A 138,724-nucleotide genomic window follows, 5' to 3' on the forward strand; every position below is an offset into this window, starting at 1 on the left:
CAATCAATGTGGTTTAACCTTTGAAAAGTTGAAAAGTCAACGTTAAACAGATTGCCCAGCGCACGCATCGTTTTAGCCACGCCCTCAGTGTGTCAAACACGCTAATTTACTGTTACATTATTTACATACACACTCACACACACACATAGCGATAAAACTGAAAGGTTGTCACTTTGGAGGCGTTAGGCGGTCGCTCGTTTCATGGCATTTGCTGTAGAATGGGTGGCTGAGCACACACAATAAGACCAAAAAGACGAAGAATAAATACAACATCGACGAGGAGGTGACAACAGGGCGCATGAGCAATGCCCTTGCTGCTGGCAACATGGACGAAATGTTGCCAAGCCAAAGTAATAAACACTTGGGAAATAAATAAATAAATATTTAATGATAAAATAAATAATGTTAAATATACTAAAAACGATAATTTTAAAGTAGAGCAAACATTCAAAACTTTGCATTTTCATGATCTAGGCAATTGTGAATGTGTTTCCGGCAAATTTGTTGCGAAGCAAACAAAAGTTACCCAACGTGTTGCTAAGGTATGAGCTGGCAACATGAATGGCATCCACAAAGTTTCCCGCCAATTGCAGGCCAAGCCGAAGTGTACACATACACACACACACATATACACTAGCCGTGTTAGTAGCAACCCCGAAAAGCCGCAAAGCACACAACGCCGTGTTGGGGGTGGGGCCGACGCGTGCCTTGCGCTTGGTTTGGGTTGGTTTGGGTTAGGCTAGTCGTCACCTGACGCTCCATCGGCTGCCGTTTCGTACGGCAAAGAGCATCAAATCTGCTGCAAAGCTTAAGCCCAAACCAAAAGCCGGCAACTGACTAAAACACTCAGACCCCCCGACCTCTCGCACCATCGTCGACACTGCTGCCGACCGATCCACATACAAAACTGTTATTTACATTTTGTTTTGCCGGCATTTCAGCTACACACGAAGCGGCCACAGCCGAGCCGAGCACCATCGCGAGCCGAAGGCAGGCAGCCCTTCGGCCTGTCGTTCGTTTCGCGCTCGCATTTGTCAGCGCCCGTTTCCGAAACGTTTCGAACATCGCATCAGTTGGCAACGGCCTGTACGCTAACACGGACGTTAGTATCGCACGCCATTTGGCCCCATCATATTAAGCAACACACAAAATTTTTGAATTTCTGAATTCAGCCATTTTTGAGCTGCTTTCTGTGTGTTATTTTCAGTTATCGCGATTTGCGTTCGAAATGTGCAATTGGTGCAAATCATTTTATGCAATGAATTGAGAAAATTGCCTGGGCCCAGCCATGCGAAACCAAAACAACAACCAAAATCAAGAAAAAAGCTAAGCAAAGAAAAGAAAAAGCAAGTAAAATGAATTACAATTTTGAATGAAAAAAGTGTTAAACATTTCAACAGAATTCTGTGTGTGAAAAGTCAACGTGTGTTTGCAACCAAAGCCAACAGCTGATATGCCACAAGAGGTAAATTCCTAGGCTACAAAAAGAAAACAAAAACAAAATTGTCCACAGCAAATGTTAATTACAAAACAGGCGAAAAACTAAAAAAAAAAAAGGTGTTTTTAAAGAAAAAAAGCCGCATGGAAAATGTTGTTGAGGCTGCCAGTGCCAATCTCATCCATCACTCAATTGCCTGTTCCGTAATTTGAACAGTTTTTGTTGACTCTTCTTTACTCTCTGGCAGGGACAACGCATAGTTCACTATTTATTATTTATTTTTATTTTATTTGTATTTGAATTTATTTGATTTCTGCTTAAACAACTGTGCATTAAATTTAATTTTAAAATTTTAATTGAGAGAAATACGCCACAATGCACATGTGTTTGTAGCTGTTGTTGTTGTTGATGTCGGATTTGTTATTGTTATTGTTATTGTTATTGTATTGTGCTCCATTGCGTCAGTTCCCCATTTTTGTAGTCGTAGGCAAGAGCCCATCGTCTGGTCGTTAGCGATAAATAATCAGCAGCCGCTTTGATTTGCGTTCGGCTGCCATAAATATTTATGCAACTGGACGCAGTTGTTTAAACAGACGGACGGGCGGGATAGACAGACGGACGGAGAGCAGTTCATAAGTATCTGTAACGGCTCGATTGATCCGTCATGCCACAATTATGTTGCCATATCACAAATGAAATTGTTTACGACCTGACCACGCCCACACAATTAAAACTTTGATATTTGAATAGTTTACATACATATATAGTATGTACGTATATGCCTTGTTTTGATCTTATCAGCTGAGGCGCCTCTCTAGCTCTCAGACCCATGCACAATCTGTTTCTCATTGTTCTTGCTGCTGTTGTTGTTGTTGTTGTTGCTGGTTTAGTTTGAGCCCATTGCTGTTGCATGTTGAGGCTAACAAAATAATTGACAAAACAAATCATTTACGTGGCAAAAAGTTTTCGGTTAAACTGCAGCGCACGGCGACGGAACACGCAACGCGAATAACTGACGACATTGGCAAGGGATATACATACATACATATGAATATATATGTTTATATATTTATAGTTATATGTATATCGCCTAACAATGGAAGACACAACAATGTAAATTCCAATGTTGCAGTCTGTCTATGTGTGTGTGAGAGTTTGTGCGGTATAGGCGAATGCAATTTGCAATTTGCAGCATAAACAACAACAAATTTAACAATTTAAAGTGCCAAAATTTGTTCAACATAATATTTATGAATTCAATTGCAATCGCTCTAAGCTGTTCATGTAAAAAAAATGGTTTCTTCTTATACAAATATATATAATTTTACGTGGCTTGGATGTTGGACTCTCTTAATCGAAACTCCAGTTTCAAGCTGCGATTTACCTAAAACTTATTTTGCTATATTCTATTATTATTCGAGCTTTTATTGATATTTATAAATATTTGAAGTCGAAAAAAATTTATTGCTTTATTTTTTCATTACAAATTATAAGATTTTTTTTTTTTTAAACTCATTTAACTGCATTCACAATATTATTATTTTTTTCGAATTATTTTGTAATAAATAAAATTGTATTATATATCTATCCCCCAGCTAAATAAACATTATTTAGTATCACAACGATATTTTGTAGATTCCATAATCATATCATTATTTGCTAATGCTCATTAGCTACAACAATGAATTTAGTCTATTTGATTCCCCCCTTTTCTTTTTCATCTATTTCTAATTGCTAAGAGCTCAACTCGTTAACTCGTTCTGAGATTCGAACTTGAATTTCTCGACTTGTTTACCAGTTCCAAATTATATATATACAAATTGAGCATGTTACACATACGCCCCGTCTGCCCATTTGCATTTGAGCAATGGTTTATAAATTCAATTGTCTATAATCATCTGGTGCTGCTGCTGCTTCTGCCTCTTCTTCTTCTACCTCTTTCATTTGATGTTAGATATTTTTCATGTGAAGACTTCCCGATTACTGCGAAAACATCTGGCAATATGGCAAAGCAGTATTTGGAGGCCATAAATCTGCCTCATTGACTGGCGCTTAGTGCCGCCGAAATAGATTTATGTTGACTCTGTCTGAAAATCATATAAAAATTTCTGTTAATTGGCCAAATCAGTCAATTACTCTCCACATATTTGCTGATTCAATGCAATGAGAGTATCGGAAAATGAAAATGAATGCAAGCGAAAACTTTTAACCACAATTTAAATTACATTTGGGGCGAAAGCCCCGCAAATTTTTGTCGTCTGTGGCTGGGCAATTCAAGGGTGTTTATTTGGTTTGTGGCTCACAGTCGATTGCCTGATTTACCCACACACACACACACACACGCATACACATAGAACGAGAGCAAACATGTTAACAAGTTAACAAGCTGTTAAACATACTCCATCAGCGCAGTTGGCGCAATTTTTTATTGCTCAAAATCCCAACATTTATTGCTATTAGTTTTTGGTTATTGCCTGACAAGGACCCCTCCAAGTGCGTCTAGGCCTGATAAATAGCCTGCCTTCTTCCCGGCTTGTTTATTAAAATCGAATTGCGCCTTATTGGGCGCACGCCAATGGCGCCTAACCACAGGCAATCGCCATTTTATGGTATTTGTATATCGCTAATATAGTTTAAGTATTATGAGCAATAGACGTGCAAACGTATGAGCAAATTAGTTGTGAAAGATATATGCGTAGGAGGTGAAATCTTTATAGTTTCAACAAAGCGTATTATAGGAGCTCAATTGCCATTTAAGTTATTTCAATTAACATGTATTCTAAATGATCTCTCTATCCGATTCTCATAAGTAAAATCTCATATAGATATGTATATATATCTGTATATCATTGAAATAACAATTTATTATCGAGAGAATTAATATATCATGATAGTTCTCTGGTTTCGTTACTCGGACTTTATACATATTTCTTTGTCCTTCAATTTGTCTTTTTGATATTCTCTCTATCCCCTCTCTTCTTTATTTAGATATAATCCATTCTCTCTTCTATCTCTATCTATCTATCTCTTTCTTATTTCACTTATTGAAAATATTTATTCTCTTTTTGTCTCACCTCGTCTCTCCAGGATCATTTATGTCTCTTTCTACATCTTTTCCCTCTCTCTCCTATTTTCTCGTTCTTTCTTATTTTGTAAATTTGCCATTTTTTCTGGTTCTTTTTGTTTGTCTCTCCATCTCTATCTCTCTCGTTTCGTAAATCCCTTTCGCTTTTTACATTTCACTCATAATTTTCTTCTACTCCAGCCCTCGTTATCGCTTGCCCATTCGCTGTCGCATGTGTCACCCACTTACCTACACTTATGTGAATCACTGAGAAAGGTGCTAAACAGTTTGTTTGCTTAGCGTACAATCAACCAAAAATTCGATTGTTCTGCTGTTGCTGCTGCTGCTGCTGTGTTGTCCTCGGCAGCAGGTGCTTCAACGTGACGATTGGGCAAGTAAATAGACTCGTTTATAAGTTTGTATAACTAGGAAATTGTTTACGGCCGTGCAGAACTTTATGGCGCTTTAATTGTTTTTCTTTTGGTAGCATGGCGAAAACAGCCTTTTGTTTCAGTGTATGTGTGTGTGTGTGTACTTTTTCTTGTTTCTTCTCTCCTTGGATTGTCGGGGTCAGCTTATGCCTTCCAGTTTCGACGCCAACTCTGTCACTTAGCCTATCAAGTTTTCCTCGCAGCTGTGGCCTGTTTATTTATGTGCGCCTAATTTATATTTTTCCTCTAGTCTGGTTAGCTGCATTTGCACGCTGATTCGCTGCTTCGAACTGTAATAATAATATATAAAAATTTCAACGGCTTTGTCATCGTCGCCCCGCTGGGCGCTATAATTACCCAAAAGTGAAAAAGAAATTTTTGAAAAACTAATACGCACACAGATTTGAGTGGAAAGCCTCAAGAGCATTACCTGCGCATATTTGTGCAGTTACAGCATCAGCATCGGCTACGGCATCGGCATCGGTATCGCCATCAACATTTGCACCTGGCCCCGCACATGACCTCACCTGCTTGCTGCATCATCAAAGCAGCCGTCGCATTAACTTTGCATCTAAACAGGCAGCCAAAAGCCAAAAGCCAAAACCCGTTGCAGCTATTAAAAATCAAAATAAGTAAAGAATTCAAAACGGAAAACGGCAAAATGGAAAATTCCAAGCATATCAAAACCATTTGGGCCACAATTGCAATTGTGAATGTGAATCGCAGGTGCCGATCTGCTCGCTAATTTATGAGCCGTGCATTGCCATAAATTGGCAGTTTGAATTAAACAAGCTGCTCACCCACTGACCCCCTTTCATAGAGACTTCTTTATAGCGCACTTCCCTAGAGAACGCTCCAGTAACATCTCTTCTCTTATAGCCTATAGCCTCTACTCTATAAATATATATCAATATATATTACTCTTCTGAATCTACAGAGATGAGACTTCAGAACAGATAACATATGGATCTTCTCACTTCTCTATAACTCCATCTCAATATTTCTGAAGCTATTCTTTTCTATATAGTTTTCTTTTTTTGAACAAACTTCTATATAGTCATGCTCTATGGTAATTGCTTCTCCAGCCCCTCCAATACTTTTCATTTATACAGCCTCCTTATATCTGACTCCCCTCCCTAAAAACCCTCTCTAGCCCTTCCCCTCATCAACTCAACCTTCTATCCCACTCTTTCTCTTTCTTTCTATCTTCTTTGCTCGCCTCTCTTCTTCCACATGCGCCCAATTTGCATTAAGTGTAAAATTGTGCCAATCACCCAAATGGGCTGATAATTGGAATTGGGCTAAAATAATGGCTAATCTCCATTAATACAGTCCTTTGTGATACAGTTTGACCTCTATATAAGTGACCGAATAGACCAAATAAAGGAAAAGAAAAACAAAAGTGGTTTCTAATTAAAATGCAAATGCTGCAAGTGGACTGTGGCATAAAAAAGTGTTGTAAAGCGATAAAATTGAGACGATGACCTCTTTTTTGAATGGGGAAAAAATAAAAAAAATATAATAGAAATTAGTTAGCTGCAACCCATCATTAAATTGAAATTTAATGTCATTCATTCTTTGTCTTGTGTAAGTTTTTGTTAAAAGACAAATGATACTAAAAATGAAGTGGAATGTTATGCCATCATATGAAAAATAATTTTAAATTCATAAAGTGCTGAAAAAATTTGAATTGCCGTAATACACTACTTGTCAGACACTACAATCCATAGCATCGATAATTATAAATAACAAATTCTCTGCTCTTTCAGCTGAGAGCTGTGCCAGCGGCTCTTACTCACTGCGCCATTCTCTGTACGTAGTAAAAAGTGAATAACAAGTGAATAGAAATGCAGATTATAAATGCAAGTGCAGATTATTCGATTCAACTTTAATAAAAAGGATAGACAGAGAGAGGAAGAGGCAAAATCATAGAAGAAAGTAAGAAACTAGAGAAAGACTGACCAAATACACATATATAATTGATAGAAAAAGAGACAGAAATTATGGCAGGCAGTATACAGTACCTCTTAGTGGTAGAAAGGGATAGGCAGAGAGAGAGAGAGTGAGAGAGAGAGCGTTACAACGAGAGAGAAAGGTGATGAAATATAGAATAATAGATTGAGAGTCTAACTCTGCCTATTTGACGTATCTGCTTTTCTCTCCTGGTCTGTCGCTAACTAATTCTCTCTCCCTCACTCATTCTTTCTCTCACTCACTGCTTCACTCACTTGAAGATGTATAACTTTATAGACCTTAGATCCATGCTTCCATCGACCGCATATATCCATCATGCAGACGCAGTGAACAGAGTATATGCATAAAGCACTATACATATATGAAATGCTCATAAATGCGAGTCTAACGCATATGTATAAATAAACTATTATCTGATTGATGTTTTTACGTCAGGAAACGATTTGCCAATGCATTGGCGTGAAATTTACTCTCACTGATTTTGTTGCTCTTGTTATTTATTGTTTTTGCTGTTGTTGTTGTTGTTATTGGATATTATTGTTGCTGCTCTTATTGTTATTGTGGGCTTACGTGTTTGAGCTTCCTGTGCCAAGGCTTTGTATCGAATTTACTTTTTATTGATTGGCACTCTGTGAGCCCACGCCAATAATTAGCTAACTAACTGCAAATGCTGCTCGTTGGGGCCATAAATTCCATTGGCTGACATTTCGTGTCAAGGCTCAGAGCAACGAGTCAGCAGCGATTGATAAATTAATCAAAATTAGTCCTTGAGAGTGCATAATAAATATTTATAGCATGCTTAGGCGAAGCGAATTCTTTTCGTTTCATTTCTTTATTTTTTTTTTTCAATTTCAATTGCAATTTAAACGTCCATCAATAACACGGACAACAAAACGTTAAAGCAGAGATTAAGCTCTAGTCGCGAGACTTGAGACTTTGTTGGCGAGCCATATTTCAAGATATATATATATATATGTAGAGAGAGAGAGAGAGAGAGAGAGAGAAATGAACTCGGTCTGACAACGAAGCCACTTAAGCCAACTGAGGAGGAGGAGGAGGAGGAGGTGGAGCTGGCAGCTCCGACTCCTGCCCGGGTGCCACTGACAAATGAAGACTGACATTTACAAAACAGCTGAAAAACAAAACCAAATCTCGCGACAGTTGAGTTGAGTTTTTAAAAGCAACTTGTTGTCATAAGGCAGCCGAGGCGTAGTAGCTGAGCGCCAGTTGGCATCGTGGGAAGGGAGGCAGTAGGCGGGGCAAACGTTTTTTTGCGTACGTGAAAGATTTAAAATAAAACCACTTAGCGGCAGCAACATTTGTTCGACAATTGCTAAAGCCCTGGCATAGCGTGATAAAGCGTCCTTGAAGATGTTAAAGGCAGCGCAAAGTGGATCTTGAACAGATATTAGAGAGTGAGAGGGAGAGAGAGAGAGAGTGGAAGAAGAGATGCCAGTTTAGCTTAGTCCAGGCTAGATCTATATTTTCTTGAGCAACGTAAAAAGTAATCCGATTTAACTAGGCCTATATATGTATGTATATGTATGTCTGTCTATCTCATAGTCTCTCTCTCTCTCTCTGTTTGTCATAAGCAAGGGACGAATACAAAGTACAGAAGATCATTTCTGTTGTCTATATGTATGCATTAGCACTCATTTGCTATTTATATTTGAGTAAAACGAAGCTAGACTGCTTGAAGCCGAAGAGAGTGTTTCCATTGATCACTCAAAGCCCGACTGCTATGAGCTCTACCTGTCATCGGGCGACTAATGTTCGGGTGATAGTCGCCCTATATAAAGGGCAGCAGCTGCAGCATCTCTTCAGTCAGCCAGGCCTTGGGGGGGTCAGTTGTGCAGTGCACTAAAGTGAAGTGAAGCGTGAGAAGACTTTAAGGAAATATTTGGAGGAAATGCTTACCGGGAATGCTTGGAAGTAATATTAAGAAGAAATACTAAGAAGAAATGGTATGAGGAAGTATTTAAAGGCAACACTTAAAGGAAATACTTAGTGCAAATACTAGCCTACTTGTTAGTGTATTGAAATATTTATGAAACAGTTTGTATATGCTTGTATATATTTAGATCATACAAATCAAAATATATTAATAAATGTTTATGTATTAAAAGTAAACTTTTAGCTACAGTAATTGTATATTATAAATAGTATTCAATTTAAAATTGTATTATTAATTGCTGGTAGAACTAATTAGTAAAATATTTCTTATATTATTTCCAATCAAAACTTAATTAGGCTAACATGTCGTAAGGCTAAGGCTGAACAGAAGAAGAAGAAGCTGTGTTTATTATAGTTAAATAAACTGAATACAATCTAATTTAATATATTTTTAAATTGCATTTAAATGCAATTTAAACAATAATGTTGCCTATAATAGACATTTCCTTTGTATAATATTCACTTTTATTTTAATGTACATATAGTATGTATAATAAATACATATATGTTTGCACATCATATTTTCTCTGCTGACTATTTCAATTAGGTTTCTGTTTATTTTGGTTGCAATTTAAGCAATTAATGTCAAGCCAAGCATCTTCGTCTGCTGCGATATATTTTGTGTTTCATACTTCAACAACTTGAGCTAATCAAATTAATTGAGTTTTAAAATTTATTATTAAATTATTAAATATATAAACTTATATAAATATATTATATAAGATATCTACTATACATATAAATAAAAGTATTTCGAAATCTAAAATAAATACACAATATATGAGCTATGTTACAGCAACAACAACAACAACAACAACAACAACAACAACAACAATAGTGGGCATTTTGCGGGGGCGTCACAAAAATAGCTGGCAAAACGAAATATTTATATAGAAAATCGCTTTTGTATTGCATTTTCGTTGCCGACTCGTTATCCACCTGCGGCTCATTATGATCTTCATTATGATCTTCATAGCTGTCCATTTTAATATATTTTTGATGTACAAACATACATACATACATACATATATCTGTATTTTTAGCGCAATTTTCATTATTAACTAAAAACTGTCAGACACACGCAGACACATAAACACACACACACACACCCGCAAAAGCCACACAGCCCATGTGCATTTGAATGTCAGTCTGCCAGAGTGAGCGGGATGGCGAGAGGCAGCAAGGCTGAGCGGAAATTTCGTATAGTGTTGGAAGCTGTCAACATTTTGAAATGCAACAAGTTGCAAGCAACAAAATGGCGGAAACGTGTCGCTGTCGGCGTCGCCGTCGCCGTCGGCTTTGACGTTGCATCAAAGTTTCTTTTGTCGCTCATCGAGGGCCGCCTCTAAATTTATGAAATGATTTATGCATTTTTAAACGCAACTTTAAACTTTTTTATTGCTTTGAGAGTTGCAGCTGGAGCAGGAGCAGGAGCAGGAGCAGCATCCTAATTGTGGCAAACTTTTGCAGAGGCTTCATATCCTGCTTCGGCTGTGATAGCATGTCCTGCCTGGCAGTCAGCCTGTCTCTGTGTGCGTGTGTGTGTGTGTATGTGTGTAGCTGTGTTTGGTGAGCCGCCTGTCCCATTGGCGTTGTCCCCGTCGCTGTTCATTGACTTTGGCAGCAACAAGAGCCAGGACAACGTTGTGCACAGACAGGACACACAGACACATGCACAGGCTCACATACATACTACACGCACTGTGACTTTGTTTTTAATACACTCCAGTGGCCGTTGCATCGATCGAGCTATGGACAAACAAGGCGTCCGCCGTTGCCGTTGCCGTTGTCTGCCAGCCGCAGTTCATTACTCCTCCAGCCATCTACTGTTCCTCTATCTCTCTCTCTCTCTCTCTCTCTGTGCGCCTTTTCTTGTCCATATTGTGCACTGACTTTTCATGCTCATATTTTGCGGCATGTCTTGCCACGCAACGCCGTGTGTTATCCACTTGGCGCACGTCAAGCCCTGACAAAGATTATCAATAACCAAGCCAGAGACAGAGACACGCTGTCCTCGGCTCGACTGCAGCAAAAAGGATATTGGCCAACGTCTCGCTACTTGTTACGCCGCCTTAATCCAATATTCACATCAATATCAATCGCCAATGCAATAGCCCAGCCACATTTTGTTTACGAGTGACACCATTTCTATGGCAGCCTTCGTCATCGATTAAACGTTAAATTGTTATGATCATATTTAGCCAACGCCGAGTTTGCACGGCTCAATCAGCGGGAGCCGTAGAAATCGGCTGGTTGAAAATAGTGGATACTCTAGGGGTATATATGAGGAATACTCCAGAGAGATTGGAGTACGAGATCTTTGAATATCTCTGAATAACTATAAAATATAGATATTGTAATAGGCCAATAGAGTAGAAGTTACTATATCGATACTTAATCGATACTTAACTATAATGTTGTCGATACTTAACGATGGTGTCATCAATAGAAACAGACGAAGATTCATGCTGAAATACAAAGCCAAGGCGAGACTTTAGCGATTTCAATCATCCATGACTTAACAAGTGGCGTTGCCAGATCGCTGGCTTAGCCTATGCCTGGCTTAGCCTTTGTCCAACTCAAGGCCTAACATATTTGCGTACTTTCAATCAGATTCATCTTCAACTGCTTGAGAATTCTATGCTAACCCATTCGCTGTTAGAGTATAGTAGCTGAGGCCGGCGTCTGTTTTATGTTGGAGGACTGGGGCAACGCATAAACATATTCGTGCGCCGGGATGTTTGGCATTTTGGGCTGCCACAAGCCGCATCATCATAATTTGTTGAAGGCGATGTGGCAGGAAGTGGCCCGTTGAAAATATGCTAAGAGCAGAGGTGCGAGTGGTGAAGTTGGGGCCAACGACCGTGGGGCAACCTTGTCATATCCTGTTGACGCTTGCCGCTCAGGTGGTCTCTTTGTCTCTGCTCCGCGGCGGAAGTGTGAAATATTTTTAGATCGCTTTTTTTCTACTCATTTTATTCCTTTATTTTTATTTTTTTTATTCCCACTTTTTTTTTGCCTTCTTCAGATGGAATTTTTGCGCTCGAGCGTATTTTATTGGCATTTTGCAGCAAATTTGTGGCCGTGCGCCATGAAAATGCCATGAAAATTGCTTTCCACACACACACACACACTCACACACAGCGAAATTTTCATATTACATTTTCTCGCAACAATTTGCGTGCAGCTGGAAAATGCTGCTGCTGCGGCTGCTGTTCTTGTTGTTGCTGGGAATTTTCGTAATTGATTTAGCCAAATTGTAAAAATGAATCAAAGCAGCGGCCATTAATTCGTGCCTCACAACATGTCCTGCCAATGCAACGAGGACACCAATTGCCAATTGCCATTTGTCCATTTGTCCATTTGTCCATTGCCCGTTGCCCGTTGCCCAATTGCCAATTGGCACTTTTGACAGCCTTTTCATTTTCATTTTGGGCACGTTGCATAAATTGCTGGCAGCTTGCATAATTATGCGCCGCTTGTCAATGCATTTGCATGCGTTTGCAATTTGACCATTTTTCCCGACCAAGTTTACACCAGAGACTTGCCAAACGTTCGTAGCATTTTAGAAAAATTCAATTACCAATTAGAATTACATTTAATGCAGGCCAAGAGATGAAGGTGTAAAAAGGCCTTACCTGAATTTGCGTTAAGAATCTTGATATCAGGAGAGGAGGACGAAGATGCCCGCATAGGCCATAGATATTAGATATTATTAAATAGATATACAACATAGTTGAGACAATATAGTATATATATGCATATCAAAAATAATACTTTCCCTTGCTCCTCTCGCTAGCTTTATAGAGACTGTAGCAGTTGAATAAGTTGCCTGCCAAAGACACAGAGGCGAAGAAATAATTGCTGTAAATTCCACGCCTGTCAGCGGCAAAACACAATTTAACGGCATTTTTATTACAGCTGCCAAAGGTGCATGTCGCACTTGTACTATGCCTAAAGCGACATATATATGAATATACATAAATATATGTATACATTGTATATATTTGTGCTTGTTCGGCTAATTAAATCAACTAAAAATGTGAAATAAAAAAGTGATGCCAGCTACAATTGATGTTGTTGTGAGTTGTCTGCTACGCACACACACACACACACACACACACACACACACACACACACACAAACACACACAGCACACGTACACCCCTTTGTCAGTTGGGGGCTTTCAGTTGTTGATGCTTGAATATTTGGGTCAATTATGCGATTTGTCGCGCCGCAGACACAACACGAGGTACATCCAAGCCAATCCATCAACTGCCCCCACCCCAATCTGTCACTGGCATTGAATTGCCGGCGTGTGGGCGTGGCCAGGGTGGGCGGTGTTGGTATCGCTGTCTTTGGCAGCCGCACAGCGGTTTGCCTTTTGCGTAATTATTTGTCAAATTCACACGGCGCTCTGGTCACTAACGAGCAACAGGCGAAGCTTCTTCTTGCCAGCCAATCAACACCCAATATAAGCCCCCAAGCCCGACCCCCCATCAATCAGAAGTAAAGCTCATTACGTGACTTATTCATATTGTATATGATTCGCACATCCGTTCGCCTAACGGAAGTTGTTATCAATATCAGAAATACAGTTGGTAATCAACAACAACAAAACAATTAAGATAACAGCCTATGATGATTATTTTTTGGTTCCGCCCAAAAGTATGCAACAAATAGTTGAGCTGTATATATATATATACATATATGTAATATCCATAATCAAAAAACATTTGTTTCTTTTATTTACAAATTTTTTTATATCTCTTTTATTTATTTGTTTTACTTTTGTAACAGTAAATTATGTGTTAATATAAATAAATTGTGGTAATAAAAAAGAAGCACAGTTTGGCAAAAGTTATTTTTTTGCATTTCCTTAACGCTGTCATATCTATAAATATATATGCATGTATATACATATATGTATCTCTGTGTGAAGTCTGTTTACTATACATGTATGTATATATATTTAGTGTACATTAATTGCAAAATTAAATAAATTATTTAATGAAAAAATGCGTACAAAAAGGATTACATATAACAATTGAATTATTAATATTATTTTTATTGTTTATTGCACACATTTGGAAGCACAATAATTATAAATTATGTTTAATAATTAAGTTTAATTTTAATAATGAAATGTATCAATTGTTGCTCGTGTGAAAAGGGGCCAAATTTGTTGTGGTTCGGTTTTTCATTTTTACTGTGTTTATTTATAGGCATGTGCAACAAAAATTTGTTCGTTTTGATAAGCGAGTAGTCTAGAAGCCGTTATCATTGCGCATTGGTTTGCGCTTCAAATCATCTAGATTTATTTACAATTAATTATAGCTTTTTATTTGTATTCGAATTTCCAAGGAAATTCTAAACGCATTTGTCATACAAATTTGTTGCTGAACTTCGTTGTGTTTAGACACATGTGCCTACACACACATACATATGCTGTTTATGTTTGTCAACTATGGCCCCCCACACACTCACGCACAGATACAACTAGAACAACACCAACAAATATGAATACTTTGCTCTCGTGCGTGACAATCAATGGGTCGCCTCCTACTCACACGCACACACACACACGCAGCCATATACGTATTTATATATATGTAACTGTAATTGCTACTGTTACTAAAGCGAATCATTTTTTTGTTTTTCTTTTGCAAGCTTTGTTCGCTCTCTTTTACTCAGCTCGCTGCACTTTCTGTTTTTTTTTCTACTTCTTTTTGTTTCCCCTCCCATTGTCCCTCGACCCATTTAGAGAATTAGGCACTTGCGTTTGCGTGTATTGCGTATGGGTGGGCATAGGACGGAGCGTATGGCCTCATCGAATACCGTTTTCAGACCCTTTTGCGTTAAGGCAGAGCACTCTAAATATTTGACCGCCGCTATTTCCTTGGCCATGGCCAAGCCCTGTGGGTAGGTGATGGGCGTTAGCTTCTTATCTTTTAGTTTCTCAATTGTCTGCTTATCGTCGCGCAGATCGAGCTTCGTGCCGACGAGTATAATTGGCACATTGTTGCAATGGTGGCGCACCTCGGGAAACCATTTGGCGCGTACGTTCTCAAAGGAGGCGGGATTCACCAGCGAGAAGCAAATGAGAAACACATCCGTCTGCGGATAGGACAAAGGTCGCAGCCTATCGTAATCCTCCTGTCCGGCCGTATCCCATAGACCGAGATTAATCGGCTTCGCATCGACCATCACATTCGCTGAGTAGTTATCGAATACAGTCGGTATATATTCGCCGGGGAAGGCGTTCGTTGTATAGCTGATCAGCAGGCAGGTCTTGCCCACGGCGCCGTCGCCAACAACAACACATTTGATTGCCTGCATGACGTCGTCTCAGTTGTTGCTGTTGTTGTCGCTTTAGTTTCTTTATGTATCTTTGCACTCACACAGCAGTGCGAGGGAGGCAGCGAATAATTCAACAAGTTTTGGCGATTATACAACTCGCGTATCTACTTTTTGCTCACGCACGAGCACAGATATACACAAAAACACGTAGACGAACACACACGCGCAGCTGTGTATATGTATTTGCATGTGCAGTTAATCTTTTCGATTAGTTTTTTGCTGTAGTTCTACCCTTTTTTCAGTTCACTTGTTGGCAAAATTAAATTGTCCGCATGGAGAAATTTCGAACGAGCAGCTAAATAAAAACACACCCAAACGCTGTGAAATCGACGCAGTCACTGAGCGAACAAAACGATCCAGCCAGCGTTGAGCGTCAGAGCGTCAGAGAGCATAAAACAGAAAATAAATTGTGTTGCTATCGTTGTTGTTTTTGTTGCTGACTCTGGCTCTGGCCTAACAGCTGCACTCACAGCACTCAAACACACTAGCTGTCTCTGTCGCGCGCCTTTGTGTTTACCTGCTTGGGCAAAGTATGCCGCGCACGCTCCCACACACAAAGCAGCAACAGCAAGACAGACAAACAGTGGCGTCGAGCACAGTGTGTCAAGTGCTCACACGCTGCGTGTGACTCATCAGTTGTTGTTCATGACGTTTCAAAGAGAGCGGAGTACGGAGAGCAGTGAGTGAGCAATGAATGAGCAGAGAGCAATTTAAAGAGAGTGAGAGGCAGCACGTTAGTCGCTCTGCGCGTTCACTTGACCTTGCTTTGGTCTTATTTGATGTGAATTTTCTTCTAAATTTGTGCGTTCGCTTTCCATGAATTTTTCTTGTGTGTATTGTTATTGTTCTTGCTGTTGCTGCTACTATTGCTGTTGCTGTTGTTGTCGATGACTGTTTTAATGGACCGCAAAAATGCATGCGTTTGCACAATATATCGACACAATCGACACCGCAACCAAAAACCTAAATCGAACAAACCCAACAACAAACCAAAACCAAAATCCGCATTCGCATCCGCGATAGCCAAAAATGCAAAACGCAAAGCGCTTGTTCGTGCATGTTTCCGCAGCACTGACCACGCCTGCCCTCGCCAGCCGCCCATCCACCCACTCGGCAAAAATTGTTAAAGCAGCGCATTTTCATTTTCAATTTCATTTTCAATTTGAACTTCAACCAATCGTGAAATATTTTCACAATTTTTCAACTTCATTTCTTTAATTGGATAATTAAATAGGCTCTACAAATTACTTGTTTATAAATGAAATTTACATAAATACTTTAAGTGAATAATGAAATTATTATTAAAAAAAATTAAATTATGTAATTGTTTAAGTACAGAAAAAAAAAAAAAAAAAAAAAAAAAACGAAAAAAAAAAAATATTGTGGTTGATCGATAGCCTGATTTATTTCTTTTATAAATATAAATATGGTTGCATAACAGGAGAATTGAGTCATGAATAAATAAGCATAAATAAAATATAATTTTATATTTTGTTTAACTGAGATATCATTTTCAGAATACTTTTTATGTAATATATGTATGCACTTACATACATACATACATACATAATCACCTTTTGCAACTGTAAAAATTAAAGTCGAGTGATATATATGTATGTATGTACGTATGTATGTGACAATTATTTGATTACTGTCGCAGTTGTCCGCCTCCATAATTGGCAAAGTGATATATGTATGTATATACAAACATATATATTTCACCGTCAATATGAGTGCAACAGCACGCCACGCCCACAATTTGCCACAGCAGTTGGCACCATTAACGAACAGTGGGAGTTATTCATAATTGTTGTTGCGAGCTAAAAGAGCAACAGAGAAAGAGAAATGCAAAACAAACGCCATTTTTATTGCCACACTCACACACACATACATACATAATGAATGAATGCGCAGCTAAAGAACCGCAATGTGAACCGTTGCCTTCACTGTCGCTGCAGAGCCCAAGCGAAAAACAAATATAAGCCGCATGACTGCAGACCAACAATAAATTTAACACTTTAACTGTGATGCATATGTGACTGGGTGTGTGTGTGTGTGAGTGTGTGAACAACTGAATGAAATGAAATGAAATCCGAGCTAACGGTAATGCGAGCATCCGTATTCGCATTCGCTTTCGCATTCACATGTGTTCCCAAACATGTAATCTCCTTAAATGCAGCCTATATTAAATTGTTAAGGCTTACCTATAATTTTTGACTGCACTGTCATGCGTGTGAGTATATGACTTGAAGTTGGCTGCGAGTAAATGCAGCTTAAATGAGTCATTGCCGATGTAATTCTATTATACCATTATAAATTTTATTTTAGCCACTATGTCGTTATTTTTGACTAGATAAATGCCTAACCGAGTAGGTCAGTCCTTAATATGTGACGCCACTGTACTCTTAGGGATCGACTTGCAGATGGCTGCAAATATGATTCAGACGATGAGTTAAGAGCTTTGCATTCAAAAGTGAAGTTGGTTGCGTGAGGTGGAAAGAGCTGAAGAGACTTTAGGCACATTTTACAACACTGAATGACTCTTAGAGTTATCGATAGGCAATTTTCAATGGCAAACTTTTCAGTTCTTTTCTCCCATATTCAAGATGAACTTTTGGAACTTAAATTTATTCAACACTTGTTCAATGCTCAATCCTCAATTCAGTTTGTAAATTAAATTTTGTTTAATGAGTGGCGCAATAAAACGCATTTACTGTCAAGTGATAAAGTGTCATTTCGCTCGGCTTGCTGGCATTTTATTATTTCTGTAACTACATTCGTATGTATATATATGTGGATATATTTTTCATTTGTATGCCATATGTGTGCGCGTATGTGTGCTGACCACGCCTCCCCATTCCGCTGCCGCCCACTGTTGACATGCAGCAATTATTAACTTTTATGCGGCTGCTGCCATGGCGCCGTGTGTTTGTTATTAATTTCTTGTTATTTATGCAAATAGTTGGCACTTAATACATATATTTTTTTCTTCCTCTCTCTCTCTCTCTCGCTCCGTGCAAATTGCTTTGCGCATTACAATAAATTAACAGCATAAGCGAACAGCGACAACAACAACAACAACAAACGAGTACAATCTCTGACACGTTTCCTGCTTATCGACAACGTCGCAGCATTTTTGTTTTTTATTTTTAAACTATGTTGCATACGCTGAGGCGCTGGCCATAAACTAAACTGAGTTATCGCCCGCAGACGTGCTAGACGGCTCTGACTGTTGACCATCACACATACATACATACATACATGCACTTCAGATATTCTATATAGATATGTAGAGAGCTGTTTGGCAGGCAGCATAGTTTAGCCCGCATTTGTTTGGTTTGCTTGGGGTCACGTTTGTCTGTCTGCGCTGCTTATGAATAAAGTTGTTGAAGTCGGCCTGTCAATACACACACACACACGCACACAGACACATAGATACTTCCACATACACATATACATGCCTTCATCATCATTTTGTGGCAGTCTCCCTTCAATTGGGGTTATTTGTCGCTCTATTCTAGCACGAGCCACGCTTTGTTGACTTTTTGGCTTTGAATGGTTCCAGCATCTATTCAATTCTATGTCGTCTATTAGAGAGGGGAGTGGGCGATGGTAAAAAAAGCAGCCCTCAAGCAATTTGAAATGAAAAGTTAAACATACATATGGTAAAAAAAAGAAGAGCAGACAAAAAAAAAAAAAAAAAAAAAAAAGAATGTGATATGTGATATGTGCCGCCCATATTTGTGGGCAGTAAATAGCAACAGGACGAAATGTGTCCTTTGACATTTGATCGCACGATAATCCAGCACAGAGACCAGAGAGACAGAGCTGACTGGTTGGCTATTCAACAGCTACTTTTCCATTTAATGGCCTGTTGCATTATTTAGCACAGCGAACAAAGTCAATAAAAACAAGAAATTGCTTTAAATGATGTACTTAAAGGTACAGTCCCGCCAAGCTGTCGGCAACTTTAAGCCGCAGACAATGCGGCGCATTAGGCATCCTTGCCAAGGATATTGCCAGCCGTCGGTAATTGCGCTGCTTCACGTCGAACTGCATTTGATACGCTCCTCGTTTAGGAGTTCAGCAGTTTGTTTAGATGGGTTTTATTCACCAGCTAATATCTAAAATATAAATAAATATAATTTAATAAAGATTTAGTATTGGAATATTACTTTGATTTCATTATGATTAGAATAAAATTTAATCAAAACCCTCATTATATATTTGTGTATTATTCAAGTGTTAAGTGAATTGCAATTGTTTCTCAGAACATATTTAGAAACAACTTAAAATTAGAATTTTAGAATAGATTTTAAATATTTTTTTTAAATACTCGTATTTGTTTAAATTTTTTTTTTTTAAGATTATTTTTAGAAATATATATACATTTTTTTTATTTTTTATATTATCTGAAAAAAATGTTTGTATTCAGTTTTTATATCTAGTCTAATTTTTCAAAAGCAAATTAAATATGACATATAATTTAAAGAGCATACAACAGTCGCATATGCCCCAAACTCCGTTCACACTCAATTACAAAGCACATGTGCGAGTTGAGCTGTTGAATTGGCGTTTTTCAAGTTTAGCCGCGACGACTTTTTACTTTATGCTCAGCATCTTAATTTACTTTAGCAGGCAGGCAGCTGGAAAAAGAAGTGAACAGCCAGCCTAAACAGTGAAAGGAAGCCAGAGAGAGTCAGAGAGAGAGGCAGAGAGAGAGAGATTGAGATAGCGATAGAGAGGTAGAAGTTGTGGGAGCAAAGAATTACGGCAATTTCCTGAACAATTTCTTGTGGCTGAACTTGCCAGGCTGCCGGGCCAAAAGACGAGATGTTAACACACACTAACACACCTACACACATTCGACATGCACACACACACACAAACATATACATACATTTTTTTTGAGTGCAGCGCTCAGCAGTGCAGTTAATTATAATTAAGACGAGTTAACTAAGCACTTGCCAGGCACTTGCTGAGCACTCTGAAAAGGGGGCGTGGCAGCTGTTGTTGTTGTCGTTTTTTGTTTATGCAATTTAAATTTGTCAGCTGTTGCTGTTGTTGTTGTTGACTTTAATTAAGGCAGCGCGTTCATTAAAAAAGTCAGTAAACGAGAGAGAGAGAGAGAGGGAGGGAGGAAGCGAGTGAGTGAGGGTGTCAGTAAAAAAGTAGGCCAAAAAAGTGTTGCATATTCAACGGTTATTCAATACGGCTTTTGGATTTGGCGTGTGGCGTGTGGCATGTGGCATGTGACGGTGGTGGCTGCAACAATGCAGCAAGCAAGCTGCGAGCTGTTATGCAAAAAGCTAAAAAAAGAAGCAAAAACAAAAACTCAACGCCAGCGGCGACAATCCTTCATTTGCAAGGACAATGCACAGGATAACAGAGTGAATAGAAAGGCAGGCAGACAGCCAGTGGAGTGGCGAGGCAGGCCATTATAATAAATAAAGCGCCTTTCACTCATAACTGGCGCACAATGCTGCCTATAGCTGTGCCTGTCAAAGTATCTGTATCTGTGACTGCAGCCGTATCTATATCTTTTTCTCTCTCTCTCCCTCTTTCGCTCTCTCTTTTCAATATAGTTGATGGCATCGAAGTCTTTAATCAGCTGCGACTTGAGGTGCGAGCCTGTGTGCAATTAAAGACAACTGCTGCGCCCATAAATATGCAATAAATATAGTCACACACACACACACACATACAGTCACACACGCAGTCACACACGCACACACACGTTGCTTGCCCTCGGCTATTGCATAAAAATCACATTAACAATTTGCTGCTACAAGAGTATTTTATTTTTATTGCTGCTTGTTGTTATTTTTATTCCATGCAGACGCCTTTTGTGTGTGCGCTATGCAAAAGCACTCACTCACACACACACACACATACACACATGTACATTTTATACACATGTTGCCACTGGCAGCAGTAGCAGCAGCAGCAGCAGCAACTTGGATCAGCATCGAAAAGCGCAATAAAAACGCTTAATTTTTCACTTTTACACGCCTTCATTGTTGTTGTTGTTGCTGTTGTTGTTGCTGTTGAGTGTGCTGTCGCTTGTATGTAAGCCATTTAAAAGTTATTTAATTTAATAACACGCACAAAACATGTTTCAAGTAAAAGCAAACGAACATAAATATGAGACACATACAAACGCACACAGACATACTCATATATATGACACACTCTCACACACACACACACATAGAGACTTTTATCACTTGGCCATGGCGACTAACACTCCAGCACGTTGGAATAACTGTAAGGGAGGTAGGTTAGAGTAGGGGCAGTCTGATAGGTGTTAAAGAGGGTGTAGTCAGCGCTGTGTGCTTCTTCTTCTTCTTGACTGGCATGCACTCACATATATTGGCCAGGCACACACTTTGCTATGCACATAAGTTGTTTTTGCAGTTAAATGCTTTTGCCAACTGTAATTTATGAACGTTTCACAACAGCAACAGCCAAGCATTTAGCATTCGAGTAAAAACTAAGTTAACAACTATAACTTTAAGTTTGAGAGGGATATGATATACAAGATGATCTAGGGCTATATCGACTTAGCTTCTCTGCATCTGCCATGCATTTTATTGTCGGTGGCTTAGAAAACCCATTCGATTTGTTATCTGATTCATTGTTTCAATCATTATGTATATTTATTGATTCATTGCTACATTGATTGATTGATTCGTCGATTTATTGATTCATTGCTACATTGATTCATAGATTCACTGATTCATTGATTCATTGAATCATGAACTAATTAACTTATTTATTCAGTGATTGTTTCATTTATTTATTTTTACAGTAACTCATTGATTCATTGTTGCATTCATTTATTGTTACAGATGTTCGTTGCTTAATTTATTTATTGACTGAATGGTTTGATAGATTCGTTTCCTTAGACAACTATTCAATTAAATTTCTTGATAATATCATTTTCACCCAAATCTATTTCTTTCTGCTTTGTTTCGATCTCAATTTCTACAATTTTTGATTACCTAACAGTCAATACCGTTAACTTTTGGATTTCTTTTTGTAAAAATCGTAAATTTGACTTTCAATTAAAATGGAATTTCAGTATTTTTGCATTTTAATTGCATGCCGATAAGATTAAATTGGCAAAAACACAAACCCTGGATGAATGAAATATAAACACGCAGATGGCAAGCGATATGCCAGGCATTGAATGAATACATATATGCATGCATATATGTATGTGTATGCAGAATCCAATTGATATTTAAGCCGCGGCAAATAACAACAGCAACACTGAGAGAAAAAATCAGTGCGATTGTCAACTTTTTCGCTGCTCTTATTTTTACAGATTTAAAAAACAAAACTGCGGCAGACGTTAAAAAGTGAAAAATCGCTGCGGAAAAGGCACAAACAAAAGAAAGAAAGCCCAAAGCAAATCCAGACGCAGAGCAACGGCGGCAAATCCCTTTTTGCCCACGACCCAAGGCCAAATGCAATAAGCTGCAGCCGCACACAACAAAAACAACGTAAACAAAGCGCAGTCTAAGCCATCAAACAGCCCTCGCACACACAGGACCAGAGAGATTGTTGTTGTTGTTTTTGATTTTGTTTTTTGGAAACAGCCGCCAGAATTGCTTTCTTGTACTTTGGACACACGTGCGCTGCGGCTGCGCCGTTGCCGTTGCCGTTGTCGTGCCCATTGCCCGTGTCCTTGCCATCGTCAGCTGCCGCGCCTCTGGCAACGGCATCGACAATGAAGCTGTCAAAACTGTCCAACCAGACGAACTCGCAGGATCCGCAGGCGGTTAACTCGCGCATCTTTGTGGGCAATCTGAATACATTTCAGTGCTCCAAAACGGATGTGGAGCGCATGTTTCAGATCTATGGCCGCTTGGCAGGTGAGACTCAGCCCACACCCACACCCACACATACACCCACACTTACCTATACCTGTCTCTATCTCCACCTGCAGGCATCTCGATGCACAAGGGCTACGCCTTTGTGCAGTTCACCAATCCCTTCGACGCCCGCAACGCCTGTCACGGCGAGGACGGCAAGACGGTGCTCAGCCAGACCCTAGGTGAGTCGCCTTTCTTTGTACTACACATAAACATGTTTATTTATGATTGCACATGCCTTGGCATTTGCCTTGACGATATCACCAGAGCTTGAAATTTGCTTACATTTTTCTAGATTTCAAAATGAACTGATTTTTATCTGAGTTATCCTTTGCTATCCTAAACAGACAGACAGAATTAGCCGTAGAGGAACCCATAAGAGGATGAGCTGGGTCGACTGATCTCTCGTTAGCCATAATAGCTAGACACCTGAAATTTCAAGGGTATATGGGTAGAATATAATATTTGGATATTTCTATTTTACTCTACCAATTCCTATGATAAGGAATCTTATATATTTTCCGGACTTTGCACCAAAAATTTACTCTCTGTTGAGAGAGCCTACAGCTTAAATTGATATTGCCAGGATCTGAATAAGTTCTAGCTACTATTCTGCTCACCAAATTGGTCTAGGTACAGCTCTTAGATTTCATAACAGATATAGATCAGTAACGGGATTTTAAAATGTTTTACTAGTTTCAGTTTTTACATACAAATTGCTAAATATTATTATATACTTAAATCTAGTTCTACTCCCAAGATTCGTATGTTAAGAAATTGAGCTCTAAGCATTGCCTAGATTTCAAGCTCTCATAGTTGTTACTCGTTTTCACCAGCACAACCTTTGCCTTTTGATTACAATTTTTCCCTGTTGTAAGATTCCCTTACCCAACTTTAAGTTCCCATATACGTGTTATATAATTCGAAAGAACCTCTACACACACACACACAAAGGAACTTGAAATATTCTATCTTTGGTATCGCTCAGCTGAGGTTGGCTAGTAAATTGCTGGCTTGCTGCGGCCGTCTGCGTCGGGGCGTTTTGTTTTGCATAGACATGGCAGACCTTAACCCTCGCATAGTTGCATGTCCGATGCGGTTGGCCCGTCGACTCGTCGACCCGTCAGGTTAATGGCCCCACGGTTTGCCGGAAGCGCAGCACTAAAATCGAACAAGAGCGCGCGAAAAAAGAAACAGCTGGGAAGTGATGGGGCAGGGGGAGTGGGAGTGGGAGTGGGAGTAGAGTAGAGTAGCTGCAGTGCTGGCATGTGTAGCAGCCATATCTTAGGCTGTCTGCGTATTTTGTGCAGCGGAAGTCGTTGCAGGCCGCGGCTTAAAGTGCGGCCAAACATAAATTCTCCAGCGATACTTTTAATGAAATTTCAATGTTGTGCCGAGTGTCTGTGTGTGTGTGTGTGTGTGTGTAGGTGTCTGTCTACCTGACTGACTGCCTGACAACTGACTGTTTGTCGATTTAATTTAAACGCTTAATGAAATTTCCAGCCGCGTCACTCGCAGCTGCAATGCAACAGGGCAAACAGACAGAGAGCGAGTGGGAGAGAGAGAGAGATAGAGATAGAGAGGAGAGTAGTGCATCCTTGGCATTCTTTCATGCGTGTCTCGTGTGAAGAAAACAGCTTAATGCACTTAGCGCGCAATGTCAGTCGAGGCAGACGCCGCGGCGCTGACAACGCTGCGTATGCGGATGCTGTCATATTCATACGCCCCGTTGGCGAGCAATGAAAAACTTTTACAGCTACAGCTCGCACACACAGAAAAAGCATTTGGATGCGATGCGCTGCGCTTATGCAAATACTCTATAGCAATGCTAATTTTGCGCTGATTGGAGCCGGCTTTAAAATGCTAAATGAAAGTAATGGAAATAATGGGAATAGTAGCCAAAAGCACAGTGTAATATTTCACTGTGCTACGCGCCATTGACTTTCGTGTAATGGGGGCGTGGAGTGAGGGGGCGGCTGGCTACTGGCAACGGGCGCTAAACCGATTTGCAGCGCTCTAGCCATGCCTTTTCAAATCCTTCTTATGCTTTTATCCTTAATCTTAATTATTGCCTGCCAGCAGTGCCAGCCGAGCAGACAAGCTGAAGAAATGCTTGAGCAAATGCAAAAAAAAAAAAAACAAAAACAACAAAAGCAACAAAAAAGGGAGCAGCAAAAAAATATGTAAAGCAGCCACATCCACAGCCACAGCCCCAACGTCCAGTAATTTGTAGTTATAGCAACTGCCTCACAGTACGCCCACTACCCAACGCCCACCGCCTATCGCCCACTTTGAGGCTTGTCTTTGCTCGTTCTTTCTGGGGGGCCACCCTGCGGCGCACTTCAAACTTTGTCATGAATTATGATGAACGAGCGCGCGCCCCACGACTCCAACCACAAAACCTACCAAAAAACAAATCCGAGTGGAAAAAAAGAAAAACCCAGCCGAACATTTCGCGTCGCACCCTTTTCATTGAAAAATGAAATGTATAATGCATTCGGGCACGATTTTGGCTTTAGCTTTAGGTTTGCGACAGGCGCGAGCTCTGAGCAGCGTCAGGCATATTTATGAACTCTTTTCCTCTGGCGGGGGGTGGCGGGCGGGGTCAGGCAGTAAGTTGTCTGTGGGAGCGTAATGAAATGGGATGGGAGCCTTGAGCTGGGCTTGTTCTAATGCACGCGTATGTGTGCTTAATTAATTGGTTAAGCTTGGATGCGTCGGTGTTTTTTAATTCAGAATCATTTTTTGGTATTTGAATTTGAAAGTTTGGCTTGCAGAACTTGGCACAAGATGGCAAATATACCTAAGTAAAATTTGTAAATTTTTAACCAATACTTCTCTATAATTTACTTCAATTTTTCCCAGCTTTTTTGTTTGACTCTAAGGCTCACTTAGGTCTAACTCTAAGCTAGTACGTGGATCCTGTATTGATTTAGTGATTTTTATTCTGGGATATTTGGAAAGTAAGGCAATAGATATCTTCTTCCACTTTTCATAATATACAGAAAAGGATTTAAAAAATATAACAAAATATATATGTGTTAAAGATATATGAAAATTATATTTGTTCAGTTCCTACGCTTTAAATATAATAATAAAAATAAATATAATATAAAATTAAAATAAATATAAAAAATAAATTCATTTGAATATTTACACCAAAGTACACAAAGAGAAATTATTTGTAAGAGTTTTCCAATTAACAACGAAGGAAGCAGATATAAAATATATTAAAATTAATGTATTTGATCTAAGATATAAAAAGATATTTTAAAAATATATGTAATTCATTAAGCATTCGTATTTTAAGTCCAAGTTTTATTTACCCTTTCCAGCTTTTTTCTCAAATAGCCAACCCATTCTATTCTTTGGTAGAGCATTCGATTTTGGTTTCTAAAAACTTTTTTTCTTATAAAAATCTGTCTCTGTCTTAGTCCGCTGTTAACTTCATTTTGCATGCTTTATTTTGTTGTTGTTGTTGGTTATATTAAGATTAATGATGCCCAGTCAGATTAAATTATAATCGCTGCAGTTGGACAGCAATGCACACACACACCCACACACATTTCCCCCCTGGCAAAGGTTTTTTTTTAATCACTTAGAGCTAGAACATTTGCATAATGAAAAAACAACAGCAACAACAAAAGCAGACGATGTAAACATAATAGAAACCCGAAATGCCATTGTCTTCGTTTTACTTAGCACTTCAAAGGCAACTGGAAATTGTTTTTTTTTTTTTTTTTTTTTTTTTTCACAACTGAAAGCCGATTTGGCATTGTTGCTTGGATTATGGTATAATGGGTTGGCAAGTTATTTATTTATTTGTTGTTCATTTTGTGATTCTACTTCGTCTTCTTGCAGATGTCAACATGGTGGCCGAGCCGAAGGCGCATCAAATTGGCAGAAAGCGTCAGAATGTCAGCAAAACGGGCAACGATTGGTGAGTAAAAAAAAAAAAAAAAACAACCAGAAAACAAATAACCAAAAAAGAAAATTATAAAAACAATTTCATGCTAGAGTTGATTTTTAATTTAAATAAATGCAAGTTCCTTTGCTCAATTGAATGCCATGTGACGCTCATTAAGCGTTTATTTACATATCATTTAACGTGGGACTAGGCTGAAAGTTTCATTTGTTTTTTGAGGGGCTTTGTGAGTGTGTGGATGTTCTTTTTTTTGAGTGGGGGTGTGCGATAGCCGCACAAATAAATAAATAAATAAGGCGCCATCCATCAGCACATGGACATGGACGTGTTTGCAGTCCTATTCGTATTCGTATTCGTATCCTTTGTTGCTGCCACACATCACATAAAATATATTTGGGCTGTCAACGCGTTGCGAGAGTTTTTGTGCACGCTCATGATGTGTGCAGGATGGGCGTATTGGTTTTGGGGGTGGTTTGCCTTTTGACTGTGTGAAAGCTAAACATATTTAACATGAGATTTGAGCCTGGAAGTCCATACTTAAGAATAGATTTGTCTAGATATCTAATATTTTGACTACATATGTTCATGAACATGCATGAACATGGAAATATGATAAGTAGGGGAACGTACGCGCTATGCACTCGACAGCTAGCATAAAATAAATAACATATGTCTCAAGTGTGAACTGTCAAACTGGGCATACATTATGACCCTGACCCTTAGCGATTAGAATACGTAAGAGGCGAGCGCTGAGCATTACAAACTCAGCGATAGCATAAGAATAGCTAATAAGCCAACGCGGAGCCTTACAACCTCAGCGATAGGATAAGAATAGATAATAGAACCACGCGGAGCCTTACAAACTCTGCGATAAGATAAGAACATGCAATAGACCAATGCTGAGCCTTACACACTCAGCAATAGACGCACTAGATTTAAGGGTTGAAATTATGCATGAGTCTGGGTATATAAACCCAGGCTCAGAAGAATAAAGATCAATACGAAACTAAACACCATCATAGTCAAGTGTATTCGTTCAACATATCTTTAAAGGCTCTACAGCTCATTTTTATTATAACAACAAAATCTAGTTCATTATAATTATCGAAAGGTGTTGGAAGGTCGTGGGTTATGCAGTTAGAGCTGTTAATCTCCTTCATTGATAAGTCAATTTATTCACATACCTTGATATTTCAGCCTTTTAACCATGAGCGAGCATTGCGCAGTCAGTCACAATCAATTGTTCTCATTTGTGGGTTTTTGTTTCTGTGACACCAACTCCTGCTCCGTCTGCCGTCTGAGTCAACGTCTCGATGCTCGATGTCTGCGCCTGTGTCTGGGTCAGTTGTGTGTTGTGTTTCGAGTGCTGCACACACACACACACACACAGATAGCAAACTGTGAAAATGTGAAACTGTGAAATAAAAAACACACAAAAAAACAAAATGGGAACTGCCTGTGAGTGACAGCTGCAATGTATGCTATAATATCCTGGCCATGGCTCTGGCTCTGGCTCTGGCTCTGGCTCTGACTCTGACTCTGGCTGTGGCTCTGTGGCTGTTAGTCCTGGCGCTGACATGTGCACTTGTTTGTCCCTGGCGCGGCCTTAATGATGACTGAGCGAGTGAGCCAGCGAGCCGACACATACAACTTATATACAAGTATATGTACATACATATATATATTTATATATGATTTTTTTTTGGCTCGATGTCGACTTGCTACTCGTGTGGAAATATTTAATTTAAGCTTAATGACGCCGAAAAGGAAGTGCGTTAGGGTTTTAAAGGGCAACCCACACACACACATACACACACACATGCACACAGGTTGACTTGATTGTAATTAAAACGCAAACAGCTCGTCCCTCTCACTCAGGTGGTTGCAGGCGGCTCGTGTTTGTCATTTAAATGCCTCCTGCTCAGTCCATTGACCGCACACAAACTGACCATAAAAGCCACAATTGTTGTCGCCCCCCCTCGCCCCCTCGCACTGCCGTACGGGCGATATGAGAACCGTTCGAATATTGAACCACAAACGGCAGAGCTGCCTGCAAATTGTATCAATCAGTCACAGGGCGGACGTGTGTGTGCGGGGTAGGTGGGCGTGGCACATAATTGGCAAATGGCAATTGAAAGGACGTTACGGTCACCGAATGAGACCTAAGCAAATATTGACCAGCGGTCAGGCTGATAGGCCAAACCAGACAGACGGACAGACGGGCAACAGTTGGCGTGCTGTTTGCACTCACTCTGCTTCTTCTTCTTTAATTTTTGGGGTGGACACTTCAATTACAGTGCCACAACTAATGAGGCTGTCACAACTCTCGTCACTTGTGTCTTGCAGGGACTACTTCTATGACAGCTATTGCTCGTCGGCGCTGCTGCGCGGCGGCGGAGGCGGCGGCAACGTCAACGGCGTGCGTGCCAAGAAGCGCAAGCGCTTGATGACCAACAACAATGGCCTAACGGCTGCCGTGCAGCAGCAGCAGCACAGCCAGCATCATCACAGCGCTGCAGCCGTGGCCGCTGCAGCAGCAGCTGCCGCGGTGCATCACCAGCAGCAGGCGGTACAGCAGCAGCAGCAGCAGGTGCAGCAGCAACATCAGCAACAGCAGCAACAGCAGCAGCAGCAGCAGCAGCAACAGCAGCAGCAACATCATCATCATCATCAGCAGCAAGTTGCTGCTGTTGCCATGGCAGCGATGGCCAATTTGTTGCCACAGCAGCAGCTGTTGCTGCATCAGCAAAATTTGCTATCGACAGCTGCAGCGGCGGCGGCAGCAACAACAGCAGCGCCCGGTGCACTGCACTGGTCACAATACAAACAGGACCCACAGCAACAGCAACAGCAACATCAACAGCAACAACAACAACAGCAGCAACAGCAACAGCAGCAGCAGCAGCAACAACAGCAACAGCAACAACAGCAACAGCAATTTGTTGCCGCTGCCACAGGTTTCCAGTTGAAGAGCGTTATTGCCGGGCAGTCAACGACTTCGCCACAGAATGCAAAGTCAGCAATAATTGCTAATCAAACAGCGCTCGTGGAGCAGTACGGTGCCTTTTCCCAACAGCCGTCGCATCACCAGCAACAACAACAGCAGCAGCAACAGCAGCAACAACAACAACAGCAACAATTGGGCTGCCTGCTGCAGCCATTGACTTTGGCATTGTCCCCACAGCAACCGCAGCCGCTACAATTGCACAGCCAAATGATGCAGCAACAGTATCAACAACAGCACCAGCACCAGCAACACCAACAACAACAACATCAGCATCTACAACAGCATCAACATCAGCATCCACAGCAGCAGCAGCACCACCAGCAGCAGCAGCAGCAACATGCACAGGAGCAATTAAGCTTGCATCAACACTGGGGACCATTCAAAGTCTACAGTGAGTATTGACTTGATTTGTTTGCATTGTTTTTGTGTTTCGGTTCGCCATTTGCATTGGCAATTTAAGATTTATGCATTGATTAACAATAAGTTAGAATTGCTTGTTAAGCTTTAAATAAACTACAGCTATGAACAAGATTAAGTCTAGAAGTTGCTGAGTAAGATGGGAAAAGTGATTGGAATATGAGTGTAAACAATGAAATATAAATGAATACATATATATACACGAGATATGAGTGAGCTTGGCTAACGTTAGCTCTAACAAATATACCCTGTATTCGTGAAAAAAATGTTTTTGTTTTTATTATTTTTGAATGGGTCAGCTTAAGCTCCGATTATCAAATTTAAGTTAAACTAATAATTAAGCAAATATCAATAAGTCGTGTACAACAACTTTAGCTTAACCATAGTATAGGGTATAACCATAGTATAGGGTATATTCAAGTCATGCAATAGATGTGATATATATTAAGGAACCACTCTGCTTTAACCCAAGCAACATTTTATGCAGCTTACAGCGTATCTTCTAGCCTAGCATCTCTTATAAGCCATTTTTCAATCAGCTCTAGCTTAGTTAAGCTTATCAAAAAAAAATGCCGCCTGATGACATTGAGACGCTCGTGTCTCTGAATCAGGGAAATGTGTGAAAATCTGCGACTCGGCGCCCATAGATATCACTTCGTTCTCATCATCTCCAGCCTACTTCGAGTTGTGGCAGCCGACGCGGCAGCGGCCCCATTGCAGTCGGCTTTGCCGCAAATCCATCCGCTGGCGGTGCTCGAGCAGCCGCGTAAATTGCCGACGGGCTACCTGAACGGCGTGTTGAGCCTGAAGCAGCGGCTCTTGGCCAACAACGTGCAGCTGCGACCGCCCTTCACGCCCAACAACCAACAGCAGAGCTTTCGTGAGGTCATCTCTGATCTGAATTTGGGACATGATATGAATGCCATACCGCCGAATGTGATGACGCCAGATCAGTTGCATCAGCAGCTGCAGCAGCTGGAGGTCGATCTGCATCATCAGGACACTCAGCTGCAGCAGCGGGAAAAGCAGCTGGCAGCGCAAGTTGCTTCCGGACAGCTTCAGCAACAGCAGCAGCCACAGCAGCAGCAGCAACAGCAACAGCAGCAACCGCAACAGCAGCAACAGCAGCAACAGCAAATGCTTGAGCCAGTTAAAATGCAATTCGAGCTAACTTCGGGCAATCAGCCACAGTTACAGTTGCAGATACAGGACCAGCCCGTGCGGGACTCGCAAACGGACGCCGAGTCAACTTATGACACCAAAATGCAATTGCTGCAGCAGCTAGCTGACTCCCTTACCCGGCAGCAACAGCAGCAGCCGCAACAACAGTTGCCACAGCAACAGCAGTCGCTGCGCACGAATGTGGCGCAACTGTCGCCTTCTGATCCGGCGGCCGGAGCAGAGGAGGAAACATGTTCCGAAGAATGCGCAACAACGGATAGGGATGTTGAAGATGATGAGGAAGATGACGAAGATAAATGTGACAACACGACGCTGGAGCCCACCCAGTGCACCCAAGCAAACGCAACGCAAGCCGGAAAAGCAACAACCCCGCAAGTCGAGTCGTTGACCATTCGCGTGGACCCCAACAGAAACCTAACGAAGACCACGGCGCAGCCGAAGACCACAGCTGCAGCGGGGAAGCAAACGAAGCCACAGTCAACTGCTCCCACCAAGTTGCCGTTCGCCAAGACGACCAAGAGCAAAAAGGCTAAGAAGCCATGTTGCATCAAGCCAGCAAAGAAACCACGCAACAGCCTTTCGCAAAATCTGAGAAAAGTCTGGCAGGAGCCGAAGCAGCGCATTGATCGAGCTTCGCCGAGCGATAAAGCGAATCTGCGCATCGATGCCATTGCAACATGGTTGCAATATCGCAAAATGCACAGCAAGGATGCTCTGAGGCCGAACAGGGCGACGCGACAGCAAAGAGATAAGAGACTAGAAGTAAAGAAGTCGAAAAAATGTCAGATTTGGGCCAAAAAGAAGCCGCGCAAGCAACGAGGCGTTGTCGATAGGAAGCAGGTGCTGCAGGCGGAGACCAAACTGTGGCCCCTAAAGGGCTCCCATTGAGGGAGTCTACTCAATTTTCATATGCCATAAATATATATATATATTTTTATAAATGAAAGAAATTTGAAGAGATTAGTAGTCAACGAAAGAAATTGGCGAAAGATAAGAAATTGGGGATAGATAAGGGCAGACTAGAAATTGGGGAAGTAAAAGTAGATTAGAACTTCAATTAAATGATATAAAGTTTGTCAGGTAAATAAATTTCTTAGATTATGCAGCTAAATATAACCATAGACAGTTACGTGCTATCAAATTTCTTTTTTGGTAGCAACAAATTCATTAAAATTATATATGGCTAGCTTTATTGTAAGCCGAGCTATGTTTTATTTAACATGCGTTTTATGTAAATGACAACATTTGCAGAGCGGATAAATATCTGATTTCATTGTAAGCTTATACTTCTGTTCTGTAGATATATGTAGGTATCAAAAGAGCCTGGTACGTCATGGTAGCCATTCTACAAAGCAGATAGTTTTTAAACCTCACTGTAAGCTTAGCTGATAGGTACTCTACTTCATTTTAAACTAATCAGATAGATATTTTACTAAATTGCAAGTTTAGCAGATAGGTACTACGGCGTTTTGTGCGTTTAGCGAATTGGCGGTAAACCTCGTTGTAAATTCCGAAATAACCTCATTTTAAACTGTGCTATTATATATTTTTATTCACTGTATGTTAATCATGTACACATATACCTTACTCTATGCTAAGCAGATTATAACTCTACCTCATTGTAAATTTAAGAGATAATTATTTTGCCTCACAGTAAGTTTAGTAGATGATACTCAACTTAATTATAACCCTTGTCCATAATGTATCTCATGTAGCAATAATAATTACGCTGGACTTTGAGCATTTAATATACTATATCAAATCAACCAACCAAATTTATTATTAGCTCATTCTCTTCTATGTTCCGTCAGTTCAATTTGTACAAAAATTCCAACCACTCAGACCTAGTCATAATTACTTTGCTTATAGCTCTGTCAGTTGCATCATTGTTATTTTTAGCAGCCGCATGTGAATAATTGCATTAAAGTGCATATTTTATGGGTCATATTCTCTTTCTATTGTAGGCAATCCGGACACATTAATCTGCGGCAACTGCCGGGAATGCTTCAGTGAGCTGTCTGAGTTATTGGACCACAAGAAAAGTTACTGCAAACTGAGGTTCACATGCAAGTGCCAGGACGTGGCCTTTGCAGCGAGTAAGTCCTACGATTCTTTGCTCTTTACACTGAGAGGGGCTGGCATGAAGAGTGTTGGGGCGGGGCCGGCTATGTCGGCAATTAATTTATGATTGTTAAACACATTTTGTGCTCCATGGCCATGTGGGTTTCGTCGTAGGGGTGGGAGAGGCTTGCGCCGCTGCTGGTTGCGAGTCAGCAACATCTGTCTGGCGTTTCATTTAAAATTGAGTTATTTATGCGACTTAGCCCGGCCCAGACCCAACTTAAATAACTAATTAATTCTTGCATGTTTCATCCGTTCACGCACACATAGAGACGCCGCCAACGAGCGCCAAATTGCTTTGCGCCGTTTGCAAGGATGCGTTCGCCAATCCCTGGGACTTGATGGTCCACGCGCAGGCCGCACACATGGTTAACATTTACGAGCTCGGCGATGAGGTCACCAATTCGACCAACGGCAATCGCAGCCCCAACAACAGCAATGCAAGCGATGCGACCAATGGACATGCTGCTGCTGCTGCTACCGCTGCAGCTGCAACTGTTGTTGCCGATGATGAGGCAACAGCCATAACAAAGCACATGCCAACGTCAGCAACACTTAACATGGAGCCAAATAACAATAACAAAATTAGCAACAATAACAACAACAACAACAACAGCACAAACATCAACAACAACATCAATGGGCACAGCTCACCCATAGCCCACAGCAACAACAACAACAACGGCAGCAACATTGCTGCTGCCACTGCCATGGATGTTGCTGCTGATGCTGACATTGACGCCGATGCTGCTGCTGCTGTTGCCGCTGCCGCTGCTGGCGTCGCAGCTGTGGTCGCTAACGATGGACACGTCAGCGGCAGCGATACGGAGACCCATTGCATGGACAGCGGCCTCTGTGCCAGTCCCAAGGAGGTGCGTCTGCTGCCACCAACTGTTGCCACATTTGCTGTAGCCAAGAAAAAACTTTTCTCTTTGCAGGATCAGCAGCGCGATGATCTGTCGCTGGACGGACGGCTATCCAGCAGCTCGCAGACCCATCACTCGGATGACCTCAATGTGAATATCAAGCTGATTAACGGTTCCGTGTCCTCGCGCGGCAGCTCGCCCGGCCTAGAGGCGGATGAGCCGCCGGCAACGCGCGCCTGCATTGTGCGCACCCTGAGCATTGTGAGTATGGGTTGGGTTGAGATTAAAGATGAAGATATGCTTCATATGTGAAAAATCGAATTATCGATTAAGACTGGCGATTTATTAGATCTGAATCTGAGAGATAATGTTAGCTAGGGAGATAAAAGTATATAGGGCTTTACCTTTGAGCATATAAAATATAATTATATACAAGAAATATAATATAATATAAAATATATACATGTGCATCCGTTTGTGCTAGAATAATATCGATAAACATATGAATTATTGGAGAGCTCTTAAATACAGTTCCGTTAATAATCTGAATTATTATATAAGCACGGGAGGCTGCTACTATAACTTTCTACAAGGCAGTACCTAGTCGTCTACTATCATTTTTATCCACCATAAGATAATTTTGTAATCAAATTGAATCTCTAAATTAACAGGACTGTTTCTAGTCTGAGACTTTTTACTATATTTATCTTCTAGTAATATATTTTCAAATTAACTTTTCATTTCATATTCTATTTTATTTTTTTACCTTTCCAGGAGGCGGCTGCTGCTACAGCCACGCCCACTGCGAACGCCTTGAGCCTGATGTCGAACGGGCTCAGCTTGGCGCTGGCTCCGCAATAAGTCGAATCTCGTCAATCTATCTATCAATCTGGACTAAAGCAGAATCAAAAGCGTGGCAAGGGAAACGTTTAATGCAGCTAATTTAGCTATTAAGAATGTTTTAAGTAGTGTGGGAAGTAAGAGAGGAGTGTTTGAAGAGTATTAAAAATACTCGAGTGGCTTTTGGCTTGTGTGTATTGGGAAATGTAATCGTGAGTGCGATGCAAGTGCAATTTATTCAGTATTTTTGTACTAGAGACTTAAACTGAACAAAGTTAAAACAGAATAAATAAATAAATAAATAAATATAAAGTTAAAAACGAAATGAACGTAAATTACAACAAACATATCATTTTAACTAGGCAACTAGGTATTACAGTAGCTATAACAAGTATAACTAATTAAATAATATATGTACTATAAATATAAAGATATATAGATATATCGCTTATCGTGTCTGTATTTTGTTTTGCTTAGCATATTTTTGGGTTTCAAAACTGCATATGAGAACATATAGGTAAAAGAAAATGGTAAAAAAAGGTCAAATAGCAAAAAACAGTCCTTAAAAGAGAGCTTTGTATATAGATAAAAGATAACCGATCACCGATAACCGATAACAGTTAAAGGAAACGTAATTACTCAATTATAATTAGCTGACAGAAACAACCCAAAAACTTATATTTTATATATGAAAACATAATTAAACTAATATTTATTGCATACGTACATATATCTATACTTAACAAGCCAACCAATATTATTATTCAAAATACGTACCATGTGTATCAAATGTAGCATAGTGAAAAAAAAAACAACAGGTGTTTCATAAACAAGAGGAAAAAAATCGAGAACCTTTGCAAATGTTCCCAGCAAAAATAATAAGGCTTAAAACTTACATAATTGAATTAATATTTAATATTAAAATACACACACACACACACATGTGTACTATATCGAATGTAGCTGCTGTGTAAATAGTTTATATATATATATATATAAATATGAAAAAAAAAAATTATTGTTAACAGTAACAACATTCAATTCAGTGTCCTCCAGCTAAACATGTAAACAGGCCATAACAAAACCAAAAAAGAAATGTATTTAATAAATGAATATTATTAAAAAATAATAGCAAGAAAATTTATTTGTATGTTTATAATTTAGTTTTTATTTAATTTAAATTACTTCAACTTCTCTGGGGACCAAGTGAAAGTTCGCCTAACGCATTTGAAATTCTATTTTGGCAAAGCTCATTAAAATAAATGATGATCAACTGCAACACACGACGCAAACAAGACAGGCACAACAAGGACACTGCAAACATTGTTGAAAGCAAAGCGCACGTTAATGAAAAGCGCCAACAAAAGGTGAGGCGAGGTAGTGCCCCCCCACCTCCCGCCCCTTACTCTGCTGCTTGACAAACTTTTGGGCACACAATGCTGAAAATGCAGTTAACTTTATTAAAATGGCTCGCAACGTGTTGTGTTACGTTGCGTTGCGTTGCGCCGCGTGTCCTTGCCGCAGGACAACACCCAAAAGTAGACAACAACAACAACAGAAACGAAAAAAAAAACAACAATCTTTATGGCCAACTGCAGCTCTCGACATGGTCTGGTTGAGCGTCTGCAACGTGTGGCGTTCGTTTAGTTTCTGTTTCCGCTTCTGTTTCCGTTTCGAGGTCGAGTTAAGCGTCTGCGGCTGACTCCTGGATTTAAAATGCATGAGCATTGGTCAACATGGGCCACAGCAGCCGCTATTCAATTTGACCAGGGCTGGGCGCAACTTAAAGCTAATTAGAATGCCTCGCCCAGTGCCAGTTCTCAGTATGTGGATACCGCAAAGGTAACATTTAGCCAGCTAAAAATTACGACTGGCAGCTCCCACTGGCTGGGGACCTGGCCAGAGCGTGTGTGGCAAATTGCGCCGGCTTGCCCAATGAACTAATTGAAATGACACCAAAAAAGGGAAAAGAAAAAAAAAAAATGAAGGAAACTAGCGCGAACAATAGTATTTCACACCATCAACACTTACGTAGGTTTCACACGGCGTATGCGTGATGCGGCAGCTGCGTGCCTTAATGGGCAATTCCTTGGAGGGCGGCAGCGTTGCACCCCAGCGACCAGAGTGAAGCAACATTTGCCAGCTATATAAGGTGAGCCGCTGCCTGGCGCTTGCCTGACTTTGTTAACGTACTCGGACTCGGTCATGTCGTCGAATAGCACTCAGCCACAGACGCCCATCACTGGCCTGGAGGTGCCCCGGGCACCGCATGCCGGAATGCTGGCCACATCCAGCCAGTGGAAGCGCGCCGCCTTGATGGCCAAATCGGCCTCGGCTTGCCGCGAGACCAACTCAGACGACAGCGAAGATGAGGTGGATACCAAGCGACAGATCAAATACGGCAGCGGCTTCCAAGCGGCCAAGGCAATCATCCATGAGTACTGTGATTACAGTACGATTCACGGCATCCGGTATCTGGGCGAGAAGAAGCGGCCCTGGCTGGAGCGTCTGTTCTGGGTCAGTGTCTTTCTGCTCTCGATCTTCACCTGCTTCAAGCTGACCATGAACATCTGGGACAAGTGGAACAACAATCCAGTCATTGTCAGTTTTGCCGAGAAGTCGACGCCCGTCTGGCAAATCCCGTTCCCCACCGTCACCGTCTGCCCGGAGACCAAGTCGCGTCAATCCGTATTCAATTTCACTAACGCCTATTGGCAAATTCGCGATTTCCGCGGTAATGTCACTGGAGTTAAAGATTTCAATGAACATGAGTGAGTATCTAGTAGAAGGAGTAACTGACTCGCTCGGAATGGCTCTGCGAATTTCCTGAAAAGAACCAAAACGCTTTCATCCCAGCGTTAGCTTAACAAAAACCTATCTGAACTCTTTACAGCTATTTGTTTTACGATGCTGTGAGTCAGGTGTGCGATCCACCTTTGCATGACATACCCGTCGGCGATGCACGACGCAAGGGCATTGAGATTATTGATACGCTGACCGAAGTCAAGCCCCTGTTTAATGACACATTTTTGGATTGCAAGTGGCGCAATTCGCCCACCAAGTGCAAGGAGATCTTTCACAAGGTCGTCACTGAGGATGGCGTCTGCTACAGCTTCAATGCGCTGAGTCCAGCCGAGATCTATCGCGCCGAGGGGTAAGTCAATTGAAGAGTTCGACCAAGTCCGTATCAATCGAAATCTTGGTCTGTGCAGCATCATACCGGACATTATATTTCGCGAGGAGAATCGCTTGACCACCGAGTGGACTGTGGAGGATGGCTATAGTCTAAGTGCCAATGAATCCACCTATCCACATCGTGTGCTGGGCCCTGGCGCCAAGGCGGGCTTGTACCTCTTTATGGGTGGCATTGAGGAGGATTTTGATGATATGTGCCGTGGTCCCGTGCAGGGTTTCAAGGTAGAGTATTCAGAGAGTCAACGGACTAGGCCTCTAGCTCTCTCCATCTCCCGGTTTAGATACTGCTGCACACGCCTGGCGAGGTGGCGCAGACATCGCGTCAATACTTTCGCATACCCTTCGACCAGGAGGTGCTCATTTCGATACGACCCAAGATTATCACCACCTCGGACGGCCTGAAGCACTACGAGCCGCACAGGCGACAGTGCTACTTCCAGAGAGAGCGTCGCCTGCGCTACTTCAACACCTACTCGCAGACCAACTGTGAGCTGGAGTGTCTGGCGAATTTCACGCTCTCGGAGTGCGGCTGTGTCAAGTTCTCTATGCCGCGTGAGTTTCCAATGGAACTCTTTGACTTGAGTTCGTTAGACTAATGCCGGGTATCCATGCTTTATCCCTCAGACAATGTAAATGTGCCCGTTTGTGGACTGGGTAACTTGACGTGCTACAACGAGGCTGAGGACAAGCTGCTGGTGCAGGAGTTCAACCAGAGCGTGGCCACCAAGGCCGACAATGTGCGTGGGCAAACGGACTGCAACTGTTTGCCCTCGTGCACCTCGATTGCGTATGAGGCGGAAATATCGCAGGCCGACTTCGACTATAAAACAGTTGCCAAGAAGGACAAATCGGAAGAAGACGATGAGGCGAAACGGCAGGGGTACGAATGGAACTCAAGCGCTTTAAGGTCATCTATCTGTGAACTCTCTTTCTCTTTCTCCCTCTCTCCCTCTCTTTATCGTTTAGCATGAAAATGTCGCGCGTTTCCATATTCTTCAAGGAGGCACAGTTTTTGACCTCACGCCGCTCCGAGCTCTACGGCACCACCGACTTTTTGGCCAATTGTGGCGGCCTGCTGGGCCTCTTCATGGGCGTATCCACATTGAGCATAGTGGAGCTGGTCTACTTCTGCACGGTGCGTTTGATATCCAATTTGCGTATGCGCCGCAAGACACGCAAGGAGCTCTCCCAGGCCGCCAACAAGGAGGCCTAAGCACGGACTGCTGCTTATCAATAACCCAGTGGCAATTCGTGATGGATGCTCTTCAGTTTCAGTATCACTCCATCTCTCCCTCTCTCTCTCTCTCTGTCTCTCTTTCGTTCTCTATGTCTGCGTGTGTGCAAACAATGGAAATAAATTTGTACTCTTAGCACAGTCAGCACTTGGAGTGGGTAACCGACTTGGGATATACATACATACATATGTATGTGCGTATGCATGCATGCAAACCCGCATGCTGCCAAAGTCAAACGTTGTGTGTGTGTGTGTGTGCATTTCAAATGGAATCAATTATTTTATTGTGTGATTTGCAGCTGCAATTCAATTCGATTGCCAAAAGTCAACAGACTCCGCAGCGATAGAGACAAGGCCTCATCTTTAGCCTTCGCATATGTTATGCAGAGACAGGTCTTTGATTTGCCAGCCAGCTAGACGCTAGAGATCCAGACAGCCCACGCACAGACATGTACATATCTATCTGTCTATCTAGATATGGGGGCGACGTCTCGTACCTTTAGCTATGCAAATAGCTCACAGCTTCGTTTGAGTTGTGTGCGTGCGGCTCTAATGGAAATCCAATTGAATTAAGTTAATAATGTTGGCAAATATTTAAACAATAGCAGCAATTTATGCACACACACACACACACACACATGCACGCACACACACTCAAACTATCATCTGCAATTGTCATTTAGTTTAATTCAATTTGCATGCACGATTCGCGGCCTTTATTAGCATATCATTGGCAACAGTTGTGCAACAGTTGTGTGTGCTGCCAGCTACGTGAGGCTCAGCTACTGAAATATGCATGCCACACACACACATACACACTCACATACACTTACATACACTCGCTTGCACGCTGAGTTCATTATGGCAACAAGTGTCGAAATGTGTCGAAATATTGCAAATAAAGTTGACACATTTGCATACCTAATAAAATTTTCCATGCACATGCGGAAAAGTTGTGAGAGTGCAACAATGGGGCGCAGCCTTTTGCATGCCACATGCAGCAGCAGGCATAAAAGTGTGGCATGTGTGCATGTGTGTGTGTGTGTGTGTGAGTGTGTGTGCATTTGGCACTTTCCACTTCAACGCGGCATTTCTGCATGCCAATTTTTATTCAGCGCACAAAAACAAAAGTTAAAATGAAATTTATGACAATTTTATATCGATGTCTGTCGTGGCTGTCTCCTGAGGTTTATCGATCACATATATGCATATATATTATAATATATATACTCGCAAATAAAAGCATGAGTGGCACTGAAGTATTATGGCTGGCTTGGCTGGGTTAAGTGAAAGCGCGACATTCTGTGTGCAGACTGGATGTTTCTTTATTTTTCCTGCACTTTAAATATAATCCAGAGAGCTTAAGTTAAGCCGGGTACGAATCGACTGTTATCGATTCAGCAATAATTATCCATAGGCATTTTTTAATGAGCTGCATTTACGTATGTGAAAATTGGGCTGTGGATATGGAGGACACCCCAAAATCGATAACAAGCGATTAATTTATATTGCAATAATAATTGATACGTTTTTGAATTAAGTATGAATAATTAAGTATGATAAATAAGATTACGAATTGCATAGATATGGAATACCCATAAGCACTTACCTTGGATTATTCAATTGCTATCGATAACTAGCACAGCCTTAGCTCTGTAAGCAAAAGAACAAAAATCGAAAAAAAAACGTTATATACTAATTGATAACAAGTTATCAATGACACCATTTTTACAATATCTATCCCTTTAATGAATCAAAATTTTTTAAATATGCTGACAATCAATAATAACTGCTAATAGTCGATTAATTGACTGCTATCGATAGTCAAGATCTAGCTGAGTTTTATATGACTACTCGTATTTATGTGCAGAGCCTCTACGAGAAACAATTAAATTATATCTTGAACATGCAGCTGTAACTTTTATGAAAGCTCACTTGAATATGAGTGTGTGCGTGTGTGTGTATGTGTTTTCATCCGTTTGTCGCATTGTCAGCTGAAATGTGCATAATGTGACATTGGCTATTAGCGACTGAAAGCAGCTCGTCAACTTTGGCCGAAGTCAGTAATCAATTTGCATTTAAAATCGTCAGACGGCAGCAGGCAGACGGCAATAAACAGAGAGCGAGAGAGAGGGAGAGGGAGTGAGAGAGTACAACTTTAGCATAACATGACATCTGACATTGGCAGCAACAGCAGCAGCAACAGCAACAACTACAAGAACAACAATAACAACGTCAACAACTTGACAGGCCAAAACTCCATAACAATATCAATAAAAAAGTTGTTTGCGCTTTTGTAGCAATTGCAAAAGAAATTGCAGCGAATTCGTAATTAAACTTTTGCACAATGCAACGTGCAGTTGTCCGCAGTGTCTGACTACAACAACAACAGCCAACAAAATACCTAGCAACAGTCAGTCAAGCAACAGCAGCAACAACAACTGAAACTGCAACAACATTGGGCAAAAGTTCGCTTCATTTGCTTGGCATAGCTTTAAATTTCCGGTTTCCGGTTTTAGGCGTTACCCCACACTGGCCAGGCGCTGTCGCGGCTGGTCGCCAATGGCGGCCATGTTTGTTTGTATTTAAGTCGGTTTCTGAGCAACATTTTGCGGCATGCAACAGCACGCGGCTGTCATGTCAGCGCGACTCTGGCTGCTAGTTAGATGGCTGTGGCTGACTGCTTAAGCGGAAATGACTTGAATGCTTTGCCAGGCACACACACAGACACACACACTCGCACACGTGTGTCACACGTGGCGTATGCGGAATTTCGCACTCGATTGCCAGGCGCACCTTTGGCTGTAGAAAGTTTCGTGTAACGCGATTAGCGGTTTGCATTTTGTTAGCAACTCCCAAATGCCGTTTGCATATGCAATAGACAAACAGCTGCAACAAACAAACAAACAACAACAACAACTGCAACAACTGCAACAAACAGTAATCGCTGGCTTCGCTTTCAGCCAAGTTTGAAAAGTCATTAAAAACTTTAAATGCGAATTTCGCAAATTTTGATTAAACTGCGCAGCTTGAAGATGTTGCGACAGAACAATTAATAAAATATGCATAGACCAAATTGGTTTCTTCCTTGTGGCAAATCAATGTTTATCGTGACATCAATTGCCAATTGACACACACTCACGCATACACACACACACACACACACATATCAATATATGCCGACATTGTCACGTAAACATGAAGCAAGGCATTTGTATGCAAACCGCGCACTAAATTAGATTCTTTTTTACTGCATTGGCATCGCCTGCTCCTGATGATGACAAGCAGGCATCCAACAGCATGCGGATGCGGATGCGAATGCGGTTATGGATATGCTTCGTTTCGTTGTCCTTGCAGCGACAGCAGCGTGGACGATAAAATGCGTAAGCTCGTTAAAATTGCAGGCATCGCTCCTCTTATAATACGAATAATGATCGAATGATAGACCAAGCGAGGGCATTGCCAGTCGACCTCTCCTTCCCCTCTCTCTCTCTCTCTCATCTCAGCGTGCTGCGTAATGCATAGCGAAATATTTGATTTCAGTCTTCGGTAGGTTAGCGTATCAATGGGGGGTTCATTGGGTCGGCACATAAAATGTTGATGCGCGTGTGAAATGTCTGTTGAATGAGGTCTTAACGCAAAGTCTGTGGCCTCTTAAACTTATATTCCATTGCGTGAGACATGTAAATTTTGATGTTCACGCCAGTTTCGCTAATGGGAAAACTACATACATATGCATATGTTTGTGTTTATTTGTCTAACGTGCTGTTCTACATGTTGTTGAGAATAACATTAACTGCGTACTTGTAGTCAAGGAATCTTGTATTAAAGTAGAGCCAAATCTTGAACAGTTTCAATAGGATATATTTACCATAGTGGCAGTCTGATAAAGGTTAAGTAATAATTTAAAAATTAAAATAAAATAATAAAATATATTAAAAAATATATTCAATAAAATAATTTTATGTATATTTAATTAAATTTTTTTTTATAATAAGAGTTTGTCAGACTAAACATTCAAGTGCGATATCATAGCTCATTCCACTTAAATTTGATTATGATCTCTTAACGAACACAGGAGTTCTCAGGCATCGACCTCATATATATGTATAGAAATATATATATATATTTTTTTAAGTATTTGAGGAATAGATTCTGATCCCAGATATATAGACAGTTCTATATATAAGACATTTTGTCATTTGAAGTCAGTTATAAATATTTATGACTTATACTATATACCATATAATTTTCTTGATTTTCATTTTCTACTTTCTATTTAGTTATATACTTAAATACTTATAATTTCTCGTTTCCTTTATTTTTCACACAGACGGTCCCATTCATAGATCTCATTACAAATCATATTTAAATATTTATAATTTCTCTATATAGAAACGTTGAAACCGAATGAAATCCCGCCTTTGTTGAGAATATAATCTAAAGCCAACAACAGCAGAAACTGTTTGCTGCCGCAAGTGCGACTCATTCCACATTGTTTATCCGCATCTTTACGAGAGCTGCGTTCTGTTGGCCCAGTGAACATAAATTAAATACACTCACATACAGACTCGGACTCGGATACTCGTACTTATTATGCATTACCTAATGAAAAGTGGGTGGATGCCGGGTGGCAGCAGCAGCAGGAACTCTCAGGAGGCGTGGCGAGGCGAGGCGAGGCGCAAGCAAATAATAAATAAATAAATAAACGAAAAGCGCAAATAACATTTGAGCGCCAGATTTAATTTCTAACGTTGAGTGCGCATATTAAAACAGGCAGCCAGGACGTGAAAGCCAACAACAATGTGAGCTGTTGGCTGAGAGGGGCGGGGCGGGGCGGGGCAGCAAACAAAGATGATGCGGATATCACTGCGTCTGCTGCCAGGAGGAAGTGCAGCGGAAATGCGGGTCGAAGACCAAAAAGAAACAATAAAACCAACAGAGAGACAGAGAGAGAGGGGGGCAGTGTGAAAGAGATAGCAGAAGTGAGAAAGCCGGCAAATGTTGGCAAATTAAACACGCCAAGTGTTGGGCGTGGCGGAAGGCGTAATAGAAGTTAGCGCGGGTAAACAATGAATTACGGAATCATGAAAGCAAATTGACTTTAATGCAAAAATCAAATATTTACACAGCGCGAGAAAAACTGAGCGGCAATGCAATTGCAATGCAAGAGCGAAAAGAAACCAGAGGGAGGGAGGGAGGAGGGAGGAGCCAACAGATATACAGACGCAGATAAAAGACAAACAAAATACAAACAAAGGCAACACACACACAAACAAATTGAGGTTATGTTAGACGTTGCTCTGGCCCTAAAAACTCGTTTCAGCACTTAAATGCCAATGCAAACACACACACACACACACACACACACAGAGAGTGGGAGAGAGAGAGGGAGAAGGAGAGCTTGTCTGAGCTTAGATGTAACTGGGCATTGGGTTGGGTTTTTGGGGGTCTGTGGCATATCCGGTTTTTGAGTGTACGTTATTAGCCCTTCGGCCGGCTGGCTGGCTGTCCGGCGTGTCTGCATTTTACGATTTCATTCATTTTTGTGGCTGCCATTCGACGCCGCAAAATATGCAACAAAATTTTATTTCCAGCTTCGCACACTAGAGCCGAAATAAAAATAAAAACTATTATCTAATGTTCCGCAAAGCGCCGCTTGGCGAATGGCAAATGGCGAATGTCCAGCATTCATTTTCATCCAGCAGCTTTATGGAAATTTTTCAATTTCTCTAAGAATTTTCCAATTAGAAAACAAGCAACGGTCATTACTCCAGCTGCCATTTGCCAACCCAAAATACCCGGAACAAAAAAAGAAAGCGAGAGTCTATAAAAAATGGATGATATCTAGTGGATACATGAGCACAAATCTGAAAACCATAAAAGTGTCGCCCCAAAAACCCAAAGCGACAAAGCGACAACCGACAATCGAGAATCGAGAATCGAGAAGCCAACAAGTGAAATTGAAACATTGCACGGATACAAATTGATGATGAAGTGTCCTCCGAGTCCTGCGGGATTTTTTGTTCGACTCTTTATGGCTCCACAGAGGGCATGGCGAATATGTGAATTGCCTTGCGTTGTGGTCAATGTGATTGGATGGGCAAATGCACTGAGATGCCCTTTTGGATGACCTACAATGGTTCTCTCTCTCTCTATATATATGGAAAGTTCATGGATAATTTATAGCGTATGGCAAATGCGAATGGTAGATAATTATTGAGTTTTATTAATAGACACATTTTATGAATATTGATTTCTAAGTCTATGATAAAAGAGTTGAGTATTTATGAATATATATAGATGTGGAGAATGTTGATAGTGAATGGAAAATATGTAGTAATTAACTAAGTCTTTATGCATAATTTGGAAAAACCTTTTTAATGCTCATCTTAAATATGTTGAATATAAGAAATATATAAGTATTTATTATAAAATTTCAATGACAACTTTTAGTGAGGCACAATTTTTAATTCTTCAATATTATTGATAAATAATACATATTTATTTATATTAAAATATATATTAAATATACATATTAATCAATAAAAAATATTTTTTAAAAATATTTATGATTAAAAAATAGATATATAAATATTGTATAAAATTCTTTTTATGTAAAATAATACGTAAAAAAAGAGTTATGTAAAAAATTAAAAATAAAACTATATATTCGGTACATTGAAAGATAACAAAGTTTTTCAAAGACATTCTAACATAACGTAAAATCTCTTAACATTCACTCTCCCCATTTGCTGTTAGAGCATTTCAAATTCGACTTGCCGCACTTCAGCTGTTCGTCATCATTCAGTGTTCCCGTTACATATTACTTTTTATTGCGATGCGAGGCGATGATTGACACCTCGTCTGGCAATAAATTTTTAATTTTCAAAGCGCTGTGATAGACTCTCACTGACTGCCATCTAGTAGACTGCCTGCCTGGCTGCCTGCCTGGCTGGATGACTTTTACTGAGTGACTAACCGAGGACACGCTCTCGATGCGAAGCTTGTTAAATTCAAATTAGAGCCTGGCTGCCTCATAGAGTTGGCGCTGACAGCGAAGATAAATGACAGTGCGCTGTGCGATCGCAACAAATTAACCTTGTTAGGGGCTGCAGCCAGCAACAGTTACAAGTGTATGTAATTTTTTATCGTCTCTTGAGCAGACAGAGCCCGCCCGACCACCCGACCGCTCGACCGCCGCCTCCTCCCCCCGCCAAGAAGCTGCAGCTCGTTGGCCCACTGACTGACTGACTTATGAATGGCGTGTGGCAGTGCTTGAAGTCGCAAAGAGTCGAGTCGAGTCGTGGGATGGAGGGGGGAGAGTGGGCGTAGCTCTACTACAGCTCTCTGCTCAGCATCGATAAATCAGTTTGTATATCAAATTGAATTCACGAGCGTGCACTTGACACCAGCACACGCACATTTATCAGCCCAGCTCGGCCCACCCTCTCCCCCTCCGCGACCTACCAACTGCAGTTCATGTGCTGCAAGCTGAGAACAACAAGAATCTTTGGCTTTAACTGGCGTATGAAAGCGAAGCCACAAAATTTTAATTTCAGCTAAGAGCGAAGGCAACAGAAATAAAAGCAAAAAAATATTAGCGCTTTTGCATTATAAATTATTCATTACATTGGGCGCCGGCCACGCCCACTGGCAGCCACCGCGCGCTGACGGCTGCTCGTTTGCACCTAATTTGATTTTTAGTTGTGTTGAATGGGTCTACAGCGCCCAGACCACACTCTGCTTATCTCTCCTTCTCTCTCTCACCCTCCCTCTCTCTCTCTCTCTCTATCACTCTCTGGTTGCGAGCTAGCACTGGCTGCGTTGCGGTTTAGCCCGTGGCAATCTTTTTTGTTGCTACTGCCACGCACACACACACACACACCCACACACAACGAAGGCAGCAAAAACATGTGAAGCAGGAGTATTGGCCACGCCTTGGCTCTTGCCCGTTTGCCATCTTTTGGCTTTCATTCATTTGGAGTCCGTCGAAAAAATGTCTGTTATGTGGCTGGCAGAATTCTGCAGTAATTAATGGCAACTGTTTGATTAAAAAATTCCATAGACTGGAGACGTTCATATGAACCGAACCGAACCGAACCGAATCCAACCAAAACTGAACTAAGCGAAACCGAGGCAAACACCGCAGCAAATCTATGCAAATTCCACAAATCGCTTCAGCGTGGCAACTTGACATTTCTTGTCTGTTTTTAATTTTTTTTATATTTATACATATGTTACTCCTGCATATAATATCTATGTTTAGGCTGCAGAGTTATTTGATATTTTGTTTGTTGTTTGTACACCTGATAATATTCAATTACATTTTCTAAATACTTCAAAAGCAATTTAAACTCAAATATTTATATGTTTTTGTTTGCCATATATATTTAATTGCCATTGATAAAAACAGAACTCATACACACAAAAAAGATGGTAAGTGCTTATATAAAATTGAATATTTGGAAGTGGGATAAAGAATTTCCCGATTTTGTCTCAACAGAGCTCGGCTAAATGATGTCAGATCTTCAAGAACCTAGGCCAGTTTGAGCTTTATACTTAAGAACTCTTAAAGCAGTATAGCTACCTTGTCTAACAGAAATCATATCAAATAATATTTCGATATCTAACTTTGTGCTTAACATCAACTGTGGAGAAGGCAGACCATACCTTTGACATAGATCTTTAGAAGAACAAATTCTATTGCATTCAGTTTGATTGTGAAATAGTCTGAAACTCAATAGATGAGGTTTTCAAGTCTATAGTGGTACAGCTTGCTATGATTAAACTTAATTTGCACAAGTTAGTGGCATTTAAAAAAAAAACACACACACAAAATTAGATGATAGAAATATTTGCAGTCTGTTTAACCAGACCGTCATAGAGCTTCTATTCTATTATATTCTAGTTCTATTGCATATATTGTAGCTAATTTCCTTTGATATTGTGTTTCCATTCCGTTTCAGCTGGCAGTAAATAAATCGGCGCTGAGTCTGGGAATTGGTCGGCCAGTCAATGCCCCTGGGAGGAACTGGTCATTGATTGGATTTCGCTGGCTTATCCTATTGTTCATTATCGCATGCTGGGTTAGTTAACGTACGGCAGATGTACAAATCTATTGATACATGTTGATATACTTCACTGAAAGATCTCAGCCATCATCGATGTCCACCACTGCTCGGTGATTGTCTACCACTATTCTGGTACTCCAGACTGTGATTTTGTGAAATATGAAGCCTGTATGCTTGCGGGGTCTCTGCTAGTGTCTATCGTTTTAATATTGGGATTTATCTTGCTGCTCTTTCAGAACTTGAAGACATTGCGCACTGTAAGTCGTGAAGTATTCGATATTCTATTGTTATCTCCGATATTATATGATATCCTTCTGCAGTACTTGACAGGTCTGCTCGCCTGTAGCTGGCTGCAGCTAATGATCAACATGGTGCTGACACAGACCTATCCGCTCGTCCACGAAGTCCACGCGAAATGGGCGAAAAGCGAGAGCCTCACCAGCTATGAGATAAAGGTGAGTTGATCTCCTCAACTCAATTTCGCTTTCCCACTTGGAGTTCTCTGCCATAGTACAAGTGCTGCGGCGCCCTGGGCCCCGATGATTATCTGCTCGCATATGGGGAATTACCACGCAGCTGCTTCACCGCTGAAAGCCGAACGACCCATACTCTGCATTCCACGGGCTGTCTCCATGTGAATGGAAAAGGCGAGCGATTCATTCACCTTGAGCTAATCACTCCAATTTTACTGGTTAGCCTGAGGGTGTAAGCACTTGGAGCGATTAATGTGCCTATCGTGTATATCGATTACAGTTGGTGCTCATCGTGATGATGACCGTTTTCTATTGCTATCTGAGGCGAATCAAGGCGCCCAAACGCAGCTGTCAAGAATTGCGCGCGGACTACGTCTTTCTCTAGTGGCAAATTGAATTTGCATTTGGAAGACAAATTGGATGGCATTGAAATAGGGAATTGGATGGGAATTTCAATGGGAATTGATATTGGCAGGGACTTACACTTCTCATATTTCACCGGCTGCAATCAATAACGATAAACACTCGAGTGTCTGCCTGGCTGGCTGCCTGAATCCTTGTTTGCCATTGTCCGAGTGTCCGAGCTCTGCTCGCTCTGCATATGCATGAGCCAATAAAGAAATCAACAAAGGCGAATTGAAAACTATTGCAAATACCCAAACAACAGCTCGGACAGCTAACCAGCTGAATACTCGAAAACAATATGCAAAAGCGAAATGCAGCCAGGCGACTGAGCACATATTCAAGGACAATCGGATGACTCGGACCAGGATGTTTGAGAGTTTTTACATATTTCAGCTGCCTGTCTGTCTGTGTGTCTGTGTGCATATACATTTTATTGTTGTCAACATTAAATGAAAAACAATTTTCATGCCCGTCCAAATGCATAAAACATGCCCAGCAGTACGTCTAACTTTATGGCTAAATAGTTTGCTGCGGCCCAAGCAGTTAATACTATTTTTTCTGTAATTCTTTTTTTTTTTCAGCTGCTCGACAATTTGGCAAAACTTTTCCGCCACAGACCTCCATAACCATAACAATAACAATAACAACACTTTGGTCAAGCTGCTGAGCTGCCGAGCTGGCGATGGGTCCCATTGCAAAGTTTATGGTGCAAAGGCGAGCACAACTCGGGGCTAACTGAAAAACCAAAGGGGTCATGTGGCTCATTAAACTTTGGCCAACAATTTTTTGTGCGCCCTCCCGCCGCGTCACCTCGCCTCCGCTGCCGCCAAAGCGCAAAGACAAACAAAAAGTTTTGCACTAAATATTTTGCGACCCTGTGAAAAAAGAATGAAGATAAATATGTGCATAAATATGTATATGGAGTGGGCGGCGCTACATGGGGATGAGCCTGGGCGAGAGGCATAAAATTATGGCACACATACGCCCCATTAAATGTTGAACTAATGTGAGGGGCAGCGCTTAAGGGGTGCAGGTATCAGCTAGAGAAAGGGGTTATTCAGATAGAGAGAGAGAGAGGGAGGGGAGAAGGAGTGATACATAGAGAGAGAGAGAGAGAGAGAGAGAGAGAGAGAGAGAGAGAGTGGAATGAGAGAACGATAAAGAAATGTGGAGATAGATAGAGAGATAGACAGAGAGAAAGAGATATAGGAAGATATATAGTAAATGCGGCACAGAGTGAGAGAGAGCGTAAGAACGAGATATAAGGTGAGTATGATAGATAGAGAGATAGAGAGAGAGAGAGAGAGAGACAGGGAAATGATAGATAGAAGCACATGACCAGAATGGTAGATGGTAGAGCAAGGGAGAGAAATAAACATATGGATTCAAAGAGAGAGATAGAAAGAGAGAGAGAGAGGGAATAAGACAGCGACGAGGAAGCGAAAATGATAGAAATAATAAAGAAAGATCGAGAGACAAAGAGCGGCTGAGATAGATACAGAAACAGTTACATTGTGGGAGGGAGTATGAGAGTGTATATGGAAGAATGGAACAAAGTTAGACAGAGCAGAGCCAATGATAGAGAGCGGAATGTTGGTACAGAAGGAAATGAAATGCGGATATGAAAGATGGAACAGTGAGGCAGAGAAACGGACAGAGGTGCAATAATAAACCAGGATTGTTATGGATTGCGCATTATATCTTATGCATATATATGTACATATACATATATGTATATCTTATATAATATCGTCAAAATAGAGCTGCTTATCAAACAACTCAACAAGTTTTGCCAACGTCGTGCTGAGCTGTTGTCAAGCTAATGTCGCGACATAATGTCGCCAACTGCCATTAACTGAGCAGAGACAGACGATGGAGCAAAGTGGAGTGCAGGTAACAAATAAACCAGTTAAAATTGCTAAAATTAACAAAAATAAACAAAGACAATTGCTTATAGTTATTTTCGCAACTAAATTTTAATTCGTGTGATCAACAACAGTTACAACAAGAGCTGAGCGCCAGGGCTCAACCTAGTAGCCCCAGTGGGAGCCGAAGCCGTCGAAGCTGACGTGAGCGACGCCAATGGCGGGCGAGTACTTCACATAGGCAGCGGGGGCAGCAAGGGGTGCGGCATATGAGGCAACTGGAGCGGCATAGGTCTTGGCCAGAACGGGAGCTGGAGCGGCATACGAGACAGTCTTGGCCAGAACTGGAGCTGGGGCAGAGTAGGTGACAGCTGGAGCGGCATAGGAGACAGTCTTGGCCAGCACGGGAGCAGGAGCAGAGTAGGTGACAGCTGGAGCAGGAGCAGCAGCATAGATTGACTTGGTGACCACGGCAGCAGGTGCACTGTAGAGAGTCTTGGGCGTGTAGACGTTGTTGGTGGTGCGCGAGTCCACCTTGCTGAAGCTGGAGTAGGGTGTCACGACGCTCTTGGACTGGGTGGCGACGGTGCCGCCGAACGAGCGCACCACATTATGCTGGGTGGTGCCGACGGCATCGAAATGTGGCTGCGCCACCTTGGTCAGCACGGGAGCAGCGGCCACATAGCTGGTGGGAGCCAGGTAGCCAGCATTGGCGGCGCCGAGCACAGCGCAGATGGAGAGGAGGACGTACTGGAATGCCATGACTGCTGGGTGAGGTTGTTGTTTAACTGCAACTGGAATGGTTACTGATGCCTAACTGGAGCGGCGCCGCAGCTTAAATAGCCAAAAAACCAACTGGCCAAAATGTGTTGGCCAAAAACATTTCACGGTCGCAATGGCCTTAACATTTGCGAGACAGCGCGACTTAGGCCTAAGCCGCCGCCCCAAACAAACCAAAACTGAAACTGGTTCAATGGGTCGGCAAATGACGAGCCAAAAAGCCGTCCAAATTGGAGCTCGAACTGGAGTTGGAATTGGAGTGGGAGTCGATGTCGATGTCGAAGTTCGAAAAGTGAATTATTTTGAATACTATCAGCAGCTCATAAATTTTCCAGAGAACAACAACAACAGCAAAAAACTTTTATTGCGTTCGCGCGTATTTTTCCATTAAATTGAGTTCAACTCAAGCAGCAAATATGCCCCGCCCACCACGGCCCAGTCAAGGACTCTTCAGCTTGTGTCAACTTTTTGCTGTGGGGATGTTATTTTTCTTTTTCTTTTTTTTTTTACTCTTGTTGTTTATGATTTTTGTACTTTCGTGCAAGTTTTTTGGTGCTGCTCCTGTGGCACACGGGGCGCATGATGAATATTTATTGAAATTACCAAAGTTGCCGCCTGTCCCCCAAATTGAATTGTGTTGCCAACTTGGGATGACTGCCACGCCCCATTTCTTTAGCCGCCTGTGTTTTAGATACTCGCATTTTTTTTTTTTTTTTTTTTTTTGGTTTCTTTTTCTTTTTTGTTTTTGGCAAATTGTTATTAATTTTACACGTGTGCCGTTGAGTCCGTCGCTCAGCAAACGTAATTACGACGTTTAATTTATGGTCACAAATTGGCTTTCAAATAATTGCCAAATACTCAACGGACAGACAGAGAGACATTGAGACAGTCAGACAGACAATCCGGCTCAGCAATACAACAATTTCGCATCTCTCATTGTGGGCCGGCTCAATTACCAAACATTCGTCGTTTTGGCACGCGTCAGCCGCGTATAAAAGCCGCAACATTTTGGCCAAATCAGCATCAGTCGCAGCCCAGTCAGCCGTCAGCTAGCAACAGTTATTCGTTCCATTCCGCACAATGGCCTTCCGTTACGTCATCTCCCTCTGCGCCCTGGTGGCCTATGCCAATGCCGGTCTCCTGGCCAGCCATGTGGCCGTGGCTAATCCTGCCGTGGATGCCGTTGCCTCCACGCAGCAAAATGTGGTGCGCTCCTTCGGCGGCACCGTCTCCAGCTACTCCAAGGCCGTTGACACGCCCTACTCCAGCGTGCGCAAGACAGACACTCGTGTCCAGAACAATGTGTACACCCCGGCCATTGCAAAGACCACCTATGCGGCTCCTCTGTACACTCAGGCCACGCCTCTCGTGCAGAAGACTCTCTACGCTGCTCAAGCTCCAGTGCTGGCCAAGACCGTGTCCTATGGCGCCCCATCCTTCACCTACTCGGCACCTGCTCCGGTCGTGGCCAAGACTGTTTCCTATGGTGCTCCAACTGTCACCTACTCTGCTCCAGCTCCCGTTCTGGCCAAGACCGTCTCGTATGCTGCTCCTGCTCCAGTTTTGGCCAAGACCGTCTCCTACGCTGCTCCTGCTCCTGTGCTGTCCAAGACTGTCTACTCGGCACCCGTGATCGCCAAGAGCTATGCCGCCCCAGCTGTCGCCTATGCCGCACCACTGGCCACCACCAACGTGAACCATGGACCAAGTGCCACCACCTACACCCACAATGCACCCGCCCTGGGCGTCTCCAGCTACGGCAGCTCCCAGACCGTGCGCTACTCGCCCGCCGAGAGCGTCTCCCACATGAGCTTCGATGGCTTCGGCACCCACTGGGGCTTCTAGACACGAGCTGGCGCCACGAATTGTTGAAACTTCTTGTTAATGTTGATTAATTCGTTAATATTGATAATAAAACATATTGAAAAAAAAAAAAATCATATTTGTGTTAAACCTTGGCAAAGCTTCCGTTTCGAGGCTGGGCCGCAAGTCTTTGGCGGGGCTAAGCAAAATGAAGTCAAACAAGCCATAAACGCACAATTGTTCAATGAATTATATCAGAGCAGTTGAAAACAATTGGAGCTAGAGGTGGAGCTGGGAGTCGAAGCTGAAGCTGGAAGCCGGTTTTTGCGACGTCATCTCGTTGGGTCGTGGTGGCCTTCGCTTGGCCGCTAAGCCGCTTTCTGCGCGGCTCGTGGCGGGGGCGTGTTTACGCCTCACAATTACTATATGCCATTAATTGGATTTAACATTTATTTTCGCACACCGTCCAGCACGTTAAGTGCCCGCTGGCACTGGCGAGGGCCCATTGGCCCATTGATCTACGAAATGGACATCGAAATCAAAATCCGTCTCATTGCCATCCAGTTTGGCCAGAGCAAACAGCAAACAGAGTCAATTGTGACCCGCTTAGTTGTGCCTTTTGCACTTGCCATAATTATTGTCTGTTAATTATCGGCTCATTCAGCTGATATAACAGCAATCAGAGTTACGTTTGCTTTCTGGGTCACTCAGCAGTCACATATCATATCGTTTTTGGTAATATTTGATTTAACAAGGGTTATTGCTCTGGGTGTCTGATCTTGAAGTTGTTTGAGAATAAAAGACAAGGCTGCAAGAGACTTTGAAACTATATTTACTACTAATGAATATACATTAAATGAACATATAAATATGAAATATATATACAATATTAATGAATGCAACACATACCAAAATCCTACGGAAGTAAATAATTTTCTACTTAAAGTAAATAATTTTTTTAAGCTTAGTATTAATATATATTATATTTTTGCATACATGTAAGATATTGGTTAGCGCAAAAATATACATAAAATATGTATATAATATAATAGTATATTTTATTTTATTAATTTATTTATTTATTTTATTCTCAATGAATTATATATATTCAGATTTACTGATTTATTTTATTTTGAGGGAATTACGATTTATTTTATGTGTAGATTAATTTTAGTAATTTTCAATCCAACCTGTTCGATAACTGCTTTGACATCTGTTTGATGTTGATGTTTCAAATAATGTTGTAAATAGCCTCAAAACGAATGCAAATTCCTGAATGTGTCAACTCAATCACTTTGACAATCAGCTCAACTCTCGGCCGCAGCTAATTTCTAAAAGAGCTTCGTCATACTCTCAGGTGTACGGATGGCACTCATAACTAGCTCACACTCTTGCAATTGGCATTCGACAGGCATCTGTCCAATCATCTAATTGAAAGCTTATTAAAAAGTGATTGTAAAACACTTTATTTTGGATTTGGAGCAGGCGTTTGGCTCAGACCACAGACCACAGTGTGCGCAGTCGAGGTGACATTGATTTCTCGACAATTCCCTGGCTAATGCGCACATAAACAATCAAATTAAATGAAGATATGCATTAAAAAGCAGACAAAAGGGCAAGACTCAAACACGTTTTTCTTACGAAATTAGCTGCAGTTGTGATTGCGCATACGCCATGTGGGCCTGATTCCTGTCTGTCCATCCATCCATCTCTCTCTCTCTCTCTATCTCTCTCCCTTTGTCTGTCTATCTGTCTGCCTTGACAATTAGTCAATAATTTATTTCAATTTCATTTGGCATACCAAGCACACTCACACACACACACACACAGAGAGAGTGGAATGAGAACTGGCCTAAGTGCAGTTTAATTACATTTGCATTTTGGCTTTTGCTTTTGCTTGGGCTTGGGCTTGTCGCTTTTGGTTTTTGCACAAACTGCTTGCGCATGCAGCTGAGCATAAACAATTGTTGCAATGCAATTTGCGTAAGCGAATTTTCATCATTTAAATAACAGAGCATTATGCTTTATTGTGTTTATACGACACACACACACACACACAGAGAAAGAGAGAGAGCGAGTTGGGGGCAGATAAAAAGTGCATTTCTCACTCTCGCAGTCGCAGTCACATTCCCAGTCTGTTGTTCGGTGTCTGTGCAGCTATGTCCTGCTATAATTAAATTATGAAAGGACATAAGACGCATAATAAGTCATAAATCAAATTTACCTATCCCACGGGCAGTCCCCACAACAGCAGCAAGGCAGCCAGACAGCCAGACAGCCGAGCTTTGCTGCCAGACACCCTCACATAGTATTTGTGACCCCAGCCCGAGCGCATCCCAGCTGAAGCCAAGCCAAGCCAAGTCAACTCTTGGTCCGTAATTTGATGGACATTATGACGACTCTGTCTCGGCAAACAATTAGACAATTGATGCATCTGTGTCTATTTGGCCAATGCCATCTGTGCTATTTGTATCGGACATGGCACACAAAACGTGAAAAGGGCCGAACCGAAGCGCCCTTCCCCCTCCCCCCTCCACCATAACCAGACAGCTGTGACTGCATTTTATGTTGTCCACGTCATGGCCAGACGCTCCACTTTCGAGTGTCCAATTGAAAAGTTTGTGCAACAGCAAATGTTAACTGTACATGCCAGGCAACTGCAATAATTTCAGTGTTGCCGAGCTGCTGCTGTTTTTGCTGTTCATCGTGTTGGCCAACATTGAATGGGCCGAATTTTCGTTCGTTTTGTTAACTGCTGCAAATGTATTTGAAGCTTTGCGATTTGACTATTATCAAAGATGACAAATTCAGTCAAGACAAAGTTTGTGAACTTTTTTTAATTATTACTCATTTAAAGAAAAATAAAATAAAATAAAATTCTATCAAATATTACTTTTAAATACATGAATTATTAAAACTGTGTTAGCATATATAAAACTTTTCAATTATGCTCATCTACTAATAATAAATATAATAATATATATTATATATCTGAAAGAAAAACTTCCTTTTTCTTAGGAAATTTCTGGATGTCTCCACAGCTCGTCCCAAACTCTCGCAACATAAACAAATTTTGAGGTTGTTGTAACGCAAATTCCAGACAGAGCTGAAGCAGAGAAGAAGTAGAAAGGAACTGAGAGCCCAGGCAGCTCAGACAATTCACAATCGCGATATGTCATAGTCGCAGACAAAGGTCCAGCCAAAAGATGTGAGTTTGGTTTCTCTAAGAAACGACCGCTCCCTGCCCTCTGAATGCCATCTTGTTGAGCTGCTCTCAACTGATACGGATCATTGCTTGGCCCGCGGCTATGCTGGCCCAGCGCTGTAGATTAAAATTTAATTTTTAATTTAAAGCCTGTTTGCATTTGATTTGCGTCTTGTTGTGGCATAAATAAATGAGCAAGGGCACAGGCGAAGCCTTGAAGCCCCGCCCGCCTGTTGATTTATCATCAGTCTATGCAAATTCAATGCTCACCTTTTTAGCCGCTATCGGGCGCAGCCACGTGCAATGTCAATGTGAAGCGATTAACATTCAATTAGCTTTTTGGCTTCATCAATGATTTTATCGCCAGCCATTAGATGCGGCTGGTTGGGGCTGGAGTTGTTGGCGCGTGTGGGGCGACTCCTGTTGCGGCAACTCCTGTTGCTGTGGCTGCTTTCAGTGTAAATTGTGGCAAATTATCATTAGCCTTCTGTTGTTGTTGTTCTGTCTCTCTCTCACACTCTGTGTGTGTGTGTGTGTGTGTGACAACATCTTTACATCTTCAAAAGGTTTTTATGACATCAACAGCTGTCGTTGACAGATTATTGCGGCGATTATTTCAGCAGGCAAAGCAAAGGGACAACCAACAAGGACAAGGACAAGCCCAACTGGCAAGGACAGCCACTGACTAGGGGTCTATCCGTGTGCCCTGTAGGGGTTGTTCCACAGCAGTCGATACTGTCTTCTCCTTTAGCTTTGTGTGCTCAACTGGAAATTGTCAACAATGTTCCTAGTAGTTGTTGTTGTTGTTGTTGTTGCACATGTGTCTCTGGCTGACTACAGTTGAACATCTTGTGGGCTGGCTGTTGTAAATAACGATGTTTCACTTGAAATACTTGTCACTTATGTTTACAGTGTTTTCTTTTTTTTTCAGACTAATAATATTACTTAATATTTACAGTTATTCAGAATCTGCCATGTGCCGTAGTTTTACGCGGCGATGTCTTAAAATCGCTACGATAGCCTCTCTATGCATCCTGCTGGTAAGCTCATTGTGCAGAAGTTTGTCCCTCGTATACCCAATTATAAAAATATTATATATCTATTTATCTATTTATCGACAGCAATTTTCCCTTGCCGAAGTGGGTGTGAATATTGCATATATTTTGAATCAGACTTTTTTCAGAACTTGTATGATCCTTTCAAGCGTATTTACAATTATATTCATGATCATTATATCAACCATTGGAATTATAGTACTCTTTGGACAGAACAGACTCAGACCCTTCATAGTAAAGTTAAAAGAGTTTTTAAAAAATCATTTTGAAGTTTTGTCTCAGCTACTTAATTTACTTTGCTTTTTTAATGAACTTAAAGCCCTAATAGTGTAGAAAGCTTCTTGTTTGCTAAGCTTTTGCTTGGCTATGCACGAGAAGGCTGACATTTCAAGATTAAGTATACAAAGCGCGTTAAGCTTTCGCAAGTAATCAATTATAATAATAAGCTTAAAGCTCGCTCGATATGAAATTTCTCTATTGCTTAAAGTTTATATAATACAACATAAAAGCCAAGCATGCTAGCGTTTTGAAAGCTGTTTGTAATTTAGAGTATTTTGGTATTTTTAAAGCTCAAGCTTCAAGCGCACAAAGGATTAAATTTAAGATTAATCTAACAAATCTTTTGCGTACATTTTAGTTGGCTATCTGCCTGTTAGTATATCTCACATTGAAGTCCCTTCTTTGGATACTCTTTCAAGACCGGGAAAGGACAACGATAATGTCTATATTGTCAGATATATTCTTTATCCTGTCCACAATATGTACTGTGAGTGAATCAATCAGAAAAAGACTGTGTGAGAGATTATGATTGTTATGCTTATGCTTGTGCTACTTTATATTTTCGTATAGATTGTCTCGATATTATTAGTCACATCATTGGTCTGGAGGATCGAACATACCTGAGACTTTTGTTTCGTTTTCACTAAACATCAACATTTGTATAAATTGGTTCAAAAAAACATGTGCTTCCTACGACTATTTATACTCCAGATCCAAACGGTCGGGCTGTGTTTCATAGTTTTGGTAAGTTAGTAATTGTGAATCGGACGAAAGTAACTGAATACCATTGTCTTCCATTAGATATGTAATACTTGTAATCTTTTCTATGGCATACGATTTGCTAGCAATTTCGATGGCCCTGCGCGGAATCTGCTGATTGTGTCTATAATACTGGACTGTGTTCTATTCCTGAACATTTTCTTGGGCATTTATGGGGCTCTTCTTCATAAGCAATGGCCCTTAAAGCTGGTAAGTTTAAGTCCCTTAATGTGCTTCACTAGTTCACTATGTTTACCTGATCCTCGCTAGTATATATTCACTCTGATTACCTTCTTCATAAGTAAGGTATTGATTGCGGATCAAGCTGTTGGCTTTGATACCGAATTCTATTACACCTTGGTGAACCACTGGTACCATATGGAAACTGCCTTTTCGGTAAGTAGAGAAAACTAGGGGATGTTATATTGATATCTTGTCAATTACCTTTAGGTTTTATGTTTGATCTTTGCCTTCTCATTGTACCTAAAAATGGACGACTTGGGAGACTTCAAGTAAAAAACCAAATAAAATGCGAATGATCTGGAATTAATATCAAAATTAATTGAGTTTTACATGAGAACGACGTGTTACACTACATTAGCTATTAATCATCTATGGACTTATTGACGTGGTAAGACCTAGCAGATTTTAATGAACATTTCTTTTTCATTCAGCTTTTGTGTTTATTGAGAATCCAAGTAGCCTATTTCAATTTGTTCCTTATTTCAGAAGGAGAAAAATAACAATTTGGCAGTAGCTCTATAAATATAAATACAAATAAATATAAGCATGTGTTTCTTTCAGTTTGAGGCCCTGAGATATACGGCCATGAGCGTGATCATCGTTTTCGCAGTAAGTTCTTATCAGTCTTCATAAATGTAGGTATAAATACTCAGGTAGCTCTAATCTGTGCAGGCTTGCAATTTTCTTGACGACAGTTTTACCGTAATGACCCTATGTGAGGGTCATGAGAAAATTAAAACAGGTCTAATCGTATCGCTTGTAATGAATACCGTAGCGTATATTCCAATTGTCACTGGTTTTTATGGCACCTATCGCAATCACATCTTGAAGCTACAGCAGGTGAGTCTCAAGTATTTACGGCATTTGTAGTTGTTGTTGTTTTTTTTTTTTTAACTCCCATTTATTGCAGTTCATAATCACAATGATGGCATATTTTTTCGGCAAAATCGTACTAAGCAAATTTTTAGTTCTTTTCGAACTGCCTAAAGTTGAATTGATCGTATCGTATCAACTATGTATTATCACTTCTGTAAGTATATGATTGCATTATCACCAAGGAAGCTGTTGACTCCTATTATTTTCTTTTTTTTTGTTCTTTTTTCAAGGGACTTTGTTTTGTATTCGCAATTCCACTAACTGTGAAGCTTTTGGAGAAAGAGAATGAACCCGAACCCGAAATTCAAGTTTAAATTCATATAAATATTTTTATTTACCTATTTTAAATAATTGGCCTTTTTCATTAGCAAGTTGAGCTTGCATACGGGTTGGGTGATAATTATTAGATTTTATTTGGTAAAGATTTCAATAGTTATATATAATCTGAACTGCTGCCTGTCCGTCCGTCCGTCGGCTCGTTTGTCCGCCCGTCCGATTGTCAGTTCGTCTGGTTACATTTCCAGTATGGTAATCGCATGGCTATTCTATTTCATTAAAAGTAATTTTTTTATAATACTTACATAAATAAGTCTCAATGGCGTGGAAATTGTATTTAATTTGTTTTATTTTGCCAGCTACCAGCTTAACAGCTTTATTTGCAGAATTGTCTTGGACTTTAGATTCGGCATAAGAGATAGCGTTATGTGAGCCGGTATCTGTGGCCTATCGAATTACATGCGACATTATGGACACAACACGCCCGCAGGATAACAGCAGCAACAGCAACAGCAGCAGCAGCGGCCAATAAAGATGATGATGACAAGATAAACGAAAGTTTGTGGTGTAACAAGGGGAAGTGCAGGGGCAAGGCAAGGCAAGGCGAAATTATCGCTGACTCTGGCTGCTTTAAATGAAATTTAACGATGCACACAAATAATGGCACTTTGCATTTTAAGGCACTTTAACGATGCGACGCGACGGTCAGAAGTCAAGCGCAACGGATGCGACATTGACATTCAATTGGTTAAGAGAAGAGGAGCGCAGGACGATGATGTCCTGGCAGCGCCGCTGTGAACCGCTGAACTGAACTCTGCTGCTCATTATACGCATTTCCATTTGACACTTTTATTGGCCCAGCTGTCCAGGAGCTGATATTTCACACTTGATTCGCTGGCAGAGGGCGAAAATTAAATGCGTAATGCTTGGCCAACATTTATGCGGGTCATTTTATGGCCAGAAACGGTAGCGGATGCGGATGCGGTTACGAATATCAACCGATAAGGCCATTAAAATATCTGTATATACTTATTTATATATAGCAGCAGCACTTTTGCCGGCCATAAACTGACGCAAAGCGCCAAATGCCCGCAGGCACTCAGCCAATTACGTAAATAAAAAGAAATATGTTTGCGCCCAGCTAGCGTCTACTTATGTGGCAAACGTGTCAAAGTGCTGAAACCGAAATGCAACAGCTTTTTACAGGTCTATGCAGTCACTGAGTGCCTCATTAGGCGTGTGAAGCTGGCGTCTTTCCTCTCTCCCCCCCCCGAGGTGTTGCTCGTAAATTGTCTGCGCGTGTGGGTGGTAGAACACAGCTCAAATTTAATGGGCATTTCAAATTTAGAGGATATACATATATTCAGTTTCGATTGTATGCATGCTTTATACAAATCGTATAATTAAAGCTGTGCGCCGTGGGCGATTTTCATCATCAGCAGCTGTCGCTGCTGCTGGCCTCCAAAAAAGCAGCATGTTGTCGCTGTCCTTGGCAGCGTCCAGGCGTATATCCTGCGGCTGATTAAAATCTATTAGAGTCAAAGCAGATGTAAGACATTGCTCAGCGAGTGGGTGGGGGGAGGGAAGAATGAGGGAGGGAGGGGTGGTAAGAGAGGAAGAGAGACAGAATGCGGTCTCTTGGCCAATGACTCAGGCATGTAAATGTCGACGCAATTGAAGTGCATGCGGCGGAAACTTCCAACTGACTCTAACTTAGGCATGCGAAGAGTCTAACTAGACTCTTATTGGCTTTGGCCAGCCGCTAGCTGAGCAGCAGATGATAAAAGTATACATTTTATTTTATTGGTTAAAATTTATTATTATATTATTATTATACATTATAAATAAATAGATTATTGATATACATTAATAATTTATTATTTTTTGTTTTTTTAATATTTGTTATACATATATGATAAAGCTTTCATAGATAAAAGTATATAAATAAATCTTTCGATTATTAGTACAAATTAATAATTTATTTATATATTGTTTTTTAATTGTATATATATAGTATAGCTTGAATAGCCAGAAATATATTAAGAAATATAATAGATCTTCTTTAAAAATAATTAATTCTATATTTATATCTTATTTTTAGTTGATATAGATATGAAAACCTAAAAATCTATGTGATTTATATTATTCATTATTAATTTTGAATATTTGCTTAACCTTATTTATAGTTGATAAATTATTGCTAGATAATTACTATAGAAAACTCATCTAACAAAAGTAGAATAACTTAATATATGTACATTGAATGCAGTCCGCCTTGTCTTTCATTATGCCATTACATTTGTCACTCATCGTGTCAAGGCAGAGTATTCAGCTTCTGCTTTCTCTTGCGCTGCTTTGTCTTTTGCCACTGCCAAAAGTCGCACATAAAAAGTTTGAGCGCAAAGTTTTTAACGGAAATTGTGCAGCTGTTTTGTGTGTGCGATGACAAGGCTGCGACAGTGGGGGCGTGACAGCGGGGGCGTGTTGCGTGTGGCATGTGGCAAGCCCTGCACTTGTTGGCTGCCCACACACACACACACACTCAGACTCAGCACATAGCTATGTATGTATATCGTCAATTGCAGACAGCAAGTGTCTTATAAATTTCTTGAAATTTTAATTCAAAGACAGCCCAGAGCAACACTTACATACGTACATACATACATATGTAAGCATACCTATAGGGTATATGCATCTATCTACCTATGAGTAGCTATCGTTATCGAGCATGTGCCGGCACTCAATATGAATTTTCATGATTAAGACGCGTGTCGGTCGGCGCTCTGCCATTTTATCGCTCGAAGACAGCGCCGTTCCGGGAATGTGAATGTGTCGCCGGTTTGGTTCGGCTCGCTCGGTTCGATGAGAATGAGAGCGGAGAGCGTTTTTCTTATAAATTATCGTATGGTAACAAATGTGTCCGCACAGCCATTGGCACGCATGCATAATAAAGTGATTTTAAAGGGCACTTTTCCTCCTCACTTTCCTGCACGGCTACGTAAAATTTCCATTTGTGTGTGTAGGCGGAGAGGGGTGGAGGGCCAGAGACGGCACTCAAGTTTATTGGAAATGAAAGTTAAGGGAACCCTTCGGTCTGGAGTGCACACATGTGCGCCCTAATGTTAACTTGGCTTTAACAATTCATTAAATTTTCATATAAATGCTGCACTGCCAAGAGTAATCCACTTTGTTATTAACTGTTATTTACAAATGTGCAGCTAGTGTCAGGGCCAGCAAATACAGGACAGCAAAAATATATTATTAAATGCAGCGCAAAAGCGTCAAGTCATAAACTGCTCATCAGTCTTGGCGCAAGGATCAAGAGCAGGAGCAGGAGCAGGCGCAGGAGCCGCAGCAGGCGGAGGGGGCGGGTCTCCCTTTCTTTTAGCTGTAATTATGCGCGTCGCAAAAAGTTTACTATCACAACTCATTCTGCGTCTCATCCTGCCCATGCACGTTGTCATTGTCTCGACGCGCAGGAAGTGCCAAAGCGCTGCAGGGCCAAAACCGAGAGAGATGCGAGAGGGATAGAGGGGGAGAGGTGCCGGCTTGGTCCTTGATAGTCCTGACTGGCTGGCCATAGTCCTTGGCGCCTTTTGACGCTGATAATGCAATTTCCGCTGCGCGTAATTTACTGTTATGCAATGTTTCATTTTATTTCTGCCCTCCGACTGTGCCACACTCATTCATTTTTTTTCTCCCTTCCTTGTATTGTTCTTTTCTTTTAAAGCGCCCGAGGGCATCAATGCTAGTTGTTGGCTATTTATCTACATAAAGTTAATTGAAAACATTCAAATGCCAGAATCTGCTCAGACTCTCACTCCCACTACCCTCTCTCGCTCTGCCTCTCTCTCTCTCTCTCTCATTCTCAGTCTGTGATGCTGCGTGATGTGTCAACATCTTTCGCTTGCCATGTAATCCGACTGACTGGCCTCGCCATGCCATGTCCACTTTTATGTCCTTCTCATTCGTAGTCTTTATTACAAATTGGTTTTCTGCACTCGCTCGCATGTTTCGTGCGCAATTTGCAGCCCGCCGCCAAATGAATATGGAAGCCGCAGCAACAGCAACCACCAAAAAAACCACTCGACAAATGTACGGGCCAAAAAAATGAAAACCTGGTAAATTGCAGCCGTGGGTTACCCACGTGGTAAATCCAGAAAAAAGGAAGAAAAATCAAGCCAAATATATGTAACTCCGTGCATTGCCGAGAAACGTGTTCACTTTGCACGTTAACGAACCGAAATCGAAAGTTTTGGTTGCGGTCAACATGCAGGAGCATTGTCATATCCTCTAGCTGTCTGTTCTCCGTCCCTTTGTCCCGTGCCCAGCAGTTGTGCGATGTCAGATTGAATGGTTTATGTGCGACACCTTTGACCGGTCGGGTCGAGTTGCTGTCCATATAAATTAAACCCAACTGCTGCCTGCAAGCAGCTTTAAGCCATATTCAAAAGAATTTCTGTGATATCTGCGCAGGGATTTCGACTGAAGTGAATTGAGTTTGTGGTATTGCAAGCAGGACTTGAGTACATGCAACATCCGGCATATAGTAATACTTGAATAATAGATATAGTATATATATATATATATTTTTTAGTATTTATTGCATTATATATTATATATTAGGTATCATTAATATATCTATATACAAATATTGATAAATATGGAAATATATACACCACACCGAGTCTTGTAGCATTCAGCTTCTGTCATGCAGCTGGCCTAGCTCAAGTTTCAAGTTTTGTTTTTTGTCACATTCTCTAGAAGAATTGTCACACCGTTTCAGAGGCATTTATGGGGCTATCCTTTTTTGTTGACCGAGCAAATTTTCATAAATATTTCCACAAGTTTTATAAATGCACCTTCTATTGAGTTTCGTAGCATTCAGCTTTTGCCATGCAGCTGGCCTAGCTCAAGTTTCAAGTTTTGGTTTTTGTCACATTCTCTAGAAGAATTGGCATACAGTTTCAGAGGCATTTATGGGCTGACCGAGCAAATTATGATCAATATTTCCACAAATTTTATAATGCACCTTCTATTGAATTTCGTAGCATTCCGCTTTTGTCATGCAGCTGCTCTAACTCAAGTTTCAAGTTTTGTTTTTGTCACATTCACTAGAAGAATTGTCTCCCCGTTTCAGAGGCATTTATGGGGCTATCCTTTTTTTCTGACCGAGCAAATTTTCATAAATATTTCCACAAGTTTTATAAATGCACCTTCTATTGAGTTTCGTAGCATTCAGCTTTTGTCATGCAGCTGCCCTAACTCAATCGATAAAAACGTATCGAAATCGGTAAATAGTTAGCGGACTCGATAGATAGGTATCGGAGCCGATAAATAGTTATCGGAATAGATAAATAATTATCGGAGTCGATAAATAGTTATCGCTTTGGCAGATGCATGCATTACATATTATAATCACGATCTGAAAGATTCACGAAGCTAGTCCACCAACAAACGTATTCAATTCTTTGTTATCGAGCAGTCCCCACTAGAGCTTTCTTACTTATTTTAACTAATGTAATATAAATTCATTACAATTTAAGTTCAGACTTCAATTTCTTAGATTTCCAATTGAACAAAAATAAATCATATTTATATAACTCAAATATTTCTGATTAATTTCATTCGCATTTTATGTTTGTTTCCTTTATGCATAAAACTGTAATGTTTCGGTTCAGCTGCAATTTCCAACTCCAACGAAATTCGCTGGCTTTTATATTATTTGGCCAGCAAAAGTCACGTGGCATTCATAATTCTTAAAACGACGCCATCTGAAATTATGTAGCAATGCTAAGTGCACCCAAACAGCGACAGCTGCCCCAACGTAGCTCAGTCTTCCACTCTGCCCACTCCAGCCCCTCCCCCTCGCCGCCCTCTCTAACTCAACTCAATGCTGGGGATTGTACGTGACCAGCATTTGTCGCGCTGCAAAGTATGCTATGATTTTTTGGACTCGCTCGAACAATGGGGAATTGATTTCGTAGCCGAAGCTGATTATGGAATTAAAACATATTTTTGCACCGCCGCACAACTTAAAACTTTAAGTGGCAAAGGTTGTAGCCGTACGTGACAATTTCCAGCAAGACGAGTTTAACACACACGCAAGCACAAGCACACTCACACACACACAGGCACAGTCAGAGGCAAACAAGAAATGAATAAGTAAGCGAAAACTACAAAGAAGTTAACTACAGCAAAAACTCACTGTGAAAGTGAACTTGGGTTACAAAGGCCGGCGACGAGAGGGGCTCAGCACATAAGATACGTATAAAAACGCAGATAAATAACATTGAATGCGAAAATGCACAGAAAAATGAAGAGAAAGCAGATAGAGCAAGAAAGAAAAATAAACAATACGCCTTTTGAAATGCTAAACGTGCCACACATACGCACACACACACACACACACGCACACCCCGTCACAGCCAAAGGCATTCTTCACACTCTCACACTTTGGAAGGACGCGCACAGGACTCGTGTATTTTTATTAGCTCTGCTGCCGTCGCTTTATCTTGTTACCCTCCCAAAAAAAAAAGAAAGGAAAAGAAAAACATTTATCTTGTCGTATTTATTTTGTAGCGCATTAATTTCATCTCATGTTTGAAATGGGAATTGACTTATTTGCATTCTCTTTAATTTGTTTGCCCATCAATGAGGCTTTCCCCCCGCCCCTCTGAATTTTTAGAGCTCAGGTGCTGCAACTGTCAAATTTTTGATTGATGTGAGAGAAAGGAGGCTGTCTGAAAATTATGAGATTTGCTGCTATAAATATGAAAAAAACTGAACTTGATTGATTAAAAACAAAAATCTGTAAAAATTTAGAGACTTTCTTAAATGAAGAGCAAAGTTTTTTAAACTGCCATAAAGAGAAGTCTCATTCCATTCCGTTTCATGGAATATTCAATCTCATGAAATCGCAACCCATCATATGTAGCTCCTTGCATAGGCCCAGTGAACCAAACCAAAATATGAAAGAGCAACATTAACATGGCCAATTGCAAATGAAGTTATTCGTGGCAACAACTGGTTGCCGGCTCGCAACATGTGGAAGCAGGCAAATGCATTTTTCATAAGGCAGACAGCGATAGATTGCGCACTGTACGGTGAGTATTGACTATGTGGGGAGTGGTGAATGGGGAGTGGGCGGCGAGTCTTTCGGCCGGGCGGACATACCTGCAGCCAGCTATCGACGGGGGCCGGCAGCAAATGGCGCTGACAATGGCCAAAAGCGAACAATGTCAACTGAAATTGCGATTGCGTTAAAACTCTATAAATACCAAAGTAACATGCAACAACAGCAACAACAAAGAGAGACAATGAGAGTGGGCAGGAGGCAGAGTCAGGTAGAGCAGCAGCAAGGACATGCTGATATGGCAACAACACAATCTAATCCGGTTATTGCATTTTAAATGCAATACAAGCTTTCATTTTGTTAGCCCCACGGCAAGCGACAAGCGACAGGCAACGCGTCGAACGCCTCTGGCCAGCCAACGATTTAACTTAGTCCATGTGATACTTATTTTGGTTTACGGGTATTACAGCCAGAAGACATTAGACGAAATGAAAACATGACTGGACTTTAAGTATAATCAAGTATGTGGACTTTAATGTGTTGTTGGAATGAGTTATAAACTAAATAGTTGGGAATATAAATGTAGGCGACAGTTGTTAAAGCTACGTTAAAGCTTAAAGCTGATGAAAAAGTTTTTTAATATATATGTACGCATGATATACACACGTATATTCCCCTAAAAATTAATAAATGTATTAAAGCTCATTTAGAAGGATAAGCTCTTTAAACTAAATACTTTTTATACACTTAATAGAATCTTAGAATTGAAAATCATATTCTATATACATAATATAAATAATGCACATAAAAGCTCACTTAAAGTTTAAAGCTCCTCAAACATTTTAGTTTCACTTCTGCGAAATAGCAAATGCTTAGCTTCTAATTATACAAAATTAGAGATGATTAAAGGTAAATGCAGATAAGACACACACACACACTTACACATACAACCTCACCCAACAAGTGTGTGTAGTTTCTTATGCTAATACGCTTATCGCTTGCAAATGGCAACAGGCAGCAGCTAAGCAGTCGAGCAGCTGAGCCGACAAACCGCAAGCCAACTCTTTTTCTATTCTCTCAATATGTAATGCAATTTCACAGCATATTAAACAGCTGTGAGTCTGTGGCGCACACTGAACGGGGCTAGTTCACCTAGCTGGCAGCCAGAGTGCAACAGTTGCTGTCGCTGCCACCGCAAAGCGCTAGCAAATTGCGAGCAAACTTTGCCGACTGAAGATACGCAAAGCTGATGCCAAAGCGAAAGCCAGGGCACCAGCCAGCTGCCTCAACACTAAAAAATAAGGTGAAAAGCCAATCATAAGTGAGTGCCTGGCTGAGTGTGAATGAGATAGTAAGTGAGTGCCACTGAGTGAATGAGCATGAGTGTGTGTGGGTGTGAGTGTGCGGCTGGTTGGCTACTCATGAACTGAACTCGAATCAGGCTAATCAATTGCTCGTACTTGGCGCACAAATCAAATTGCAAACTTGCCAGCCCATGCCTTTATCTTAATGCTCTGTGAATAGGAGACTAAAGAGGGTATATTAGTTGTACGCTTATGTATGTAAGTTGTTTTACAAGACTGTAACTTTATCAACTGTAGTTCGAACTACATAAGGTCAACCATCGTCTATTTAATAAGAGCTCTATTATCATACTCTCTCTATTTATTCACATTTTCTACTGATATGAGGATAGATATAATATAGGTACATATATGGGTATAGGTATCCCAATCAATCAAATTGATATAGGTATAGGTATATGAGTATCCCACCATGCATATCCAAATTAGCTCTTTTATCTAGGTATCTTCGAGTCATGTAGCCCCATCTGGAATGCAACTTGTTTTTATTCGCGTTAGCACAAAAGTTTCTTATAAGTTCAACTTTTGCTCAATTTGATTTTTCAACAAAGTCCGCTAGGAGAGGCAAAAGCAAAAGCAAAAGCAAAAAGCAAAGAAAACGAAGCGAACTGTAAACTTTTTACCTGCGTTTTGCGTTTGTGTTCTTATGCCTGTCGTTAAACAAACTTATCCAATAAAAGTTTGTCAACATTGATTTAAAGCTGAGACGAGCGCATATATCAAACAAAAAACAGGGATTGGCCCACAGTCTGAGATGTCAGCTTGCTATTCTTTTCTTTACTTTTTTTAATCTTCAGATCAGGCTGAATATTTCAGAGAAGTCAAAAGACTTGAATGCTGTAAGTCAATCGATTTAGAAAATTATTCAAAATATATTAATTGATGCTAGGGAGTCGGAGGAGTAGGATTTGAATTGGGAATGATGAAGAGTTGCAAGAACAGAGGATATAGAGTATATACGTAGTAGAGTAGGATTGAGTCGAACTTAGTAGGTGTAGTAGTATGTAGTATGTAGTAGTAATAGTATGTAAGAAGTTAAATTAGTAGTAGAAGTAGAGGTATAGAAGTATGTATAAGAAATTAAATTAGTAGTAGAAGTAGTAGTAGAAATATTAGTAGTATATGCATAAGAAGTAAAATTAGTATTAGTAGTAGTAGTATATGTATAAGAAGTTAAATTAGTAGTAGAAGTAGTAATAGAAATAGTAGTAGTACATGTATAAGAAGTTAAATTAGTACTAGAAATATAAGAAGTATTTTTAGCAGATGAATAAAAAGTAATAGCAGTAGAAGTAAAACTGGTAACAAGTAAAAATTGTAGTGACAAAAGAAATATAAATAGTAGCAGCATTAAAAAATTTTAATTTTAATATATTTATTTCCAGCATAGGTGTCAACTCTGTCCTGGCCACAATTATTCACATAAAGATACCACTTATTATACACTTTAAGCCAGCTTTCGAGCTGGCCAGGACAACAAAAAAGTGTTAAGCATTGCGCATAAGCCGAACTGAACCAGGCAGCAAAGAAGCTGGCCAACGGACAAAAGTTGGCCATGTTGTTGCCACGGCTCTTACTGTCGCTGTTGTTGTTGTTGTTGTTTGTGTTGTGAGAGAAATGCATTTACAGCAATGTTGAAAGTTGGTGTCGTGTTGCTGTTGCTGCTGCTGCTGTTGCAGCTTCTTGATGCACATCTACTTAATACTTTAATAGTTGCAAAACTTTGCCCAGCTCCTTTTCGCTTAAGTAGCTGTTACTTTGCTTGTTGAACCGTTTGTTTGTTTCTTTCTTTCGCTCTATCTGCGTGTGTGTGTGTCTGTGTCTGTGTGTGTTAGCGTCTTTAGGTAGTGCTTAAAATAACTGTAAAACTGCCAACATAAATCTAGCCACAACATCTTTTATGTTCGCACTAGCAAGAAGTTAATGTTAATGTCATTTGCCCGCTCACGTGAGCTCCTGTCTTGACTTTAACTTCAGATTAAAAAGTTGAAGAATATATACATACATACATACATTATATACATAGCACCGACAAATTGACGTTTATCTTTTTGCATATTGAATCAAAAGTAAAATTGTGTTTGGCATATTAAACGAAAAATCATTTGAAAAACGAAAGCAAATCTCCACTTAACTTGACTCCATAGAAAATTTCCCCTCAGCCTCGCCCCTCTTTTTTTGGGGACAGGTCGAAAAGTGATTTTTCTTGTTGGACTTTCGGCTTAGCGACGCAGCAAATTTACTCTGGCGACGTCTGCGATTTGTATAATAAGTTGAAAGTTGACGGCGGAACACGGAAATCCAGTCTCAATTGATCGGATATATATATATATATATATAAAATATATATTGTTGCTATTGTATGGCAAATGTTGTTGAATGTCAGAATTGTTGGAGTGGAGACTCGCACAAGTTTTCACTAAAAGCTTAAAGCTATGCTATATACATATATATGTATGTATGTATGTATATTTGCCAACTCTGTAGAGCACAATATAGCTGTCAATGGCAGCTTTGCTGTTTTTCTTATGCCATTTAATACTGTTGACATTTAATTATTATGGCAAAATACTCGCACAATAAATATAATATTTTTTTAAATAAATATTTAACACACATTGAGCTGTAATTCAAGCTTAACATTTTTGCCGCTGTCGACTAAAGGCAAACCGCAATATTTTACCAAATGCCAAATGCGGCACTCGATATTCTTGCTTACATGAGTGGGGGGATAGTTCAAAAGTTTTTTTTTTTAATGAAAAAAAATTTAAAATTTTGCAAATACTAATTTTTTAAATTGAATAAAAAAATAGATTAATAAAAAAAAATACAAAAAAATAAAAAATATTATTTACTCTCTCGCAGTCGGTAGGATTCGAACCTACGCTCCCAGAGGGAATCTGATTTCTAGTCAGACGCCTTAACCGCTCGGCCACGACTGCTATGTGAACTTGGCCGACTTATTTGAGGCCTTTACCGATTGACAATATGCCATAAACCGCTTTTTTTTTAAATAGATAACAATGTTTATAAATAAATAATTAAAATATATAAATATTGCTTAGCTGCTGATAAATTTTAATCAGTGCGAAAAATAAGATAAGCGGAAAAGTATTTATAGATTTGTCTATATATTTATATAGAATATAGTAGAGGAATGTAACTGCGTTGATGTTCAGTTTTACTTATTATTCTTCAGAGGGTAAGTAAGTATTTATAGCCAGACTCATGCAGACATATAGCCAGAGTTTCCTCTTATCTCTTATCTATTTCTAGCATTATCTTATATATTCTATTTGCGGGCTGTTGAATGCATAGAAGGCATATTTGCCATATATATAGTTATATCATATATATAGTTAATTTCTCAACTTGTTGGGCGCACCTCGTTTGTGTATTTTCATAACTATAAATAATATTAATGTGCCAGCTAGGCGGGCAAATAGCAAAAGTGTCCATCGCTGCTAATGAGCCAAACGCAATGCAAATTGATAGCACTTTTTGTGGGCAACACGCCCACTGCCCACAGGCCGCAGTCGCCGCCTGTTGGCCGCCCGCGCGACTAATTGGGCCGGGCGGGAGCGCGGGGGGTGGTCGGGTTTGCCTGGCTTAAGGGATTAGCATCATTATGCGCAGTTTATTTGTTTTACGACAGACATACATACATACGCACACACATACATTTACACGTAGTTGTATGTATTTATGGAAAATGTAATTTCATGTAATTGTTTTTAATTTCAATGCATTTATAATTTAGCGCGCTGGCAACGTGCGTGGCGCGGCTCTTGAGTGTCATGAAGAGCTCATTTACTTTGTGCCACATAAATTAACAAACGGCCGCAGGTTAGGAGTGTCGAGTGTCCGAGCACTTCAAAGCGAGCACTGAACGGCGAACTACGCGGCGTATGCGCAATGCGTTAATGAGGCAAATTTTTCGGTTTTTTTTTTCCTTTTTTTTTGACAGCAACAACTCCCTGCTGTAATTATGCAAATTTGTTAATGGGTGTGAAAATTGTATTTGAGCGCAACACGTGCCCAAGTCGAGGCTGCTGTTAGCCACCTGTCTGAGCCATCATTGACTGTGGCTAATTCCATTTAGCGGATGCTGAAGCTACTGCTGCCTCTGTTTCTGCTGCTCCCTCTGCCTTCTATCTACTCCTCTCGCTTAAATCCGGCTCATGTGCGAGCCAGTTAACTGACGGCTGCTTGTTACGGCATTTGCTCTTTAGATTTATACGGATTTTGTCAAACAAAACATGAATCTGCACTTTTATGTATGCGAACTGTTGAAAGCCGATTTCATGAAAGCCAAAGCGGCGCCAGCTCTGCTGCTGGCCTATTCAAGTGGCCAAGAGCTTTAAGGGTAAGCACTTTTCTGAATAGAATAGAGCGTCAATGCATGTTGAACAGTTGAGGGTGGTGTAGTAGGAAGATAGTGAAAGAGAGGGAAGAATGGAAACGATTATTCAAAGAGCGAAGAGGTAAAAGTTGAATATAAACAATATGAAATATGAATGAAAAGTTAAATATAAACAAATATACAACAAATATTTGTTTTTTTTTTTTAAATATACATTTTTAATAAAAAAAATTACTAATGAAATTAAAATATATAAATTTATATTTATTTATTTTTTGTTTAATTATTTTTTATCTTAAATTATATAGTAATTATTACTATATAATTTAAAATAAAAAATAATTAAACAATAAATAAATAAATAAAAATATAGGTAAATCAATAAATAAAGAAATATATAATAAACACATAAATAAATCTATTGAGAAAATTAAATAAATTAATTGAAAGAGTTTTTAATTGGACTTATACTTTAATTAAAAATATATAAATATATTGCCATTAAAAATATATTTTTATTTCATAGTCAGTTCACGTTTTTTAAAATACAAATTATTTTTTTAATAGTATATTTAAATTAAATATTATAAATATTAACGGTGCTGCTGTGCTTGCAATTAGTTCAATTGATCATAGAAAACTAATTAAATATATTAAGCATACGCCATGTGCGCTGCGGCAATAACTCTAGTTATCAAATCGAATTTATAAAGCGGATTTGCCAAAGTGAAATGCTTAAAGTGTCAATTTGCATAAAAATCAATTGGCTATAGTTGCAACTGTCTTTTCAATGAATACAAATGCCACACACACGCTCACACACACACACACACACGCATAACAATGGCATTGCCTGTTAAAATGCAAATGCAGATTTTTAAGCCTTGCGCCAGCTTTTCGCAAACAGATTGTAAACAAATAAATGCCACGAGCAGAAATATACCGATACACACACACACACACAGAGAGCGGCACACCCCCTCACACACTCACACACACGCATATTGAGTGGTCAGCGCTGTGGCAATTTACAGTTGAATTCAGAACGTCGCTGCAGGCCATTGGCATAGTGCCTGCAAAATGTAACTTTACATATTTTTTAATATTTATATATGTGTGTGCGTGTGTGTGTGTGTGCGTGTGTATTTATGTAACGAATGAATGCATATGCATAGTATACTCTTTTACTCCGGCAGCGTATTTCACACTTAAGTGGTTAAATTGGCTGTGATAAATTGTCGCGCAGTCAAAGTTGTTGCCACAGGCTAAGAGCGAGCGAGCGAGAGGGCGACAGGCAGAGAGCTGCGCTGCGGGGCACCTTAAGTCGCTGAGGATAAGCCCACAAGGATATGCCAGTGAGTGCCATAAGTGCTTATTCATAGTGTCTGAGTGGCTGTCGCTGACAGTAATCATAGCGTACGCATCAGCTCGTATTATTAGGGGCATGCCTGACATATGACAACTGGGAATTAATATGTGAAAGCCAAAAATGAGACAAAAGTCAATGCCATAATGGCATATGACTGAATGAGCGTGCGTGTGTGTGTGTGTGAGTGTGTGTGTGCGTGTGTGTGTCTGTGAGTGATGGCAACCTTTTAGCTGCACAACCAAATTAAATGTCTAGCCAAATGTAGTTAGTCAACAACAAAGTCAGCCATCAGGCATCAGGCATCAGGCATCAGGCGTCGCAGTTTCGTCTTGATTAACTGACAGCACACGCACACACTGTAAATGTCCTCGATCTAAACATGCCTCAATTAGTGGCATACACCAAATAGACGCAGTCTGACAACAGTCGCATCGCAACGAAGTTAACAAATTCTCGCGCTTATCGCACCATTGATATCAGGCAGTGTTGATGTGCATATCATTTTTATGGGCATTTCATGCAAAATGCTTCCTGTCGCCAACGACAACAACAGCCACAAAAACAGCAGCACTGCTGACGCCTCCTGCTGCCTGTAGGCAATGCAGCAGCCACAGTGACTGCTGAGTGAGCTACGCTAAAGTCTAGTGAGCATTTAACTCGTGGCTAATCACTTAAAGCAGGTAAAATCAAATAGTGTTTACAATTCTTAGGAAGAGCTTTATAGCATTATATAAATTTTTATAATGAATATAAATATATAAGCTATGTGCTTAGTTTTGTTTAAGTATAAATTTTTGTATTTATGTTAAGTATAATTTTTTGCATATATAAATTTAATTTTTTAAAGCTAATTTTTCAATCTACAACTTACTATTTTTTTTTTTTTTTTTTTAATATTAAAAATTTTAAATTGGCTTTGATGAAAAAAAAAGCCAAAAAAAAAAAACAACTCATATTAATGTTATATATATTTATATTAAATAAATTAAATTAAGCCAAAGCTGTTATTATAAAAAAAAAAATCACATGAATTAGAAAAAAAATAATATGAGCCTGAATTAATTCAATAAAACAACTTTTAGCCTGAGCTTTTTTAGTAAAATTAGAGTACAATTGAGATTAGCTCTTTAACCTCCTTAACCAATTTCTATTTATCAATAAATTTATGTTTTATCTATAAATTCAAACCCCAACTCAGCCAGCAGCTGATGCCATTGCAGCGCATTGCACAATTCGAGCTAGCCACTCCCATCTATTTCAGTAGTTAGGCATGAGGCCGACTCTTTTCTTTCTGGTTTTTTTTCCCCCATTTGTGTTGGTCGCTCGTCGTGTGTCTTTTGCTGTCTCTAACTTGCCGGCTGACCGACTGCATTTGCAATTTATATGCGTATATGTATGGGCGAATGAGTATCTATGTGTCGAGTGTCTGTGGCCAGTTTTTTCGTGCACTTGTCGCGTTTTTTAAAGCACAGCCGACTTTCGCTTGGCCACAAGGCAAAGGGAAACAACAATGGAAATGTAAATTGTTTTTATGTCTTTGTTTTTAATTTTTGGCCAGGCAACACTAGGATATTCGGTAGGCCTGTGAATGCGACAACTCCCCACAATTTCGTTTTCCTTTCCCATTTTTTTTTTTTTTTGCCGCATTGCAACAATGGACACACTGGACAGACTTTCGGCTTTGCTTTTCGCTTAGTTTTCATTGTCGCCGGAAAGTATTTCATGCTTTGTATTTGCCATGTAATTTGCATATGTGCAAACATTTTCCACTTGCTCCTGACATTGACGTATGAATTTATAAAGACATTTACATGCATATATTGTACATAAATATATATATTGTTAGGTGTCCCTGTATAGGTACATAAATGATCAACATGGGGGTTCAGCGAACTCGGCAAACCGCAATAAAAGTACCTTCATTAGCCGCCATTAGCCAGTGGAATGTGCATCACATTTCACACGATATTAAATCGAGCAGAAGGCACAAAAAACAGAACTGTGAAAGCTGAAAGCAGCTCGCTTAAATTGTTTGGACACATGGCCCTGGTTGTCTCTCTGTCTCTCTGTCTGTCTGTCTGTCTGTGTGGAGTGCGTGTTTGTGCCATTAAAGTTTCATCAGTGGAGCAACAGCTAAGAGCGGCCAACCTCTCAAATCCCCAAAGCCCCCGCGGCCAGCTCTTTGGTTCAGGGAGTTGAAGGGTCGCTGGCGTTGGCTGATATTGTCATTACATGCTTCGAGGATATTTCTGTGGCGTAACCAAGGCAAATGTACTTTTGACAGTTGGACTCTTGAAAGGGTTGACCGACAGCCCCACACACACACACACACACACACACACACACCCGTACAAGAGAGAGCGAGCAAAGTTTGTACAATGCAAAAGATTCAAATTTCCAGCTCGGAACAGCAACAGCTGCCATATGATAATGCCTCAGGGAGGGGCACGAGTCGGTCGGACAAACCCTGAGCCCTGCTAGCAAAACAAAAACCCAAATAGCTGGGCTTACTTGTAATAGTTGTGAAATCATTCTCCTAGCAGGCAGCTTCTGCAATAAATGTTAGCTAAGCATTTAAATATTTTATTAATAAGGGATTTGCGAGCCTTCTAAATAAATATGTAATTCGAGCTGGAGCAGTAAAACTATTGCAGGTAGATAATCAACATATTGTTTATGTTAACGAAATATGAATAATATGTGTAGATATATGAAATATAAATAGTTTGTAGATATTAAGTGGATATAGTCTGCTGCTTCATTTGGCATATATATATATTTCTTGTCTCAATTTATATGCTGACTAATGATTTTTTTCACTTTTCCATGGTGGCAAACAATAATTATTTTATTTAATTTCTAATTTTATTTTATTTTATTTTATTTTTCGTTTGCTTTCTCAATTATTATGACTCTTCAAATCTCAGCTGCAATCAATTGACAATTTAAATGTTGCTAGCAAACACAAATGTTGCTAGCAACATGCTGCCAGCAACATGCTGTGGAACCTATTTGAATACAGCCAAAGTTATACGCTATGATAAAAATGAATATATGTGATCTAAAAATAGCCAAAAATTAAAATAAAAAATTTTACAAAATAAAATAAAAATTAATAATATATATTTATAATTTCAAAATAGCTTTAACCACTCTCCAATTGAATTAATATTTGTAAGTAAACATGCTGTTGGCGTATTCAAAATATGGGCTTATCGGTTAAGCGCTAGCTGAAATCGTAAAACACTTGAGATAGCCAATATGCCCCCAGTGGCTCGGCCATAAACCGGTTCCAATCGCCGAGAGTCGGACGCACTTGCAGTTGAGGTTGCGTTCACAGTTCACAAAATGATCTTGGCCAGCATTTTTGTGTGTTTCTGCCTGGTGTCGGCATTCAATTATTTGAGGCAACGTCGACAGCGCGGTTTCATCAAGAACCTTGGAGGACCTTTCACCTGGCCCCTAATGGGTGCCATGCACAAAATTGTGCTGCTATCGCCAAAGAGTAAGAACTAAAAAAAAAAAAAAAAAAAAAAAAACGAAACTCGATTTACTTATATAGACATTGAAAAATTTCAACCTCGACAGATTTCTTCGAGCGCAGCTCTGTCTACCTGGCCAAATATGGCGCTGTGAGCCGAATTTGGGTTTTTCACAGACTCTTCATACCGGTCGCCGACCTGGAATTGGCCAAGAAACTGCTGCAGAGCGAAACGCATTTGGAGACGGGCCACGAGCTGATGAGCGACTGGCTGGGCGACAGTTTGCTCACCTGCCAGCCGCAGCACTGGCCACAGCGACACCAGCTACTCGCCTCACTCTCCCGCCCAGACAACCTGTTGCAATTGAGCCAACTGTTTCAGCAGCAGGCCGAGCAGCTCTGCCAGCAGCTAGCGGCTCGGGCGGAAGCGCGACAGGTCTTTGATGTGTGTCAGCTGGTGTCCGACAATGTGCTGGACCTAATGCTATGCATCAGCTGTGGCATGCAGCCGAGCGAGCACTACAAACAGGCATTTAAAGAGTGAGTAGCCGGACATGTAACGGTATATAGGCTAGCTTTTCATTTTGATTTATGCTGAGATTTGGAGTGTAAAACTAAGTTTGCAAGTTTATTCCAGGCTCAAACTGGTTCAGGAATTACAATTGAAAATCTAGCATAGCAGAAGTTGGTGCCATATTAGCTCAAACTGATTCAATTTTTGGTGGAATATCAGTTCGTATGTTTGTCTGTATACCGCCCTGTCTCTCTCTCTCTCTCTCTCTCTCTCTCTCTCTCTCTCTCTCTCTCTCTCTCTCTCACTCTCTCTCACTCTCTCTCTCTCTCTCTCTCTCTCTCTCACTCTCTCACTCTCTCTCTCTCTCTCTCTCTCTCTCACTATCTCTCTCTCTCTCTCTCTCTCTCTCTCTCTCTCTCTCTCACTATCTCTCTCTCTCTCACGCTCTCACTTTCTCTCTCTCTCTCTCTCTCACGCTCTCACTCTCTCTCTCTCTCTCTCACGCACTCACTCCCTCTCTCTCTCTCTCTCTCTCTCTCTCTCACTCTCTCTCTCTCTCTCTCTATCTCTCTATCTCCCTGACTTTCTCACAGTCTGTCTCTCCGTCGGACTCTCTGTCTAACTGCAAGGGCCGAAGAAGAAGACTGCAGAAGATCATTTCTGTTGTCTATATGTGTGCAGCAGTACTCATTTGGTGTTTATATGTGAACGAAGACTGCTTGAAGCCGAAGAGAGTGTTCCCATTGATCACTCAAAGCCCGACGGCTATGAGCTCTACCTGGCATCGGGCACCACAGTTGAGCGCGACTAATGTTCGGGTGAAAGTAGCCCTATATAAAGGGCAGCAGCTGCAGCATTTCTTCAGTCGTCCAGGGCTAGCGGAGGTCGTTCAGTGCAGTAAAGTGAGGTGAAATATATGAAGCCATAGAGGAACGACTTAGAGGAAAACTTAGAGCCAAGACTTAGAAGACTGAAGGCAGAATATTAGAGCAAGGACAGAGAAAATACTTCGATTATTATGATAAGCAAAAAAAATCACTGTAAATAATTTGTCAACTTATTTCGGAGGTCAACATTTTGGCAGAGTTAAATACAAAGTTTTCTGCATTTCTATTTTAGTAATTTGAACTTGTTCCGAAAACTGACTTCCATGTCCTGAACTGTGTTTAATATTTTGAATAGTGTCTCGGGATTTAACTCATAAGAACTAGTTTTGTTAGTTTAAAATATTTCTAATCAAAGTTTGAGACTTCTCTAATCTAAGTTAATTAAAAAATATTATATTTAATTCTCATTACCCCCCTTATGATCTTATTCCGTCATTAATTAGCATTTGATTTGATTCCCATTATCTATTTTAACAATCATCAAATTTCCCAACTCCCAACAGACTCACAGAGCTCTATCGCAAGCGTTTCCTGAGCGTCAGATCAGCCAATCGTCTGACCTTCTGGGTCTGCTCGCCTCTCACTCGACGACGGCAGCAACGGCTCATTCGGCGCATCAATGAGGAGAACAAACAGATGCTGGAGCAGCGCCGACAGCATAAGCTAAGCAGTAATCAAATAAAGATCGAGGGCATCACAATAGATCGCATTGAGCCGGTGCCCAGAGTGAAATACCAATCGCTGCTCGAGCTGCTGCTCACGAGCGAAGCATCGCTGACCGATGCCCAGCTGCTCGCTGAGCTCAACTGCTGCAGCTTCCTGGGCTATTTGCTGTGCAGCAGCGCTCTCTGCTCTGCCCTGGTGCTGATAGCACGACATCCGGCGGTGCAGCAACGTTGTCTGGATGAGCTGCGAGAGGCGAAGGACTCAAAGGAGGAGCGCTTGCCCTACCTGGAGGCGGTGCTCAAAGAGACACTGCGACTGCAGCCACCGCAGGTGATCGTAAACCGTGAGCTGAGTCAGGACTTTGAGTACAGTAGGTGAAGGAATTTATCACTCATGTAACTTAATATTCACTCTCTCTCTCTCTCTCTTTTCACAGCTCACTCCCAGCTGGGCGCTGGCTCGCTGCCTGCCGGTGCTGAGATCTACTTGAATCTCTATGAGCTACAACGCGCTGAGCAGGCGTATGGCACCAAGGCGCAACACTTTCAGCCCGAGCGCTTTCTGGAGCAGCCCGTCGAGCTGCTCAGCTTTGGTCTGGGTCCACGCAGCTGTCCGGCGCAGCAAATGAGCTTGAGCCTCCTGCAGCAGCTGGTGGCGCCGCTGCTGCTGCAGTACGAGCTGCTGCCCTATGGCGATGCACTGCGTCCGCAGCTGCGCTTGGCGCTGGGCTCCAGCAATGGCTTTCAGCTGGCGCTGCAGCCACGTAAAAAGATTGACTAGAACATAATTGGCTAGATAGACTTTAGTTTTAATTCAGCAAAAATAAACATAGCTTAAATTACTCAGGGAATACCCCTATTGCTGGCCACGCTTGCGCATGCCCATCTGGAAGCCTGTATCCGAGCGCAGCACAATGTTGACCACCGGCTGCACTGGCTCGCCCAGCGGCAGCAGCTCGTACTCGCGCACGATCTTGGCCAGCAGCATCTTCATCTCCAGCAGGGCGAACTTCTGGCCCACGCAATTGCGCGGCCCGGCACTAAAGGGGGCGTACGAAAAGTTCGTGGCGGAGCGATCGCTGCTCTCATGGCGTTCCGGCTTGAAGAGATCTGGTTCCGGAAAGTAATCCGCATCATTGTGCATGCCATAAATGATCATGAAAATCTCCGACCCAGAGGGAATGACGCCTGCTCCGAACTTGGAGTGCGCTGCAAGCAGAGAGTCTCCACTAGAGATTGCCCAGTGCTAGTCTCAGTCACTTACTGTATCTGAAGTCTGCCTGCAGCTTGCGCCCGACGAGCGCCAGAGGCGGATATCGGCGCAGCGACTCCTTGATGACGCACTCCAAATACTTCAATTGGCCCAAATCTCGCATGCTAACGGCTCGACTGCGATCACTGCCCAGCACCTCCAGGATCTCCGCCAGCATTTTGGCCTGAACCTCAGGATGCCGTGAGATGCACCACAGGCAGAAAGAGATGCCACTAGTTGTGGTGTCGTGGCCCTCGAACATGAACGTGTCCACCTCCTCGCATATCTCCTCGTCCCTCAGCGCTCGTCCACCGACTCTCGCCTGCAGCAGCACATCGAGCAGAGCCATGCGACGCTTGCCGCCCACCTGCTCATCCTCCTGCTGCTCTGTGCCCGCCACCTGCATCGCCTCCAAGGCCTGGCGACGCTGCTTAATCACCTGCGCAGTAAATTCGTGCATGATGCGTATGAGCTGCATCTGGCGAAGCTTCAGATGTGGATGGGTCAGTGTGAAGAGCAGCTCGTTTTGCTGGATCACCGACATGAAGCGCCAGGCCATCAAGGCAGTGCATCTGTCGATGGGAGGGGGTAGGGGAGTGGTATTATATAAATAGTGTTATGGAATGCCTAGGAAAGCGAGCAGAAATTCAGAAGACTCTAGGACAGCTGAAGATTAGATATGACTACAATTGGAGGAGGAACCGGTGTGATGTAGAGTGAGAGGGATTAATATAAGGAAATGTTTTATATGATCTAGTTTACAGAACTGGTATATAGACCGGCTCCCTGAGACTAAAAGTTATATCAATATATCTCAGTGCACTTTATTCACACTGAGAACTCCCTGTTCCCATTATCCATAACCAACATCTATATGAAAAATAAACTTCGATAAGAACAACCCTACGGCTCTAGCATACTAACTTCCAGGGACCCAGCGACACCTCCCACTTACTCCGTTACAGCATTGGCATAGGGCGTGCTCTCTGCCTGCTGCGCATGCACTTTGGTGCCCATAGCCGTCTCTGAAATGATATCCAGGGCAGCCAGGCAGACAAAGGGATAGACGTCAAAGCACTCTCCAGTGGCACGCTGCTCCAGACGCTCCACGCACACATTCGACTGCTGATCGAAGACCTCCACGAATTGCTCGAGGATCGAGAAATGAAAGGTCGGTGTTATGATCTTGCGCCGCTGACGCCAAAGTTTGCCATCGCTGAGCAGGAGGCCGTTGCCCAGCCACTGGCCCAGCAGCTTGTACACCGGATGCTTGACCAAGTGCTCTTGGCTGGACATCAGCTGCTCATTGAACTCCACATCGCCGCTGACGATTACCAAACGATTTAGCACCCATGCACGCTGCAATTTTCCCAATTGCCTGAAGTATTTTTGGGAGCGTTCAATAAAAGCTGCAGGGAATCAATAATATTATTTGCAGACATTTATTATTATAATGTTGATAACAGCAACGATAGAGATTGCTTAATTTTTGAGTACTTCACTTATTTGTATACAATTAGTTTCTTATTGGAATGCAATGAGATAAGACTTTTAAAAATAATAAGCTAGAGTGTGATATGCCCAATGTCGTAGTACTCGTTCATAGTCTAATAGCTATTAAGCGAAGATTATAATATTTATAGATTATTTACTACCTACTTCTTTATTTATAATCAGGTAGATAACAGCAAGAAATTGAAATTTAATAATAGATGCAATTATGATAAGGTTTTATTAATAGAAAAATATTGTTTACGAAAGCTAGAAATATAGAGAGTGCATTGTTTGCTTTTATTTTACTTTTTTTTTTTTGCCTAATTGATAACTAATAATAATTGATAACTAATAATAATTGATAACTAATAATAATGTTGGCATCTGAAATTCGTATCCCTCTAGCTTCATAGCTGTAACTCTATGCATCTCTATAGCTCTAAGCAAGAAGCAAGGTAATGCTACTATTTTTATGCTCTTCAAACATAAATGAATAAATTGTAGTAATGACTCAATATTATTATTATTATCAATGGATTATTATTATCATTGATCGAGCTGCGAAAAACTAAAAACTAGAGAGTATTATATTGGTTGCTTATTGATGACATTGATCCTGCGTCTGCTGCAAAAGCAACGTTTCGCAATTCCATATGGAGTCGAGTTTGTAACGACTTAAGTTTAACAATTTGATACTTATAATTGCTATAGCACATAGCTTGATTTTCCATATGAACATCAGCTCACTTTACATCTTTTAAATAGATTATTTAAATGGCAACTATATGTAATTGTTTTAATATTCAACAGCTATTTACATATTGAGAGCTGAAGCAGTCGACGGCAATCAATGAAATATTCAATGCACTTTGTACTCTGCTCCACATCAACTCACATAGCACTTGTCATGCACTTGATACGTACTTTTGGGAGTCATATTGATGGCGAGATGCCAGGCTCCGACTAGCGGGAGACAGAATGGGCCTGGCAGATTGGCAACGGCCGCTCGCCTGTCCCTTTGGCGCCAATGGACCCAACTCGTTAAGAGCAGCACAACAATCGCGATCAGCAGCATTTTGCAATTTGAAGAGACTCGAGGCAAGTCAATTAGCTATAGCCCCCAGCTGTAGTGCTCGAAGCTCTCTAATTCCATAGTCTTATCTGATCGGGACTCAAAGAGCTGTAAAAACGAATTACTAGTGAGTTAATTCAGCGCTTAACACAAACTGAGCGTTTATTTCTATAGTTAGTATCTCTCATTTCTTTTTAGTATCGAGCAGAATTGAGTATGCTAATTGTTTTGGTCACACAAGGCACAGACATTCGGCAGTAGGTCGCAGCTATCAGCTCTTTATGTTTGTTGTTTTATTTTATGCTTTTTTTCCTTTTTATGTAATTTCCGTTAGAGACATTCGTGCGGAAATTAAAACATTTGCACAGCGACAGAACACGGGGGATGGATAGCTGCCAAAGCAGGACCTCGTCCTGAAGAGCTGCACTCGCAAAAAAAAAAAAAAAAAAAACTAATTAACAGCTGCTTCCTGCAGTCGAGCCGAAGTTCGACTTTGACTTTTGTAATGGCATTTTATCATATTATTTTAAAAAGGGTCAGCGAGTAGAGCTACAGACACACTCATCCTTATACACATACATACATACACATATATATATATAGATATATAGCATAGGCGTGCTTTTAATTGTGCATTTTCAATTTTCGCAATGACTGTTATAAATAAAACTCTCTGAGGGAGACAGAGAGAGAGAGAGAGAGAGAGAGAGAGGGTAACAAAAAATGGAAGATTTTCCACATTAATTTGCGCATATTAAAAATGCAATTTGTTGCGTTAATTGCAGCATGTGAAACGTATCAGACAATCCGAGTGATAGCACACAACGAAACAGAAACAGAAACAGAACCGGCAACAGAAACTGTAAAAGAGACCGCCCAGTGCTCAACAGCCAAGTCACGTTGATAGCCAGCGCAAACAAGCAAATAGCACGCGAACAACGCGGCGTATGAGTAATGCGAGCTTTTCGTTCAATGAGCAAGGCACTGCGTATGGGTGTGTGTGTGTGTGTGTGTGTGTGAGTAACAGCAAACTCAGCCTGGCTCTGCTGTGGATTTAAAATAATTTTTGTTAAATGCGAGACAACTGATATTTCGGTTAAGGCGCCAACTGCTCTGAAAATTGATATAAATGAACAATCGAAATGGCATATAGAACAGAATAAACAATTAAAGCAGTTTCTTTAAATTGCGATGGTGTAAAGATATTTTTTGTTGTTGGGCATCGTCGAAATGTTATAAGTATTACTAGCCGCATGTAAATACTTATTATTTTACTAATTGGATTTTTAATTGAGAGAGATTCTGATAGCGTTGTAATGGATGTATGTGTGTGTGAAATATGTGATAGAAGATTGAATTGATTATTTGCCTCTTTAACAAAATTAAGTTTTATTTAAACCTGTCTTACTTAATTTTTCCGGTTTCTATGGGTCAGTAAGTACATAATGATATATTCATATTATTTATTTTCAGTTAAAATTAATTAACAGTATATTTAAAAGTTAATTATATTTAAAATAAGTGTATGTAATTATTTAAGTAACAGCTTATGGATTTTCAGCAGATATTCAACAATATTTATATACAATACATATATATATATATATATTATATATATATATATATATATATATATGATATATACATAGATTGTACATTAAAATCCTATTTTGTACAACAAATATGCAAAAGTTAGTTTCATTATAAAATACACTCACAAACATTTAAGTTATTTTTAAGTCATTAACCAACACTGGTCAGCGAGAGAGTACCGTTATGATTATCATAAGCAATAGTATCTTCATCATATTAGTCAGACTATAGCTAGACGAGGCAGAGTAATCCTTAGCCACAGACAGAGACCTCGTCGGTGGATAGAGCTCAATGGCTTTCCTCGCCATGGCACTGATGCCCACCCAAGACTCCTCGGCTAGGTCCTTCAGCAGGTGCTTTGGTGGCCAAAAGTCAAAGGTAAGTCCATCTCGCTCGCCGGACAGTTCCAGCGCAAAGCTCAGCGGAAATCCAATAGAATGGGCATAGTCAACGCTGGTGCCCCCAAAGGCATCCTCCTTGCCGTACTGCCCATAGGCGAATCTTGTGCCAGTCGCATTGAATATGGCCACAGCTCCAGCCTCCGCCACGGCGTGCAATTCCTTGTCATTGGCACTGCTGGCACTAGAAGAGAAAGATTTTATCTCATTCTCGGAATCGATCCTTGGTTATGCCTACCTCGTGTGTGCCCAGGAATAGTAAATGGTTGTGTGATGCGTATGCAGCGTCATGAACAGCATCCCACGATTGCTCTGGACCAAATCCTGCATTATGTCACGCACCGCTCGCGACTCTGGCGCGGAGAAGGGCTTAGGACCCGCATAGTGATCGGTGCAGGAATCCTGTAGCTCCGCATAGCCCTGCCCCCACTCAATATCGTAATTTCGATTGAGATTCGTGCCGAAGCAATTGTTGCCGTTGGGCGAACGCGTATTGCGCCACGATCGGTCCACAGTGCGGGAGAACATATAGCCATCCGGGTTGAGCTGCGGCAACAGAATCCAATCGTAGTCCTGCAGCAAATGCGCATTCTCCTCATGCCTGACCACCAGCTGCTCCAAGGTGTACAAGGCGGCAACAGGTGTTAGCCATTCGCGCGCATGTGCCCCGGCTATGAGTAGAATCGCCTTCTTGCCGACGCGTCCATCGCCATTAGTTACCGTTAGCGATTTCAGTGGACGCTGCTCGTACGTTACGCCCACATCTTGAAGAGTAACGTAATCACTGTACGCCCTCGCCAGCTGCGCCATGTAGGCCAGCATCTCATCGTAGCTGAGGTAGTCATCGAGTTGAAGCGGCAGCGCCATCTGTCGACGCAGTCGTCGCTTGAAGGCGTCAACGCCCGAGGTGCCCAATGCCAACGATTGATGCAGGTGCGTTATCAATAAGATTAGCAAGCACAACTTGACTCCGAGGCCATTCTCGATTCCCGACATGCTAAGCGTTTGCCGGCCCAGCTATGCGCAGGTGAGTCAGCAAGCGAAAACGCAATCTTATACATATATGTATATGTATATAAATTTGTATATATATGTACATATATTTTTGCAGCGATAAACGTAGAACCGATCACTGTTAATGGCGAGCAACAACTGAGCGCAGATCATTTCATTTTACGCTCAACTGTTGCTGCTCACACTCACACTCACGGCCTCGTCCTCATCCTCTCCCTCTAACACACACTCTCTTTAGCTCACATTCGCCATGTTATTGTCTATCAAACACATGTTGACTTAATCGTAATTTAGGCTCTCTCGCTCCCTATCTGTCTCCCTCTCCCTCTCTGTCTCCCTCTCCCACACTTATTGCGGCCTCTCTTTGTGCTCACCAAGAGCTGAATTGCATATGTGAATCAATTTTAGACACGCTCAACATATCTTTTTGCAAAAGCTCTCTGTTGCAAAAGCTCTCTTAGGGACTGGATCGGCGTGCTCTTGCTTATGCCAGAGGCTTTAAGGCGGATACATTTTCTGCACAGCTTTGAACTTTGAGCTTTTTATGCGCAAAGGCAAAGGGATAAATGATATTAATTTCATTGCTATCGAAGCTAGAGGCTTTAAATTTGAAACAATAACTAATTTACGTACCTCACTGTATATACTGATTCTGAACGAGTATTAGGCAGTCGGATGCGGCCTACAACAACTTTATTACTTGTTGTTTATGGAAAATTGTGCTCATCGAAATGAGTTGCAGTTTCTGATTGCCAAGAATGCAGTTTGGCTGAGAGTGTCAACTGCTATTTATATATATATAGTCATCTATAATTATGCATGTATATACTTAACTACAGTTAGCTGTGCTTAGATACAGTTAGGTAATTATCACTGAAAATAACTTCATTAAGACTAAGCCTATTCGCTGAAATGGCTAATTGAGTTAGTAAACAGTTTGCAGCAAAACACTATAGAAGGGGCAGCAACATAGTTAAAGTAGAAAACAACAACAACAACACTGTTTAGCTAGTATATCTTCTAGTCTTCTGCTCCAGTTTTATCTGCATTTTGCGGCTTTGCCATTTTGCGGTTTAAAAAGCCATTAAAAAATGTAATTATGTTGATAAATACGTCTTACTGGGCATATTTGCATTTTTATTTTCTCACAACTTCCTGTCGACGGGCAGCCAAAGGACATGGGGCAGGAGGAGCAGGAGGCGAGGCAGGCGAATAGCGGTTGCCACTCAACTTTGGCCGCAACAACAAACACACTTAGCTGGCAAGTTTTTAGCCAGCAAATATTTTATCATTGCGCCTTTCTGCAGTCAAGTGGCGCGACAGGACCTCAGGCAGGAGCAGCAGGAGCAGGAGCAGGAGCAAGAGCAGGACGTGGCAGCTGCTGCCGCTGACTGTTGCATTTAAGCGCTGTTTATAGCCGCAAAATTTTGTCATACTGCAATTTGTTGCAAGCTACAACATTTTTCTTTTCCCTTTTATTTTTTGGTTGCTCAAGCGAAATGTAATTCGCACAGTTTTTGAGCCTTTTTGAGCCTTTTTCTTTTTGGGCAGTTTTTCATTTGAAATTCTTTTGGCTGAGGCAATTCAGCTGATTGCCATCTAATGGAGCCATCATTTATGGCAAGACTATGAGACGAAATTGACTCTTGGCTCTTTGTTAGCTCAAGTTAAGTGGCATCGAATTAATGAGCTAGCAAAAATGTGATTTCAATTTATAGATTCTGAATCTCAGGTCGATTCGCTTTTCTTTCTCTGGCTGCATGCAATCGCCAATGTGCATAATTCATAACGAGGCAAAGTTCTGATTGAGAGCTGATAGAGAGAAGCTGAAGATGCTGCAGTCGGGTGTAGTTGACTGCGTAATGCTCGCTTGCCGTTCGAGTTGAGCTGCTAGTTGCCAAAATGCTGAATATATAAAGAGATATCGATTATAATCGATCTCTATCGATTTTGCAGCTCATCGATAATAGTTAAGTTTTAATCACATCTTTAGAATATTCACAATTTGCTCGATTTCAATACCAACCCCATATACCCCTTTCACACGCCGAAGGCGCATAAAAGAAATCCGATTAGTTCAGTTGCTGCTGTGTCCTTCGCTCCGTTTCCGATTCCGCCTCCATCTTCGAGTCCCTCGACCGTCGCTTGCCATGCGAGTCACGTAGCGTTCATGTCCGATTTTTAAGTTTGCGCTGCACAAATCACGTAACCCGACCATTCAGGCTCCTGCTGCTGCTCGTTCGTTCGCTGTGGTTACAGATGGGGCGTTAGTTGGTGGGCGTGGCATTAGTAGAAGAGCCAAGCTAATGTCCTACTTCAGGCTATTTGTAGTGTGCAGCACTTTGTGTGGATTTTTATGATTTGTTTATATACAGCAACACGAAGACGTGAGCGAAAACTCCGACTCCGACTCCGACTCCGGCCATGAACTGTGATAAAAACTAGATTACGATTATTAAATAACACATTAAGAGTCAGAGAGATCTCTGGCGGATATTCTTAAGTGGATGAATAAGAGAGCTAGATGTGCTGGGGAGTAGTGTGAGGAATCTGTGTAGTTATATGTAGTTATATATAACATATTAAAGAGTGTTCTAGTCGGAGCTCAAATTCTAATTTCCGCTCTTTATATATTCCCCAAATGTTAGATAGGGTATTTTCTAGTCTTCATAAGCAAATCGCTCTCACATATTAACAAATGTCTTTATTGAATGCAAAACTCTTAAAACTATTTGAAATTGCCTCCTTAGTATCCCCAGTGGGTGCCGAAACCATCGAAGCTCATGTGGGAGACCGCCTCAGCGGGTGAGTAGTGCACCGCAATGGGCTGGTGGCTGGAGTAGGTGGACTGGACAGCCGGAATGGGCTGCTGGTACTGCTGCTGCTGCTGCTGCTGCTGCTGCTGATGGTAGACTGGAGCCTGGCTGTAGACGGCGGGCTGATGCGATGTATAGACAGTCGGAGCTGGAGCTGGAGCTGGAGCGGCATAGCTGATAGTCTTGGCTATGGCTGGCTGGTAGACATTGTTGCTGATGCGTGTGTCCTGCTTGTGCACCTGAGAGTAGGGCGTCGACACGGACTTGGCATAGTGGGAGACGGTGCCGTCGTAGCTCCTGACCACATTCTGCTGGGTGTGCGCCACGGCGTGCTCGTCGGCCAGGTAGCCAATGCCCGCCCAGGTGGGCGATAGCAGCAAAAGAGCTGAGATTAGTGAGAGGCATACGCGAGACATGTTTGAGCTGTGAGGGAAGTCGAGCAACTGTTTGCCCATTGCTGCCGCCCGCAGGCCTTATAAATGCGCATTAACTCGATCAATAATTACTCATATCTCTATCATTTACTCTTTTTTTTTTTTTTTTTTTTTTGTTGGCCCAATTTGTGGGCGAAGCGTTACGTCTAATGCGATTGGCTTTTGCGTGACTTTCATAAATCCATTTCTAGCCGGAGATCGTGGCAAATCAATTTATGCCACAATGTGACAGCAAATGGAGGGCGTGCCTCACACTTACGGCCGCATTGCATAACGGCAATTGAGCTACAGCTGGCCATGTCTGAGGTCGCCGGCGCACCTGCTCCACATTCCAGCATTTCGGCTCTGAAGTGCCCTCAAGCTCGGCGTGCCCATGCCCAAAATATAATAACAGCCCAGTCACAATTTATGGCCCATCGGAGATGCATTAAGGATGCCCAAATTGTGAATGCATCTCCACAGCTTCTGCCCTCAACTGCTTTCAAATGTCTTTGCATGCCAATTGTACAATTACTCTAACGTGTATATATGTATGTATCTATTTTAAGTGGGGCAGCAAAACAATGTTATACAGACATTACATACATACATGTGTTTTAAGCCAAACTCTTATTTATGTGGGAAACTCTTTTAGCTGAAGTTCAGGCATAGCTGGAAATTTAAGAAAAGTTCTTGCTGGTTCAGTTTAAAGCTTTTCGATGCTATTTACTGCTTTAAGCTTACTTTTGTATATTTAGCATTTCACATTAATTTGATATACCCAAGATAAATATACCCTTGATATGACCAAGACAATTCTATACCCAAGATATAAGATATAACTAACTATACATAACTCTAACTTGACTACATTAACTATGATTTTCTAGTTCGGCCGATTTTCGACCAGAATTATATATAATCACAATTTTTTAATATATACTCTTAAATTTATTTATTTATTATTTGTATTTATTATTTATTAATTATAAAACCTTTCCATTTAATTTAATTTAATTTTATTTATTTTTAGTTTTCCACATTAGCTTAAGGCATATATTTTCAAGGGTATACACACTTCCATACACCAACAGCTTTTGTTATCGTCTCTTCAGCATTTCAAGTACCGTTGTTGCTGCACACACAGTCACTCAATAGCTGGGCGGCACTCGAGGCGAGTCGAAGAAAACGATTCGATACATCCATTCGATACCATAAAAATCGCTCAGCTACAATTGAGTTATAATGCAATTGGCAAACGTAAAGCAAATGTTGTTAACTTGCAGCGAAGTAGTGAGAGACACGGAGAACGGAAGGAGAGAGTGGGAGGGGAGCAAGGCAAAGGACATTGTTGCGTTTGACCGTCTGCAAAAGTTTTGCGCTCAATGAAAATGACACATAAATAGCATCAACATTCAGGATCTGGGCAAAGGCACAAATGTGATTACGATTACGTCCAACTTTCAGCAAGGAGTCACCTTTGTTTGTTGATGACTTTTGCTTGATTTGTGTGTGTCCTGTATCTCTCTCTGTGTATATGCGCTAGTGTGCGTGTGTGTGTGTGTGAGTCCATTATGGCTCTTATGAAATTTGGCACATAAATTGTATTATTGCATTTATGCTTGATTTTATTTCCGTTTGCCTTACAATCGTCATGTGATTGTGTGGGCGCTTAACAGCCTTAGCTTGTGTATGTATATGTATACGTGTATGTGTATGTGTGTGCCTTTGTATTGACTGTTAAATTGGCTTTAGTTGCTTTTTCGTCGCTTAAGTGAATTTGCTGCGAATTCGCCTTTGTATTCGCTCTCAAGTTCCTCGCTCACACTCACTCTCTCACACACACACACACACACACATGCGCTTACATTTCAACGGTTTCCTTTCGCTAAGCGCCTTACTCAACGCCCGAGCACAATTTGAACTTCAATTAGCTGCATTGGCTAGCCTAATAAACGTGCACACTTAAACTCACTCTCCTGCGCTCACTCCACACACGGACTCTCCCCTCTCTTCGTGCATTCGCACACTCGGCCGCTCTCCATCTCCCTTGCCCTGTCCCTTTCGTATACAATTACAAATGACGCGCCATTGCCAGGCCGAAAGTCAATTAACGGAACTCGCATAAAAGCTTCTCCACGCGCCTCGTCTGCTAATTGGAATTGAAACATAAATTAAAAGTCAAAGACGTGGACGAAAGACGAAGACGAAAATGTGCAAGGCTTGAGAATGCAACGAAAACTTTACGACTTCACATACACATATGTGCGCTTGCCGGTGTTGGTCAATGTGCAACGTAACACTGAGCGATTTTTACGTTTTGTCGTAATGTGCACCAATTACGTTAGTTCAGCAGAGCTTTTGCTTCTGCTTCTGCATCTGCTGTTGCTGCTGTTTCTGTTTGCATTGACAGCTTAGATTAAGTGTGCAGCATAAATTTGGGGAGGGTCGCGGCGAAAACAGTTCGCGATATATTTATGTGAGCAAATTGCAATTGCCCTAGTGGTTAGTGGAAATTATGTGGTAGCAATTAAAACTATGAATCCTTAAACATTTACCAACGTATGGTAACGCATATACTTCCAGTCGATTACCAATATAAATTGAAGCAAAATTAAGCCACATATACACTTAACTAAGGGTTCAGCTGTATTAAGTAGAATAAGTACATACTCACTCATAAATGCACTCTTATATTTACAAGCTCGTTTTGATCGTCACTGTCACCCAATGGTGAATTCTTGAATATGAAGAGATAGAGAAAGAGAGAATGAATTACTCTATTTATAGCACACGCTTCATTGGCTATGCTCTGTAGCTTAAATACACAGCAGAAGCTAACGCATATGAACTCTTATAATTCTAAATCTGATTACTAGCCGATGCTTATGTAGTTGTACTCTTATACTTATAAGTTATCCTTAAGCTTAACCCGTATGTGTGTTCATTGTGATTTTTAGAGCAGCTCATATAAATGCATTGCCCAACTCGCATACTCTCTTATAATTAGTACGAGCTTAACCTTTAGACAGCCACTTTAGCTAAATTAAAAAACTATTTTTTGATGTTTTTTTTTTAATAGAAAAAATAATAAAAATTTTTTTTAATTTTAATAATATTGTAATAGTATAAGTAAACACATTTTCATTTCAATCTTTGCGCACCTAAGGGTTAATTTCGCCTTTGTCTTCTGCTTGTTATATTGCCAATCAGCTAACCACACCTACTCCTACTCTTCCCCTTACACACACACACACGCGCTACCCTAGTTTTGCCCATAACCATGCCCCCTCCCCTCTCTCGGTCCGTTCTTCGGCTGTGTGTTTGTGTCTTATAGCACAAATGGGAGTTGGCTTCAATTTTCTTTATATTACAACTTGATTTAATTTGACGTGAGACTTGGATTTGTTTCACGCTCCCGAGAAAATGCCGGAAAAGCGGGCGCAGAACAATAAAAAGGAAAAGGGCAGAAAAATAATGGAGCTGACCAAAAGGAAAATGATTACAATTCACTTTCCGAATTCCAATTCCTATTCAAAAATTTTCCTAATGAAAATATTAAGATTAAACTAGAAGAGGAAGAAGAAAAAGAAAAGTCATTTGCCAGCTGCCAGATGCACGAATAACAAGAATTTCCATTTACAGGGTAGCTGATCCACCGATTGATATAATTTCATTAAGTCAACAACAACAACAGCAACAACATAGCAATTATTGTTGCTGCCACGCCCACTGTTCACGCCACGACCAAGTTTTTTGGCGTGACAAAAAAAAAAGTAACACCGAAAAAAGCAACAAAAAATGTAAAAATAAATAATAATGAAAATGAAAATGGAAATGCATAACGCAGGGGTAGTGGAGTAGGGGTGGTGGGTGGTTGTGGCGGGTATGAGGCGTGGCCTGGGAAAAGTCTTGTTTGGAGACCGAGGCGAAGTGTCGAAAACTCATTAAAAACTTTTTTACAGCCCATTTGAAAGCAATTTGTAAATTGCGCGAACCCAAGGCAAAACTCCATTAATTATTATTTATTATTATTATAATTATTTTTGATAAATTAAATGTTTGATTAAATTTTAGAAAGTATACAATTAATATATATGTATGCATATATAATATATATATTATTTTTATAGTTTAAATTTGTCACCAAAATGAAAAGTATTCTGTATTATATATTTTTTATATACAAGATCTTAGGCTAATTAAATCGGATCTAATTATGTTTCCTAAAAATAAATATTTCCTTTCACTTCTACAAATATCCTTTGTAATCTGCCAAACCCATACAATTCTCAATTTTTCAAACCACCCTCGCGTAAATAGTTACTCTCTCATTCTCTCTCTCTTTCGCTCCCTTATCTATTTATTAAAGCATTTAAGCTTTAACCCTCCGACTCGAACAACAAGCGAAATATTCGGCAATCATTTTGAGCCGACATTAAATCACATTTCCGCATTTTCACATTTTCCGGGGTCTAAGAAAAATTGTGTTAGCTGCCGCAGCCACTGCCGTTGCCTTTCTGCTGGCACGCCTTCTCCCATGCCCCGCCCACTCTCTTAGCATACCTGCCGCTGCTGGCTCTGCCACTTAAATATTCAAAGCGAAAAGTTGTTCTACACCTCGGCTATGGCTCGCTTTTTTGCTGCTATTATTCAGTTTTTTGAGCAAATTCCCACAGGATGCAGTTCAAAGCAGACGTCGCAAAGGCCTTGGAGCGGGTTAACTGTGGCATAATACATGCGGCAAGCACGTCAGTTGCTGTTTCTTCAGTTTTCTCCCATACAAAGGGAGTGCAGTAAAAAAAAACCAAAAGATAAACTCAAATTTTTAAAATTTGCGCCACATAGCAGCAGGCCAGGGCTGCAGCGTAAGGCCAGGCTAACCAGATAGCTAAAATTTTTCTATTGCGCAGCCTAGCCAGACTGCTGAAAATACTAAAAATTGCAACAGTCGATAGATAGATTGTTAGCATGAGTTTTACACCATGTGACCATATTGGCTAAAGTATCAAAATACCACATAAATAAATTATCTGACGTTTGTATACAGTATATTTTGTTAAAAAGCATATAAGAGTAAGGAATTCTGGGTCGTAGCCGCTCGCTATTTTTGTGTGATTATCAAAATTTGGCAGCAATATATTTCGATTTAGTTGCTCTTTAATCAACTGGCATACGAAGTTGATGCGACACAAAAGCGACATTAGCGATACGCAAACGCAGGCGAAAGAAAAATATAACATTTAATAAAACACAAAATATAATATAAAAATTTTTCCACACTTGGCTACACCGGATCGAAGAGAGTGCGAAAGAGTGAGAGCGAGCAAAGGCGAATTTCGAATGCGAAAGCGATTCGATTGGCAGAAACAAGACACAACGATTGCCGTCGTACATCGGCCACCGATTTTCTTTGCCGTTGGCTGTTGTAAGTTTTATTTCTACAGTAAAGGAATCTAATTCAGAAGCATTTGATAAGCACGGGCACGGTTAACAAAATGTTAATAAACCTAAAGGTGAAAACTTTAGATGCTCGCACACACGATTTCAGCATCGACAATGAGGTAAGTACGTGTATGAACGGGTGCGCGTGCATGTGTGTGTGTATGAGTTTGTGTGGAAGTACATGCTTGTGTGTGTGCATTTTTGAGGTTGTGTGTTGTGAACGCTTTTCTTTGAATAACATTTTTCTTTTTATTCGTAGTTAACCATACGCCAGTTCAAGGACCAAATCGCAGAGAAGACTAACATTGCAGCCGAGAATCAGCGAATTATTTACCAGGGCCGCGTGTTGTCTGATGACAAACAGGTGAAGGAATACGGTGAGTCATGGCTAGTTTGCATTAGTAGTTGCAATCAACCTATTGACATATGACTGATCTCCGTTTTCTAGATGTCGATGGCAAAGTTCTGCATGTGGCCGAGCGTCCGCCCTTCTCGCAGCGCGGCGCCAATGCAACGAACAACGATGAACCGATGCGTGGCTTGAACCGCCTCCCCGGCAGACCAGCACCACGAAATCTGCGCAATGCGCCATATTTCAGGACACTCGACGGCATGCTGGTGGGCACTATGGCCATTCCCGTGAACAATGGACCACTGAATGCTGCGGGCGTAAGAATAAATGCTGTCGAGGCTACCTTAAATTCCTGTTGCTAATTATCGTATTCCTTTGCAGGCTCGCACACCTCCGAATCGCTTTCCCAACTCGTCGTCTTTCTGCATTAATCGCATCACTGTTGCCCAGCACATGATCGACTGTGCCAATAATATAGCTGCATATCTGGAGAACCCCGAGATCGGGCTGAATAATCAATCATTAGATATACTACAGCGCGGGCATTGGACTATGGAATCAACGGTGGTCGAGGTGGGCGTGTCCTCCACCGATATGCCACGCAACAATAACATCATTGACATGGTACAGGACGCAGTCACCGCTGCATTGTCACGCAACACACCTGGTCGCAACTATACAGTGGTGCAGCTGCCCACTGTCTACACCAACGAGGAGGGCGACCAGCAGCAGCAGCAGCAGCCGCAGCCGCAGCAACAGCAACAACAATCGCAGCAGCAGCAACAACAGCCATCGGATCGTGCTGGAAGCAGCAGCAGCGATGGCGCCGCCAGCGTTGACACGAGCGAGGAGACTACAGCAGCAGCCGCTGTGATCATTGAGGATGTAATTGAGACAGATGATGAGGCAGCCGATGGGACTAACACGCCACCCGGTGAGGACGAGCGCTCCAACTCGCCGCAGGCAGAGGCAGCGGATCGAGGCGCAGCAGCCGGAACAGCAGCTGCTGGAGGGACGCAACCGAACGGCGCTGGCAATGGTCCGCGCCGTCGTACACGTCCCGAGGTGCTGGCGCGAGTCTTTCAGCGCTATCGCACCGTCGAGCAACGTTTGGCGCCCTTCCTCGATCGCTACTACGAAATCTTGCAGCAAGATCCCAGCTTTGAGGAACAGGACACAGCGGGACGAGAGAATGCGCAGCGCATCTACGATCGTGTCTCCGAGGCTCTGCACTATCTGTCGCACGCCCAGCACGCCATCTCGGACTTGATGCTGGATCTGTCCCAGCCAGGTCCGCGTGTGCTCACCTGTCGGCCCATTCTCGTGGAGCAGAGCGGCTACATACGCTCCAATAATATCTTTACGCCCAATCTGGTGAGCGCTCCGCTTGCAGACCTCATTGCCCAGGTGCCGCCAGCGTCTGCAGTACCACAAGCCGCGCAACCAGCCTCTGCCTCTGCTGCATCTAATCCTCAACAACAGACTGTGGCTGGAACAGGCTCAGGTTCGGGCACAGGCACAGCTTCAGCGCAACAACAACGACCCGGAACTGATCAAGATGGAGTAGGTGAGTGTCTATTCAATATGGAGATATATATTTAGATCAGACGAAATATCCAAACAATAGACAGCAGACGATATCAATTTCTTGTCAATTTCTTTAGATGATCAAGTGGAAAACTCTGTTGAAGTCGAAGCAGCGCCTCGGCCAAGGCTAAGTCTCTATATGCCTGTACCATTGCCTATGCCCAGTAGGTTTTCCTTGAATACAAATCTTTGTTACCAAAGAAGCAGAATCCGCTATCGAAAGCTGGCTTAAAGTTTGCAAGCTTTGCTTTATGTTTTGATCTATTATATACTAATCCCGGACTCAAAGTAAAAGATTTGTCTTTAGAGTTCTAACTTGTTCCCTTCCTTTACTACCGCAAGATTAATCCAAAAGCTTGAAGCTGAAGCTAATTTTTCTACATCTGTTCTTTAAGCCTTCTTTTATAAAAGTTCATCTAGCTGAAAGCTTTGCTAGATCTCTTAAGGTTAGCCCCTACATTCAGCTTGTGCAAATGTCATAAAAGTTGCTCCATAAAAGCTTCCGGCTGATCCTAAAAGCTTATTGTCTCATCGTTGATTTGCTTGAAGTATTAGCTGGGAGATAAATAAAATGTCTACCAAAACTTTTGTAGAAAAAACAGATTTTTGTACATCTTCCTTACCATTTATAATTTCATACTCTAATCCGAAATTTCGTTCCGTCAACAGATCCTCGAATGTCACATCTTATCCAGGCTGTTTCTAATGCTACAGACGATGGGGAACAGCGTCCACAGAACCCACAGGATGGGTCTAGCATGCAAGATATTGAGGAGGAGGATTATACAGATCCCGAGGAACGTAACCGAAGGGAAGATGAGCTTATAGCGGAAGGGATTGCTGATGCAGATGCAGCAGCCGCTGCCTTCGCTGGTCTAGCCAATCGAAATGACAACTTTGAGGATCCTGTGGATGAGCCCATGGTGGCGCCAGCTGGCACCAATGCAGCCGGCACACAATCTCGTGCAGATGCAGGTGAGTGTCCAGGGTATATGCCCATCCTCAAACAGCCAAAACATAGGAAAATCAAGTCCTACGATTAATGCCTTGTCGATTTTCTAGATGAGCATGCCGAGCGTGCGGCTGAGCCTAATGAAGCACCCAGGCCAAGGCTTCGTCTCTATATGCCTGTATCAATGCCAACGCCCAGTAGGTTTTCCTTTTCCCATACAGCTCAGCCCAGCTTTTGTTCGGCTTTCATTGAACAGATTTGCTACTGAATTGAAGCATATTCTATAATATGTTAGCTGTTCCCTTACTTAACAAAATAATATAGTATTTAAAGCTTTAACGCTTCAAGTGTTGATGCGTCGTATTTCTGTTGCTCCACATTAATTTGCTGGATTCATCCAAGCTCTGAAGAGCTCTGATAGCTTTTCTCTTTAACATAATAATATTTGACTGACTGAAAACAACTTCAACAACCCGACCAAAGCTTTTATTGAGCGGAAGCTTAAAATTAAATGCTTCAAAAGCACATTCCAGCTTCAATATTGCAAACCTTCTCTGTTGTGCTATGATCCTCAATTAACCCAAAAGCTTAGCTCTATGTGCTCTTGATGCTTAAGCCTTAAGACCTCTTCTGCAAACCAATTAATCTATCAGATCGAATCTACGCTTAGAAAGCTCTACATTATAAAGCACCTAGAAAAAATCTCTATGCAGCAGATCCATAAGTTAATGCAAACTAATTCAAAGTTGTCACAGTTAATTGATTTTTGTTTTGGCTTACAGTTTAGCTTGTTTTGTGCTCATTTAACTTGTTTCTTGTTTCGCTTGCAGATCCTCAGATGCGAATGGCCCGTTTGATTCAGGCCGTGGTCAATAGCGCCACGAACGATGCGGATCTGCGTGTCGAATTCAATGTGCCCAATGTGATGTCCATAAATTTGCCGGTGCATGTGATGACCGCTGCTGTGCATCCGCAAGCTCAGGCCCAGGCCCAGGCTCAGGGACAGGGTCAGGGTCAGGGTCAGGCACAGGCACAGGGACGACCAGCAGCCGCCACCGACAGTGCCGGAGCTGGCGAAGCAAATGTAGCAGCTGCCGCAGCATCAGCTGGAGCCAATGCTGTTGCTGCTGCTGTTGCTGCTGCTGCTGCTGCGGCGGCCGCATCCACATCGAGCGGCACGCGCAGCGGCGAGCAGCGCGCCAATACATTGCCCACAACGGCCACGCAGACGCGCTCGACGTCCCGACCACAGATTCAGATTGGCGGCAACAACAATTGGGCCGGACGCATTGCGCCCACCCATACGGCGTTCGATCGTTTCTTGCCCTGCAATAGCCATCATATTCGTGAGCCGGAGCCAATGGTTCAACAGCAGCAACAACAGCAACAACAACAACAGCAAATCAACAATAATATCAGAAGCAGAAACAACAACATCAGCAGCAGAAACAACAACAACAACAATAATCACATAAACAACTACCGAAGACCGACAAGTGATCAATCCGCTGATGCTCTGGGTGAGTTGAAAATTCGTAGATTAACGAATATCTTTAAATTTTGATATGGGATTAATATGTATATATGTCAAATGATACATACTATCTATACATAATCATCAAATCATATATGTATACATATATAATCGCTGTAATGTCCCGGGCAGTGCACGGCTTCGCCTCGTCGCGCCATCGCCACGTGGCCGACTTGCTTTCCTCATCCTAACATATTCATCAGAGATGTAAACCGGGTTATAAATAGAGCAATAGAAGGAAAATAATTTTCCTTATTTCAGTTGACTTCAATTATTAATCATCAGATTATTCAGAAAACATCTAGTATATTATATTATATTTAGTATATATTTAGATCAGAATTTCTAGATACATATACTTAGAATTGTATAACAGATCATTATAAATATCGCACTTGTTTTGTTATTATCCTTATACCTACTCTAGCTACTCAAAAACATGCCTGAGCTTAAGGCCTGTCTTCTGTATATTTGGAAATTTCCATATATTATACTTCTCTCCTGGACTAAAGTCCAATTCGAATCTGAGCCTAGTGTCTGAATGTAGTTTTATCTTTGCCAAATATCTATTCACTGCTAGTAATGCTTATAGTAGGCAATTGGAATACTCCAATTCCTAAAAGTTGAAGGGTGAGCTTAGGAGCTATTGCCTATGACTGGAGCCATAGACTCTACCTTTAGGTACACACACACACACACAATGTTGTAGGCTTCCGGTTTGCATCTCTGACATTCTAATCTGCATTCTATCCGTGTCATCTCATCTCATAGTCAACGGTATTCGCTTGCCGCGTAGCTTCAGCGGCTCAAGCATCTCGCGTATCATGCCGCGTCGACGACCCACCATCATGCGCGAGAGCCGAAGCGGCAGCGCGCCGGGATTGACGACTATTGGTGGTGGTAGTGTTGGTGGTGCCAATCGTATTGGTGGTAATGGTGGTGGTGGCGGTGGTGGTGTTGCTGGTGGCGGTGGCGTGCACGCAGCTGTCAGTTCGAGCTACTCAATGAGCCGCCGTCCCGTTGCACGCCAGCCGAACGGTCGGTCCGCGCAAAGAACCGTATCCAGACTTTTATCCGCTATGTTTGACAATTTCCTGGTTACTAATATGAGAAATCATGCGCAAACAGCTTTGGGCGGCACAACAACGGGGCTAACTAATGCCACTTCGACCGCAGCAACCAACAATGGTGGCGCCGCAGCAGCCAATGCGACTCCAGTGGCCGCCTCAGCCTCAGCAGCAGCCGCAGCCACAGCTGCAGCCCCGAGCTCCGACTCGGGCTCGGGTTCGGGTTCGGGCTCAGCCGGCGACGCAGCTGCAGCTGTGGCTGTCAGCCGAGAGACTTGCAATCTGCGCGCCCAACTGCGCAGCTTTCTGCACCACAGCGTCTTCGAGGGCGCCTCGATCAATCCGGACACGATGCAATTGGCTGTGGGCCGAGCTCTGGACTGGTTCGGCGACAATCTCGTGTTTCTGCGTCAGTACGAGCGGCCGGAGTACAATTCGCGGGACTCCGTGTGCAATACGCTGCGCCAGAGCCTGCAACGCATCATCAAGCTGTGCTACGGCAACACTTGCAGCAGCCACTTCGAGCATCAGCTAAAGCAAATCTGCGATCAGTTCCGGAAGCGTCTATACAGCGTGCTCTTCCTGTGCCTGGGCAGCGCCAATGCGGAGCTCTACTGGCGGCAGCTGATGCGACGGCTCAGCGTGCCGCTGCGTTTCAGTAAGTAAAGACTTGACCTTGATGCTTGAAGTTGATGCTCACCTGAGACGACGCATCCTTTCAGATTTCCGCAATGAGGCCTTGCAGTTCTTGTGCATCTACATAGATCCCACAATTCCTGCTACGACGGACACCGCCGATGCTCAACAGTTCCTCGTGCTGCGCAATGCAGTGACAACGGGCCCAGATGCCGACGTAAGTCTGAGAATGAATTGCTGAGCAAGTTATCCATAAAGCACTAACTAATAGGAGCCTTTTGTGTGGCCTCCGCTACTCGCCTTTCCTTCACATTCACAGCCGGCAGAACAATCGCTCGACACCGACGTTGAAATGGCCGACGTGGCCGGCGGCAGCAGCAACTCCGCGGAGCAGGAGCTATCGTTGCCCGCGGTAACAGTCGGCTCGGAACCTTGGCATAACAGTTTCCCTCATGACTGGCTGCCTGTGATAACTCGCGATCTGCAGACCCAAACAGAGGTGAGTGGAGAGAGTAAAGATCAAATGATGAGCAATAGCTGAAACAAGCTCCAAATTCATTTGCAGCAAAACCTACCACAACCACCCTACTCCGATGCTTATATATCGGGCATGTCTGCCAAGCGTCGCAAGATCATCCAGAACGAGAAGTCATCAAACGTGGAATGCCTAATTTCTAGCGGTGTGCAGCGTGCTCTCCAGAACTCCGGTCTGGCTGGCACGAATGGTGGAGGTGCCGGCAACGTGAATCCCACTGTTAATCCTGATGTTGTGATCAATGCCATTGCCCATGATGCTGTGGTGCAGGCTTCCTACACGGAAGCTGTGCGCAACAGTGCACGCGAGCGCCTTAAGCAGGATATTGATTATAATCCAAGCAAATATCCGCAAATCACCAAGTTCACCGAGCAAAAGTAGGCGACGAACTTGGATCGTGTTGTGGGCGTGGTCGTGGTCGTGGCCGTGGCCGTGAATGAAACGTGCTTAAGTGTGCTTTATATATGTAAATCTTACTTTAATATTGAACTACTATGTTTCATATTTAGTTAATTGGATAAGTTCTGAAGCCTGTGTTGGTCACACGAAGTGCGCGGCTGTGGATACTTCAAGACACACACATACAGATAAACATACACACACATATATATATAGATACATATATATGTAGATATATACTATATAAAGCAGATATACATGCATACACACAATCAGATATGAGATACACACACACACACACACGTAATTAACTGCAAGAAACTACACGAAATTAATGGTCAAAGATTTTAGGACAACTCTGCATAAAAAGAAAGCTAAATAAAATTACATACATACACAAAAATCAATTCTGTTCTCCATTATCGATCGATCGACAATATAGTTGATTGATCCAGTGGCGTCCCCGTGGCGAGTGACGCAGTGGCCCGGCGGCAGACAAAGCCGTGACGACAGCCAAATACCAAATTCCAGCCAAATATTTTGGCCGTAATTAAACAGCCAGGCCCCAATTGACGTGTTCTTTCGATTTAGGGCTATCAATTTTGGCACATGATCGTTTCCGTTGCGAATCAAACTCTGGAATTTTGCAGAATCTTCATCAATCTCTCGAGTGGAATTCACATTACAGCAACTATCAAAGAAATCGGCTAGAAAAAAAAAAAAAAAAAAAAAAAAAAAAAAAAAAAAAAAAAAAATGAGAAGAGTAGAAATATGTATAATTTCACTGCATGAGAAAGCGCGAAACACGAAAAATTTGTCACATTAAGAAATGTTGAAATATTTATGTGACATCAACGCAAATATGAATAAATAATAATTCATAATTGTTGCTGTTGTGCGCTGTTGTTGATTTAGGCATGATTGAAATTTAAAAATAGCTCAGCTACGCAATCTGTGTATATTTTTAATACGATTTATCGATTACTTATAAATATTTAGTTAGTCTTCGGTTATTTGCAATGTGGGCGTGTAACGGTCACACTAAAAATAACCGTCCATGACGTGCGCTCATCATCCAAGATGATGGCAAAGACAGCGACAGAGATTGAGATTGAGTATGAGTTGAAGCTTCGCAGCGAATCACAAGAAAATTGCCAACAGCCATGATTAATTGCTGCAGGAGCTATAACAGCAGCACAGCACAGCAGCAGCAGCAGCAGCAGTTGGGCGCAAGGGCGACAACGTATGAAAGCGAAGGGGGCGGCGCGGTGCGGGACGAGCTTGTGTGATGGGGCACATTGGCACGCGCATTGCAGCCGGCAGGAATTTCGTGCGGAATTCACCGCGACAGACGGCATTTTTAAGGGGGCTTCGGTTAATTATGTATGCGCTGTGCCCAGCCACAACTTCAAAATAAATTAAGACTGCGGACTTTGATGCATGGTGCATGCTGCTGCTGCTGCTGCTGCTGCCCCTTGCTCTTCAGCTGACAGCGCACTCGTTTCAATGTGGCGCCTGCCAAGCAGCAACGAGGTGGCGCCACAGTTGCCACAGTAGCCAATTATTGTTGATTTATTTTTGCGAGTACGTTGAAAACTTTTGGTTGAGACGGCAGCGGTAATTAAATACCAAATTAAATACTTATTAAATACTAAGCGCAGCTTTATCGACAATCGATACCTAGCTCAAAATGGTTAACTATTCACCGTTATTGCAATGGATATTTTGAGAGATTGCAGGCAGCAGAAATACCCTCTAGAATGTGGGTGGATAAATTTAACTGTTAGAATTAGCACTTGAGAATCAATTAAAATTAATTATCAATTAAATTGATTTTTACGTTCGCTTTAAATTTTAAACATGAAATAAATTTAAATTTATTTAAAAGATCAAAGAACATATAGAGTTGGTTTTATTTTTTCAATCAAGTTCTATTAAGGGGTTTGTCTATACGTATCGAAGCGTAGCTACCCTTGTATATTTTACTCAGTCATTACTCTATGCATCTAGGGTATTCGATGGGTCTGCCAAATGTGTAGTATCTTCACGCATGATTATCATCGATGAGGCGGCACACGAACAACAACAAAATCATAACAAGCCGGCTCATTCAGGCGCTGTGCAGTTGAGAACGTCATAATTGAAAACATTGCTCAAAAGATGCTCAGATAAAAGATGCTGCGCACAAATAAAACTGATTTTCAAAACGCATGTGGCAGCCGCTTGCATATGTGTGTGTGTGTGTGTGTGTGTGTGTGCGTAAAGGACAATTTATCAGCAGTGCGTAAGAGTAGAAGCCAGCAACTACAACAACAACAGCCAGAGTTTGTAAACACATGATGTTGATAATGATGCCCCCATACATAGATATGTATGTGCATATGTATGTATGTATGTATATGCATGGCATAGCATGGCCTGCTGCCTAGGTTCCTAAGAAACTCAACTTACAAACATGCCACATGTGGCAGCAACACCCATCTCAGATGCTGCTGCTGGTGCTGCTCAAAGGGGGCAACACGAAAAAACATCACGCACCAAAAACAGACAACGGCGCCAGCTTCTCAGATTGAGATTGAGGAGACAGGAATACATGTAATTGAGTATTTGCTTGAACAATTACATAGCTTAACAGTCAGTGGCAGCAACAGAAGCAGCAGCAGCAGCAACAACAACAACAACAACAACAACAACAACAATAGCAAAAGCAGCAACACCAACAACAGCAACAGCAATTGCAATACTTTGTGGCCAAAAGAGAAAACTTTTGCATTTAAAAACGCGCTCAAAGTTCTCAAGGCAGCAACAACAACAACAACAACAATAGCAACAGCAGCAGCAACCTCAACAACAACAACTAAGACAGCAACAGCAGCAGCATGCGCAGTCGCTGCTGCTGCTCGCGTCGCCGTCAACGCCGCTGCTAGCGACGCAGCCAACAAACGGATCCTCAGCGTTTCCATTATTTTTCCCAGTCGCAAACGGACCGTGTTGGGCTATAGACGTGAGCAACGGGCTCCAGAAAAAAGAAAAAAGAAATACGTTGAGTGCTATAAAGAACAACATAATATACGAATACAAATACATATATATATTTTATATATATACAGCACATATATATAATAATAATAATACTATATAGAAATCGACTCCACGATTCACACTCACAATCTCGCTCAATACGCGCGGCTTAAAAAATATATAAATCAAAAATATAAAAAAAGTAAATAAAATATATAGACATCCATCCATCCACACACACATACACACACAGTTACAGAGTGCGAGAGAGAAATCAATATAGAGTGTGTTTGGGTGTGTGTGCAAGTGTGTGCGTGTGTGTGTTATTTTATTTTTTGTTTTGTTCATAGAAGATTAATACATAGATGTGCGTGTCAAGAGGTCAAACAAACGATTGAGCATTGCAGTCCACATTTGAAACACAGAACTCTCACATCTGGGTTTCTTCTGCTTTTTTTTTTTGGTTTTTGGTTTTTGACTTTTTGTCGCGTGAAATTCGATGCCGGCCACATAGTGAACGGGAAAAACGGTTCTAATAACGGTCCTCAAAAGTCGACAACATATCGAAAAATCGAGTGAACGTAAAATAGATACAAGAAAAGAAAAGAAAGGAAAAGAAAAACCGAATCCCAAGTATGGAAACTCCGGCACATATGTTCGCATCCGTATAACAAAACGTGAGAGAGACAGAGTTTTTTCCCACCAAAAACAATTTCGACTGCCTGCTCGCTCAGTCGCTAAACGCCTAGAGAAATCCTGTGAACTGTGAATCGAAAATCCAAATCGGAAAAGTTTGAAAATCTCAAATACAAACGACAAATCAACAACAACAATATGGCTTCTGTGATGTACGCCGTATTCCATTTTGCAGCACTGCAATGCTCGGCCCGTCCGGAGATATCGCCGTGCACGTGCGAAATGGGCAAAGCCTTCAATCACGTCGAGCTCGCCTGCGAGAAGCTCGAGTCCTTCAACGCTGTCGTCGACAGTCTGGCCAATAAGCTGAACTCCGATGTCAACATCGATCTGAAAATAACCCATTCGCAACTGGACGATCTGGAGATGAGATCGTTCAGAGATATGAACTTTAACATCTACAAGCTGCGTATGCAGTGGAACGGCCTAAGGTACGTAAAATTCTCCTCAAATGAATATCCGTATGGCTGTATAGAAACTTTTTTTGGAACAGCTTAAGGCACCAAATTGGGTTTGTGATAGTTTATAGAAACGATCTTTTGTGTATTTTAAGATATGAATCGAAGAAATTTAAACTGCTTTAAGATTTATAGTTTAGAGTAATGGGACTGCTAACTGTTATTATATATATAGCTTGACCTAGGATTCTGGAGTTGGCATAAGTTTCTCTGCGCCTCGATTTGTAGCGCTGGTTCACGATGAATCGATTCGATTTCCTAATACTAGTCATCCGATTGAGCTTGAGATCTTGCATTTATCTGTTCGGAATATTTAACTGTATATAAAACTTTCTATATACTTTCTTTTACAGACATCCGATATGTGTCTAAAGGTCTTAGGTCTTAGCTCTTCTAACTATAAAGATAATATAAGAAGTAGCTCTCAAACCTCTCATAATCTATCAATCCATCAAAGCTAGGTTACCACCAAAAGTTAGCACTTCCAAAGAAAAAATTAGAAACTGCTTTATTAGTATATATTACTCTAGGTAATTCCCATTTTCTACCGGTTCGATTGACAAGTCTCGCCGCCCGGGTATACCCCTAAAAAATTGTCGTTCACTCGAAGCCCCCCCCACGAAATTCAATTATCGGCTAAATTTCAAGGTCGCCAGTGTCTTTCTATCTGAGCAGCGTACAGAATTTTCCGTAGGCTGGCTATCAATTTAGGTTCCTTAAACCCAATCAAAAAAAAACAAAAAAAAACACCAGAAGAAAAACAACAAAGCTACGAAAATACGAGTCCAATGTACTTAAGCATAATAAAAACAAGTAGAAGAAATATACGAAAAAAAGTAATAATAATGAGAAAATGCGCTTCACGTGTTTCGCGGTCAATTTCCTAGCTATCATAGACAGATATAGGTATATGCGTATATGTAGATCTGGGGGACTGAAGCAAGCATAATTAGCTGCACTTCAATTGAGGCTCAATTGGGTAGACCTGGTTCTGGGTTCTAATTACGACCTGGCCGAAGTAAATGATTTAATTTTTCAATTAGAAATTAGCCGAGCTACTCTGGGATATCCACATCTATGCAATTGAGACAAATTACGGCTAGTTTCGAGCTGGTTGCGACACGCGTTTCAAACTCAAGACTCAAGATTAGATCCTCAACTAGACGAGCCAAACAAACGTTTAGCTTCGTGCTTCGATTGTTGATACTTGAATGGCTGCGACCGAGTGGCGTTATCAAATTCTGTTTCTATATAAACTCATACACACAGATAGACATATATACATATATATATATATATACACGGGTATATATAGTAAATCCCCAGAGACATCCGACGTATACTTAATGCGTATGCAAAACTGATAATTGCAATTGGATTCGATTCTGGTTTGAAAGCGAACGAGCGAGCTGCACGTTTTCTCCGCTCACTCGAAGACTCTGAATGAATTTCAATTTTAAACAAAACACACATACACACACACACACATTAACAGTATTAATAGCAAATATAAATAACCATATCAGAATGTATATGTATATAAGTAATATTATATTCAGGCCTATTTCATAAGCGGGGTTCATTGATATTTGACTCCTGCGCCTAATGAGCTGCCAATTCAATTAAAAACAATCAAATAAACATACCGATTCAGTGCAATATATATAGTATATAGAATTTCTGTACACTTCTGTGCATAGAAATCGATTAACTGCCAAGTTCTGGATGGGTTATACAATTGGCTGACTTTTGCTTTATCAGCAGGCAGCATCATTTGTCAAACGTCATCTTTCCATCAATTGCAATTTATATGTAGAAAAAAAAAAAACTTGAAAAATGATTTAATTACTAGAACCTAATCGAATCAGTGCTATATAATACATACATATTAAGTACACTTGAAGAAAATGCGACTAGGTTTGTTTAGAAAAAATCAAAATATGAGTGTGAATTTTATTATAGTGAAATTTTTAAATTGATTTTAAACAGGAAAATCTTTTTTAAGTTTATAAAAATAAACATAACAAATTTGTACATCAAAATCTAAATGGAAAATTCTGAAAAAAACTGCCTTAAAAATAAATTTCTTTTATTAGAAATTTTTCATTTTTTTTATCTATAATATTGCCAACATTTCCATAGAAATATTTAATAAACTAATGCTTAAATTATTTCCTTATTAAAGTTGTCTTCAACTCCTCCCAGTACTTCTCTCAGTGTAGCGCATATGCAACGCCGATTCGGTTCGATGCCATGCGATGGGGTCTCCAGCGCGTGCTGCCTGAAAAGTGTTTTTTCAGTTTCTTTCTTTTTTTTTTACATTGATGTCAATTTAATATAATTGACCTATTGCCTTAATATCGCGCTCCGACCAAATCATTCCAGGCCAGGCCACACATCACACAGCCAGGAAAAACAAATGTGCTGCAAGTGAGTGTGCCTGTGTGTTACTGTGTGTGTGTGTGTGTGTGATATGCTTCAGAATCGCTTGAGCAACGCGTGGCAATCCGCTGTGATTCGCGTGGTCAACGAAATCCGTTTGAAATCTTTTAAAATTGACGTGCCTAACCCAGGGTTGCAAGAGGGGTGCTGTGATAGGTGCGAACTGGTTGTGTTTATATAGGAACATATTACCATTTACTAAATTTGTTGAAAGTCTTATTAAATTTCGAAAATTCTATAATTCCAACTTTAAATTTACTTTGGATATTTCTTTAGTATTTTCTGTAATGTCTCACTAAATGTATTCATAAATGAAGTCCTAAGATTCGATTCTGCTAAAACTAGAATTATATTTAAATTAAAAATTCTTTGAACCTATTTTACTCATTCTTCACTTCTAAATGTTTGTAGATAAAAACATTTTTAGCTCCTTGAAACTGAAACTTCATATTTTTTAAAGTAAATTGCAACACAAATAGAAAGCTTAAATCTAGCAATATTCATATGTATATTTCTTTAATCTTATATAGATACATATATCCCATATTTATATTTCTTCATATTTCTATATAATAATATATAATATCACATATTCACTTATTATATTTCCATTATTAATTATTTCTATATATCATCAATTGGAAATCTCACCGGCCTTAAGCAATTGCTCAAAATTGAGTCAAAATTCTAATATTCAGATTATTTTCCTGTCTTAGACCTTTACCCAGAGCCCTCTAAAAAAACATATGGAATCATATTATATATACGTATACACACTAAGTTACAGATATACAATTCTATTTGGCTGTGATAAGAGCAGCTGTTTTAATGGACTTGGGCTCGTCATAAGTTTATGACTGGCGCCAACATGATAGATAATGTGATTTTAACGATCGCTTTAACGATCCTCCACTGATCAAATTGTTGAAAAATGTTGTCAACAATTTCTGTTCTGTTTCTTTTGGGGGGTTTCTAATGAAATTAGAGAATATGAAACTATAGAAGAGAGAAGATTCTGCCTCTGAGAGAGTGAAATGTGCTGAGCTTGGATGGTTGGATCGATTGATGCATCGATCACTTTTGTTTTGATTTGTTTTGTTTTTTTCTCAGGCTGATAAGAGCTGAAGAGCCATGCGTTATGGCAATGTCTAGCGAAGTCATATAAATACATCTCTCCACACATATATATACTTCTGATTATACAGTTGAGGAGTAGTTGCAGCCCTGACAAAAGTGCGAAAAAGTGTTGAGTACGATAGCTACATAATTTATTATGGAATATTCCGAGAACAAAACGTTTTCAGTGATAACGCAACAACTACTTCGAATCGAGTGTATATATGGTATATGTATATAGTATATATGTACATAAATATGTTTTGCTTTAAGAAGGTAAACAATCAACAAGAAAGTTTACACTAAACTTGGTTTATTATTTAGCTGAAAAAGAGAGAGAGAAAGAGAAAAACAATCAGAGGGAGAGAGGCCTAATGAATACTTGGAAATGGAATGTTCCGTTGTTTCTGTTATTGTTATTTGTAATTGTTATTATTATTATATTTTTTTTTTGTCTGCTTGGGGTCAGTTTTGTGCAAAAGAGCGAGCAGGCCATAGCCAAAGAGTAAAAGAGAAAGAGAAAGAAAGAGAGAGAGAGAGAGAGCGAGTGAGCGGGTTCCCAATTGAATTTTATTATTACGTTCAATCAATGATCAAGAGGCCAGCTTAGGTCGTGTGACAATTAAATGACTGACGTTAAGGAATTGTCCATATACATATGTATATATATACTACAAACATACATGCATACATACCATATGTACATATATCTCACTCGATATATAGCTGCTTATGTATCTGCCTGATACGCGCTCAAGTTCAACGAGCGAACGCTGCCTTTTGCTCATTATAGATACAATACTCGTATCTATTGCAGTCGGCTGGTTGGGCTAGGCTAGGCTGACTGCATCATCATCATCATCATCATCGTCATCCTTGCCCGTTTTTTTTCCACATTACATAATCAACTGCCGGACAGGCGAGCTCGCAATCAATCAAGATCGAGTGTCTCGAGATCTAAAAATAGATGCCTGCCAATCAGTGGCAGGCTCTTTGGCTGCTGCCAATAACGGCGCCAAGGATGTCCACTGGCTGCCATCAAGCAATTTGCACGCCATCCAGATAGTCAGCTAGAAGTGGCAGCAGCAACAGTAGCCGCAGCAGCAGCCAGTTCCCAGCCCAGTTCCCATCATGAATAATGCGACCATTTGGCGCCCCGACGGCGACAACTTAATAGCCGCCTGCAGTCATCGATAAAGATATACAAACACGCATAGAAAGCGGGGCAGATGGGGCAGGGAGGTTGGTAGACACGCATTCAGCTACAGGTATTCATATGATATATCGAGTTTAGGCTCTTTGATAAGCTGTCTCAGCGAAATATGAAGAGAATAAATTGCGGGTGCAGCAGAAGATACACATTAATCCATTAAATTAGATATATGTGAGGATACATAGATACAGATAGAGATATAGATACAGATACAGATACAGATGCAGATACAGATACAGATACAGATACAGATACAGATACAGATACAGATACAGATATAGATACAGATACAGATACATAGATACAGATACATAGATACAGATACATAGATACAGATACATAGATACAGATACATAGATACAGATACAGATACATAGATACAGATACATAGATACAGATACAGATACAGATACAGATACAGATACAGATACAGATACAGATACAGATACAGATACAGATACAGATACAGATACAGATACAGATACAGATACAGATACAGATACAGATACAGATACAGATACAGATACAGATACAGATACAGATACAGATACAGATACAGATACAGATACAGATACAGATACAGATACAGATACAGATACAGATACAGATACAGATACATAGATACAGATACATAGATACAGATACATAGATACAGATACATAGATACAGATACATAGATATACATACATAGATACAGATACATAGATACAGATACACAGATACAGATACATAGATACAGATACATAGATACAGATACATAGATACAGATACATAGATACAGATACAGATACATAGATACAGATACAGAGATACAGATACACAGATACAGATACATAGATACAGATACATAGATACAGATACATAGATACAGATACATAGATACAGATATATAGATACATGGGTACAGATACATGGATACAGATACATAGATACAGATACATAGATACAAATTTATAGATACAGATACATAGATATAGATTTATTGATACAGATACATAGATACAGATACATAGATACAGATACATAGATACAGATACATAGATATACATACATAGATACAGATACATAGATACAGATACACAGATACAGATACATAGATACAGATACATGGATACAGATACATAGATACAGATACATAGATACAGCTACATAGATACAGAAACATACATACAGTTTTATAGATACAGATCTATGTCACGTTTTCAGCTCGTGTCACTCGCACATGTGCGCCAAAAAGTATGCAGTATAGGAATTAAAAGACTTTTAATATCCAAAGTTCTTCCTCCACTAAAATTGTTCCTTGCTGCTGTTCAAGTATTATACGCTGCAGGTATACTTCTGCTAGCAAAGCGAATACTCCCCGCTTCCAACTCAAGATCAGCTTTAAAAGATAATTCAATTTTGTGATTGCGCCCAATGGCTAAAGTAGGTCTGCTACGTTGTTATTCTAACAATTTCGCATATTGAAATGGCATTAACGTATATATTCTATTTTTTGTGCTGCTTGTGGCTATTTATAGATCGCTGCCAGAGCTGCCATTTCGCGGGTTATCGAATGTCACCTACTTAAGCGTCGCCGACAACGAACTCGACGAGATTCCGAAGCACGTCTTGAATCACATGCCGCTGCTGCAGACCTTCGACATCAGCCGCTGCAACATACGAGTCGTGCAGCAGGACGATCTGAAAGGCATACAGAAGATCACGAATTTGATATTGCCCAGCAATAATATAACTCGACTGGATCGTGGCGCCTTTCCGCTCAGCTTGCTCATCCTGCATTTGGGTCGAAATCAATTGGAATCGCTAAATGGATCGCTGGCCGAATTAACCAATCTTCATTCACTGTTTATCAATGCGAACAATATCAGTGACCTCGATAAGGAGCTGCCGGATGGAAGTAAGCTGCGTCTCCTCATGGCCCACAATAATCGACTGGAGCATCTGCCCGCTAATATGGCCACCATGGACGACCTGGAGATCATTCATTTGCATTTCAATCGCTTGCGATCGTTCGACCGGGTGCTGAGGAATGCCCAGCATTTGACCGAGCTGCTCGCGAATAACAATGAGCTGGAGTACTTGGCCCAGGATGAGTTCCAGTCCTGCCGCCAGCTGGACACCCTGAATCTGGCCTGCAATCATATTCGCTCGCTGAACTTCTCGCTGCATCCGATGGTAAAGCTGACGCGGGGCAACTTCTCGTTCAACGACATTGAGGAGTTCTCCATGGAGGAGCTGCATGGCATGCGCTCCCTGAGGGTGCTGGATCTGTCCTATAATCGCATTCAGCGTCTGCTGCCCGCCCACAAGCACAGCCCCGAGCTGGCTCTCATCGATCTTCGCCTGGATCACAATCAAATTGTTACTCTGGACTCGGCGTTGGCGGGCCTTAGTCATCTGCGCATCCTTAGCCTGCCAGAGAATCGTATCGAATATCTACAACCGGGAGACTTGAATGGCATGAATCGACTGGAAATACTCGACTTGACCGCCAATCAATTGGTCGAACTGAAGCAGCTGGAAACGGTAAGCATTTGATGGATTCATTGATGATAAGATTATGCTTAACTTCTCTTCTACTTTTTGCAGACTCTGCTGCCCAGTTTAAAGATCCTGAAGGTGGCTTATAACAACATCACGAAGCTGGAGCACGACTTTTACGGCCTGCCCATGCTCTGCCAGGTCAACCTGACCAACAATCAAATCTCGAGCATATCTAGTGAACTCGTCACCAACACGCGCTGCAAGAATCACAATGTTCCTGGCAAACTGGAGATGTTTTTAGATGGTGAGTGAATAGAGGGAGAGGGAGAGATAGGTAGAAAGGGAGAGGAAGAAAACCCGTAGAAATAGAAGTTAATAAAGGTCAAGAATGAAAAGGAATAAATATTGAGGGGGACTCTGAGAAAAAGAGACAGGAAAAACTATGAAAAAAAGAAAAAGAACATGAATATCTCTCTCAATTTATCATAATTTTAGTCCAGCTATCGGTAAATCAATCTTTTCTTTCTGCCTATAAATCGAATCAATTCTCAGGCTAAAAATAAGATATAATACTAGTTCTCACATTATATCTACATGCTCTCCCTTAGACAATCCCATCATGTGTGATGTGCGCCTGAACGAGCTGTGCCGTCTGATGATCGCGCAGGATGCGCGCATACGTGGCCGATCGCAGTGCTTCGAGAATGATCAGGAGGTGTGCACGGTGCTGCCGATGCTCTACAATTACGATTTGCCGCTGCTGGTGACCAAGCTGAAGATTGTCGATGCTGAGGATGCGAAGCCGCTGGTCCAGATGCTGGTGCCGTCGCCCATCTTGATCAAGAACAACGACGAGCTGTTGCCGCCGATAATTGCGACACTCGGACAGCCGCTGATCAATCCGGTTATTATAGCTGCACCGCCGGCAGTGGCACCCACATTGCTGCTGGCCGCAGCCGCAACCACGCCGCCGCCAGTGCTCGGGGAAGCGAATACAACTAACCCAACAACAACAACAACATCGTCAACAACTTCGACAACAACAACAACAACGACAACGAATCCACCCACAGTTGGTGCAGCAACGACACCCACTCCGGCCAATCCGATGGATATGGTAACCACCACAGCGCCGACCACCACAACCACCAGCACCACAACGCCGCAACCGAATGATACGCTGCCCGTGGTCCTGGACATCGAGGAACCCAATCAGATGAAGCCATCGCAGATGAATGCCACAGACGAGGCTGTCGAGCTGCCGCCAGAGCCGAAGCCCAATCCGGTCGAGCAGGCCGAGGCCGATACGGTGGCCAAGACAGAGTATGAGACGGTCGAGTATATACCGAATGTGGTGTTGGTGCCCACGCCGGTGCCAGCGAGCAAATCGAATCTGCTCGACGAGGACGCCGACTCGCAGTCCAATTCGGTGCACGAGGAGTATCCGTCGGTGCTGCTCGGTGATGTGGAGCATGCGGCACAGAATCTCCAAATACCCGAAGAGCCGCCGGAGCAGTGAAGAGTCGCTATGGGGAGAAGAAGAAGCAGAGAAAAAAATAACTAAAACTAAAAAAACACACACACACACATACACATCACAAGATTTATTTAACTGTAAAGGCGCTGGCAGGCGTAGGCGAGTGGGAGTAGCGTGCTTTTTTGGGGGGCGTGGCAAGCAACGAAACTTTTTTGGATTGTATGTCTTAAGTTAATCTAAGTTTAAACGCGAAATCGAATCGAACAAATAATGTCAAAGCAAAGAAAAAGTTCACAAAAAAAAAAAAAAAAGAGAATCAGCAAAATATTTTCAGGCGGATCCGGACCCGAACAGACGTACGGACGAACGAAACTTTGGACCGGCTTTAAGTTATAAGTTATAATTTGGGGGTGGGTGCAGCTTGTCTGGCCAGTAGGAAAGCAGGAGAAGAGAGAATATAAATATTTAAATAACTGTATACACCATATACATACGTTGAAAAGTTTTACAAGTAGGTACTTAGAGTTAAACAATAAAAACACATACAGAAAAAAAAGAGGAACAAAAAAATAAAAATAAAATAAATAAGAAAAAAGTTAACGTTAAAACAGAAGGAAAACGAACAAAACACATACACTCACACACACACACAGCAGTAGCAACGCACATAAAAACACAGAATGAAACTATATATTGTTATCAGTTGGTTAACAAATGAATTTAGTTTGTAGCGCGTAATTATATAAACGAAAATGAAAATGGTATTCTAAATAAAGTCGTAAAGAAAAAGAATTAAATGTTTCAATATTGCATTCATGCCAAAGTCGAACATAAAATTTTTTAAATGCTCGCGCCATAAAGCAACTTTTCGATAGCTATTAATAATATTTGCTGTTAATTAACATCACTCCGCACTAACATTGTGTGGAGGCTTCTCAATAACACAACAATGTTAGTTAACATACCTATCGATATTTATGACCATGACTTGCATTAGCTGCTTCAGCTAAATAATATTAATTTAATTTAATACAATTATAAGAATCAAATATAACAAAAATAATAGCTTATATTTTTTCAATTCTCAATTGTTTCTCTTCTAATTTCAGTTTTAGCTTTTTTAATCGACAGTCGCATTGAGCTATCGATAGCTATTCTGACGCAGTTCAATCTCCACTATTATATCGATATATCGCATAACTTCTTTTCTCTAGTTATACCATCGTCAGCGATAGGAGACGGAGCAAAACAGCAGCAGAAAAAGAAAGCAATCGCAAAAGCCATACAAAACAAGAAAATCCATTGCTCTGTTTCATATAATATTTGGCTAACAATTGTGTTTTGTGCAAAGAAAGAATTGTGTAAATAACGCGTACACTACAACTGCATATAATTGGTTTCCATTGCAATTTTGTTGACGTCGCCGTCTGTTGTCATCGTCTTGTGACTGTGTCGGGCATACAAAAAGAAAGTCGTAAAAATATATCAACCTAGCTGGGAGGAGTAGTTGTCGTTGTTTCTTGGAGCCCCACACACAGACACATACACATATACAGATATATAGAAACACTATAAACTATATACACACACCTACACAGATACACGCACACACATCCACGTACACACACAGAAACAAACACGGACTAGCTAACTGCAGCAAACGCAACGCACAGAGCGGAGAGAAGAAGTATTGCAGCAGGTAAGCGGACGTGGGCAGCGTTTGGGGCGAGCATTTCTCTTTAGTTTGCTTCTTTGTGTTTGTATTTTGTTAATTTTTTTTTTTATATATATTTTATTATTGGCAGCAAATACTGTAAACAAGGCAAGCATATTGTACATATGTGTACATGTATGTGTATACGTGTATGTACGTCACAAATGTGTGCCTCACTTAACGGAAGTTGTTATTTTCGTTGTGCACTAAGGAAATAATAATAACTGTGCGCGCTTCTTAATAGTTTTCGTAGTTGTAGTTCTGATTTATTTTTTTTCATTTATATAGTATGTTTATTTTGTTGATAACAGTTGTTACTGTGTATTTTCGCCGGCTCGTTTCGCCGCCGCCTCGCCGCTTAGTCATAGCTGGAACTGGTTTATGTTGCCCATTTCGCCGCAATAGAAGTGACTAATGAATGAAGGTGTCTTTCTATATCAGTTGTCGTTGCATACCAACTATAAATATAAATATACAAATTCACACAAATATGTAGCTATGAAATCTAATCTTTATTTTCGTTTTCGATTTGTTATCACAGAGCTACTCACACATACACACACACACGCACTTAGGCACACACTCACACACAAATGCAAGGCATACGCCCCACATTGAACGCCCGTATGCACCAAATGCAACATTAGTAATGAGAGAAAGAGAGTCGGAGAGGCAGAGAGAGAGAGTGTAAGATCAGAGACCTGCACAGTGGGCTACGCTATGCAAATGCTGACTGACCTTCGACTACACATACCCCCATTATCGATTCCACACATTCGCAACGTTGCGCTAAACGATAAAACGGACAAGCCGCAAACAAAGGGGTTCATAATGGCATTAGACAACAACACACAAAGAGCACGGAATATTTTCTCTAATGTGTGTGCTCGAGTGTGCTTGTTGTTGCTTGTTGGTTGCCATTTGAATAACATTCGTATCAATTCGCATCACGCACTCATTCGCCTGCTCAGTCTCGCTTGTGATCTCGATCTCGGCAAAGCTCTCGCCCGCTGCTGCTGCTGCGCTTCCGTTGTGCGAATTGTTTTTTAGCCAGCCGTTCATTGAACTTGACGTTAAATTCAAGGCTTCTCTGGTCGCAAGCTGTTCAGTTTATATCTACACGCACACATGCACACCCATACCAACACACACACGCCCTAATATATTTTCGTCGTCGTCGTCACTGCAAAAGTCAAGTGCAAAATTAAAGCGTCACAACAAAGAAAGTTCGCGTCGTAACAACCACCCCACAAATTCGCCGTGTTCCCTTTCTCTTTTGCGCTAATGGCCTGTTGGTGTCTGGCATTCGTTTGCTCAAGTTCAGGCCAATGCACCTCCCCCTCACTTCCTCAATTCATTTGACTAAATTTGCTTGTTTCGTATTTTATTTGTTTCTTGTGCGACATTTAATTAAATTATTCGTGTTGCTTTATGCTACTATTTCTGCTGCAGCGAGCAGAGAGCGAGAGGAAACAAACCAAAATAAACAAACCGCTAGCCACCGGTCCGCATTTCAACTACTCTCTCAGTCTATCTCTCTCTTTCTCTCACTGATCTGCACGCACGGTCCATTATTACAACTGAGCAGCGGTCAATGAATCCCGCAGCATTCACAAAAACTTACTCACACACACACACTTACAGATGCACAACATATACACATACATAGGTAGACTCGTTCGACTAGTTTCGAACTCTTGTGCTCTTTTCGAGTTCGAAATCTGCACGAAGTTTCTTTTGAAGCCGGCTCCAATATGTGTCAAGTGCGTTACTCACTCACACTTTAACGGCAACTACGCATTCCAACTCGTTCTCGATTCTCGTGATGTCGAAATATCTGTGTGCTAATTGTCTACCTTCCTCTGGCTCTGCTTCTGCCTCTGGCTTTGAGTGACAGCAAGCAGAATAAACTCTTATTGCGCGCTGATATCTTATCAGCTTTAAATTAGGCAACGTCGTAAAATCTCCTAGATCTCTGACGTGAATTGTGTATTAACTTGTGTTGTTTATGTGCAAAAACATTCGCTAAAAGTTTGTTTACAAACCATTAAAAGAAATTGTATTTAATTGCATTAGCACATGCGAAATTAGTGTGTGTTTTTCGTTGTTTAATTCCTCTACCCATTGATTAGCAGTCGAAGGTCAGGCAGCATAGACACCTTCCTTCTGCTGTCTTCGGTTTGTTCGATTTTCTGTCAGTGATAAAATACCTACAGTTATAGTTAGTTCTCATTTTGTTTTGTATAATGCAGCTTAGCTGCAATTTTGCTTATTCCAAACTTTTGCTATTTATAGCAAATACCCTTTCCCATTCTCGTCGTCTGTTTGCTGCATTTTTGTGGCTTCTGTGATTTTGAATAGAGCGGACAGGAAAGGGTATATTGCCAAGATCTACAGCGTGTAATTAGCACACCAGTCTTATAATTTCTCTTATACAATTAACATATACAACACTCAGCTTTTGTCTGTCTACGTTGTTTGCAAAGAGCATTTTATTCTCGACTTTGTTCAGAGATTTTTATTAGTTTTTACTAGTTTGTTTATTTAAACTATTATTTTATGTAAATTGAATTACAAGTACCTCCGGCGTGTTTAGGTTGTTGTGGGTCTATTCTAGACTTGAACTTGGACCTGCACCGCGAGCGCTATTTAGTTTCATTTTCTTATGTTTTCTTTAAAGTTATATAATTTCGTTGCACTTATTGTTTTAATGTGCCCTAATACTTCACAACACTTCTAATTCTCTATATACTTACAAATATTTATACATATATCTCTATGTACTCTTATACTATGTATTTTGATTGTATTATCTTGTATCTCATACTTAGCTTGCTTTGGAGCACTTATAACAGCAAAACAAAAAAGCTAAAGAAAAATTCAAGCAATTAAAAAACACCTCCTATATATAGAGCATATAGAGAAAGCAAAAAAGCAAAAGCAAACAATAAATCTACTTGTATAAGTCAATCGCAAAGAAACAAAAAACAAAAACAAACCGAAAAGTAAGTCTTAATGTTTTCTTTGCATAAACTTTTACTTAAAATACACCGCCTATGATTTTTTGATATACATATTATTAACATTTATATTTGATACATGACACTATGAATGTGAACATGGGTATAACAGTTGACTGAATCTTAAAGCCGATTAAATTAGAACCTTTAAACAGAGCTTTTAGTTGAACAGTAGCTAAGAATTTGTATTGTTTTTTCTGAAAATGTATAAACCACACGCATTTGTTTTTGAGTTTTTGGACAAAACACACACACACAGGCATACACACATAGATACACGCCCACCTCAGATTATTTTATATGTAAAAGTTTATAAAAAAAAAGTTACAGTGTCAAAGATCGGATGCGCCCCTGTGCGATATATTTGAAATTTGTTGTGTTTTTCTGTTTGTATTGATTGTATATTCATATAAATTAAATACATATATACATATGTGTATTGTAATGTGACAGTCATTTCAAGACAGAATTCATTTTGTTTTTGGTAGCATTTAAATGTATAGATACAAAATTCGAGCAAAACATAAATTTGATTTGAAAGCGAAATTTCGTGAGAAAGGTTTAGCAGATCTAGAGTATTAGTACAAACATAAACTGTAGACGCAGAGAATTGTATTCAGTTCTAGCCATGTTAATACGCCTCTTCACTCCTTTCGTCACACAGTGAGAAAACAAAAAGACGATATGCAGGTCAATGTCGCCGGGCTACGCAGAAACATCAAAAATCTCGCGCACAACTATTCCGATGCACAGGTAAGTTGAATTGAAATATCTTTAGCCATATCCAAATCACTCACACATCTCTTTCTCTGGTTGTCAGGTCAAGGTACGCGAGGCAACTTCCAATGATCCATGGGGGCCATCGGCCACGATTATGGCCGAGATAGCCGACTTGACGTACAATGTGGTTGCCTTCTCGGAGATAATGCAAATGATATGGAAACGTTTGAATGATCATGGCAAGAATTGGCGCCACGTCTACAAGGCGCTCATACTGCTCGAGTATCTGATTAAGACGGGCACGGAGAAGGTTGCCCAGCAGTGCAAGGAGAATATATTTGCCATACAGACGTTGCGCGAGTTTGTCTACTATGAGGAGGGCAAGGATCAGGGTACGCATGTGCGCGAAAAGGCCAAACAGCTGGTTAATCTGCTCAAGGACGATGAGAGGCTCAAGAACGAGCGTGTGAAGGCGTTGAAGGCCAAGGAACGCTTCGCTCTGCATCCGAGTGGCTTTGGCAGCGATGGCTACATTGATGGACCCTCACAGCGTGACATGCCGCCGGGTTGGCAGGAGGAGCCGCCCAAAAATGCCTCCGAGCTGGAAATGGTGCGTCCGCAGACAGCTGGCGAGGAGGAGCTGCAGTTGCAGCTGGCGATGGCCATGTCGCGGGAGGAAGCCGAGCAGGAGGAGGCCAAGCGGCGAAGCGACGATGTGCGTCTGCAGTTAGCGCTGAGCCAGAGTGAACAGGACTTCAAGTAAGTGTAATTGAATAAATTTTATAAATTATTTATTAATATTATTCCTACTACAACAGAGATTCTAGTGGACGACCCATATCGGCGCCTAAGAAGGAGGAGCAACAACAGAGTCATTTGCTAGATTTGCTGGACATCTCGCTGGGCGCGACAAGCATTTCGAGTCCACCATTGGGCGCTGCTGGCGGCGCTGCAGCTGTTGTGGATCCCTGGGCTGCGCCTCCGAACCGTGCAGCTAGTCAACTGTCAGATCCTTGGTCAGGCGCTGCCGCCTCGCCCCACGTCGATCCATGGCATCCTGCGGCTGCGCCACGCACCATTATGAGTGCAGGTGTGCCGCTGGGAGCTGGTGCACAGGCGCCACCTCAGGCATTGGGCGGACCTGGCGATGCCTGGGGCCTGCGCACACAGTCACCATCTGTGGCATCGGGCTCCTCCAACGAGGGTTGGCTACAAACGAACGGCAATGCCAATCAAAATGGTCGCATCGCAGCGCCAGCGCCTGCGGACGCGTGGCTGACCAAAACAGCAGTCAGCCCCGGATTGGCTGCTGCTCCACCTACAACACACGCGGCCAGCAATGGTGGCTCTGCGGATCCTTGGCTTAGCGAATCACAGCCGGCAGCAGCTGCAGCGCCAGCTGCTTCAGCAGATCCCTGGACAGCAGCGCAACCAAGTGCATCTAACTTGGACGATCCCTGGAAGGCAATGCAGACAGGCGCCATTAAGGTAAGCATCTGACCAGCAGCGATAAACGCTTTAAGTTAATCTCTCAATTCTTGTCTTGCAGAAACAATCACCCGACTTTGATGAGTTCGATTTGATAACCAATCGCAATAAAAGTGCCGAACATAACAATTCTAATGCCTCCAATAACAACAATGGTATGTTCACCCAATCCTTGATAAACTCAATTAGCTAACCAGTTTCGATTGCTCGACAGCTTCGCTGCTGGACGACATGGATCCGCTTTCGTCGAACTATGGCAACAACAGCGGCTCAGTGCACCCATCAACAGGTGCCACCACAAAGAAGCCCTATCGTGATCCGCTTGCATTCCTTGGCGAAAATTCAGCGCTGGTTAATTTGGATAATCTAATTAAGCCAAATACGCCACAGACACAGTCAGGACTGGCGCCCGCCTACAATCCATTCGCGGACAATGTGATGCCACCCAAAACGAATCTATTCCAGCAGCAACAGCCAGCCGTAAATATGATTAGAAATTCTCTAGAGACTTGAATCTAATTAGCGTTGTTGTTAATCGAATCAGGTGCCGTCCATCAATCAATTGAAACAACAGCCGCCCTTTCCCGTCAATATGAATCAGGATCCGTGGGCGCCGGTTACCGGTGGCGTCAGTGCAGCTTCTCAGGTGAGTGTGCGCTAGGTTTATGTGGTTGTCATATATCAAAATATTGTCTAAGATTCTTTCTGCGATTAGTCTAATCATTTTTTTTTGGGTGATTCTTTTACTTTACCTTTCTACTACCTCTCTTTCTCTTCATTGCATTTTGTTTCCTCTTAAATGTATATTTACTTTGCTTTGACATTTTGAGCAACTGTTGCATGCAACAATTCAAATCCAAATCGAATCGAATCGAATCATAGCCCGATACTCTAAAGCCGATGCGTCCAACTAGCCTGCAGCTAGTGGATGACTTTCAGCTGCTAGGCGCTTTCAATAAACCCCCTACCCTGTCCCGTCCACAGCAGCAGTTCTACAATAGCAACAACAACAACATCAGCAACAATAACAATCCACAGAGCGGCAACAACAATTTCTATAATCATAGCTATGGCTACACTAGTCCCGGCATTGACAACATACGCAACATGGATATATTGGGTGAATCGCCAACGCAGCCGCATTCATATTACCACAGCCCCTCGGCCCCATCGCCCTCGGTGCAATATGGCAGCAGCAATTACAATACTCCCGGCTATTCGCCCTTTACACATAGCTATAGCAGCGCCCTATCCGAATCATTGGCCGATACGCCGGGCGTGAGCATTTCACCTTTGGGCTATGACAGCAGCAACGTGGCGCCCCCTAGCGGCATCTATGGCAACCCGAACCCAGCCATGGGCGGCACCTATTGCAAATTGGAAGTGAGTTGCTCGGAGATTTGTTGCCCTAATCCTGTTGCTCGTCGTTCTGCAGTTGTCCTTATTGCTGCTACTTGATATTGCCAGAAACAGAAACAGAAACAGATTTGCGATTTGTTGTTGCTTTGCTTGAGTTTTATTTAGTTTGTTGTTTATTTAAGATGTGTTTTTGTTTTGATATTATTTTGATTTCCTTTTTTGTATGATTTCCTTAAACAAATGCTAGAGAATGTCTTTACTGCGTCGCAGGGAATGAAACTGTATTAACTAACTGTTTACTTACCTCGAATTTTAAGGTATAGATAATAATTGCAATGCTTATAACTAAGATTTAAATCTGTTTATATCTAGAATCTAGATTGATTTCTTTTGAAATTCCATACTATAACAAAAAGTTTCAAAAAACTTAAATCATTTTTGGTTTAAGATAATCTTTATAAGGTTTATAATAATTCTAGATTCAATTAATATACTATATACTTTTATGATAATCTAATTTGTATATCCAAAACTCTACAGTTTCATTCCCTGCTTAACGCTTTGTCTCTCTCTCTCTTTCTCTCTGAATTACGCCTAAAATACTTAAGTAGTCATTGTTAACAAGCAGCTGCTAAACTGCTGAAGAAAAACAGAAACAAAAATGAGTATAAACACAGTTGATCATAATATTTTCTAATTGTAGCCAACAATGGAGGCTTGGACGCTTAAATAAAACACAAACAATAATGCAATAATATGCCATAAATACAATGCAAATGGGTAAAATGTTTTTTTCGAATGTGCATGCTCTGCTATCCAAATAATACTAGCAACTAAAGCCACAAAATGCCCACTAGCTGGCGAAACAAAAAAACAAAATCCTAAACCTAAACTACACTTAACTAACCACAACTAATATAATCGAACGTAGCTGCTAGCCAAAAATTGCATGTAGATAGTTTTGCTTGATTTAGCATTTCAATGTGTGAAGAGTTATTTAAACTAATAATTCGAATTGAATTCTTGCAGCAAAACAACAACATGCCGTGGATAAAACCTGAGGCAGCCGCTACAAATCCGTTTTTGTCCTAAGGAGTCAAACAATCAATCAATCAATCAGCATGAGCAACAGCAGCAACTAGCAGCAGCTAAAACCACAACAACAACAACCGCAGCAGCAACCACAACACATTGACGGGGAACAAGAAAGAGAAGAAGAAGAAGAAGATGAAGACAACAATAACAACAACCATACAGCAGCAATAGCAACAAACTGAATATATAAATTCACTAATAACAAAATTATGTGTAAGAAAGTATTATTAAACTGTAAAATATGTGATGTGTTGTATGAGTGAACCAACAACTACAACAACAATAACAATAACAACAACAGCTGCAACATAAACAAACATAGTTACGTGCAATGTGTAGGCTTCAACAGATTTTCTTAAATAGGTTCTCCCCCTGTCCCACTCTCCTCTCTCTCTCTCTCTCTCTCTCTCTCTCTCGCTCTCTCTCTGTCGGCTTTTAAACATACTTGTAATAGAAATCAACTCCAAATGTATAGTTAATAATAATAATGATAATAATGATAATAATATGAGCAACAACAGCACTGAGCGTCTTCAGCCGAAGCATCAACAATTGTAAAACGATCCACATTCAAGTCAAGTCCCCCGATTGGCTGCCTAATTCATAATTTATTTCCTAGCTGTTAAATGTTGTTGTAGAAACCAAAAAGGAAAAGTTAAAACAAAAATGAATGATAGATGAAAAACGTTTTGAGGATCGCTTCAGATCAGAAATTGAATTGTTATATAGCTTTAAAACAAAAAGAAATTATTAATCTGTGCATTGTCGAGAGCATATTCAAATTAATAACAGCCACAACAACAACAAACATTTTTTGTGTCTGTGCTTTGTAATTGTAAATTTTTAAAAAAATATTTTACGTTTTTTGTGACATTTATTTTCAAAAGCGAAAAGTTAGATTTTTATTAACAACAATTTTTATGAAATTTTTCAAAAAACAACAAAAAAAAAAAAAAAAAAAAAAATAGAATTTATGTGCGTTTTGTGTTTTTGGGCCACCTTTCAAAAACAAAATGCAATGCATATAATTTTGCTGTTGAACATTTTTATAGAAAATAGTTTCAAATTTACAAAACAAGCAAGAATTATATATAAACAAAATATTATTATTAATAAATGCTAAACAAGAGAAATGGTATACATTTAGGTTAGAATACGTAAATATTTTGTCTAAGCGTAACTTAATGATTAAAAACAAAACAGAAAATACAACAAAATATAAAAATATAAAACAAAATTTGATGTGAAAATGCTTCAAGAGATTTACACACGCATATACATATATATTATATATATACATATAGCTAAACATACACACACATATATATACACACACACTTGTGCTAAAAAAAAAAAAGAAAAGTAAAATTTTAAATCATATTTTCATAAAATTAAAAACTTTATTTTAACCAAAAACAAACAAACGAAAGACAAAACACTCGAAAAGTCAAAAGCCTACAAATTTCGACTGCTCGCATTGCACAACGTGGGGCGAAAAGTGCTAAACGTTTGCACGGGCACAAATTTGTCTCCTACCTCCTCCTGCCTGCAGCCCCCCCGCCCATTGCCAACGTCAACTCACATCCTCATCTCGCATGCCCAGGAGCCACCACTTGACAGCCATCGCCAGCTCTCAACACTTTGCTCTGGCCAGGATAGCAGGGGGCCTGGGCAGGGGGGCGGCAGGGGCTGAGCACGATTATGTTAATTCCAGGAGGGGGCGCAGCACCCAATGCAGCAGCAGCGGCGGCGGCAACGGCGGCGGTGGCATTAACGGAGCACGCCCACCGCATATGGCAATGATATTTTGGATGCTACGTGAATGTGGTAGATGTGGATGTGGATGTAGTGGATTTAGTGGATGTGGTGGATGTGGTGTTGCGCAAGTGGCTGGCCGACGCGATTTGGTTTTGATATTTGACATGCGCTGGGGGCCATCAGGAAACTTCGTTTAAATGAAATCAAAAGTGCACAAATGCATAATTTACACAAATTTCAAAGCAGAAAAAAATCGAATGAAGAAAATAGTGAAAAAAAAAAAACATCACTGAGCTGAGTTGCTGAATATTGATGTTAGATCAAGGAAGGAAGATGGGAGCTCAAATAACTGGGTAAGTTTTACAATTGTCGAAAAAATTGTGGATGTGAAATGGAAATTGAAATAGGTTAGGGATTAGAGATGCCTATAGATATTGTATATAAATATATAACTTTGATCTATATATAGAATGAGAAAATCTAGCTTTATAATTTTTTTTTTTTTAAACATACTATAGATATATGTTTTATGGAATTTGCAATGCCCTAGGCATTTGAGATGTGTATTTATATATAAAAAAACATGTATGACTATATCATTGATAACAATATAGAGAGTGGGATAATTTAGCTGAGTGTAGAGTTTTTTCAAAGTTGTTTTCTATAATATGTACTATATATATATTCTAAGGCTAGAGTTCCTTAAACTTTATTTTGAATATTTTTTTTTACTTCGTATATATTTGAAATCTATCAAAGATTATGCTTGGCATTCTAGCTAAGGCTAGAGTCCATTAGAATGAATTGTCATTTAAGCAGTTCCAGTTCCAGGTGCTCAATGGCATTGACGTCTGGATTGATGAAGATATTGTACGGTTCAGCCGTCGGCTATAGTCAGCGCTAATCCAAGCAGCAACACCAAGATTTTAATCTGGGCCACGTTTAAACTTTTCCGCTTGATTTTCAGTAAACAACTAATAGAACCCAGTTCAAAAAATCTTCATATTTACTGTTTTACCATTCTAGACTTCGCATGAATATTTACTTCCATTTATTTCGCTGTATAAAGAGCATCATCCAGGTGACGTAATTACGTTTTGCGAAAGTGAAATGAGCCGAAATCAAGAAATCTAATGAATCTTGTGCCTTTGCTTTTGTCTCTTGGCAAATGCCTCAATAATTGTTGCCTTCACGGGCTGGCGCATAAATCTTGCGTGCTGCGGCTGCTTTTTGTGGAGCTGCCTGGACTGGACATTGGCTACTGTTTTTCTATGGTTTTTTGTGTTTTGGTGTCCATTTTTGGTAGGGCGATGCTTCCGCATGGCACATGCCAGCGAGACACAACAATAAAACGATTAATTTCATGTAAATTTTTGCGCAATTTAATTATGTGCGAAATCTCAGCTACGGACAATGCAGGAGCTGGGGAAGAAGTGGTAGATGGAGCTGTGGTGCTGCGGGTGGCGGGGGGATGCTGTGTAGGCGGCTAGGAATAATTAGGCACTCGCTGTGCAGAAAGTGAAAGGAGCAACACGGGCAGACTAGCTGCAACTCGATGATGATGATGATGATGATAATGATAATGTTGCTTATAGTGTTCATAACGATGATGATTACGTAAACATAGCGTAATTCATTAGCTAAGTGCGTATGCAAATTTTTTATAGTATTAAGCAATCGATAAAAAGAGCTTTTTATCGATTACGAGTTTAAAGAAAAGCAGTTTGAAAAGTTGAGAGCAGAGATTTATTATACGAATTTGATAGAGCAGAGAATTAGATAATTTTTAATAATTTGGATAACGTTACGCTTGGAGGAAATTTTAAGTGAAATTATGTAAAGTTTTACTGTATGCTAAAGACATATTCCAATAGGATACTATAAAAAGGATAATTAATGCACTTGATTTGCATTGGCAGAAAGCTTTTAGAAGCTTCCGATAGTTCCTAATTATGATTCATAAGGTAAGAATAATAAATCAGGATTACATTAATGATGTAAAATTATTTTTGCATACCATGGCTTAAACTCATTTTGTGATGCAATCTACTTAGATTTGTAACTTAACATTAATTAGACATAAATGTAAACAACATTTAGAGAGCATAGCATACCTCCTTTAAATAGAGACATAGCTTAAGAGACGAACGGAAAGCGTTTCACGATTTTTGGCGAATGTGTTTGCATATTAGAGATTAATTAAGCATAAAATGAATAACATTTTCGGTAAGCATAACATTTTTAGGGTTAAATAGGGCAGCTGCGTGCTCGCATTTGCCATTTCAGTTTATTTACGAAGAGAGGGAGAAGGAGAGAAAAAATATAAGAAAAATATATAGGTAACTGAAAAAGCGCAAAAGCCATGAAAAATTGCAATTTGTATGGTTTAATTAAAAAATCTGTCAAATGCCAGTTTGTGCGCTCATTAATGAGTCTCTATGGCAGCTGGGAAGGCGACGGCAGCTACACTTAACCACTCAGCCCCGGAGCAACAACAAAATCATGCTTGACATAGCGTGAACTCCGCATAACCGACAGAGCCTACCTATACAAATACATATGTACATAGTTGTATTTATATATGTGTATGTTATATATGTTATACGTGTTTGTTTTCAGATATTTGTGTTGATATGTTGAGCTCACGTTGATGCGACTGCTGGCTATGTTGCCTGCACCTTTGACAAAACAAAAGACTTGGGGCACAAACTTTATTATTATTATTTTGGTATACTCATGGAAATGGGTTGAATGGGGTGTAATGTTTTTGTAGCTCAATGTGTGGAAGTATGTAAGTATGTAAATATATAAATACAGTTTTACGTCTGGATAAGCTGAGTTGATTCAGATACGTTCGCCGCGATCTCGAAACCGACAAAAGCTATTGAGTTGAAATTGAAAATATATATTCTAATACATATATCGAACAATTCATTCACAAGAATTTTCTTGAAATTCATAAGCATCGATAGATCATACTATCTGGAGACCTAATATTAAATACTAATTTATAAATAATTGCACACTTCAGCTGTGCCCTTAATACTAATATATCTAGTTATACTCACACTAAAGGATATCTTCAGGTCTAGCAGCCCCTTTCAAGTCACTTCATTTTATTCATACACATAAATATATATTTTCGTTAGAGATAGACTTTGTTGCCTGTCGGCTCTTGCATAATACACGCTTTGTATGTTTGCTAGCAGCTGACATGAGCCGCTTCTAAGCGCGCCAAATTGATTTTTAATTATGGGTTGTCAAGAGCTGAAAATATATAAACGAGATGAGAATCGTATTTCTGGGAAATCAATCCTTGAGCGCATTCGCAAGCTGCTTTGGCTTGGTATGTGAAGTTCTGAACTAACATGAAGTTTTTTCTTTGCTGAATTGAAATATTCTAAGGTTGCTGATGAGTGCACTGACAAGAATTAAATCGCGTGTCTTTTAATGATAGCCGGATATTATAATGTTAAGAATATTTTGGGATATAAAATTCTAAATAATGAAGAAGGGAAAGGATAAGTTCAGAGAGGTATGAAGAGTAGGGGTTGTGGCGTTGCAGCTTGGACAGAGAGAGAGATAGATAGAGAGAGAGAAAGAGAGTTTTAGTGTCTGAGTGTGACAGTGGGAGAGAGAAACATAGAGGGAAAGAGACAGAAAGTGGGTGAGGGCATGAGTTAGACAGAGGGAGGAAAAGAGAGAGGGACTGTGAGAGAAAGACAGAACGGGAAACAGACAGAAAGAGAAAGAAAGGGATAGTGAGTGCGTGATAGAGAAATATAGGGGGAGAAGTGGAAGGGAAAGGAAGAAAGAGAGGGATTGTATTATTGTTATCTAAAAAAAATCTATAAATTCAGTAAAAGGTATCAGAAAATATACGATACGCCTATATATCGTATTACATATCCAATCATAGATGTAGAAGGAAATAGGAAAAAAAACATTACAACTAAGTTAGTTGATTAACCCCCTTCTCCATCTCCTGCTGACACTCACTATCTGCAGCCAGTGCAACTACCTCCCCCTCTCCACTCCTTCGCTAACAAATTTCTCATAGTTCTTCATATTTAATGAAGCCACACTCGAAGTCGAAAAGTAGCCTCGCTACACAATTAAGCTGTTCAATTGAGATATATGACAACTTTCCTTTTTGTTGAAAAAAAAAAAAAAAACAGATTTTTTTTTCATACGAGCGCCGCCGGCAATAATTGAAACATATTGAGTTGTTTATATATACATAGTATATGTAGTTTGTAGTGGCATCAAATCGCCACAGAGCAGCACTTGAGCACGAGAGAGTGAGAGGGAGAGAGGGGGAGACGGAGAAAGAGATGTGTTATAGTCAGAAATTTCACCTATTTGGCACGTTCCTCCGGCAGCCAAAGCAAATAAAGAAGCGAATATGCCACTCGACGGGATCAGGCAAATGTTAGTTAATCATTTAATTTGAACGTTTTCTGCTGCCAGTTTAACACTCGGCTTCTCAGGCATATCAAATAATTATCAGGCGAAGCCATCAGACGAGTCGATAACAGATTGCAGATTGCAGTCAGACAGGCAGTCAAGCAGTCAGGCAGGCAGGTAGGCAGGCAGCACACCTTGTTGCAAGTAGCCACGCCCCCGTCTTGGAAAATTGTGACATTTAGACATAACAAATCAAGGCATGAGCCTCCTCGACTTGGGCATATTTCTGTGTCAATGGGTGTATAGAAATCGAAAGTTTCACACTTGTCAATTAAGTGTACCAAAGTTGTTGTTGTTGTCTTAGTTGTTGTTGTTGTTGTTGGCCAGCCTCATCTGCGGCGCAGTGCAGTTGAAAAGCGGCTGTCAATGAAAATGAAATTTTATTGAGATTTTTTTATTTCGAAATTAATTAGAAAAGTGCCCCGATGTGCGTGGCTCTGTGTGTGTGTGTGTGTGTGTTTTGGTAGCTTAATTGCTTTGACGTGTGCGACTGTGCGTGTGTGAGTGTGCCAGTGTGTGTGTGTGTGTGTGTGTGTGTGTGTGTGTGTGTGGTTATATAAGTCGTAAAATATTTAAGCCATAATAATCTGGTATTGAAAAAACGACTATCACTTTTACTATCACTCGTTGCGCCGCATCAACTTAACAAGCAAATATCATTCCGGCTGCACTTCTAAACGATTCTACACAGTGAAAGCGATCGTGATTGTGTCGCTGGTCGAGCAGGGACCGACAGCAGTGGGGCAGCAGCAGGAGTTGGGGCTCCAATGTTGTTGACAATGTTGCCATGTGCCTGGCTGCTTATGCAATCTCATCCATCAGAGTCAGTCTGGCAGCATGACAGGCAACTTCAGCGGCTCATTAAACTGAGCATAATTGCTGTTAAGTACGTGTAAGTACAGGCTGGGGCACACAAATAGGCACAGTTGGCGAGAAAGTGTGAATAAAAGCAGCGAGCGGTGGACTTAAATGATGATATCAAAATTAAAGTTTATATATGTATATATGTGAGAATGGAGAGTTCAGGAAATTTTTGGAATATGGAAAACGGAGGAGAATTTTGTAAGCAGCAAAGAGGAGGATAGATAACTTAATTTATATTTAACATTATTTAAAGATGGGAGTAGGTATTAGGTAAGCTAATATCACAGATAATTTGATAAGGCACTATGCTTTAGTTTAGCTTAAGCTTCACATACTTATTTATCTTTAAATTCATATCCAAATTATATTACATTTTGTATATACATATATATGATATATATTTTCGTTTAGAGAATCTTCTTAGATTCTTCTTCCAAGTTTCTTGTATTCTTCTCTTTAACACTACATTAATAATCCTCTAAAGGCTGTCAACTGCCTTCAACACTCACCCACATATAAGTCGTAATGGTCTCACATGTACTTATGCCACTGACCATCGGTGTGCGTATAGCATACAGTTAGCTGATCGCCAGTCTGTCTGCTCGTCTTGCCGTCCATCTGTCTGACTATTTTCACATGGGCGACCGGTTGCATTTCAATAACCAAACTTGGCTTAAATAATGCACTCGCACTTTTACTTACAAATCAAAAAGAAAGACAGTAAGAAAGAAAGAAAGAAAAGGAGGCAAAATAACAACAAAAAGTTGCCCAAATCGAAAGCGAAAGTTCTTTTGTGCGGCGCTGCTGTTTTTTTTTTTTTTTTTTTTTTGGCCAGCTTCGATTCTTATCGGTAGCAAGCGCAGTGAATGCGCCGCTGCGCTTGCCACAGGAGGCGGCAGATTTATTTATGCACTTTTCATTTCACTTAACAACACATGAAACGCTGCCGCAGCAACTGTTGCTGCTGCTGCTGCCGTTGCTGCTGCTGCTGTTGCAACTGTCGCTCAACTTTCTTCCCCAAAATAATAATAACAACAACAACGATAAAAAAAACATCATATGGGGGCGCCAACATTGGACACTCGATGCGACGCTCTTTAACCGATTCTTTAAATAACCACTTGCACTTGACCGATCGTCGCCAAAGCAATTTGAAACAGCGCACAGTGGGCTGAAATGACATTTCTGATGGGAGCAAGATATAACCAACCTTTTGTATTCCTATTAAGTAATATTTTGCTTATTTATATGAAACTTTGTGATGCACTATGTATAGAGTAAAAGTGGAAAACTATTTAACCATCATCATTAGAGGTGAGATCATAATGTTTTATAGTTGTGCTTACTTTCTTTATATATAGATGTAGAATGATTAACTCATTGGTTATCTTATTTTCTTATATATATTTTTTTTAACATATTTTTTGAATACTTTTTTTTCATAGTTTCTTTCTTTTGTGCTAGGTATACAGAGCCCAATGTTTTATTTTATGTTATCATATTTTAAATGTGTTCTTTAATCATCTCTCTTGCCTTCCGTCCTCTTGGAACTATCTCTTGTTATATTTCCCGCTATTTTTATTTTTCCTTTACGTTCAGTGTTAATCGTTTATTTTCTTTTGAGATCACAGGATCACTTATCTGATTTTCGCTTTCCTTTGATTTCTTCGCTTTGCTTTACATTCTATCTCATTCTTTCATCATTCTTTTCATTCTCTTCTCTGATCTGTTCTATATTTTTTTTTCTCTTTTCCCATCTTTATACTTTTTCTCTTGTCTTTTCTCTATTGTGCGTTGTTTTCTATTATTTCTCCTCATCTGTTTTTATTAATTTCTCTCTTATAATATCTTGTAATTTCTGTTCTTTTCTCTTACCATCTATGATATCTCTTCTCTCCTTATACTTTTCTCATCTCTTTTTATATCCTTTAGGTTTGTTCTTTTTCATTCACACCTATTTCTAATTTAGCTCGACTATTGCTATATCATTCCACTGTGCCGGCCACCCAGAATGCGCGACCCGCTTGCTTCCAATTAAATGTGCAGCATTTTAATCGAATCGCTGGTGCAACAACTCGTTGCAAGCGCATTTTTTCACTGATGCTGCAGCCCTTTTTTTTTTTGTTGTCGTTTTTTTTTTTTTTTTTTTTAGTTCACAGGTTTTTTGGGCTTGGGTTAATTTGTGAAAGTTTTGTGTAAACAACAATTGGAGTGCAATGCAGGGCAGACATAAATTCAATCAGGCGTGGCCAGCGCCAAAGGCGGCCAGCCCTTGTCAATATATTGAGCCATAAATATATATACACACACACACATATATATATAGTGGCATCCTTTATGTTGACATTGCCTTTAAAATATTTGGAGTAAAACTGATTTAATTGACGCTGGCGTTGCGTAATGTGCAGCAAGCCTGAATGGAGGCACGTTCAACGTATGCCCCATGCACCATGCACCATGCACCATGCCTCATGTATCGCCTTATGTTGAGCGTTTAATGTGGCATAATTGGCCAACGCAAATCTCTGTCCGTCTGTCTGTCTGTGTGTGTGTGTGTGTGTGTGTGTGTGTGTTAAGGATTTAAGTGGGTTACTAGCGCCGGCGCCAAAAAAGACTTAAAATAAAATACAAAATAAAAACAAGTAAGAAAGCTCTAGTCGAGACTGCTCGACTACGAGATCCCCTGAACCCTTGGAGCAATAGATATTTCAATACTTTTTCGCGACTTTCAGCTTACACAAGAAACACGACACACACACACACACACACACACGCACGTACGCACACACAGGCATACATACACACACACGCATACAGACACACATACACACACACACGCATACATACACAAACGCAAACACACACACACATACACACACACATACACAAACACATACACACACAAGCAACCACGCATAAACACGCATGGGCTGCAGTGTGCGCTTACTATGAGAACTTAATTGTTTAATAACTTTTTTTATGGACGTACGATCTTCATGAAACTTTGAGATTATGATTATAACATGAATATGCATGTAATTGCCAAAGCACAAGTCTCTAGTATTTGAAATACGCTTTTTACAAAAGTGATGGTGAGGGGGTGAATTTAGAGGTGGGGGGTAAATTTTAACAAAAACCGAAATTGTATAAATTGCATATAAGCATACATTAAAAATTTGGAGACTCTAGCAATAAAGGTGTAGAAGATATAATTTTATAACTGGGTTTCGATAAGGTTTTTTATCGATAAAAAAAGATCGAGATGAGTTATCGATTTTTAATGATAAACTTGATATGCGCGCTGTAATTACGGACATTTTAAAAAAAATTTGAAGTCTCTAGCTCTTATATCTTCTGAAATCGACGCGTTCATACATACGGACAGACGGACAGACGGACAGACGGACAGACGGACAGACAGACGGACAGGGCCAAATCAACTCAGCTCGTCACCCTGATCAAGAATATATATACTTTGTGGGGTCTGCCACGCCTCCTTCTCCCTGTTACATACATTTCAACAAAACCATTATACCCTGATTTCCCATTGAAAATGGGTTCAGGGTATAATAAATATAGGCAACGACTCTTTGGCTGCAGTCGAGGCCAAATCGCCAACCAGTTCGTGTCATGTGATTTTTATCGTTAATAGGAAACAACTAAAGCAACAACAGCAACAACAACAGCGCGCAACAACTACGACAAGTACAAAGCCAAAGCGCCGCCAATTGTTGTTGCAAGCAAATGTTGTGGCAAACATGAAAAGGGTTTTTTTTTTCTCGCTCTCTTTTATTCAATTGCCTGCAACATGCAACAAGGCAACAAGCAACAGGCAACCGGCAACAACTGTTGCATTTGTTTCGCCTTTGCAACTTTCATAATGAAATCAACAATAAAACAAATGAAAAAACAATTTAAATAATTGTTCAATTGCAATGCAGCGCATCTACGCAAAATGCGACGACCTTTAGACGTCATCTAAATTGTCGAGTCTGTCTCAGCTCTCAACTCCCCACTCTCCACTCTCATCTCTCATCTTCCATTCACTGCACAGATCTGAATTGACGCTCAAGGTCTTCGACTGCTCCCAGTTGACTCTGTTTGCTTTCCACTGCAATTGAAAGTTCTTCAAAGCGGTTCGCGCCGTTAGGTGGGCAGATAATCGTATCAGCCATAAACAGCGGCTTTGGGCCTTTACTCTAAGCTTTTAATGAGCTTTTCAGTTTAAGAATGTACAACTGTTGTCATATGAATGTAGATGGTTTTCTGTTATACGCATGGCTGGCTGTTATCTTTAAATTCACTTTTTATTTACTTTTTAGTTCAAGCTTTTAATGTGCTTTCCAATATGAGAATATGCAGCTGTTGTCATATGAAAATAACCTAGTTTGTATACATATTAGTATTATTAAACAACTTTGTTTCTCTTTCACTTATTATATTTGAATTTTCAGTTTCTGTCTAAACTTTTTACTTTTATTGTTAATTTTAATGAGCTTGCATTTTCTAGAACATGTAGTTTCTGTTGTCTAAATACAACTTGTATTTTTAAAATCTTATTATTCTATATTATATATTTTTTTTTTCTAAATTTCCAACTTTTCCGAGGCAGTATCTAATACTTATGATCTTTAGTGATTATTTGAAGAATTTCTAGGCTGTCATCTACTACATTTTTATACCCTGAACCCATTTTCAATGGGAAATCAGGGTATAATGGTTTTGTTGAAATGTATGTAACAGGGAGAAGGAGGCGTGGCAGACCCCACAAAGTATATATATTCTTGATCAGGGTGACGAGCTGAGTTGATTTGGCCCTGTCCGTCTGTCTGTCCGTCTGTCCGTCTGTCCGTATGTATGAACGCGTCGATTTCAGAAGATATAAGAGCTAGAGACTTCAAATTTTTTTTAAAATGTCCGTAATTACAGCGCGCATATCAAGTTTATCATTAAAAATCGATAACTCATCTCGATCTTTTTTTATCGATAAAAAACCTTATCGAAACCCAGTTATAAAATTATATCTTCTACACCTTTATTGCTAGAGTCTCCAAATTTTTAATGTATGCTTATATGCAATTTATACAATTTCGGTTTTTGTTAAAATTTACCCCCCCACCTCTAAATTCACCCCCCTCACCATCACTTTTGTAAAAAGCGTATTTCAAATACTAGAGACTTGTGCTTTGGCAATTACATGCATATTCATGTTATAATCATAATCTCAAAGTTTCATGAAGATCGTACGTCCATAAAAAAAGTTATTAAACAATTAAGTTCTCATAGTAAGCGCACACTGCAGCCCATGCGTGTTTATGCGTGGTTGCTTGTGTGTGTATGTGTTTGTGTATGTGTGTGTGTATGTGTGTGTGTGTATGCGTTTGTGTATGTATGCGTGTGTGTGTGTATGTGTGTCTGTATGCGTGTGTGTGTATGTATGCCTGTGTGTGCGTACGTGTGTGTGTGTGTGTGTGTGCGTGTTTCTTGTGTAAGCTGAAAGTCGCGAAAAAGTATTGAAATATCTATTGCTCCAAGGGTTCAGGGGATCTCGTAGTCGAGCAGTCTCGACTAGAGCTTTCTTACTTGTTCTCGTTAGTTTTGTATATGATAACGAATTGGATTTCTCTTATAAATTTATCCAAGCTATCAGTTTCTCTTTTATTCTCTAATGAGCTTTCGTCTTTCAAAACATATATTATAGCTCATAAAATATGATCTCTATTTCTAATTTCTTTTAGTCTTATACTTTTTCTAGTTGTCCCTTAGTCTAGGTCTGGGCATTTATTCGAATCAGTAAGCCTTTCTTTGGGCCTCCATATATCTAGTCTGAATCATTATTTCTTTATTTAAGACTGTCTTCCTCGCCTGTCGTTGGGTGCATCTATTTATACCCTATACCTGCATCTGCCTCTGGGTGCATCTGTGGCCTTAAGCCTGTCCCTGTGCCCATCTCTGGGTCCGCCTCTGGGCATGTCTCTGTCTCTGTGTCTGTCACTGAGATTGTCTCTGGGCCTGTCTCTAGGTCTGCCACTCGGCCTGTCTGTTTCAGTGGGTCTGGGTCTGGGTCTGGGT

General features: G+C 40.8%; 14 protein-coding genes and 2 non-coding genes across 30 annotated transcripts; 10 read left to right on the forward strand and 6 right to left on the reverse strand.

Annotated features, from left to right (window-relative positions):
• Window positions 1-1,061: 1,061 nt before the first annotated feature.
• Window positions 1,062-36,587, forward strand: LOC6581569 (bromodomain-containing protein DDB_G0280777). Its single transcript, XM_032731634.2, has 9 exons — window positions 1,062-1,465; window positions 22,551-23,100; window positions 23,175-23,282; window positions 26,962-27,040; window positions 29,372-30,423; window positions 33,596-33,727; window positions 34,023-34,624; window positions 34,691-34,879; window positions 35,393-36,587. Exons 2-9 carry the CDS (start codon window positions 22,956-22,958, stop codon window positions 35,477-35,479), a joined length of 2,394 nt encoding a protein of 797 aa, XP_032587525.1. The 5' UTR covers window positions 1,062-1,465; window positions 22,551-22,955; the 3' UTR covers window positions 35,480-36,587.
• Window positions 13,887-15,566, reverse strand: LOC6581568 (ras-related protein Rac2). The gene has a single exon (XM_002007260.4). It carries the CDS (start codon window positions 15,197-15,199, stop codon window positions 14,621-14,623), a length of 579 nt encoding a protein of 192 aa, XP_002007296.1. The 5' UTR covers window positions 15,200-15,566; the 3' UTR covers window positions 13,887-14,620.
• LOC6581570 (transcription factor SPT20 homolog) lies at window positions 30,974-32,577 on the forward strand. Its single transcript, XM_002007262.4, has one exon. It carries the CDS (start codon window positions 31,065-31,067, stop codon window positions 32,517-32,519), a length of 1,455 nt encoding a protein of 484 aa, XP_002007298.2. The 5' UTR covers window positions 30,974-31,064; the 3' UTR covers window positions 32,520-32,577.
• A 1,034-nt stretch (window positions 36,588-37,621) lies between the features above and the next one.
• Window positions 37,622-41,525, forward strand: LOC6581572 (pickpocket protein 28). The gene is made up of 6 exons (XM_002007264.4): window positions 37,622-38,229; window positions 38,352-38,612; window positions 38,671-38,875; window positions 38,935-39,205; window positions 39,278-39,533; window positions 39,620-41,525. The coding sequence occupies exons 1-6, from the start codon at window positions 37,664-37,666 to the stop codon at window positions 39,864-39,866; spliced, it is 1,806 nt and encodes a 601-aa protein (XP_002007300.1). The 5' UTR covers window positions 37,622-37,663; the 3' UTR covers window positions 39,867-41,525.
• A 6,685-nt stretch (window positions 41,526-48,210) lies between these two features.
• LOC6581573 lies at window positions 48,211-50,937 on the forward strand. Of its 2 annotated transcripts, XM_044009624.1 has the most exons (6): window positions 48,211-48,326; window positions 48,857-48,976; window positions 49,039-49,218; window positions 49,282-49,416; window positions 49,473-49,652; window positions 49,715-50,328. In XM_044009624.1, exons 1-6 carry the CDS (start codon window positions 48,324-48,326, stop codon window positions 49,817-49,819), a joined length of 723 nt encoding a protein of 240 aa, XP_043865559.1. In that variant the 5' UTR covers window positions 48,211-48,323; the 3' UTR covers window positions 49,820-50,328. The 2 variants fall into 2 exon arrangements, with proteins under 2 accessions (XP_043865559.1, XP_032587532.1); XM_032731641.2 differs by lacking the exons at window positions 49,473-49,652; window positions 49,715-50,328 and adding an exon at window positions 50,421-50,937.
• Window positions 50,938-51,869: 932 nt separating this feature from the next.
• Window positions 51,870-52,466, reverse strand: LOC6581574 (cuticle protein LPCP-23). Its single transcript, XM_002007266.4, has one exon. It carries the CDS (start codon window positions 52,464-52,466, stop codon window positions 51,870-51,872), a length of 597 nt encoding a protein of 198 aa, XP_002007302.1.
• LOC6581575 (cuticle protein 16.5) lies at window positions 51,974-54,488 on the forward strand. Its single transcript, XM_044009623.1, has one exon. It carries the CDS (start codon window positions 53,565-53,567, stop codon window positions 54,327-54,329), a length of 765 nt encoding a protein of 254 aa, XP_043865558.1. The 5' UTR covers window positions 51,974-53,564; the 3' UTR covers window positions 54,330-54,488.
• A 3,951-nt stretch (window positions 54,489-58,439) lies between these two features.
• On the forward strand, window positions 58,440-61,052 carry LOC6581576. 3 transcript variants are annotated; one of them, XR_001449107.3, is made up of 11 exons: window positions 58,440-58,532; window positions 58,614-58,781; window positions 59,185-59,313; window positions 59,397-59,570; window positions 59,628-59,795; window positions 59,856-59,981; window positions 60,036-60,216; window positions 60,390-60,437; window positions 60,501-60,668; window positions 60,739-60,858; window positions 60,935-61,052. It is a non-coding gene; the product is annotated as an uncharacterized LOC6581576 (transcript). The 3 variants fall into 3 exon arrangements; XR_006357515.1 differs by having other exon boundaries at window positions 59,672-59,795; window positions 60,315-60,437; XR_001449108.3 differs by having other exon boundaries at window positions 58,448-58,532; window positions 60,315-60,437.
• Window positions 61,053-72,279: 11,227 nt separating this feature from the next.
• On the reverse strand, window positions 72,280-72,361 carry Trnas-aga. Its single transcript has one exon. It is a non-coding gene; the product is annotated as a tRNA-Ser (tRNA).
• A 6,001-nt stretch (window positions 72,362-78,362) lies between these two features.
• Window positions 78,363-81,581, forward strand: LOC6581578 (probable cytochrome P450 316a1). 2 transcript variants are annotated; one of them, XM_044009618.1, is made up of 4 exons: window positions 78,363-78,656; window positions 78,740-79,172; window positions 80,537-81,073; window positions 81,136-81,271. In XM_044009618.1, the coding sequence occupies exons 1-4, from the start codon at window positions 78,500-78,502 to the stop codon at window positions 81,176-81,178; spliced, it is 1,170 nt and encodes a 389-aa protein (XP_043865553.1). In that variant the 5' UTR covers window positions 78,363-78,499; the 3' UTR covers window positions 81,179-81,271. The 2 variants fall into 2 exon arrangements, with proteins under 2 accessions (XP_043865553.1, XP_002007305.1); XM_002007269.3 differs by having other exon boundaries at window positions 78,367-78,656; window positions 80,537-81,069; window positions 81,136-81,581.
• Window positions 81,555-84,566, reverse strand: LOC6581579 (cytochrome P450 4d8). The gene is made up of 4 exons (XM_002007270.4): window positions 84,369-84,566; window positions 82,906-83,359; window positions 81,963-82,522; window positions 81,555-81,907 (listed from the first exon to the last, which is right to left on the reverse strand). Exons 1-4 carry the CDS (start codon window positions 84,517-84,519, stop codon window positions 81,555-81,557), a joined length of 1,518 nt encoding a protein of 505 aa, XP_002007306.3. The 5' UTR covers window positions 84,520-84,566.
• Window positions 84,567-86,165: 1,599 nt separating this feature from the next.
• LOC6581580 (carboxypeptidase B) lies at window positions 86,166-87,652 on the reverse strand. The gene is made up of 2 exons (XM_002007271.4): window positions 86,746-87,652; window positions 86,166-86,691 (listed from the first exon to the last, which is right to left on the reverse strand). Exons 1-2 carry the CDS (start codon window positions 87,501-87,503, stop codon window positions 86,274-86,276), a joined length of 1,176 nt encoding a protein of 391 aa, XP_002007307.1. The 5' UTR covers window positions 87,504-87,652; the 3' UTR covers window positions 86,166-86,273.
• A 2,525-nt stretch (window positions 87,653-90,177) lies between these two features.
• Window positions 90,178-91,002, reverse strand: LOC6581581 (pupal cuticle protein C1B). The gene has a single exon (XM_002007272.3). The coding sequence runs from the start codon at window positions 90,790-90,792 to the stop codon at window positions 90,268-90,270; it is 525 nt and encodes a 174-aa protein (XP_002007308.2). The 5' UTR covers window positions 90,793-91,002; the 3' UTR covers window positions 90,178-90,267.
• A 4,666-nt stretch (window positions 91,003-95,668) lies between these two features.
• On the forward strand, window positions 95,669-103,660 carry LOC6581582 (large proline-rich protein bag6). 5 transcript variants are annotated; one of them, XM_044009608.1, is made up of 12 exons: window positions 95,669-96,314; window positions 96,455-96,572; window positions 96,644-96,864; window positions 96,929-98,114; window positions 98,212-98,298; window positions 98,804-99,109; window positions 99,197-99,283; window positions 99,917-100,606; window positions 101,392-102,345; window positions 102,410-102,540; window positions 102,595-102,822; window positions 102,889-103,660. In XM_044009608.1, exons 1-12 carry the CDS (start codon window positions 96,249-96,251, stop codon window positions 103,237-103,239), a joined length of 4,425 nt encoding a protein of 1,474 aa, XP_043865543.1. In that variant the 5' UTR covers window positions 95,669-96,248; the 3' UTR covers window positions 103,240-103,660. The 5 variants fall into 5 exon arrangements, with proteins under 5 accessions (XP_043865543.1, XP_043865544.1, XP_043865545.1 ...); XM_044009609.1 differs by having other exon boundaries at window positions 95,671-96,314; window positions 102,643-102,822; XM_015161916.3 differs by having other exon boundaries at window positions 95,672-96,314; window positions 101,749-102,345.
• Window positions 103,661-106,547: 2,887 nt separating this feature from the next.
• LOC6581583 (insulin-like growth factor-binding protein complex acid labile subunit) lies at window positions 106,548-116,700 on the forward strand. Its single transcript, XM_002007274.4, has 4 exons — window positions 106,548-107,405; window positions 113,724-114,732; window positions 114,796-114,994; window positions 115,299-116,700. The coding sequence occupies exons 1-4, from the start codon at window positions 107,113-107,115 to the stop codon at window positions 116,207-116,209; spliced, it is 2,412 nt and encodes an 803-aa protein (XP_002007310.1). The 5' UTR covers window positions 106,548-107,112; the 3' UTR covers window positions 116,210-116,700.
• Window positions 116,701-117,393: 693 nt separating this feature from the next.
• Window positions 117,394-125,628, forward strand: LOC6581584 (epsin-1). 7 transcript variants are annotated; one of them, XM_015161920.3, is made up of 10 exons: window positions 117,394-117,866; window positions 120,713-120,886; window positions 121,566-121,654; window positions 121,722-122,380; window positions 122,440-123,109; window positions 123,171-123,264; window positions 123,324-123,589; window positions 123,654-123,755; window positions 124,094-124,492; window positions 125,498-125,628. In XM_015161920.3, coding segments are annotated over exons 2-10 (2,343 nt in total). In that variant the 5' UTR covers window positions 117,394-117,866; window positions 120,713-120,885; the 3' UTR covers window positions 125,561-125,628. The 7 variants fall into 7 exon arrangements, with proteins under 7 accessions (XP_015017406.1, XP_015017410.1, XP_043865549.1 ...); XM_015161924.3 differs by having other exon boundaries at window positions 124,097-124,492; XM_044009616.1 differs by lacking the exon at window positions 124,094-124,492 and adding an exon at window positions 125,172-125,248 and having other exon boundaries at window positions 117,395-117,866.
• The last annotated feature ends 13,096 nt before the right edge of the window (window positions 125,629-138,724 follow it).

This window comes from Drosophila mojavensis, unplaced genomic scaffold (assembly GCF_018153725.1).
Source record: "Drosophila mojavensis isolate 15081-1352.22 unplaced genomic scaffold, ASM1815372v1 contig_74, whole genome shotgun sequence".
NCBI classification, from domain to species: domain Eukaryota; kingdom Metazoa; phylum Arthropoda; class Insecta; order Diptera; family Drosophilidae; genus Drosophila; species Drosophila mojavensis.

Bases quoted from the DNA above. Each gene is read 5' to 3' on its own strand.
- LOC6581568 (XM_002007260.4), bottom strand. From the start codon at position 15,199: ATGCAGGCAATCAAATGTGTTGTTGTTGGCGACGGCGCCGTGGGCAAG.
- LOC6581569 (XM_032731634.2), top strand. From the start codon at position 22,956: ATGAAGCTGTCAAAACTGTCCAACCAGACGAACTCGCAGGATCCGCAG. The intron at 30,424-33,595 runs GTGAGTATTGAC...TTTCTATTGTAG, and splicing joins GGGACCATTCAAAGTCTACA to GCAATCCGGACACATTAATC. The intron at 34,625-34,690 runs GTGCGTCTGCTG...TTCTCTTTGCAG, and splicing joins TCTGTGCCAGTCCCAAGGAG to GATCAGCAGCGCGATGATCT.
- LOC6581570 (XM_002007262.4), top strand. From the start codon at position 31,065: ATGTGTGAAAATCTGCGACTCGGCGCCCATAGATATCACTTCGTTCTC.
- LOC6581572 (XM_002007264.4), top strand. From the start codon at position 37,664: ATGTCGTCGAATAGCACTCAGCCACAGACGCCCATCACTGGCCTGGAG. The intron at 39,206-39,277 runs GTGAGTTTCCAA...TTTATCCCTCAG, and splicing joins TGTCAAGTTCTCTATGCCGC to ACAATGTAAATGTGCCCGTT. The intron at 39,534-39,619 runs GTACGAATGGAA...TTTATCGTTTAG, and splicing joins GATGAGGCGAAACGGCAGGG to CATGAAAATGTCGCGCGTTT.
- LOC6581573 (XM_044009624.1), top strand. The intron at 48,977-49,038 runs GTTAGTTAACGT...CTTCACTGAAAG, and splicing joins TGTTCATTATCGCATGCTGG to ATCTCAGCCATCATCGATGT. The intron at 49,219-49,281 runs GTAAGTCGTGAA...ATCCTTCTGCAG, and splicing joins ACTTGAAGACATTGCGCACT to TACTTGACAGGTCTGCTCGC.
- LOC6581574 (XM_002007266.4), bottom strand. From the start codon at position 52,466: ATGGCATTCCAGTACGTCCTCCTCTCCATCTGCGCTGTGCTCGGCGCC.
- LOC6581575 (XM_044009623.1), top strand. From the start codon at position 53,565: ATGGCCTTCCGTTACGTCATCTCCCTCTGCGCCCTGGTGGCCTATGCC.
- LOC6581578 (XM_002007269.3), top strand. From the start codon at position 78,500: ATGATCTTGGCCAGCATTTTTGTGTGTTTCTGCCTGGTGTCGGCATTC. The intron at 79,173-80,536 runs GTGAGTAGCCGG...AACTCCCAACAG, and splicing joins TACAAACAGGCATTTAAAGA to ACTCACAGAGCTCTATCGCA. The intron at 81,070-81,135 runs GTAGGTGAAGGA...CTCTTTTCACAG, and splicing joins GAGTCAGGACTTTGAGTACA to CTCACTCCCAGCTGGGCGCT.
- LOC6581579 (XM_002007270.4), bottom strand. From the start codon at position 84,519: ATGCTGCTGATCGCGATTGTTGTGCTGCTCTTAACGAGTTGGGTCCAT. The intron at 82,523-82,905 runs GTAAGTGGGAGG...TCCCATCGACAG, and splicing joins TATGCCAATGCTGTAACGGA to ATGCACTGCCTTGATGGCCT. The intron at 81,908-81,962 runs GTAAGTGACTGA...CTCTGCTTGCAG, and splicing joins GCAGGCAGACTTCAGATACA to CGCACTCCAAGTTCGGAGCA.
- LOC6581580 (XM_002007271.4), bottom strand. From the start codon at position 87,503: ATGTCGGGAATCGAGAATGGCCTCGGAGTCAAGTTGTGCTTGCTAATC. The intron at 86,692-86,745 runs GTAGGCATAACC...TTTCTCTTCTAG, and splicing joins TATTCCTGGGCACACACGAG to TGCCAGCAGTGCCAATGACA.
- LOC6581581 (XM_002007272.3), bottom strand. From the start codon at position 90,792: ATGGGCAAACAGTTGCTCGACTTCCCTCACAGCTCAAACATGTCTCGC.
- LOC6581582 (XM_044009608.1), top strand. From the start codon at position 96,249: ATGTTAATAAACCTAAAGGTGAAAACTTTAGATGCTCGCACACACGAT. The intron at 99,110-99,196 runs GTGAGTGTCCAG...TCGATTTTCTAG, and splicing joins ACAATCTCGTGCAGATGCAG to ATGAGCATGCCGAGCGTGCG. The intron at 100,607-101,391 runs GTGAGTTGAAAA...CTCATCTCATAG, and splicing joins TCAATCCGCTGATGCTCTGG to TCAACGGTATTCGCTTGCCG.
- LOC6581583 (XM_002007274.4), top strand. From the start codon at position 107,113: ATGGCTTCTGTGATGTACGCCGTATTCCATTTTGCAGCACTGCAATGC. The intron at 107,406-113,723 runs GTACGTAAAATT...GGCTATTTATAG, and splicing joins ATGCAGTGGAACGGCCTAAG to ATCGCTGCCAGAGCTGCCAT. The intron at 114,733-114,795 runs GTAAGCATTTGA...TACTTTTTGCAG, and splicing joins AACTGAAGCAGCTGGAAACG to ACTCTGCTGCCCAGTTTAAA.
- LOC6581584 (XM_015161920.3), top strand. The intron at 123,110-123,170 runs GTAAGCATCTGA...CTTGTCTTGCAG, and splicing joins TGCAGACAGGCGCCATTAAG to AAACAATCACCCGACTTTGA. The intron at 123,590-123,653 runs GTAAATATGATT...TAATCGAATCAG, and splicing joins TCCAGCAGCAACAGCCAGCC to GTGCCGTCCATCAATCAATT.